General features: G+C 50.2%; 6 protein-coding genes and 1 pseudogene across 21 annotated transcripts; 3 read left to right on the top strand and 4 right to left on the bottom strand.

Annotated features, from left to right (window-relative positions):
• Positions 1 to 7,437: 7,437 nt before the first annotated feature.
• On the bottom strand, positions 7,438 to 50,268 carry TULP3 (TUB like protein 3). Of its 6 annotated transcripts, XM_060112463.1 has the most exons (12): positions 50,072 to 50,268; positions 49,445 to 49,462; positions 32,409 to 32,460; positions 22,971 to 23,130; positions 22,082 to 22,258; positions 16,754 to 16,887; positions 16,179 to 16,376; positions 13,477 to 13,589; positions 13,075 to 13,189; positions 11,105 to 11,203; positions 10,274 to 10,445; positions 7,438 to 9,631 (listed from the first exon to the last, which is right to left on the bottom strand). In XM_060112463.1, exons 1-12 carry the CDS (start codon positions 50,266 to 50,268, stop codon positions 9,498 to 9,500), a joined length of 1,569 nt encoding a protein of 522 aa, XP_059968446.1. In that variant the 3' UTR covers positions 7,438 to 9,497. The 6 variants fall into 6 exon arrangements, with proteins under 6 accessions (XP_059968446.1, XP_059968441.1, XP_059968445.1 ...); XM_060112458.1 differs by lacking the exon at positions 49,445 to 49,462 and having other exon boundaries at positions 50,082 to 50,191; XM_060112462.1 differs by lacking the exons at positions 32,409 to 32,460; positions 49,445 to 49,462; positions 50,072 to 50,268 and adding exons at positions 24,227 to 24,266; positions 29,956 to 30,136.
• On the bottom strand, positions 13,755 to 15,877 carry LOC132498980 (small ribosomal subunit protein uS5-like; annotated as a pseudogene).
• A 1,308-nt stretch (positions 50,269 to 51,576) lies between the features above and the next one.
• RHNO1 (RAD9-HUS1-RAD1 interacting nuclear orphan 1) lies at positions 51,577 to 59,474 on the bottom strand. Of its 5 annotated transcripts, none has more exons than XM_060113336.1 (3): positions 59,452 to 59,474; positions 53,411 to 53,662; positions 51,577 to 52,349 (listed from the first exon to the last, which is right to left on the bottom strand). In XM_060113336.1, the coding sequence occupies exons 2-3, from the start codon at positions 53,576 to 53,578 to the stop codon at positions 51,795 to 51,797; spliced, it is 723 nt and encodes a 240-aa protein (XP_059969319.1). In that variant the 5' UTR covers positions 53,579 to 53,662; positions 59,452 to 59,474; the 3' UTR covers positions 51,577 to 51,794. The 5 variants fall into 5 exon arrangements, with proteins under 5 accessions (XP_059969319.1, XP_059969315.1, XP_059969316.1 ...); XM_060113332.1 differs by lacking the exon at positions 59,452 to 59,474 and adding an exon at positions 58,831 to 58,894; XM_060113333.1 differs by lacking the exon at positions 59,452 to 59,474 and adding an exon at positions 58,766 to 58,831.
• Positions 58,995 to 71,857, top strand: FOXM1 (forkhead box M1). 5 transcript variants are annotated; one of them, XM_060113324.1, is made up of 12 exons: positions 58,995 to 59,190; positions 59,458 to 59,534; positions 60,219 to 60,350; positions 61,218 to 61,766; positions 62,362 to 62,513; positions 64,171 to 64,371; positions 65,378 to 65,506; positions 66,121 to 66,165; positions 66,712 to 66,781; positions 66,929 to 67,104; positions 69,177 to 69,263; positions 69,889 to 71,857. In XM_060113324.1, exons 4-12 carry the CDS (start codon positions 61,265 to 61,267, stop codon positions 70,897 to 70,899), a joined length of 2,373 nt encoding a protein of 790 aa, XP_059969307.1. In that variant the 5' UTR covers positions 58,995 to 59,190; positions 59,458 to 59,534; positions 60,219 to 60,350; positions 61,218 to 61,264; the 3' UTR covers positions 70,900 to 71,857. The 5 variants fall into 5 exon arrangements, with proteins under 5 accessions (XP_059969307.1, XP_059969306.1, XP_059969311.1 ...); XM_060113323.1 differs by lacking the exon at positions 60,219 to 60,350; XM_060113328.1 differs by lacking the exon at positions 60,219 to 60,350 and having other exon boundaries at positions 69,177 to 69,301; positions 69,889 to 69,933.
• Positions 71,858 to 72,497: 640 nt separating this feature from the next.
• Positions 72,498 to 77,377, top strand: TEX52 (testis expressed 52). Its single transcript, XM_060113379.1, is given in 4 exon segments — positions 72,498 to 72,569; positions 73,672 to 73,990; positions 73,993 to 74,221; positions 77,089 to 77,377. Coding segments are annotated over 4 exon segments (909 nt in total).
• An 8,381-nt stretch (positions 77,378 to 85,758) lies between these two features.
• NRIP2 (nuclear receptor interacting protein 2) lies at positions 85,759 to 95,550 on the top strand. The gene is made up of 8 exons (XM_060113378.1): positions 85,759 to 85,857; positions 87,231 to 87,340; positions 87,418 to 87,694; positions 91,181 to 91,333; positions 92,516 to 92,598; positions 93,384 to 93,505; positions 93,726 to 93,778; positions 94,103 to 95,550. The coding sequence occupies exons 1-8, from the start codon at positions 85,759 to 85,761 to the stop codon at positions 94,193 to 94,195; spliced, it is 990 nt and encodes a 329-aa protein (XP_059969361.1). The 3' UTR covers positions 94,196 to 95,550.
• Positions 95,551 to 95,675: 125 nt separating this feature from the next.
• Positions 95,676 to 106,588, bottom strand: ITFG2 (integrin alpha FG-GAP repeat containing 2). 3 transcript variants are annotated; one of them, XM_060113329.1, is made up of 12 exons: positions 106,376 to 106,587; positions 102,295 to 102,390; positions 101,693 to 101,734; positions 101,427 to 101,598; positions 100,535 to 100,674; positions 99,945 to 100,093; positions 99,483 to 99,580; positions 99,245 to 99,298; positions 99,053 to 99,144; positions 97,927 to 98,044; positions 96,995 to 97,164; positions 95,824 to 96,878 (listed from the first exon to the last, which is right to left on the bottom strand). In XM_060113329.1, the coding sequence occupies exons 1-12, from the start codon at positions 106,469 to 106,471 to the stop codon at positions 96,753 to 96,755; spliced, it is 1,353 nt and encodes a 450-aa protein (XP_059969312.1). In that variant the 5' UTR covers positions 106,472 to 106,587; the 3' UTR covers positions 95,824 to 96,752. The 3 variants fall into 3 exon arrangements, with proteins under 3 accessions (XP_059969314.1, XP_059969312.1, XP_059969313.1); XM_060113330.1 differs by having other exon boundaries at positions 95,825 to 96,878; positions 96,991 to 97,164; positions 106,376 to 106,586; XM_060113331.1 differs by lacking the exon at positions 99,245 to 99,298 and having other exon boundaries at positions 95,676 to 96,878; positions 106,376 to 106,588.
• Positions 106,589 to 112,624: the final 6,036 nt, after the last annotated feature.

The raw sequence follows: 112,624 nt of genomic DNA, 5'->3' as shown, positions 1-112,624 counted from the left end.
AATGATGCATCTCATCAGGGCTTGGTCACACCTCGTCCACATGAAAAGTCTGCAGAGCAGGACAGTGTGCAGGCACCGAATGACGTACAAACGGTAAGCACTGGCTACTTAGTGTAACAACCATTTGTTGTGTCCGTGAGCTTTGAGCACCATAGGGGAACCCAAGGGAGTGCACAGTGAAATCCAAGTTGCAGAGGCGACGTGCTCTAGCTCTTGAAGGATAAATGAGAGTTCGCTGAATTGAGTCTGGAAGACTCACTAAGGCTGGTAGCCTGTACACTAGGGGAGTTTAGGAAAAGTCTAGTAAGCTGGTGTGGCTGGAGAGCAGGAGGCGGGGAGCATGGATTACAACAGAGGTGCCAGTTGTGAAGATCACTGTATCCCGCGCTGAAGAGGGCATCCAAAGGGCCCTTGGGACACAAGTGTGACATAATCGGCACCTCCATCAGAAAGACCCCCCTCGACTGGACTGCAGGTGTTAGGGCTGGATTGGTAGTGGTCCTGAGGCTGAGGATGAGGGAAGGGGTCCAGGAAACAGTCCAGAAGCAAAGTCAACAGAAATGGCGACTAAGTTGGCTGTGAGGTGAGAGAGGAGACAAAACTCACTGAGCTTTGACAGCTGAACGATTGGTGGTACCATGAACAAAGATAAGAACTCAGAGAGGACTATGTTGGATTGGAAGGTCAGTCCAGCTGGGCTCAGAGGGGTGGGAGGAAGGTAGGACGGAGTCTCTTGGAGACAGGAAAGCAGGCTTCGGGTGGCCCGCTCAGCACACACTGCTGAGAGGGCATTTGGAGATCAGACTGGCTTACGCCCTCCATACCCTAACTATCCAAGACCATAAAGAATCAGAACCTCAGCCTCCCACAGGCTTCTAGAGAGCTCTGTGCCTTCAGGAATCTCCCATTCCCAAGCTGTTGAGGTCACTCTGGATAAAGGAAAGTTCTTAGAAGTCCCGAAGGTGAAAGACAGAATGTGATTTTACACACGTGCCTGCCCTTTCAGGGGTATTCACATTTCTCAAGAGACAGGACTCATTTGTTGACCTTCAGGAATGAATCTCTTGGTGGAAATATTTCATGTCTGGATAGAGCTAGAGAGATGCACATGGCTCCCCACAAATTACACCATAAAATCCACACCTCACCTCACCTCACTTCCTCATGATCCCAGCCACTCTACCCGGACCCACAGATGGATCCTGGTTGAGTTTCACGAAAGTTGTGCGGAAAGAAGACGGCACAGGTGTGGTCAGAGCTGGGTTTGATGCGTGGAGGCTATTTGTGTTGTTTATCCTCCAAAATCAAAGTCAAAAATCATATTAATTACTTTTATCATGTGTCGTTTGGTATTATTTCCATTCCTTTAAAAAATTTTTTTCAACCCACATGGTCATAGTTAAATTATCCATGATACCCTATTAAACAAATTCAGCCACATCCATGCGATAGAATTCTTTAGAGTGATTAATAAGATTTTTAAAAAATAAACCAGACAAGTGTGCATGATATAATAAGTGGAAAAGCGGATTTTAAAAACAGTGTATATGGGATGGTCCTGTTTTTATTTATTTATTTATTTATTTATTTATTTAGGCCACACCGTGCAGCATGCGGGATCTTAGTTCCCCCACCGGGACCGAACCCATGCCCCCTGCAGTGGAAGCACGGAGTTCTAACCACGGGACGGCCAGGGAAGTCCCAATCCTGTTTTTTGGTTTTTTTAATTTTTATTTTATATTAGAGTATAGCTGATTTACAATGCTGTGTCCTGCTTTTGAAAAATAAATGGAAAAGTATCTTACAGTGAGTATCTCTGACAGGTTGAAGATTAAGGGACCTTCTTTCTCATTTTTTTAAAATTAATTAATTAATTAATTTTTGGCTGCATTGGGTCTTTGTTGCTGCACACAGGCTTTCTCTAGTTGCTACAAGAGGGGGCTACTCTTCATTGCGGTGCGCAGGCTTCTCATTGCGGTGGCTTCTCTTGTTGTGGAGCATGGGCTCTAGGCGTGCGGGCTTCAGTAGTTGTGGCACGAGGGCTCAGTAGTTGTGGCTCGCAGTTTCTAGAGCGCGTGGGCTCAGTAGTTGTGGTGCACGGGCTTAGTTGCTCCGCAGCATGTGGGATCTTCCGGGACCAGGGCTCGAACCCATGTCCCCTGCATTGGCAGGCGGATTCTTAACCACTGCGCCACCAGGGAAGCTCCTCTTTCTCATTTTTTGTTCTCTATTTTCTATAACAAACTTGTACTTCTTTTATAATTGGGGGGGTAAGGGGTGGGATGTGACTGGAACTATATATCTAACCCTGCCCTAATTTTTCCACATCTTAAAAAAAACCCAACACCCACAACTGGATTTAATAGCCTAATAAGAAGTTAACAAGGGCAGAATCCAGGAAGGATTATTTCCCAGGCTTTAGGTAAAAGGAAATATATTGCTCTTGAAATATCCCCAAAGCATGCCCCCTCTTCCTGGGCTTCAAAAGTAGGATGCGGCTGACTCGGTGCTGGGGTATGGTCACTGTAACTCCAGGTCCTCTTCTTTTCAACCCATGCATGCTGTATTTCTTTCTTTCTTTCCTTCTTTCTTTCTTTTTCCGGCTGTGCCACACGGCTTGCTGACCAGGGATTGAACCCATGCCCTCGGCAGTGAAAACGCAGTCCTAAGAACTGGACCGCCAAGGAATTCCCTCTATTTGCTTTTTTTTCCTTAAGAAGACTCTTCACTCCATACCACCTGAACTGCATCTTGTGTTTTGAAGGACAAAACAGACCGACCTTTATCAAAGCTGGAGTCTTTCATTTATAGAATAAAAGCAGTCTGTGATTTGAAAAGCATCATATTAATTCTGTTATCTCTTCATCCAAGAGAAATGTGGATAAGAATAGACTCCAGGTCTATCATCTAGGGGGCAGTGTGTGCTAGGGGCTGACTTGTCCTCCTCACCCCACCCCCCAATTCCTTATGTTGAAGTCCTAATCCCCAGCACCTCAGAATGTGACTGGATCTGGAGATGTCTTTAAAGAGGTGATTAAGTTAAAATGAGGTCTTTAGGATGAACCCTAATCCAATCTGCCTAGATTAGGGCCCATCCTAATCCTCCTTATAAGAGAGATTAGGACACAGACTTCTTACAGAGGACACAGGGAGAGGATGGCCATCTGTAGGCCACGGAGAGAGGCCTCAGGAGAAACCAAACCTGCCTACACCTTGATCTTGGACTTCTAGCCTCCAGAACTGTGAGAAATAAATTTCTGTTCAAGCCACCCAGTCTGTGGTACTTTGTTATGGCAGCCCGAGCAAACTAATTCAGTGTATTTCCAGACCTACGCAAAACTCTTGGTTTCTGGAGCCCAGAGGGTGAAGGCTTCTCCATACAGTTCTCAGAATTTCTCTGAGGGTCCCAGGGGGTCTTTAGGATCTGGATATCCAGGAGCTTCCTGGAAAAAATCAAAAGGGGGGAAAGGCTTCCTCCAGTCTAAGTGTTAAAAGTTTCATTTTCAGTGACTCTGATACAGAATTTTGAAAATGAAAGTTAACAGAAGTCACATGTTATGCCCTTACTGGGGAATTAAACTAACCCAGGTTCAAACAACAGCTCGGCCGATACTAATTATGACCTTGGGGACCCTTAGAGTCTGGGCCTCAGTCTCCTATCACTCATGTTTCCATCCCACGTTGACTGAGCATGTGTGGTGTCCTTGGCACTGTGCCAGGTAGGCGCTAGGGATGAGCAGAAACGTCACAGCCCTGCCCGCAAGCTACTGACATTCTAGTGGGGAAGTTGGACAAGCACAACTTCCCCAGGGCATGACACCTGGTGAGAAGAGGGTTACATTTTCGGAACCCGAAGTTGAGATTTCTGTGGACCCACGTTCTCCGACAGAACATTCTGGAATGAAGAAGTGTTCTTTATCCGTGCTGTCCAGTATGGTAGGCATGAGCCACATATGGCCACTGAGCCCTTGAAATGCAGCTAGTTGACTGAATTTTAATTAACTTTAATAGTTCCATGTGACTGGTGGCGATGGTGTTGGAGAGCACAGCTGTCGACCATCCAAAAGGAGCTGCTTGGCAGGCGGGTAGATAACACCTGCGGAGCGAAGGGGAGAGCTGAGGACTGTGGAGACACCAAGCATAAAGGTGTGGGCATTCCCTGGTGGTCCAGTGGTTAAGACTCATGCTTCCACTGCAGGGGTGGGGGCTTCATCCCTGGTCGGGGAACCAAGATCCCACATGCCACATGGCACAGCCAAAGGAACAAAAAAAAAAAAGCAAGCTACTGGACCAAGTATACAGTATGCTACCTTTTGTGCACAAAGAGTGGGAAATTACAAATACATTTTTATCTTTGCATAAAGAAATACTGGAAAGATACACTGGAAACTGAAAGTGGTCAACTGTAAGAGTACAGGGCAAGGGAAACAGAAGGGGACAGATACAGGAGGAGGCTTTAATTGTATAATCTTAAAAAGTGTTTTAAAAAATATGAAATTATTACTATTTAAAATTTGTATCTCTCTCTCCCTCTGATACAGAATCACAGGAGACTCACCAAAGGCAAAATCAGGATGTATTTTTAGGGACATCCTTCTATCTTACCCTGATGGAGTCTGTCCTGAGCATGCATCAGTACCCTAAAAATTGCATTTAAGCCCACTCTTAAAATCTTGATCTAATTGCCAGCCCCCCTCTGCCTGTCACCCTCCTTTCGTCTCAGATCATCCTTCCTTCCTGACCTTCCTGCCCCCAGACTATGGAAGAGAGAGAACTACTGATTATTCTTGGAGGTCTTGAAAATCGCAAGGGACGGAATCTGGGTAGACAGTGCTTAACCAGATGTTAAAACCCTGAGGCTTGAGAAGCACTATATTATACCAAAATGTGTAATAAAAGGTTGGAACAGACCAGGAAAAGTCCCACTGCCACCCTGGCCCACCAGCTCTACCGTCTACGTGGCACACTCTTATTGCACCTGGCCTCCTGGGCCTCAGCCTTGCCCTGTGCAAAGGAGCTTGGGCCTGATGGACCAAAGGACCTGGCAGAGCTGGAGAAAATCACGGAGGCCCCTTTCATATTTGAAATATTTCAGAAACTTCCATTAACATCAGGGCTACTTTTCTTGTTGTTTTGCTTTGTTTGTTTTGCCTAGGCTGTCCCTTCACGTAGGAAAGGAGAGATCGGTACAAAGTAAGGAAGGTGAGGTAGGCTCAGGCCTGAGACCAGAATGCAGGGTATGTTTAGTTACCCAGTAAAGCCATGCTGTTTTTCTTTCCTCTCACCAGAGTCCCTGGAAAACCACCTTAAATTGCTTTATGAGCGTTTATAAACCATTTTGCCTAATTGCATGGCTACAAAAGTCAACCGAAATGCATTATCCCATTTTAAAACAACATTAATAAAAATAATATTGATATTTGCCCCTCTCCTACACCAAATGCCTAGGCATTTGGGGCCAGAGCCCACGCGTTCTGCCTGGAATGCCTCCACTTGCTACACTCCACAAATGCTACTGTTCCCAGACCTTCAAGAGAGTCATGACAACAGGGTCCACTGTGAAGTCGCCTCATCTGGATTGCAGAACCTGCACTCATCGTGTTAATGCACTTGTAATGTGCCCCCTGGGTCAGTAGGTGGTGCCAGGGAGCTGCCCGCGGTTTCGGGAGAGCTTGCCTGAAAACCGCACTGACCGCGCGGCATCCCCATGCCCGCATCCCCGGTTTTTGGAGAGGGAAGAGTTGTAGGACCTGTGAAGGGTACACACAGACTACAATAGCTCGGAGACCGAAGCGGGGAGAGGGGGCAAAACTAGCCCACATGCACCTGGCCAAGAAATGTGTGAGGGGCGGGGCAGAATCTAACCAGTCCTGGGCGAGCCCCCGGCAGGGGTCTACGTGGGGAAGTTTAGGAGGACCAGGGGCTGGAGGCGTGGCACACGTGGCGCGAGCACACGGGCAGGAGCCACTCTGCGGAGGGGGACAGCTCGCAACGCCCCTAAGTTTTCTCTGTCAGCGCGGCCACGCCCTTCCCCGGGGCGCGCTCCTGCCATTCCAGTCTCCCCTCTCTAGGCCCTTGGCTCCAGCCTCCAGGGGCTCCTCCCCAGGCCTCTCCAGCTACGAACGGCACGTAGCTGTCCACGAGAGAAGCAGAGACCTCGATTCAAAACACACTCGGGAATTCCGGGTGGCTGCCAGCACTCTTATCGCTCAGGAAGAGGAGATCAGGTAATTCAAAACCTCCAAATCACTGGCAGGAAAAGGGCCAGAACCCAGGGACTCTGAGTTGAACTGTCTCTTTATTTCTGCACCCGTGCTGCTGTCTAAAGGAAGGGAATTGGGAATTCCCTGGTGGTCCAGTGGTTAGGGCTCCGCACTCCCAATGCAGGGGACATGGGTTCGATCCCTGACTGGGGAATTAACATCCCACAAGCCAAAAAAGAGAAAGAAACAGAAAGGAAAGGAATTGATTCTCATTCATTCCTTTTTCTCACCTACTAACCTAATCAAAAAGAGCTATTTGGGGCTTCCCTGGTGGCACAGTGGTTGAGAGTCTGCCTGCCGATGCAGGGGACACGGGTTCGTGCCCCGGTCCGGGAGGATCCCACATGCCGCAGAGTGGCTGGGCCCGTGAGCCATGGCCTCTGAGCCTGCGCTCCGCAATGGGAAAGGCCACAACAGTGAGAGGCCTGCGTACCGCAAAAAAAAAAAAAAAAAAAAGCTTTTTGCAGTCCTGTTTAGACGTTGAAACACCACTTGCTGGTGTCTTTCGTATCAATGACCATTGATATTCCTGGCCACTGAAAAGTGTATAAAACTGTGTTGCAAATAACCTGTTTGGCCATAAAGAATCACGTGGAAGAGAAGCCAAGCCACAGAAATCAGACCAACTCCGGCTCTCGTCCTGCTCTTTGGGCTCTTCCCGCTTCCTTCCACGCCACTCGTCCATCCCCGTGACACCGAGAGCAGGAAGGCCTCAGCAAGACTTGTGAACACACTTTTCTCAACTTGTCCGTATAAGGAAGCTTTAAATGTGAACACTTAGAGGTAAGACATGGGGTCCCTGTCATTATCAGGTATTTAATTTGCTCTGCGGCTGAATCAGGAAGCAACACCAATGCAGCTGACCCAGGAGGCTGACCGGTGCAGGAGGCTGACCAGTGCAGGCGGCTGCCCTCTGGCTCCCCTGCTCAGCCTCAGCTCCGTCACCTACCCAGGACACTCTCAGCATCGCACACACGGTGAGTCTACAGTCGCCAGGACGCAGATCCGAGTCTGCAGACCCTGCTCTATCTGGATGAAAACTTCGGTGATACCCACTTGGCTTCAAAGAACTGACTGGTTCGCTGTTGCCAAGCGATGGAATTACTGTGACAGAACATGCTGGTAGGAGGCACGCGAGGGACAGGAGTCTGAAAGAAGAACGGCAACACTCACATTTTTATATAAATCCTTTTTTATTTCTGTAGCATACAAAAGGTATAAACATGATTCATGTAAAACCGATCACCTGCACGCTCAAGCAGGAAGGACATGAAGCTGGGGTATGTGTCTGCACCAGAGCAGGCAGGAGGAAGCAAGGTCAGATCCAGCCCCGCCGGCCCCCCTTCCCCAGACACTTCATATTCTCCAACAGGAGACGAGTGAAGAGCCTTCCATTTCCAGGATCAGGGCGGTGGTCCCGCGGGCCTGGCGGGCACCTGATGAGTGAGGCACTTGAGGGGAAGCAGCCGTGTCAGGGCAGAGCGGGTGGGACTTAGCCGTGGGGTGAGCCGCGGGTCTGCTCACCCCCCGGGTCTCTTTCCTTCCCGCTGCTATGTGATGTGGAGCAGGGATAGAAGCAGGGACAGAAAGGACGTCCACAGAAGGGACGGGACGAAGCGAAAGCCGCCGATGCCTGGCCCCAGGCTGGCAGACAGCTTGGCGCACGAGGCCTGGAAGGTGGCCGACACCAATGCAGAGCTCACGGTGTTCCTGGATCCTCAGGACTCGGATGCACGCGGAGGCCGTGAACTAGCAGCAGAGGCACGTGATTTGTTGGGAGAGGGTAACAACCTGAACGGCTTAGCAAAACTCTTACAGTCCGTGAGGAAAGTGACAGGACGTGATCCGCCACGGATGAACCAGGCCTCAGGGGCTGCTGACACTCAAGCCAAGAAGAGAGGCCCAAGCTCTGCCAGCCAGGCCCGGTCCTCGCCCCTCTGGGCAGTGACAGTGGGAAGTTCCACACACACTGTTCTCTCCCCTCCCACGCAGGCCACAGGTGAGTCTGCACTAACGGCTGCACAGTAACCCAGCGGGGACGCACTCCTGGGCTGAAGATGGTGACGGCCTCTGTCAAATCCCTCTCAGTCGTAAGCAGACTAGGCCACCTCGAGAGGTTATGCTTGCAGCCTAGCCTGCGATTAAGACAAGTACATCGGGCTTCCCTGGTGGCGCAGTGGTTGAGAGTCCGCCTGCCGATGCAGGGGACACGGGTTCGTGCCCCGGTCCGGGAAGATCCCACATGCCGCGGAGCGGCTGGGCCCGTGAGCCATGGCCGCTGAGCCTGCGCGTCCGGAGCCTGTGCTCCGCAACGGGAGAGGCCACAACAGTGAGAGGCCCGGGTACCGCAAAAAAAAAAAAAAAAGACAAGTACGTAAATTGCTCACATCACTGATCACAAACTGGGCCAGAGCCACTCTGAGACTGCAGCCAGCCAGCCAGCCGGCCCTAAGGGAAGGGGGACCGTGACACGGTGCCTCCCGAGCTGAGGGACAGTGGCTGCCTCTGGGGAACAGGCACCACACTCCCCCACAGAGACGGCAGAGAGGAGCGCTTTTCCCAGGGCCCCCGCCATGGGTGAGGAATGATCACCAACGGTAAATGACACTCTGGAAACCACCGTGGCCAAAGCAAAGACAAGGCTACGTCACAGCAGATGAGGCCGGGTGCCGCTTCAGATCCGACTTGCAGGCCTGCACTTCCTGGAGGCACTGTCCCCACTCAGGTGCTCTCACGACACGGCCGTTCTGGAAGATGCCCAAGCCCACAGGGGGCAGAGATACCCTACAGCCGGGACCGCCCCGCCGCCCACTTACAGAAAAACTCTGCAGACCTGGAGACTAAAGGTAATTCAGGGAATGTCCCTCTCTGAAAAGTTCTGCAAAAAAAGAGACCCAAGTACTGAAGCATGAGAAGCTGCTTCTGGCTGCAAGTTTCTAAGAACGGGATTCTGACCGCTGGGTGGTGACTTCACAGTCACCGTGAGCTCTGGACAGTCTCTCACCCGAGTCAAGCTGTGACCCCTGACCAGGGCTGTGAGACCCCGAGAAGGGGTGTGTGTGTACATATGTGTGTACACACACATATGTGCATCCATGCACATCTACATACATACTTTCAGGGACCATTCCAAAAGGGGGGCCTGTCACTCTCCATGTCCTGGGCAAGCTCAAGAGCAGCGGCTACGTGCTCCAGAAAGCTCTGCAGAGAAAAAGCACAGAGCCTGCTCAGCTGTCATTCACAGGCCAGCTTGCTGTCGAAGCTGGAGAGCCCGATGGCGAAGGCCTGGAGCGCGCACAGCGGGTAGTTGTAGTCCAGGGTGAACACGTCATCGGCCACACGTCCAAACTGCATGACTATGTAGTCAGCTAGAGGCAGAGAGAGATCAGGACGTCAGGAGGTAAGGAAGACATCCTCCAAATAGGTCTCTTTAAAATGGGAAACCCTTAGAAAGATGGAAAGCGGCCTGACCAAGAGTGCCTGCCGAGCACGACCAAGGCTCTACTGCGACTCCACTCGGCTCCCTGCCCAGACCAGCAGGGAAGGGCAAGACGTGGGGGTGCAGTGCAAACTGCGGCGGGGAGGCTGGAAGGGCAAGAGGCAGAGCAGCACAAGCTCGGGGGGGGGGCCGCAAGGGCAAGAGGGGGCCGTGCAAGCTCGGGGGGGGGGGTCGGAAGGGCAAGAGGGGAGCAGCACAAGCTCGGGGGGGGCGGAAGGGCAAGGGGGGGCAGCGCAAACTCCGGGGGGGCCGGAAGGGCAAGAACCTTTCCTGAGGAAGGGCCTCTGCCCCCCAAGCAGCACCCCAGGACTCCTCCGGTTGCCACAAGAGACCCCTCACACGCTCCTGCCCTCAACTCAGCGGCCCTGACGGCCGACTGCAAGACTGTAGGTCTGTCTCTCCGAGGAGGTCATTTCTTTCGTAAGTCACGCTCTCCTGAGTCTAACTTCCCACCAATGAGGGGCACTGCTCATCCGAATCCTGTCAGAACACCTCTCTTCCTGGGGCTTACGGTCATTTTCGTGGACTATCTGGAAGTTCTTCACAGAGGCCTGAGTGACCCGGCCGTGGAAGTTCAGGACGTAGGACTGGGTGTCATCGTTCCAGACGGGGGACTTGTTGTGCAGCTCGATCAAGTTCTCCATGGCTTTGTTCTGCCACTTTGAAAGCAAGCTCTCGCGGTCCTGCAGGAGAGGAGTGTGTGCTGAGGACCACCGCAAACCGCTCACCCTCAAGGCTGTTGAGGTGGGAAGCAGAGAAGGGGCCTACTTCCTTCGTTTCAGAAAGTAAAACAGAAACAGAGCCAACAGAGCTTCGTTGGATTCTTATAGAATAACTAGCGTCTCTCTTTACAGACCCAGTGGGTTTTTTTGTGGTACGCGGGCCTCTCACTGTTGCGGCCTCTCCCGTTGTGGAGCACAGGCTCCGGACGCGCAGGCTCAGCGGCCACGGCCCACGGGCCCAATCGCTCCGCGGCATGTGGGATCTTCCCGGACCGGGGCACGAACCCGTGTCCCCTGCATCGGCAGGCGGACTCTCAACCACTGCGCCACCAGGGAAGCCCTTCCTTTTTTTTTTCATTGAAAGTAAATTTATTGTTTGTTTAAAAAAACAGAACTGTGCAATATGTGCTTCTCAAGACATTTGGACTCTCGTTTGTTGCAAATCAACCACGTTAGCAACAGCACCTACCCCGAGGGTCTGGAGGGCTGGCTCTCCTGAGGAAGAGTGGGCCACTCTCCAGGCTGGGCTCAGGAGGAATCAACACTGTTTTCTATTCATCTTGCCTGTACCGCAGTCTTGTTGTTAGAGTCCTTTGTTGATGAAATATGCTCTTACTTACATTTCGTGGCTGAAATGGGATTCGTTCATGATTCATATTCATCCCTGGGATGATCACAGACATTTTCCTCGGGCCTTTAAATCCGAGTACATTTGTTTCCTGGAAGAGAGGGAAATAAACAGGAACTTGAAACAGAAATGAAGACGAGGCCTCATTCTTTTTTTTTTAATACCATGCATTTTCTTTCTATCAATCTACCTACGTACCTACCTATCTATCTATTTATGGCTGCGTCTATCTATCTATCTATCTATTTATTTATGGCTGCATTGGGTGTTCGTTGCTGCGTGCGGCTTTCTCTAGTTGCGGCGAGCGGGGGCTACTCTTTGTTGTGGTGCGCAGGCTTCTCATGGCGGTGGCTTCTCTTGTTGTGGAGCACGGGCTGTAGGCACACGGGCTTCAGTAGTTGTGGCACGTGGGCTCAGCAGTTGTGGCTCACAGGCTCTAGAGTGCAGGCTCAGTAGTTTCAGCGCGTGGGCTCAGTAGTTGTGGCTCGCGGGCTCTAGAGCACAGGCTCAGTAGTTGTGGCGCATGGGCTTAGTTGCTCCATGGCATGTGAGATCTTCCCGGACCAGGGATCGAACCTGTGTCCCCTGCATCGGCAGGCGGATTCTTAACCACTACGCCATCAGGGAAGCACACAAGACCTCATTCTTAATGCAAGGCCCTCCTGGGCATGTAAAACGGGGACAATGTGGAGAGCACTAAACACTATTCTATTACTTCACTGTAGTTAAACAAAGAGAGACGGAGAATCAAGCCCAGGAAAATAAGACTGTTTCCTCTTTTTAAACCTAATTTGAACATTTGAATTTAAAACACTCTATAGGCTTGAAACCCTACTCTTACTCTTTAGCTTTAAGTGAAATTTCAGACAATTATGAGCATACTGTCCAATTTTGTCATCTTCAATAAATATCTATTTCCCAATGAGGACACGGCACTATATGATACAGAGTGAGAATTACAGTTTAAATTAAATAGGACCTGTATCTGGAGGTAAAAAAAATCAAATGCCTGTCAAACTAGGCAGATTATATATGAATAAAATAAGTACATTAAATACATGGATATATGTGTATTCATATACATACACACCAAGTCGTGCATAGTTAAAATATTGAATTGATTCTGAAGCTAAGAGAAAACATCTATACATTATAAAGTGTTAAGTCAAATGATTCTCAGTCACTTAGATAAAAATCTCATGGGAATCAAGTGATGAGATTAATTCCAACTGATGGCAAGTTGAGACTCTGGGATCAAAGTAACAACTGAGTCGGGTTAATTCCCTCTTGCTTCTTTGACTCCACAACTTCGCATGCCCACTACGCGCCAGGTCCGTGTTCATATGGAAACAGCGGTGAATGGGACTTTACGAACTGGCAGAGAAGGATGGTGCTGAAGAAGCAGTCCGGGGCGCTGGAGGAGGCGCGGGGCACCGAGGGGAGCACCAAGCACATCTAGTGTCGGGAGAGACCCCTCTGCTGACGCTGGGGGACAGGCAGAGGCAAGGAGGGGCAGGGCAGGCTCGCAGGTGGGGCGCAGGGACGGGAGGAGCGGCTAGAATGACGGGAACGCGCAGGGAGCGTGCCCCCCGGGGAGCCGGCAGGGAGAGGTGCAGTGTCCAGGCTTGATTCTGGACTCAGGGGCTGGGCAGCCTGAGGGGCTGTGGAGCAGGAGAAGAGCATCAGCAGCTGTACAGGGTGAACCAGGTCGAGAGGGCGGGAAGCAGAGACCGGCTTCCAATTTACGGTAACCGCGAGCCAGCGGGTAAGGGGTAAGGAAGGCCTGCGTTAACACGGCGGCACTGAGAGAGGAGGAGATGAGTGAGGGCGGCTGAAACAGTAAATACAGCTCAACTTGGCAATTCATAAATAACCTGAGTACACAGAAACCAGCTTGGGACGGGGACTGCAAGCCCAGGGCCGGGACGCCAGGAGGCTGGGGAAACGGGAGGCGGCACTCACGTAGCAGACGGCGGCCAGCTCCTGCCGCGTGCAGGCCTTTTCTACCAGACCCTGGGCCTTGGCCGGGCTGACACCATGGTCATAAACTGTAAACTTGGTCCCCATGAGGTTGGACCTAGAATCAAGAGAAAAAGCCACCACAGTGATCTGTATTTTTCTCCCATACAAACACAAGCCAGGAGAGGTATGGGACAGCCTCTCGGCCCACTCTCCAAAGGTCAAGGGCTCATCATCACTTTCTCGAAGATCTAGCCTTAAAACAAGGAAGGGCCTTAGACCTTCTATTAACTTTATTTTTTTAGATGACATCGACCGGCTCATTGTAAAACCGATATGGATCGTTCTGAAACTACAGGAATCAAACCATCAGAAGAGCAGGACAGGATCTAAGGCTGCTCTCACCTGAGTTTGCCAATGTAACTTTCCCCTTCACGAGATAAATCTGTTGGATCAGTGGAGATAAGGTAGTTGGATGTTTTGCTCTTTTTCCGCTTTCTACCTGCAAGAAGAAATATCTAGAAAAGGAAGAAATTTTTTCAGTAAAAAATGCACTCGAGAGAACTGCCACGTTTGTCCTGCCTATTTTAACTAAATATTTAACTAAGCAAATATTTAGCAACTGCCTATCATGTACCAAGCAGTCCGTCTCTGGGTCTTTTTTTTTTTTTTTTAAACAGGTTTCATTCACTTTGACTTTTCTTGCAGAAAAACGATGTGGTGGCCACAGCTGGAGCCTGGGTCTCCCGCATGGAGACCTAATGTGGGTCATTACAGGACGCTCAGTGAACCCCTGACAGGGACAATCAGTGAACACGGTCTCCCTCCAGAGCTCGGGGGTGAGGCAGCCTACGTCTTGGAGACAGTACACAGGTGGCCTTGGCAAAGCTGCCCAGGGCGGCGGTGCAACCCCCGGCCAAGGTGCAGCATCGTCCACGCCAGCCAGCACCAGCTTCTCGGGCACAGCGGCTGGGATGACGCCAGTGTGCCGGGGCAGGATGAGAGGCACCGGCCCAGAGCCACAGTGGCCGGTCGGCCTGCAGGGCTGGTCTGGGGCTGGCCGATCCTGTTCCCCCAGTAGCCTCACCACACGAGGACTACGGAGAACTTGGCCAGAACAATGGCCTCACGATGGCAGTGGCGATCTCCTTGAAGCACTGAATACCCTGACCAGCATCTGTCCACTTCAACCCCCAATAGCAACAAACGCCTTGACCCTGGGCTGCAGGGCAGAACGGGTTATGCTCAGGCATCACTGTCAAAACCTCATCCTTGAAGGAGGGATGCCCCCAGGGAAGAGTCAGTCACCTCGGATTCCCGGATGGATGAGCAGAAGAGACGGGTCTCCTCCAGAGCCCTGACCAGGCGGCCCAGCTGGGTGAGGGGTAGCCAATCCTTGCCCCCGGCCCTGACCCCGCGAGCTCTGTGGCCTCGGGCCCCTGAGGGGCCTCCATGCCCTATCGTAGCACCAGTGTACCTGCCATTTGGGGTTTTCTGGGAGAAGACCAATCTCTAGGTCCTTATCACTTTTTCTAATCCTTATAATGCTTCTCAGAATTCACTATCAGGGTTTCCCTAGTGCACAATTTTTCTAAATTCACTAGCTTGATTCTCCATATCATTATTTACAACTTTATCCCTAAAGCCTCCAGTGACTTTTTAAAAAAGCTTCATCCAATTTCATGAGGAAGAGTCCTTCCACCTTTGGAAGAGGCAGGACCCTGGACACTGTGCTTCCCATTCTCCCTGCAACGGCTCTCCTGATGCTTCTTGCTGCATTTTGTACGTTGTTGTTCTAAACTCCTGCGACTTCAGTGATACGAATACTGCCGTATTTATGCATCCTTCCCAAACACTCCTCGACTTGGACAATAATAAGGAAGCAGGAGAGGGCAGTAACTAAGGGGAGGGGGGCACTCTGGAATCCAAGAGATACAGGTTTGAATCTGGCTCTGCCACTCCTTAGTGTGTTTGGGGGCAATCCCTAGGCTGGGATAAGAAATCCTATCTTACAGCGTTGTCCTAAGGGTTGTAGGTAATAATATACATAAAGCATTTAGCACACACCTGGTAACTGTAAACACTCAGTAGACAGTGGTTATAACAACATTAATATCTACTATCATCATCTCATTTCTAGGCTCTTTTTTTTTTTTTTTTTTTTTTTTGCGGTACACGGGCCTCTCACTGTTGTGGCCTCTTCCGTTGCGGAGCACAGGCTCCGGACGCACAGGCTCAGCGGCCATGGCTCACGGGTCCAGCTGCTCCGCGGCACGTGGGATCCTCCCGGACTGGGGCATGAACCCGTGTCCCCTGCATCGGCAGGTGGGCTCTCAACCACTGCGCCACCAGGGAAGCCCACATTTCTAGGCTCTTAAAATCATCCACTTAGGCCTGGTATTACAAAATACATTGTTCATTAGCAAGTATTAACTGCCTCAAATTTATGTATAAACTAAATTAGAATTTCTAGGATGAAAAACAAGACATTCCACTTGCATGTTTTCTGTTTTTCCAATTCCTCCTATTCCCTAAACCCTTCTTTCTTCCACACTGTCATAATCAAAATCAAAGAGCACACTGGAAACTCCCCCACCCCGAAAAGGGATGGAGGTAAAAATAATTACATTCAAATAGTCTCTTCCATCTTCTTATCTTCTGGATAAAACTTTCTCTTTGCGGGGTGGGTAGGTTTTGACTATTAGACTATGACCTCTTTGAAGACAGTGAGAACACAGCACCTGGGAACTAGTAAGTACAGCCTAGTTCCTGTCGAACACCGCTGCTCCCCCAGGTGCTCCCCCATCCCCACCCCCCATCATAAGACCATCAACGACCCAGCCCACAGCACTCTTCCCTCCATCTCAAGATCTGTCTTAAGAACCACTTCTCAGGACTTCCCTGGTGGTCCAGTGGTTGCGAATCCACCTTCCAATGCAGGGGACGCAGGTTCGATCCCTGGTCGGGGAACAAAGATCCCACATGCCTCGGGGCAACTAAGCCCAGTGCCTCAACTACTGGGCCCACACACTCTGGAGCCCACATGCCACAACTAAGGCCTGACACAGCCAAAACGAAACAAAACAAAAAAGACCCATTTCTCATACCTTCCGATTTTCGTCCTTTTCCAAGTGCATATAGTAGGTAGGGAAAAGCCCCCGATCCATTCCTTTTTTATCCCGAGTTATCCGACACTTCACTGTGACACCTCGAGGGGCAGGACTGTATGCGAAGCCCTCTAAATTCTCTATTTCTCCCAGCTGGTTATCAGTGTGCTGGGCTGCAGTTCCGGAAGCTCCTGTATCCTGAAAGAACAGCCATATGTGAGCAGTAGGCGGCTGGGTCAGGAAACCTCATATTCTCTTTGAGAAACACTTAAAGGACAAAATAATTTACTGATTTACCTGTACGTCTCAGTCTTCTGACAAGGTAGGGAAAAACTCTGAGAAGTTAAATAGGTATACGAGTATTGGGAGTAATGCAGCAGCAAAGTATGAAAATGGGATACGGCTTCACAGAAGCTGGTTCAAGACGCAAGAAATTAGGGAGTCGTGGACTTGAAGTGTAAATTCCAGCTTAAATCTTTGAAGCAGCCCTCATCCAGTAATGGCATTTAAATACCGGAGATGTGGTTAGGAAGCAGTGAAATTAGCTCAGAGGAAGACGTTTCAGAACTACATACTGTGGCTGGCTTCTGGCTGGATGCAGAACTGGGTCTCTCGGCCTCTGAATAGGACGAGTGAGATCCTGGTTGTTTCCCTTCTTCCTCCTCCCCATCAGTCTCCTCCTCATCAAAGTTCAGACTCCCTGAGATACCTGGCAGAAAGGGAGAAACTGTCAAAAAGGGCCAGAGACCTCTGAACCAAATATAATTTTAACTTCCTTGCTTAAAAAGTCCAAGCTGTTCTGACTTAAAACATAGCTATTTAATCCAAATTTTGACAATTCTTTCTTCATATTCTCACCTAGATCCATCCCTTGTTTTCCCTTCCTGCTGTTCCGTTCCCTAATTTATCCTCTTTTGCAAATCATATATCTGATAAACGATTAATATCCAGAATATATAACTCAACAGCAACAAAAACAAACCCAATTCAAAAATGGGTAAAGAGGGCTTCCCTGGTGGCACAGTGGTTAAGAATCCGCCTGCCAATGCAGAGCACACGGGTTCGAGCACTAGTCCAGGAAGATTCCACATGCCACGGAGCAACTAAGCCTGAGTGCCACAACTACTGAGCCTGCGCTCTAGAGCCCGCAAACCACAACTACTGAAGCCTGCGCTCCGCAACAAGAGAAGCCACCACAGTGAGAAGCCCGCGCACCGCAGCGAAGAGTGGGCTCCACTCGCCACAACTAGAGAAAGCCCACGCACAGCAACGAAGACCCAACGCAGCCAAAAATAAATAAATAAATAAATAAATAAATAATTTTTTTTAAAAAAATCTTCTTTTTAAAAGAAGATACATAAATGGCCAATAAGCACATGAAAAGATGCTCAACATCACTAGTCATTAGGGAAATGCAAATTAAAATCACAATGAGAAACCACCTGACAATCATTGGGATGATTATTATAAAAAACAAAAAACAGAAAATAAGTGTTGGTGAGGATGTGGAGAAATTGCTGGTGGCAATGTAAAATTATGCAGCCACTGTAGAAAACAACATAGTGGTTCCTAAAAAAATATATACAGAATTACCATATAATCCAGGAATTCCACTTCTGGGTGTATACCCAAAAGAACTGAAAGCAGAGACTCAGACAGATACTTGAACAACCAATGTTCACAGCAGCATCATTCACAGTTTTCAAAAGGTGGAAACAACCCAACCATCCACCAACTGATGAATAAACAAACTGTTGTATATACATAAATAGAATGTTATTCAGCCTTAAAAAGGAATGAAATTCTGACACAGGCTACAACATGAATGAATCTTAAAGACATTATGCTAAGTGAAATAAGCTAGACACAAAAAGGACAAATACCTTATGATTCTACTTTTATGAGGCCTAGAATAGTCAAATTCATGGAGACAGAAAGCATAACAGAGGTTGCCAGGAGCTGGGGGTGGGGCGGGGGATGGGGAGTTGGTGTTTGATGGGGACAGAGTCTCAGTCTGGGAAGATGAGAAAGTTCTGCAGATGACGGTGGTGATGGCTGCACAACAGGGTGAACGTACCTAATGCCACCGAGCTGTGCACTGACAAACGGTTAAAATGGTGAACGCTATGCACATTTTACGCAATAGATGTCTCTATCCGTTACTTCTTTGTTTTCCTACATTTTGTTCATCGTTAGTCTTGTGGACTAATTTGAGTTGGGAATGTTTGAAGTACTACTACCTTGGACCTTTTACAGAAAACTTCAAACTATCTGATTCAAAACTATTTTTTCATTTTATCCTCACATTTGTATGAGTTTGAGGAGGAGGGACTGCCAAGTCTTATTTTTTGTTTTGTCTCTTGCTTGTTTAGGGGACACAACGTGTGCTGTGTGTTCTAAAAGAAGCACGACACTCAGATTTACACGTGAGAGGATGATGCTCCAGGAGAAGCATTTCTGCCCAAGAGAAAGGGGCAGAGCTCCGGGCGAGACCCACCTCGCTTTCCTCTGTGGTCTGCAAGGTGAAGTCACCCCTCATACAATAGCTGGAACAGCCCCAGAATCCCACATGACAAGGAGGCTGAGCGACAAGCAGTGCTGCCCACATTCACCCACCTCAGAGGACGGACACTGATGGTCTATTGTACACAGTTCACAAAGAAACGGTATCAAGTTTCTCTCAAGGACACCCAAGGATAAGACTAAGGCCAGTTAAAAAGTTAATCTCAAGGGAAGACACATGTCCATACAAAAACTTATGCGTAACTATTTATAGCAGCATTATTCATAAGAGCCAGAGTGGAAACCACCCTAATGCCCGTCAACTGATAAAGGGAGGAACAAAACGGGGCTTATCTATACAACGGAATGTGATTCAACGACAGAAAAGAAGGAAGCATTGACACAGGCTACAACATGGATGAACTCTGAAAACATGATGCGAAGTGAAAGCCAGGCATAAAGGACCACACAGTGTACGGCTGATTCTGTTTATAGGAAACGCCAGAACAGGCAAATGTGCAGAGACAGAAAGTAGACTGGTGGCTGCCCAGGGATGGGGAGTTGGAGGGAAATGGGAAGTGACTGCTAACAAGTGTGAACTTTCTTTGGCGTCAGACAACATTCTAAAATTGATTGTGCTGATGGCTGCAGACCTCTGTGAATATACTAAAGAACCAATCAGGGCTTCCCTGGTGGCGCAGTGGTTGAGAGTCCGCCTGCTGATGCAGGGGACACGGGTTCGTGCCCCGGTCTGGGAAGATCTCACATGCCGCGGAGCGGCTGGGCCCGTGAGCCATGGCTGTTGAGCCTGCGCATCCGGAGCCTGTGCTCCGCAACGGGAGAGGCCACAACAGTGAGAGGCCCGCGTACTGCAAAAAAAAAAAAAAGAACCAATCAATTGTTCACTTTACATGGGTGAATTGTATGGTATGTGAATTATATCTCAATAAAGCTATTATTTAAAAAATTCTTTGGTTTGTGAAGGACATTTCTTTCTTTCTGTTTTCTTTCCTAAAACGTTAATTTTTGGGGACGGGTAGCAAAACGCATAAAACTCTAGGGATCTCACTCTCATGTGGATATCTTCACTCAGTACTACGTTTTCTTCTTCTTTTTTTAATTGAGGTATAGGTGATTTACAATGTTAGTACTATGTGTTCAAATGCCGTATTTGTACCAAGAACTCAGTTTATGTGAATACATGTTTTAAGATGGAGATCAAGGATTTCTTCCAAACTTGTAAGACAAGCAAACTGGATCCCCACTTGAGGAACGTTACCTTCCAAACGGACACTTCTTAAGTCTTAGTCAAGAGAGCACTTAATGGCTTTTATGGTCCAGATGCAACCTGTTCAGACTCAAAAAGGCATTAACCCATCTGGTCCTGAAAGGCCAATTCTGAGAAAGAACACAGCGGTCATTTAATAGGGCAGAGTAAAAGGGACAGCTTGGTATTTACAGTAAGGGATCAAGAGCTAGGCTAAGACTCAGAAAATCTAGGTCTGCCGCTATTCAGCTCGATGACCTGGGGTAAGTAATCTAGCTTTTGGTTACACTGAGAGTCTTCCTTGCTCTGGCTCCTCCACAGCTTTCACTGTCTTTCGTTATAATAACGATAGGAAAGTAACAGAATTACCACGGCCACATTCATATTACAGACAGGGAAACGGAGGCAGAGAAACGTTGCGCTGCTTCCCCTTTACCAGCCAGAGGTGGCGGAGCTGAGACTCCAAACCACGCTGGCTGGCCCCAGAGCTGAGCTCTAAAGCACGCCACACCCTGCCCCCGTTTCCACAGACACATCATGCTCTATACACCCGAGGCCTCTGCTAACGTAATGTCTTCTGCCCAAGTTTGCCACCTAACCAACTAGCGGTGTGATCTAGAACAAATTACTTAGCCTTTCTGAGAACCAATGTTCTTACATGGGAAAAGGAGAGGCTAACACGTGTAACCCCTCACAGTACTGTCACACAACCTGAGATAAGGTATGTCAAGTGCCTGACAAGCAAAAGACATTCAGTGTCAGTCTCCAGCCGCTCCTGAGCTAACAGCTGTGCACAGGAGCACACGCACCCCTCACGCCTCCGCTTAGTCGCCGCCTCCTTCGATGTGGTTCTTGTCCCTCTCACTGCCCCGCAGTGGGGTTCTATTTCTCCTGCTTTCTACTCTATACACCAAAATGTAACTCGAGATCAGGCCATCAGCCAAACTATCTCATTAGCCTTCCTGCTTCCAGACTTGCCCGCTCCAATTCATTCTTCATAGTGCAGAGTAATTTTTCTACAGCCGAAATCTGCTATCACTCCAGCTTAAAATCCCACATAGGTTCCTGTGACTCTTCACAGCAAGTCCACACCCTAGCTCGGCCTGTAACACCCAACGTAATCGGAGCCCGCCCACCCCTCCAGCCCATGTCTCTCCAGGCCCCTTCCCACCTGTCACCTCGCGCTCTGCACTCCAGCCCTTCTGAGCTGCCGGCTCGTCTTCCCGCATCACGCTCTGGCTTAGACGTCACCTCCAGATCACCTCTGGTTGGGCACCACCCCCCTCCACACTCTCTTGGCTATTTAGGTCCATGAAGCCTCAATCAGAATAAATGCTCCACGAGGGCAGGAACCTCGTTGACAACTGTATCCTAAGTGCCTAGAACAAGGCCTGATATATAGCATATCCTCAATTTATGTTTTCTAAATGAATGAATATATGAATCCATTTGAATGTACATCTATCCTGCCAGTCTGTGGTAGAACCTCCTGACTCACATATCCCAGTACCCAGCAATGCCTATGACAAAGCAGGTACCCAGCAAATATCCAGTCATTACTGGTTGTCAGTCTTCTCATCTGAAAAGGGGATGCTTAATTCCTTCTCACTATAAAATTAGTTTTCTAAAAAGGAGAAGACTACAAAGGACCTCTGAAACGTACATGAATATTTATGAGAATAACTCCCACTGGCAGAAACCAAGCTCTAATGGAAAAAGTATTATTAGTTTAAGGATATTTTGATCCAATTTGTGTTTCCACTAAGCTGTCTATTTATCTCTCCCCTTATCACTAGAGGAATATAAACCATGAAACAGAGGCAGGGTAGGGTGCTGAGGGGCAACTCAGTCAAAGGAACAGGGTGGGGATGACCAAAATAAATGTCAAAAGGAAGGAAACAGCCGTAATAGTAGCTAATGCTGCTGATATTATACACACACACACACACACACATATTTATATATGTATTTTGGCTGCATCACGCAGCTTGTGGGATCTTAGCTCCCCGACCAGGGATCAAACCTGGGCCCTTGGCAGTGAAAGCACAGAGTCCTAACCACTGGACCGCCAGGGAATTCCATTTTATATTTTATTTAACTAACTCACTGCCTCAAAACTGTTACCAATCCTCACCATGTTTCTGGAGAATCTCCTGAAGATCTGGCTTGGAAGCAGGGTCCCAAGTGCTATCTGCATCAGCACTTCCTTCAGTATCCTCCTCCGTGGCAGAAGATCCTACTGAGAGAACGTGAAGTCTGGTTTCCACGTCTTGAGCATCTGGCTTCAGGAAGGCAGCGGGACCATCAATGCCTAGGGGCCCAACAAAAAGAACAAAGAAGGAAGCATTATCCACCACTTGGCTGGATGGTCTTGGTGTACGTGATCTGAATTAAGAACCACCAAACCGGTTCACTTCTTCTTTAACATTTGTTAATAACAGAGGGATCCATTTTATTATCTGGTGTTTATTTTATCAACACGCCCTGACTGCCACTAAAGTAAATGTACCTGATGTTGTGCTTTAGAAACTTAAGAATGAGACTGAAAGCCAAGTAGGTCCTCCGAAGTCCATCCAGATCTCGTCCAAACCAGGAGCCGAGGGGGCTAGCTTTGGAGTTGTTTAACCCTGTTCTTCCTTTATCCCGTCGCTGACTCAGATGTCCCTCTGAGTCCGGCTACTGGAAGAATGGGTGCTCTCTACCTGCTCCTGGCTTCACGGTTAACTCTGCCAGGAGGCAACAATCAAGCCTGGAAGCTCCTCAAGTGGGCAGTCCTGGACACTTTCATTTTGCATCTAAAACAACGGTTCCAGGACGGCTGTGAACTTTAAGGTATCCTCCACTGACGAGACCACTGCTTTTATTCCAACTCAAAGGCCCTGAATGGGATTATAAAGATAAACGAAGGTACCTGGTAATGATGCTAATATTGTCCTTTTGGTCCACCTGAGAATCCTCCTGCCTCCCCCAGGTTTGTGCAAACCGCGCAGCAGCAGGCAGAGATGCTGCCTGAGTACACACACCGTGCAGGATGACACCGCTGTGCGGGGCCTGAGGCTCCACCAGCGGAGCGCGCTCCTCACTTCCCCTCGGCTTTGACCGACGTGGCCGGGCTTCTGGGTTCGGCTGCGCCATGAGCGGCTCCAGGCGCTTCTTCCTCTGCTTCTTCTCCAGCAGCGCTCTCTGGGGAGAATTGTGATAGCGCAGCCAGGGGAGTGATGATGAGATCCAGCTACTTCAGCATATACAGTCTTTCATGGATCCTTACAAATTAAGGATCTTGTAAATTAAATTTTCCCACTTAAGAAATGGGAAAATTGAGACACAGAGAGAGGTAAGGATTCATTCACTTCATTTAATAAATATTTACTAAATGCCTATAAAAGATCTATCTAAAATTATACAAATGTATTTCTAGCAAAGCTGAGACCATGATCTAAGTATATTAAGAAGATATAGTAATTAACATATTATGATCAAAGCACAATCAAGTGTAAAATATATGAACACATATGAACAGGAGAAAAGATGAAGGAACACGGTAATGGTGATTTCTCTGGGTGGTAGAATATGGATGATTATTTTTCCTTTTCCTAGTTTTCTAAATTTTCTTACTTTTGTAACTGGAAGAAAAAGATAAAACTTGTTATGCACCGGGTGTGGAGAAAAGGGGACCCTCCTGCACTGTTGATGGGAATGTAAATTGGTGCAGCCACTATGGAGAACAGTATGGAGGTTCCTTAAAAAATTAAAAATAGAGCTACCATATGATCCTGCAATCCCACTCCTGGGCATATATTTGGAGAAAAATGTGGCTCGAAAGAATACATGCACCCCAATGTTCATTGCCGTGCTGTTTACAATAGCTAAGACATGGAAGCAACTTACATGTCCATCGACAGGTAAATGGATAAAGAAGATGTGGTACATATATACAGTGGAATATTACTCAGCCATAAAAAAGAATGAAATAATGCCATTTACAGCAACATGGATGGACCTAGAGATTATCATACTAAGTGAAGTCAGAGCAAGACAAGTATCATATGATATCGCTTGTATGTGGAATCTAAAAAAAATGATACAAATGAACTTATTTACAAAACAGAAATAGACTCACAGAGAATGAACTTGTGGTTACCAAAGGGGAAGGACTGGGGTCGGGGGGAAGGATAGAACGGGAGTTTGGGATTGACATGTACGGAAGGATAGAACGGGAGTTTGGGATTGACATGTACACACGCCTCATATTTAAAACAGATAACCAACAAGGACCTACTGTATAGCACAGGGAACTCTGCTCAATATTCTGTTATAACCTAAATGGGAAAAGAATTTGAAAAAGAATAGACACATGTATATGTATAACTTAATCATTTTGCTGTACACCTTAAACTAACACATTATTAATCAACTATACTCCAATATAAAATTAAAAATTAAAAAAAACTTATTATCCTCTAAACCCAAACTATTTTCATGTTTTTTGTTTTTTTTTTTTTTGCGGTACGCAGGCCTCTCACTGCTGTGGCCTCTCCCGTTGCGGAGCACAGGCTCCAGACGCACAGGCCCAGCGGCCATGGCTCACGGGCCCAGCCGCACCGCGGCAGGTGGGATCTTCCCGGACCGGGGCACGAACCCATGTCCCCTGCGCCAGCAGGCGGACTCTCAACCACTGCACCACCAGGGAAGCCCTATTTTCATGTTTTAATCAGCTAAAAAGCAGTAAGTTTTACGTTCTTGCTCATTTTTACATAATTAGTAATCCAACAAATTAGCGCCAAGGATAAGATGGGAAAAAAATGGCAGTTGGAAAATTCCAATTAAAAAACAATCAACTCTATGGATAAAAGCAAGCAAGAAGAGTAGGGTAGCAGGAAAAGTCAGGAAAAAAGCATGAGAGACGATCAGAAAAAAATCCAGTGAGGTGAAAAGGAAGGTACCAGCATATATACTATTTTTAAGCCTTGGCAAATAAGAGCTTATAATACATAGAAATTACTATGGATCTGAGACGTCTCAGAACAGGCGAGTGTCAAGCCCCAAGCTAAAAAATTAAGCCATGATTTAAAAGCAAAGATATATAACCTACTTTACTGTTTCTCAGGCAAAAAGCCAACTGTTTACTTTTTTCATTGACATTGCTTTTAAAAAGTGCCACTAGGAAGAAGAGTTAATCTAACGGGTGAGACTATTAGTAGGAAAAGAACCATTTTTTCCCAGAACTGGCCTGATGAAAGCTTGCAGATAAATTCAGAAGACAGAAGAAATATACTTATTCTTTTTTACCCAAACTTGTGCATAAGGAAAAAGACTAGGGGTGCTAAAATATTATGCCAAAGGGACTATACTGTCAAGAATGAAAAGAGAGCTTAGAGCAAGTTGGGAAAGAATAATTGGGGTTTTTGAGGTTATTTTGAGATCCATGAATTAATACGCACAGGTGGACCTTAATGTCCCAGGAACACTAAATACACAGGAGGTTATAATGAGGTTCTCCCCCTGGAACTTGCTGATAAGATTCTTCTAGCAACTAAGAAGACTGTATAATGGATAAGAAGTAAACTAACTGCCTGAAAGAGATGGTAAACATGAAGTATAAAGACATGAGAAACTGTTGCATATTATCCATGTGGCCACAGCTATTTAGTCTCAAATAGTCTCATAACTGTGAAACAACTGGGACTTCCCTAGCGGTCCAGTGGTTAACACTCCGCTCTCCCACTGCAGGGGCACAGGTTTGATCCCTGGTCCAGGAACTAAGATCCTGTATGCCGCGTGGTATGGCCAAAAAAATAAAAAATAAAATAAAACAACTGTGAAACAACTGATGAAACAAGAACACGGGCTACAGCGAATCCATTTTATTAACATATGTAAAGAAAAAACTGTTGTACAGAAAAGGAGCATTCTGCTTGTGGTCTAGAAAAAAGCAGCCAAAGAGCAAGAATTTGACAGAGTATGTCCATCCTGTCCAAGAAAGAGAGATACTGACCCTGGCAGACAAGCGCACCCTATCTACTGGGAAAGCTCCCTCTCTCTGAGGACAGGAAACTATCCAAGGCTTCTTCATGGTCTTGTTGAACGAGCCCTCAGGACTATCTCCTTCTCTTTCCTGACTCCTTGCTTACCAATCAGCCTTCTCATTTTCAGTCTAACTTCTTGTTCTTCCCAAGAAGACAGCATCAGAAACAGTAGCAATGAATGCACACTGCAAGAGTACAGAGTTCTCACTGTAAATGAATAAACTGGCATCTGGCTTCATGACTGAGTGTTGTAAGTTTGACTGGTGTGCATCTGTTCCAGAGCACAATGCTGCCTCTGGTCTAGAAAAGGGGAACCAAAGAGCTAGATGTCACGTTACATCTGGGCTCACTGACAAAGCCAAGTTCTGAGACCTGCAAAGGGTAGACTAGATCTGTGGCCACAGTGATCCTATTAACGTGTCTGGTGAAGAAGCCCTTCTCTATCCATGTCAACGCTAGTCACACCCACTCAGATCAACAACTTAAGAAAAAACAACTCTAGATTCAAACTGTGAACCTCAGGGACACAGCTGCTACATTATTGCACTGAATATACCCTCCTAGTGTCCAAGTTTGTAAATAAGAAAAAACCCCACAAAATACCCACAAATGGGCAAACTGCCATCCTGGTAAAAACTTTAAAAATCACCTAACTTAGCATTCTAATCACCCTCTCATAATTTGGACGGAGGAGAAGAGATGTGGTTGAGTTTCAATGTAATGGTGTCAACTTATTTATGCTTTACCTTCCCTTAAAAGCTAAGAGTGCTTTAGATGTGGCTATGTAAACAAAGGACTCCTTACCTTTGTAAGGGGAAGGTCAGGGCAGTCGGGAAAAGAGCCAAAGGTGACTGTTTGATGCCTAAATACAATTAAAAATGTTGACTTCAGGACTTTTAAGTGTCGCATAAACTAAACCTTTAAATTTCCCAGCTCCCTGGAAACTGAGCAATAACTCAAAGAATCCATCTTCTCCAGAATCTGGTGGTAGGCCCTATCATTCCCGGAAGCAAAATATTGAATGGTAATACCAAAATAAATGAGGAAATAAAGGAGATTATATTCGGGGGGGGGGGGCCATCAAAGGACTCTATCCAATAAAATAATAAATCCCATGCAAGCCTCAAATTAATGATAGCTTGAGACTCCACTGATTCTCAATTTTCTAAGGACTCCCAGAGATAATGGGTTGGTTACTTTATGACATTCTTGGAACGGACTGCGTAACCGCAGGTACAACCACCAAGATCACAATGGTTGCCAGAGGTCTATCAGTTTGGCTAAAAATAATCAACCTTCCTGGCCCACAAAGAGAGATCATGGGAGGATGAAACTAAAAGTTTAAAATCGGACTTTTTTTTTTCGCCACACCAGACGGCTCTGGGGATCCTAGTTCCCTGACCAGGGGTGGAACCCGGGCCCCTGCAGTGGAAGCGCCGAGTCCTAACCCCTGGACCGCCAGGACTCCCTGAATCAGACTTCTTCAAGTCCCGATTCGACGCACTGATGTCTGCCTCCCTTCGAAGGGTGCGTATCCATAGATGGGGACCCAGCCCAAAGGGACTGTGCTATACTTTAATCCAATGACCGCCAGATGGCATAAACGTTCTCCACCTAACGTGCATTCCTGTCTGAGTCACATCCCTAAAAGAATCTGAAAATCTTTACATTCTGGAGCTAGCTAAGGTGTCACATACCCCGAAAATATGAGTATCTAATGACAGCAGCAAAAATAAAAGCAAAATATACTCAGTGGGAATAAACGGTGGTGGGACAACTGGATATCCACATGCACAACAGTGATTTAGGACCCTGCCTCATACCATACGAAAAGAGTAACTCAAAACAGATCACGGAAAGTGTAAAACTCCTAGAAAGAAACACAGGGGTAAGTCTTTGTAACCTCGTTTAGGCAATGGTTTCTTAGATGACACTCCAAGTGCAAGAGACAAAAGAAAAAATAGATAAACTTTTGGGTTGAAGATGATACCATCAAAAAAGTAAAAAGACAACCCACAGAATTGGAGAAAACATTTACCAATAATATTTCTGATAAAGAACTTGGGTCTACACTATATAAAGAACTCTTACAACTCAAAACCGAAAAGAAAGTAACCCAGTTTAAAAACGGGCAAAGGATTTGGATGGACATTTCTCCAAAGAGAACATACAGATGGCCACTAAAAATGCTCAACATCACTAGTCATTAGGGAAATGCAAATCAAGACTATAATGAGACTCTACTTCAGACTCACTAAAATGGCTCTAATCAAAGACAGACAATAATAAGTACTGGCAGGAAAGTGGGGAAACTGGAAGCCTTATACACTGCTGGTGGGAGTGTAAAATGGTCAGTGGCTGTGGAAAACAGTCTGGCAGTCCCTTGAAATGTTCAACACAGAGTTACCATATGACCTGCAAAGCCACTCCTATTACCCAAGGCATATTAGGTATATCTTGGTATACCTATACTTGGGTAGATCACCCAAGAGAAATGAAAACACGTCCACACAAAAACTTGTACACAGGTGCTCAGAGAAGCATTATTTGTAATGTGGAAACATCCCAAATGTCCATCAACTGATGAATGGAGAAACATGGTCTGTCCACAAAACAGAATGTATTCAATAGTAAAAAGGAATGAATTCCTGATACATGCTACAACATGGGTGAGCCCTTTGCTAAGCCAAAGAAGCCAGGCACAAAAGACTGTATATTGTATGATCCCACTTACACAAGATTTAAAAATCATTTGTACACTGTAACTGAGCATTAATAATATGTGAATTACATTTCAATAAAGCTGTTCAAAAATCTGTATAAGGGGCTTCCCTGGTGGCGCAGTGGTTGAGAGTCTGCCTGCCGATGCAGGGGACACGGGTTCGTGCCCCGGTCTGGGAAGATCCCACATGCCGCAGAGCGGCTGGGCCCGTGAGCCATGACCACTGAGCCTGCGCGTCCGGAGCCCGTGCTCCACAATGGGAGAGGCCACAACAGTGAGAGGCCCGCGTACTGCAAAAAAAAAAAAAAAAAAAAAAAAAATCTGTATAGGACAAAAACAGCCATGTGTAAATTATCTGAAAGTCTAGGATTTTTAAACATTCAATTCTAAGATGAACTATCAGAAAAACAGGACAGATGTGAAGGAAGTGAATTTAATCAAATCAATAACACTGTAGTGGATGATAAAAGAATGCACTGAGAGAAGGGAAATGGTCTCTGTGGAAATAAGGTAAGTAGAACTGAAGAGCAGGATGCACCTTGTGTGTCTACTAGGAATGATCCAAGGCAGGGAGTGTCCTGGCCAGCTATCATGTATCTCATTCCTTGGGCAGGTATATCCCTTTAGTAGAGGTGAATTAATTACACCATCACACAATGATATTTACAATAAAGCTCATTTTACAAACTCCACTTGCTCTGATTTCGAACTCACCAGACAGACTCCTCTAATGGGAAACTGATGACCTGATGATTCTGGTATATGGTTCACTAGCAATTAATACATTAGTCCCGACTTAGATTCACTGCTTATGATACTGGTTAGTATGAACCAATCCTCACGAGACTGATGAAGTCTGGTTGCTCTCAGCGAACTACTTCTCAAGCTCAGACCAGTAACTCTCACCCACAGGGACATTCCCACAGCAGAATTCCCACACCGCAGGCGGGGTGGAGAGAGGGAGGGTCCCCAGGCCCTCCCAACTCCACTGACACTCACTGTCACGGATGGGAATGCCCCGCTACCCCTCAGAGGTGGGGAGGGGGGGGACTGGCATGCCCTGGACTGTGAGCCTCCCACCAAGAGGCTGCCCCCCTGGAGGCCAGAGTGAGAGCATCCGAGCCGTGCTCAAGGCACCGCCATCCATCCCAGCCCAGACTCCCACGCTCTAAGATCCCCCCCAACAACCTGTTATTTTGCCCAGTCTGACCTCGCTCCACACACGAAATAACTGGGGTTCACAGAGTTTGAGGACCTTACTTAAAATCACACAGCCAATTAAAGGCACAGCTAGAACAGGAACCGAAGTCTGCTTCTGGGCCCAGTGTTGTATTCAGTATGTGGCGCTGCCTTTCCTGCTCCAGGCCATCTGACGGTGAAGTCCCTGACCCCCTGCTCTTCTGTTCATGGCAGCATTTCAGGGCTCGCACAGTATTCTCATACACTATTTAGCAACAAAATGTATACATCAGGTCCAAAGAGATGGCTTTAAATCTTTAAAAATTCCCATAAAATTTTATGTCTTTATATTCACTGACTATCTCTGGTAAAGAACTAGCCAAGTAGAGGGAGAAAGACCAAGTATCTTTTTTGTATTATTTGAATTCTTATTACTTTATTATTTTTTTATTTTTTTGGCCATGCGGCAGGCGGGATCCTAGTTCCCCAACCAGGGGTAGAACCTGTGCCCCTGCAGTGGAAGCACTGAGTCCTAACCACTGGACCGCCAGGAAAGTCCTTCATATGCTTTTATGACCTATGTAAAACCACAGTTTAAAAATGTTTGTACTACAAAAAGGCTTACAAAGTCCCCAAATCCCAAAATACCACACACATACCACACCACATGTAGCATTCTCACTGAAAAGAATAAAAATTACAAAATAGTTGGGCCCTCTTTTTTAAAAATCCAGAAAATATACCTATATACAAAACTCAAAAACTACACACATTTAAATCTTATGTCTTATTTCATTACTTGGTAGATGACCATAGATTTCATTTCATGTTAGCAAGGGATGTACCCCTGAGCCTTACAAAAATAAATCAAAGATCTAAACAAAAATCTAAAATCTTGTGGTATGTCTCCCTAAATACAGTCTGCTATGCAATGGAATGTAAAAGATAAAGGGCTCATCACAAGTATTCTGCTCTTGGGCAGGGGCGGGGCAGGGGGGCTGATAAATCTGTATCTAATCAGGATTTCCCTCCTGATCCCAGATTCATTTCTTTCCTGTGTTTATTTGTTTTTTCAGTACTAGAAAGAATTGTTTATTTCACAGGCTCAGCAGTTTTAGGGAATCAGGTGCACAACCCGAGCTGGTTCCTCTGCTTACAGGCCACATGCCCTGCGCAGGGAGATGCAGGCAGCCTCCTGCAACTGCTGAGACGTTTGTGGCCGTTTCCTACCCTGCTATGCAACACCAGATTTGCTTAAAATGTGCCCCAGTCTCCTTAAAGGACGCCAGCAGTGGTTGTGAGGAAGCCTGCCTGTCCGTGAAGCTGCTACTGCCGGGCTCCCTGGGCCAGGACACCTGGAGGTGGGCAGGGCAAACAGTGTGCACCACCACTGGGCCTCCTCCAGAGGCAGTGAGGCTGAGGCCATGATCCAGGCCCGGGAGGCCGAGCCCAGCCAGGGAGGAGGGCAGTGGGCAGAGCAGCATGAGTGGTGCTGACCACCAAGGCGACTGCCAACACCTTGCAGCGGAGGGTCTCTGAAGACCACTGGGCCACGCTCTGTTCCAGGTGCACATGAGAAGGCCTCCCAGGTGGTGGCCTGAGAGGTGGTGGACTTGGTGACAGGCCCCACGGAGGCACCATGGACACCAAGGGCTTGGGAGGGGCCCTGGAGGCCAGATGGTCCCAGGCGCGTCCCCGTGGAGACCTCGTAACTAGTTTGTAGTGATTCCACCTTTAAAGTAACTTACTACATTCCAAGTCCTGTTACGAGGTCCAACAGCAACATAAAAAAGCAAGACAAAACTTCAGAGGTATTTTTAGTCACCTACCACTCTAGACACTGATTGTTAATGATCCTACATCACAGCCTGGACCTACAGAATTTCCTGAATTAGAAAACATTCATATGGAAGTAATATATGTTGGGTATAGGTTCTAAACTGAGTAATCATTATGATCACATCATGTAACAATACAAAACTGTTCATTTATTCCTTCCTTCATTCAAACATTTAATGAAGGATTACTATGGGCCCAGCCCTAGGCCAGAAACTTCTGATATAATGGTCATCATTAACAAACTCAGTTCCTGTTCTCATGGAGCTTAGTCTAATGGAGGAGATGAACATAAGTCAAATCAGTGCAAAAAATAGATAATATAATGCATAAGTGAAAAGTGGGACCAGTGCTATGAAGAAAAGTATTCTGTAGACAACAGAGGCTTTTAAGCAGCACAGTACCATTTTCAGATTTGCATTTTAAGATAAGAAAAAGACCTTGTAGTTACATGAAATTACAGTGCAGAGAGGTGTTTAAGGCAGCAGGATCAAATTAACTGCACAGAAATACAATGTTAACATTTTCCTAATTCTTATGACAGCTGCCAAGGAATTTTCAGTGATTGTAAATCCAAGGCCAGTTTTAATGCTGATGTCCTCAAGGCATGTGGGTCTTGCCAGACCCCAAAGTCCAGACCATCAGCTTCATGGTCAGTATAGCTGTCCACGTCTTTCAAGAGAGGAGACTCTGCTCACCTGATTATCCAGTTTCAGCTGCCGGAGCTTCATGGCCTCATCCTCAAAGGCACTGTTAAAAAAAAAAAACATGAAAAAAAAGCATGTAAAGAGAAAATCCTTTTAAAACCATGTCAATCTCATCTTTTCCATGTATCTAGTCCTTTGGGCTATTTGGAACCGATTAATTCTACCTTAGGGAAAGCACGGGTTTCCAGATGCTGCCCACACTGACTGCAGGAGGACGTGCCATACTTAATGCCACACACAGTCCACAGAGGACCTGAGGAGACTGAAGTACCCAAAGGACAAGAAAAAGGCAGAGCACAGACCCCCATGCGTGCGGGGATTTTTTTTTTTCTCTTTAAAAACATATACTGGGGACCTCCCTGGTGGCACAGTGGTTAAGAATCCACCTGCCAATGCAGGGGGCACGGGTTCGAGCCCTGGTCCAGGAAGAACCCACATGCCGCGGAGCAACGAAGCCCATGCACCACAACTACTGAGCCTGAACTCTAGAGCCCGCGAGCCACAACTACTGAGCCCACGTGCCACAACTACTGAGGCCCGCATGCCTAGAACCATGCTCTGCACCAAGAGAAGCCACCACAATGAGAAGCCCGTGCGCTGCAAGGAAGAGAAGCCCCCGCTCGCTGCAACTAGAGAAAGCCCGTGTGCAGCAATGAAGACCCAATGTGACCAAAAAATAATAATAATAAATGAATAATCTACAAACAACAAATGCTGGAGAGGGTGTGGAGAAAAGGGAACACTCTTGCACTGTTGGTGGGAATGTAAATTGATATAGCCACTATGGAGAACAATATGGAGGTTCCTTAAAAAACTAAAAATAGAATTACCATATGACCCAGCAATCCCACTACTGGGTATATACCCAGAGAAAACCATAATTCAAAAAGACACATGCACCCCAATGTTCACTGCAGCACTATTTACAATAGCCAGGTCATGGAAGCAACCTAAATGCCCATCGACAGACGAATGGATAAAGAAGTTGTGGTACATATATACAGTGGAATATTAGCCATAAAATTGAGTCATTTGTTGAGACGTGAATGGATCTAGAGACTGTCATACAGAGTGAAGTCAGAAAGAGAAAAACAAATATCATATATTAACGCATATATGTGGAACCTAGAAAAATGGTACAGATGAACCGATTTGCAGGGCAGAAGCTGAGACACAGATGTAGAGAACAAACGTATGGACACCAAGAAGGGAAAGCGGCAGGGGGGTGGGGATGGTGGTGTGCTGAATTGGGCGATTGGTATTGACATGTATACACTGATGTGTATAAAACTGATGACTAATAAGAACCTGCTGTATAAATAAATTAATTAAATTAAATTAAAATATTTTAAAAAGATATAAGCAACAAGGATATATTGTATAGCACAGGGAATTATAGCCATTATCTTGTAATAACTAATATAATATTGTAAATCAACTATACTTCAATAAAAAAGGAATATTAAAAGTTAAAAACATTTGCTAATTTGATAGGTAAATTGGCCTCTTGATTTAATTTATGGTTTTGATGACTTTAAACAATTTCTAAATAATTTTTCATGTTTATTATTACTTAATATAGTGAGTTGAAACAATTTTTCATATTTATTAATTACTTAATAAAGTGTAGTTAAATAGGGACTACATTAAAGTCTTGCATTTTCAGAAATAATGCTGAAGGGAATTCAGCACTATCTAGCCTCAATCTTTCATTTCATAGATAAGGACTAGCAGTTAGTCCAGGGAGGTTATATGGCTTGACCAAAGGTAAGACAGAATTATCACTGATTAAAAAAAAAATACTTAGCACTGTGTCTGGAATATAATGAGTACTCAGTATATGTTTTTTTTTTAAATAAATAAATCTATTTATTTTTGGCTGCGTTGGGTCTTTGTTGCTGTGCGCGGGCTTGCTCTAGCTGCGGCGAGCAGGGCTACTCTTCATTGTAGTGCGCAGGCTTCTCATTGCAGTGGCTTCTCTTGTTGCAGAGCACGGGCTCTAGGCACACGGGCTTCAGTAGTTGTGACACACGGGCTTAGATGCTCCGTGGCATGTGGGATCTTCCCAGACCAGGGATCGGACCCATGTCCCCTGCATTGGCAGGTGGATTCTTATCCACTGCGCCACCAGGGAAGTCCCAGTGCTAAGTATTTTTAATGTATTATTTTATTTATTCCTCAAAACAGTCCTATGAATTAGGTACTATTATTTTTCACACTTTGTAGATAAAGAAACAGACCTGGAGAGCCATGCAGAAACAGCAGAAACAGACACTAATCCTGGTCCTTTTGCAAAGTCTAAATTACACCTAAAAATCAAATATATTCTACTTCTTTGAAGCTAGCTCTAGGAGACAGAAAGTTAGATAGTATATAGCATCTTACTAAGGCCACTGACTTCCTTTAGATCTAGCAAGTCATGTAACTTCCTCTTCAATAAAAGAATTAATAAAACACTATGCCATGGAATTCCCTGGTGGTCCAGTGGTTAGGACTCCACACTTCCACTGATGGGGGGGGGCCCGGGTTCGATCCCTGATTGGGGAACTAAGATCCCGCAAGCTGCGTGGCCCAGCCAAAAACAAAACAAAACAATACAAAACTCTATGCCAGTCATCACAGTAGACTGCAAGTACGGATGAACAGACAAGATTTAACACCGTCAGGAGACAGATTTGCTTGACTGACGGAAGTCCACAAAAATGGAATCAAATGACTGTCTTCAACCGATAAACCAAACCCTTCTGAATGTCTTTAAGCTCTCTCTAAAGTCTTTTCTATTTCTGACAATTTCCTAATTTAAGATTTTGTGACTCTTCATTCTTAGAAAGAGTAAAGTATAAAACAAGGCAGAAGTGGTTCTCAATTATTTGTACTATAAATATTTACTAGGGGTTGACTGCCAGAAAAAAACTATAAATACAAAATCTTATTTAATAAGACAAATTCGGACTTCCCTGGTGGCACAGTGGTTGAGAGTCCGCCTGCCAATGCAGGTGACACGGGTTCGTGCCCCGGTCCGGGAAGATCCCACATGCTGCGGAGCGGCTGGGCCCGTGAGCCATGGTTGCTGAGCCTGCGCGTCCGGAGCCTGTGCTCCACAACGGGAGAGGCCACAACAGTGAGAGGCCTGCGTAATGAAAAAACAAAAAGAAAAAAAGACAAATTCCATGGCTACAAAGGGAAGAATGGCTTTCCTGCATTTGGGGTAAACACACCAAAGCACTTTGGTTTAACGGTTAACCACCCCATTCCTACATTTTAGAGGTTTTATGCATTTTAATAATGCACTGCAACCTGGAATTTGTATACGATGTCCAAGGCTCTTCCTGACTACTAACGTGTAAGCAGATTTAATAACACCTTAGATATAGATGTGGAGGTGCATTCTGATTCTCTGACAATCCCCTCTATTAATTCCTTTATAACCTTTACGTTTTAGAATAACAACAACATGGGCTTCCCTGGTGGCGCAGTGGTTAAGAATCTGCCTGCCAATGCAGGGGACATGGGTTTGAGCCCTGGTCTGGGAAGATCCCACATCTCACAGAGCAACTAAGCCCATGTGCCACAACTACTGAGGCTGCGCTCTAGAGCCCATGAGCCACAACTACTGAGCCCGCGTGCCACAACTACTGAAGCCTGCGTGCCTACAGCCCATGCTCCGCAACAAGAGAAGCCACTGCAATGAGAAGCCCACGCACTGCAACGAAGAGCAGCCCCCGCTTGCCACAACTAGAGAAAAGCTCATGTGCAGCAACAAAGACCCAATGTAGCCAAAAGTAAAATAAATAATAAATTTTAAAAAAAAGAATAGCAACAACAACATTGAGTGTTAAATAAATCTTCTCGTTTTTCTCCCTAGCTTAAAAGAATGACAAATAGACAAAAATATCAGATATGTTATACATTTCGCCTCGACTTTGTGGGCCCCTATCTAGATATGCTCCTGATTTACTTACTGTTTTTAATTCTCATTCACATATTTTTAAACCAAGCTTTATGTATACAGTGATAGATTATTAGTATCCAGTGAACATTAGTATACACTTGAAAAAGTCCTACATAAAATAACTAAGACAAATAGTAAACTCACTGTAATGGATTAGTATTTTCAACAGCTACTGCTATGAATCTGCTTTTCCTCCAACTCACTTGGCCCTCTTCACTAAACCAGAACTGTGAGACCCTCTAGCATGGAAAAAAAAATCATTCTATCCCCCCATAAAATGCTAAAACCTCTTCAATAATGCTAAAATCTGAAACACAACTGAAGTCCTCAAACATTTCTCTTAAGACCTCTAACAGTGAAGAAAACAGGTGTGTCTTTAATGCCTTATCCTGACACCACTAATTCCTTTTATCAAGCCTGGGCAAGATGAACAGTTTACATAAACAGGGTGGTATAATCAAAGCATCTGACTGAACAGAAGAGGCACTAAAAAGATGCTATATAACTGCAGCACTTAGATACCTCCTCTACATCAAAAGTTACACTTTCTCTGTGCTCTAGTTTTAAATTATAACTTAGCAGAAATAATAAAGATATTTTATGTACTTATAATAAATCTGAACTAGCATTTCTAGTCAGACTGGAATATGATCTTACTAAACTTGCATTTTTCCCTCTAATAGTCTCTTTCCTTCATTTGAAACTAAGTTGTTGAATGGCAAGCCTAAACAAGCCTGGTTAGTAAATCCACACAAAACAAAAAGAAGTCCTATAGAGTAAAAGAAATGAAATTACTGTTTTTCCTCCCATTTTTCTTACGGAAAATTTCCTATTTAATTGGTACAGAAAAAACCTTAAACACATATCTTTGAGGAATACAGATCAATCACACAAGTGTGGCCCATGGGAATGCCCACAGAACACCATTCTCCTGGACTACTCTCCAGTTACTGATTAGCCACAATCTAAACTGAAGATACCCACAAGGCTCAACTGCAGATAACACACAGAGAATTTTCTGAGAATGTGCTCGACCTACCCAACTTTGTTTATGGGCACCAATCTCAAAATGGATCAAAGACCAAAATGTAAGAGCTACAACTATAAAACTTAGAAAAAAACATAAGAGTAAATCTTCATGGGACTTCCCTGGTGGCGCAGTGGTTAAGAATCTGCCTGCTGATGCAGGAGACACGGGTTTGAGCCCTGGTCCGGGAAGCCACATGCCACAGAGAAACTAAGCCCGTACGCCACAACTACTGAGCCTGCGCTCTAGAGCCCGTGAGCCACAACTACTGAGTCCATGCGCCTAGAGCCCGGGCAATGCAACAAAGAGAAGCCACTGCAATGAGAAGCCCACGCACCACAACAAAGAGTAGCTCCCGCTCGTCTCAACTAGAGAAAGCCCGCATGCAGCAACGAAGACCCAATGCAGCCAAAAATTAATTAATTAATTAATTTAAAAAAAATCTTCATGACACTGAATTTGAAAATTGATTCTTAGATGACACCAAAAGCATGTGTAACAAAAGACAGTTAAATTGGACTTCATCAAAAGTAAAAACTCTGGTCATCAAAGGACATTATCAAGAAGGTGAAAGACAACCCACAAAATGGGAGAGAATATTTGCAAATCATATATCTGATAAGGGTCTAGGATTCAGAATATATAAAGAACTCTTACAACTCAACAACCAAAAGACAACCTAATTTTTAAAATGTGCAAAGGATCTGAACAGACGTTTCTCCAAAGTAGATACACAAATGGCCAATAAGCACATGAAAAGATTCCTAACAACATGAGTCATCAAGAAATGTAAATCAAAACCACAATGAGACGGGGCTTCCCTGGTAGCACAGTGGTTAAGAATCCGCCTGCCAAGGCAGGGGACACAGGTTCGAGCCCTGGTCCGGGAAGATCCCACATGCCACGGAGCAACTAAACCCGTGCACCACAACTACTGAGCCTGTGCTCTAGAACCCAAGAGACACAACTACTGAGCCCGTGTGCCACAACTACTGAAGGCCACACGCCTAGAGCCCGTGCTCTGCAACAAGAGAAGCCACCGCAATGAGAAGCCCGTGCACCGCAACAAAGAGTAGCCCCCGCTCGCCACAACTAGAGAAAGCCCGCGTGCAGCAACAAAGACCCAACGAAGCCAAAAATAAAAAATAAATTAAAACAAAAAAACACAATGAGATACCACTTCATACCCACCAGGATGGCTATGATAAAAGACAGATAATAACAAGTGTTGGTGAGGCTATAGAGAAATCAGAATCCTCATTTACTGCTGGTGGGAATGTAAAATGGTGCAGACACTTGGGAAAACAGTCTGGCAGTTCTTAAAATGTTTAAACATAAAGTTACCATATGACCCAGAAATTCTACTCCTAGGCATATAGCCAAGAGAAATGAAAAGACATATACCCACACCAAAACTTATACACATTTTTTTCTTTACAGCATATTATTTCTTTAATAGAAAGGAATTCTTAAATAGTATATGTGTTCTACATCGATTATAAAAATAATATATACCCATTTCATAAATCTTATTAAAATTTATAAAGAAAAAGAAACGTTTTTTCATAATTCTATCATCTTGAGATGATCACTACTAACTGCAGCAAACATCTTTCTAAATGTTTCTATAAATTTATTTACATTTACATATTTGAAATATTTATGACTTTTGCATCTTTTAAACTTAAGATTATACCATAAGCATCTTTTTATTATTATAAAAGTATTAAAAATATTACATTAAATGGCTATATAATATTCTATCATACAGACATTTCTTAAATTTGTTTTCTTTTTTTTTGTGGTAAAAAAACACATCATAAAATTTAATATTTCAACCATTTTTAAGTGTATAGTTCAGTAGTGTTAAGTATGTTTACATTGTTCTGTGTATAACAATTTTTATGGTAGCATTATTCACAATAGCCAAAAGGTAGACACAGCCCAAATGTCCATCAGCTGATGAATGGACCTGGTATTATCTATACAATAGAATATATCATTCAGCCATAAAAAGGAATAAGTATTGAAACATGGGAGAACCATGAAAACATTATGCTAAGTGAAAGAAACCAGTCACAAAAGACCACATATTATGATTCCGTTTTTGTGAAACTGGCAAATTTAGGGACAATGTAAATTAGTGATTGTTTAGGGATGGGGGATGGGAGTTGGGGGGTAATAGCTACAAGGTATGGAGTAGCTGTTTGAGATGATGAAAATGTCCTAAAATTGATTGTGGTGATGGTTGCACATCTTTGTAAATACACTAATAACCATAAGAAGTGTGTATACTTTCAATGGGTGAACTGTATGAGTTATACCATAAAGTTATTAAAAACAGGATCCGTGAATCCATACTGACTCTAAGTAAATAAACAAATAAAAGTCACAACAAAGATCTTCCTTCCAGACTAATGTCAACTAATAAATATAGAATCAATGACAGAAGTAGAATATGACCATCTTATAACCACCATTTAATAAACGACTTTTGCAAGAAACATCGATGGATGCTATAACCACTGAGTGAAATAGGATATTCAACACAATCTCAAGTATCTCCCCACAGAGTACATTAATTACAAAGAGGAAAAGGTAACTTTACAACGGAGAAATCTGACAGACATCGCCTTAACCAAGTGATGGGATACAGCAACTATGATATGACAGACTGATATCAGGTATCCCCTGATGTGACGTACTGAGAAGAATACAACACAATGTATGTAATATTCCTGCCAACAATGTTTAACCTAAATCTATTCAGGAGGAATCAAACCCAATGGAGGGAAATTCTGGAAGACAACTGTCAGGACTCTTCAAAAACGTCAATATCAAGAGAGATCCTCCCCCGTCACAAAAGGCTGGAGAACTGTTCTAGGTTCAAGTAGAGGAAATTTAAGAGATTTCTGGAAACCAGACATAACACACAGCCCTTGAATTCTGGACCACGACATACACACAGTAGAGACTCTCACTGGTGTACTGAGGATATCAGACCATGAGCTCCACATCAGGAAAGAGCAGGAATGGGAAGCGTCCCGTGTGCGATAACAGCACTGTGGTCAGGCAGGAGAATGCCCTTCTGGGTGGGAACAGGGTAGAAGTAATGGAAGAACGGGAATAGGGCAGTGAGTGTGAGGGAGCCACACTTCTCTGAGTATCCATGAGGCCATGATGATATGAAAGAATAAATAAAGGAACGAGGAAATGGAGAAGGGACAGCTCTTCCTTACAGAAAGAAAAAAAAATCCAGAGACTAAAGATAAGAAGAATGATAGAAATCAAAAATCACCATTAGGAAATACCACAGTAATAACTGTTGCAGGCAAGAGCCATCAATGGATTCTGAAGCTGGTAGGTGAAAGTACGGTGAGAAAGAGGATATTTGCATAGTGTCAAAATATCTTCCCAACACCACTGTAAAGCAATTATACTCCAATAAAGGTTTTTAAAAAAAAAAGTATCTTCCCACAAGATAATTACTCATTACAATGGGAAAGTAGTACCGGTAACAACATCATGTTCCTCCTGATATGACGCACTGAGAAGGGCACAGCATCAGGTCTGTGGGATTCTTTTTTTTGACAGCCAAGTGGAAGTGCAGTCTTAACCACTGGACCGCCAGGGAAGTTCCAAGGATTCTTGCCAAAAATGCATAGTCTCCATTTAATCATGAGGAAACACCAGACAAACTCACAGTGAGGAACAGTCTACTCTTCAAAATTATCAAAGTCAGTAAAGGCAAATTAAGGCAGACTAAGAAACTGCAGGGGCTTCTCTGGTGACGCAGTGGTTAAGAATCTGCCTGCCAATGCAGGGGACACAGGTTCGAGCCCTGGTCCGGGAAGATCCCACATGCCGTGGAGCCCGTGCGCAACAACTACTGAGCCTGCGCTCTAGAGCCCGCGAGCCACAACTACTGAGCCCGCCTGCCACAACTACTGCAGCCCGCACGCCTAGAGCCCAAGCTCTGCAGCAGGAGAAGCTGCCGCAATGAGAAGCCCGCGCACCGCAAGGAAGAGTAGCCTCCATTCACTGCAACCAGAGAAAGCCTGCGCCACCACGAAGACCCAATGCAACCAAAAATAAATAAATTAATTTTTAAAAAAAGCTTCAGGGCTTCCCGGTGGCACAGTGGTTGAGAATCTGCCTGCCAATGCAGGGGACATGAGTTCGAGCCCTGGTCTGGGAAGATCCCACATGCCGCGGAGCAACTGGGCCCGTGAGCCACAACTACTGAGCCTGCGCTCCGCAACAAGAGAGGCCGTGACAGTGAGAGGCCCGCACACCGCGATGAAGAGTGACCCGCTTGCCACAACTAGAGAAAGCCCTCACACAGAAACGAAGACCCAACACAGCAATCAATAAATAAATTTATTAAAAAAAAAAAAGCTTCATATTATTCATCGTTAGGCAAACAAATCAAACCCACAATGAGATGCTATTTCACATCCACTAAGACAACAATAATGAAAAAGACAGACAATAACAAGTATTGGTGAGGACGCAGAGAAACTGGAGTCCGCATACATTGTTGGTGGTCCCATAAACTGCCACAGCCATTTTGGAAACCAGTCCGACAGTTCCTCAAGCTGTAAAACAGAGTCACCACATGACCCAACAACCCTACTTGGATATATACAAAAGAGAAGTGAGAATATATGTTCTCACAAAGACTTGGACACGAGTGGTCATATAGCAGTATTACTCGTTATAGCCAAAAAGTGGAAACAACTCAAATGCCCATCAACTACCTGACTGGATAAACAAAACGTGGCGTAGCCATACAAGAGAATGTTATTCAGCAATAAAACGGAATGAAGTACTGATACATGCAGCACATAATAACATGAATGAACCACAGAAACATTTTGCTAAGTCACAGAATCCAGTCACAAAATACCATGTATCATACAATTCCACTTATATGGAATGTCCAGAATAGGCAAATCCGTAGAGGCAGAAAGTAGATTAGTGGTTGTCTTGGGCTAGGAGTAGGGGAGGGGACAAGGGAATGATTGTAAATGGGCAGGTTTCTTTGATGGGGGCGTGTGTATGATGGGAATGTTCTAAGATTAGACTTTGGTAATAGTTGCAAAACTCTGCAAATAACGCTAAGAACTATTGAATTGCATACTTAAAATGGTTGTATTTTTCAGTATGTAAATTATACAATATAGCTATTAAAAATAAGGTACAGTGTATATACTGTATTTTCAGTAGATAAAGGTTATATTTTTCTAAGTGGGGAAAAAATAAAAAAAGATGTGTGTGATGTCCACAGGCACAGAACTCCAGGATATACACAAACTGTTAACAAGTCGCCTCAAAGGCAGGGTATCAAAAAAGCCTTCTTTTCCAAACCAGACATTTTTGAGAGTAAAAGAGTATGAGTAATTATACATTTATAATTATAAACGTAATTAGTAATTACAACAGCAGCTGTAAATCAGAGACAAGGGTAGTGAAACAGGAAAGCTTCCCATACCCCATGCTTTACTTTTGTGATTTCAGAACCAGTCACCAGTCATTACTTCCCTCCAGCTTATGGACATATAAATAGCCTTTAAAGTCTAATTTTATATCTAATAATCTATTATGGGCACACTGATGTTTATGTGGGTTTGTTCAGGCAATATTTCCATCAAAGTGCCTTTAACAGCCGAAGAGAGTGATTACATGGGGAAAGGAGGGGAAGTGTAGCCCAAGGAAACCATCTACAATACTCTATCTTTAGAACCTCAAGTTGTACCCTGAAAATCAATTTAACTTTGCATTCTACATTACATTATCACTGGCTCTATTTTAACAAAAACCCCACTTCTCTCTTATAATAATATTCATAATATGAATAAATATGACTGTCCAGGAAGAAACATCCTTATCTTGTGACTCAGCACAGGGGTCTGCAAACTACAGCTTCTGGGCCAAATTCGGCCCACTGCTTATTTCCGTATTGCCCGTAAGCTAAGAATGGTTTTTTCATTTTTAAAAGGTTAAAAAAAAATCAGAATAATAATATTTTATGACATGCACAAGTTATATCAAATTCAATTTTACTGTCTATAGCTAAAGCCTTACTGAAACAGCCACACTCTTTCATTGACTGCACATTCCTTTATGTATTCCCTACAGCTGCTTTTACCCTAGAACAGCAAAGCTGAGTAGCTGGGACAGAGACCGTATGGCCCACAAAGTACAAAACATTTAGCATTTGGTTCCTTACAGGATAGGTTTGCTGACCCCTGATGCAGACCAAATGAAAGGGTCAAATTCCCCATTTAGGGAAGCACGGGTCTGTGGTTAGAGTGGTTTCTAACACAACTTAACCTCATCTACAAAATGAGGATAATTGAGCACTAAATCAGAAAGTTACTGTGAAGATTAAATGAGATTTAGCCCATATAAGCACTCAATAAATGCAACGACTGCTATCATATAAGATTTTTGCTCTACAACTTTTTTTTTTTTTTTAGCCACACCGCATGGCATGCAGGATCTTAGTTCCCTGACCAGGGATCCAACCCGTGTCCCCTGCTGTGAAAGCGCAGAGTCTTAACCACTGTACCACCGGGGAAGTCCCTACATTACAACTTTTTTAAGCCTACAAACAAATGTATTACCTTAATCTTGTCTTCACTGACAGGACTTTAATAATTTCACCATGATATTACCACCTTTTTAAAACTTTTTCATAGCCTTTCTTATGCTGGAAACCTAAACATTTCTAGATTTCTCCTTGTATTAAATAAATCTTCAAAACTTTGAATTTTTATTGATATTGAAACATTAATACGTTGTCACATTGCCAGGTGCAGTACAGTCCCATTTAGTAAATAACTACTGCGTGCCAGAAACTACATTAAATACTCTACATACCATCTCATCTAATTCTCACAATAAACCTACAATCCCATTTCACAGAGGTATCAAACTCAGAGGGGAAGCTATCTGCTCAAGGTCAGACAGCAGATGAGTGAAAGGGCTGGAATCCAACCACAAGTCCCAGCGCCACCTGCCTCAGCCTGCAGACCTGCACCTCTGAACCACAAATATTCAAATGGTCAGCAGAGAGTCCGGGATTTCATTACTATGGTATTTCGGTAAGTCTCCCAAGAATCTTTTCAGTCAAAATGCCAGTTCACTGGTATTTTTAGGCAGCAGAATTTCGAAGCTAGTGAATGGATTCTGAAGAAGCCCTTGGGAGCAGTTGATTACAGTATAAATACTATTGGAAAAGAGTCATCAGATTTCATTGTGTCTGAACCGATTGCAGTGCCAGGTAGTTGGGTCAATAGCTATTAATAAAGTAATTTTCTCTAAGTCAACTGACAAATAGATTCACCTTGTCCAAATCCCAAATGTCAATACAGGAGGCCATATTTTCACATGCACTGAGACCTAAGAGCACATCTGGCTGGAACAAAACATTGCTTCTGGGAAAAGGCATATAAAGATCAATTAGAACTGCCAGGAAGACTCCTTAGAAATCTAACCTCCCTCATTGGTAGAGAATTGTTAATATTCTAGGCTCAACTGTCTTCTACTTGAATGACTGCCACAATCTGGAACTAACTTAATTGAAGCTAGAGAATGAAGATCCATTTCCGAAGAAGCCCATTTAGTAGAGACAATCAGAGAGAAGGGAGAATTACTTGGGGAGAGAGAGGCAATGAGAAGGAAAACTTGGCAACCGATCAGATGATTCATTTGGCCCCAGAGAATGCAGCAAGGAAGACTGCTTTACATGAAGCCCTCTCCATTTGCATGTCCCACAGAGCAAAAGCAAAAAGCATTCTTTTAAGTGAGCCAAACAGAAAGGTTATTTAAAATGAATGACTTGATCCAGAAGTTCAAGAACCCATTTATTCTTTTTTTTTTTTTTTTTTCTTTTTGGCTGTGTTGGGTCTTCGTTGCTGCACGTGGGCTTTCTCTAGTTGCGGCGAGTGAGGGCTACTCTTCGTTGCAGTGCGCAGGCTTCTCACGGCGGTGGCTTCTCTTGTTGCGGGCTCTAGGCGTGCGGGCTCAGTAGTTGTGGCACGTGGTCTCAGTAGTTGTGGCACACGGGCTTAGCTGTTCCACAGCATGTGGGATCTTCCCAGACCAGGGCTCAAACCCATGTCCCCTGCATTAGCAGGTGGATTTTTAACCACCGAACTACCAGGGAAGTCCCCCCATTTATTCTTTATAGATTTAAAAAAGGACATTACTCAGAATCACAGTGCACTCCACCTTTTGCTGGATTTTCCTTTCCTCAGGGGTTATAGTTTCTCTCCAGTAATGTTACTTATTTCCCTTCTCTCTTGTGTAAAGATGAAAGTACATTTTTTTGCCTAACAACACCAAATAAATATTTCCACTCCCATTCCATTGGATGAAATTAATACTCATTTGTACTTTGCTAAAATGTCCAATTTCTTCAACTGTTTGCCCTAAAAATAATTACTAGGATGTAATCAGTATCAGTTGTTATCATTTATGTGCACAAATGGCATCCAGAAATTATCTGGAACACATATTTTGATAATAATTGAGAAAAAGAAGACAGGAGACTAGAAGTCAAAAGCCCAGTTTTACTTCTCGATTTTAGTTTTGATTACATCATTTACTTGTAACTTAGCTATATCACACCCTTTCCGAGCCTTAATTTCCCTATCTATAAAACAAAGATAACGACAGTGGCCGTGCTCTTTTCAGAGTTGTGAAGCTCAAAAGAGATCATGTACGTGAAAGCTCTATGAACACTGCAAAGGATACACAAATGTAAGCCATCATTATTGATCGTTTTATCTTGACAGAGCTTCCCTTTTTAAAAGCACAGCTTGCCAACTTTACTCAGTCAAAACATCTCCTTCTACTTTGCCCCTGGCTTATATGACATATCAAATTGCTGTAACAAAATTACACTGAATTTGAATAGGAAAACAAGCCAACCCTCTATAAACTTGCTTCATTCTAAAACCTAAAATCAAAGGCAAACTATATATTTATTGACATTTCTTCCAGCAAATCTAAGAAGCAATGATTTATTTTTCAGGAAGCTTGTCTGAAAAATAATTCTTGTTTTCTTCCTACAAGCCTTATTTTCTATACATTAATTATCACAGAAAAAAAAACCTGAAGGAACTATAGTTCATAGTCTAAAAATATATCTTGCCCATGACGAATGCAGATATCAGAGTTTAGATTATCGTATTCTACCCTAAAACTCAAAATCATCACTTTTTTTTTTTTTTTTTTTTTTTTTTTTGCGGTACGCGGGCCTCTCACCGCTGTGGCCTCTCCCGTTGCGGAGCACAGGCTCCGGACGCGCAGGCTCAGCGGCCATGGCTCACGGGCCCAGCCGCTCCGCGGCATGTGGGATCTTCCCGGACCGGGACACGAACCCGCGTCCCCTGCATCGGCAAGCGGACTCTCAACCACAGCGCCACCAGAAGCCCTCAAAATCATCATGTTTTAAGAACAGGAAAGGAAAATGAAGAGATCACTTAATATACAGAATACCTTTGGAAGATCCCCCTAAGAAACCTGCCAATGAACGAACTAAGTGACACAAAGACAATGAGAAAAGAAGACATACTTTTCACTGAATATCATTTTGTACCTTTTGAAATCTGAGCTATGTGCAGTTAAAAATATGGTATTTTATTAATTCAGTATAAATCATGGAGGGAATCCGAAGAAGCGCTATTATTCCAGAGGAGAAAACTGAAGCCAAAGTAGTAGATGAGTGCTTCAATGTCGCACTGCTGGACAGCGGAAAAGCTGGGCTGAGAGCTCAGGAACCCAGTGGAAGCCTCCAGCGCTTCCCCCTCGCCACAAGGCCTTGTGGTCAAACAGCAAGGGCCACCTGATAAACAGGTGGCCGTACTAAACAGTACTAAAGGACTAATGCAATCTCTTTCAGAACTGTGGCCTTCCAGGGGTGGGTCCTCATGACTTCTATGATACAACAATAATCATTAATGTTGTCACAGAAGTTCTAAAGCAAAGGGTCAGAGATGAGAATCCTCATTATCAAGACACATAACAAGGGCTTCCCTGGTGGCGCAGTGGTTGAGAATCTGCCTGCCAATGCAGGGGACATGAGTTCGAGCCCTGGTCTGGGAAGATCCCACATGCCGCGGAGCAACTGGGTCCGTGAGCCACAGCTACTGAGCCTGCGCGTCTGGAGCCTGTGCTCCGCAACAAGAGAGGCCACGACAGTGAGAGGCCCGTGCACCGCGATGAAGAGTGGCCCCCGCTTGCCACAACTAGAGAAAGCCCTCACACAGAAACGAAGACCCAACACAGCCAAAAATAAATAAATAAATAAATTTATTTATTAAAAAAAAAAAAAGACTCATAACAAGTACTAAGAGTTAATAAAGACAGCACAGCCGTCGGAATGTGGACAGTGTGTCTCTTCTCAGGCATCAGCAGATTCAGGCTCTAACCAGGACAGGAAAGTGGTGCGGCCTTTACTAACAGTAAGAAAGTCTGATGAAGGCAGCACAGATTTAGTACAAAGAGCTTCTTCCTAGTGAACTGACTCAGAGGAAGTAAAAGCAGACCACAGGAAATTTTAGTTTGAAAGAAGCCTTAACAATTCCACTGAGAACTACTCTTGAATAGAACTAAGGATTATCAAGACCCCTTCTAGTCCTAAAATCCTCAAACATGGAGAAGCAAGGCACCTTCAGCTCCTCTTCTGAGTAACTCAAGCATACTTTTCCTCTTGGTAAGAAGAAATGTTAACTTTTTCTTTCAGTGGGCACAAAGGCAGGGAAAACAGCAGCATTTCCAAAGGAAAGAATAAGAGAAGCCAGAAATGAAACTATTCCAAAAACGTCTGAGTCTGTCTGCTTGGAAAGGAAATTTATTACAGGGATTCTTCTTTCCTTCCTAGGTCTCTATGTAGCCTTCATATTTGAAGAAATACATGGATGTTAGACGTTATTAGGCTTTTACTGTAGCTTTTGATATCTGCCAAACATACTGTAGTCACATATTAGTTAATCTAACTATTTTTAAGCACTGGGTAAGTCTGTTTGCCAACAATTAGTTCATCTAATGAAGCCTTTGAAAAAGAGAGAACTTGTGAGAGGATAACAAGCCTGGCCAAGACATAACCTCCAGTCATCACTGCTGTTTGTATTTCTGAGGAAAAATCATAGCATATGGACAAACCATACACTAGGACTTTCTCAGTCAACCCTGGGTCACAAGGTCACATCACGTGGAGCAGTCTCTCTCATCACATCTTCAATCCTGTATCAGGAACAAAAGGCCAGAGAGGCTCAAGTTCCAGCACTAGCCGACCACTGTCATCTCCAGGGGAATCTACAATACAAACACCTAACCTCAGCCAAGGATCTGAGAGTGCTGTTTCAAATTCCATCTCCAATTTCCACTAAATATTTCAGATACAGGAAAAATGTCTGAAGTAGTGTTTGTTCATAATTTTTCTACTTTGTTGAAAATAATTCTGCCTCATGGGAAAATGGTCTCATCATTCAAAGAAGAAAAAAAAAACAGTCACGGGAAACTTGAAAGTCAGATGTTATCCTTCACACTGAAAGGCACTGATACCAAAAACTCTATCCATGTATTTCATCAAAAACGTCCTAAACACACAACCGGAAGCCAAAAAAGTCAGAGACATTAATTCCACTCCCTCTCGGCAACAAGTCAGTTAACCAGTGACAGAACCTACAGCACAAGAAACACTTGGTGACTCACACATTCCCCTTTGAGGTCCATTTTAAAATTAAAGAGCTGGTTTCTTCGGGAAGAAAAAGAGGGACGAACTTTAAAATGATCCATTGAAACTTCAGGTCCAAAAACTTAAAAACCTCTTTGCCTCCTGGTCTCAATTTCAAAGTCAATTCCATTTTTCCTTCCAAAAATCATGAGTCACACCATACATCTGGTAGCCGGGAAATTTACTGCCTTAATTCACTTAAGATTGACCGAATGCCCACAAGTGAGCGAGCACCATCCGAATGCAACGAGGATGCTGAATTTAAACGGGATCTCCTCCTGGCGCTTCCATATTTACACCTGGAAACGCAGATTCTTCTCTCGACTTCAGAGAAACAAACAAACAAACAAACCAAAAAGCACTAAACCAACTTCACAGAGCGCTACTCTCACGTAAATAAAACCCAATGAAAGAGAAAAACGGGTTTTGTCCGCGGCAAGGCCACCTGGGCGACAAGCCTTTGAGTCGTTTTCAGCTGCTGACCCGCGACCAGGCGGTACCGGGCAGCAGGCGGGCGTGGGCGGCGTGTGCGGGCTCGGGTCCAGGCGAAGCCGTGATTCCACCCCGCCCGCCCGCATCCACGCTTCGGGATCCCGGCCGAACCTACCGGCCCGGCCCGGCCCGCGCTGACCCCTCCAGAGCACCGGGCCTGGGGCGGGATGCAGCCGCCACCACGGCCGCTCCGCTGGCCCCCGGAACCACCCCGCACCCCCGGCCCAGGCGGAGCAGCCCCTGACGAACGCGTTCTGACGAGGCCGGACCTACCCCGCGGGTGCCGACGCGACTGGACACGAGCCGGCCCTCGGCGCGAGCGGCCCCCTGCCCGCACGCCGCCCCCACTCGTCTCCCGCCGCCCAGCCTCCCGCACTCCCCTCGGCTCCCAGCCCGGAACGCCACGGCCCCCTTCAGCCTCCGCCTGTCGCCACCGCCACTGACCTGTCCCCGCGGGGCGCCGGACACCGGCGCGACGCCTCCATCCCGCTGCCCCGAGAGCAGCGACCTTGACCACACCCGCGCGGCGGCCGCTGGGGACCAGCCTGGCGCAGCGGCCCAGCCCCGCAACAGCACCTCGCACTGTCGCCGCCGCCCATTGGCCATCGCGCTCCCGCCGCTCCGCACCCATTGGCCCGCGCGCCCGCTGCTCCCCACCGCCCCCGCGGGTGGTTGCTAGGGGAGGTGGCGGCGCCGCGGGAGGGTTGCTACGGACGGGTTGCTGCGCGCTGGTTGCTACGCGCAGCTGGATTGGAGGAGCCGCCCAGCCCCCAGTAACCGCCGCGCGCCCAGGCTGCCCTCACCCAGCGGTCCATACGCGGAGGCCCCCCAGGGCGCTTCATGGGGGGCCGCCCCCTCCCGACCCCGAGGACTTCCCGGAACCACACTTGCTCGCCCGGCTGCCCTTCCTAACCAAGTGCGTCTGCGCCCCCTCCCCTAGTCCAGCCCAAGCTTTTAGGGCGTCCCCGGACCTGTCCTGCACATCCGCCTGACGATCTTTTCCGTCTACCGCCCTCGCAGCCTACCGTCTTCGAACATCAGTATCCCATAAAGAGATCCGCTATCGGATCCAGTAAATCTTGTCCCCAACTTATATGCAGCATTACAGTCCCTACAGAACATCCCGTTAGAACTCATCGCGTGTTGACTTTGCGGCGTTCCATTCCGAGGCCAAAGTTGTCCCCACACTGGTTTTGAGCCTCTAAAAGGCAGAAAATTTGGCACAAGCTGGGAGAGCCGAGCACTGCTTCCTCTGGTCAGCCTCCACTCACCGTGTTACCCCGAACACGGTTATCTGTGCTTCAAATCCCCATTTTAAAAATAAATCATCCCTGCTTGTCTAGCTCGGGCTGGACCTGACACAGACTAGGTTCTGAAGGCTGACGGAATGGAGTTGAATGAGATGCTACTCGTATGGGTGGAAGGAAAATTGAGACATTTTGTTGACCAGGCAGTCCTTCTGCATGAATTCCAATAAAAAGTAGTATTTGAAAAGATTATATATTTATTTACATACATTTTAAACAGTTCAAGAAATCGTTTTCCCACCCTTTTTAATATTTACAGATTACTACAGTTGGAAACAAAAATTCAAAACATAGTAACCCTAAGTAGCCTATGTCCCCTTTATCTCCCTTGGTCCCACTGACTCATTAAAACAGGCTTGCTGCCCTTTCTTCATCCAGCCCTCTCAGCAGGTGAGCCAAGGCTGCAGAGACAGCGGCTCAACTACAAAAAGTCCCAGTTTGCTTCGAGTTTTTCCGTGCATCTGGTTACAGAGGAAGTGGTCACTGAGTCGGTACTCAGACATGTGGAATGAATTAGTTTGAATGAGGTGTTTAAAAGGATGAACAAGCAGTGGTTAAAGGGAACAATTAGGAAAGACCATTTGTAGAGGGGGCAGTACCGCTGCATTAGTGACAGAAGCAGGGCTCTCTCCAAACTTTCTGCAGCCATTTATTTATTTACAGACTTTGTAAAGTTACAAGATATTTAAAAAATTTAAACAGCTAATACAAGGAAAATATGAAGTGAACTGTTTATGACACTAAAAACTGTTTATGACACAAGGTATTTTAAAAAGCCAATCTGGGAATTCAATTCCCTTTGGACTCCAGCAATCAATTTCTTGAGACCACGGATGTCCGAGAAACCCAGTCAGTTTTTCACAAGGAACTGGTTTCTGCTCAGCTTCCCCCTCTCCCTGAGGTAAGTGAACAGGTGTTGGCGCCTCCTCCATGTGACCTTTATCCCGTACTTCTCCTCAGGAGTGTCTTTAACCAGAACAGGCCCGGGCTCTGGGCTCTTGGGCGTGCTCGTGTGAAGGGAGCAGCTGGGAAGGCTGTTTTCCCTCTGCTCCGAGGGAATGGGCCCTCCCTGCCCTGAGGACTCTGCGCTCTGGATATCCGGTGGAATGAACACATAAGGGAAGTTCTGAAGTGCATGTGCAGACAGCTCCCCACAGCTTTGGGGGCTGAGCATGGGAACCAAGGGCTTTCCAGAAATGTCCTTTTCTGGTTGACTGAGACAGTCCCTGATTAGGGGGATACCAGGTCTGGCTGAACTGGCAGAAGACTGTGGACTCTCAAATGTTAGGTGTGGAAACTTGGAGCTGGTAGATTTTCGACTTGAACGCCTTGCCTGGTCTCGGCAATGACGTTTCCTGTTGACTGGCAACCAGCTTTCTGCTGTTGTATCAAACTGAGGTGATACCTAAGGATTCCAAAAGAAAAAAAAAAAAAGTGAAGAGAGCCAACTACCAAATACAAACCTAAGGAAACTGCATCCCATGACCAGAATCCTAAATGGGGGCCCATAACAGCAATGGACACAAAACAAAAGCAGCTGTCTATTTGGATAACAGTATCCAAGGGATACGGGCTTTGGGCAAGTTACTCAATCTCCCTGGCTTTCGGTTCCCTCCTGTGCAAGAAAGGGGACAATGCCTCTTTCGCTTCATCGTACCGTACGGCTGCAACACGCTTAACTGTCTACCTTTCAACTCTGAGAGCGGGCCCAGCAGTCTTATTCACCATTGATCCCCAGCCCTAGCAGAGCACCTGGCACCAAGAAGGCCCCAGTGGAGGACGAAGGGCTGAAGGAAAGAACCGGGAGTGAGACCAGGCATGGAAAGCAAGCAGCAGGGGGCCTGGCACATAGTGAGGACTCGATACGTGTTCACGTGTTCATTCCTCCTCATCAACAGGGTTCTAACATTTATGTTTCTTCCCCCGTCCTGAAGCCAGAGCTCTGGTTCTCCCCAGCAATCGTGGGCAAAGCACATTTAGTAAGCACTCTTAGGCTTTTGTCTGGCCCTTCTGCTACACTACTTCCCTGACATGCCGTAGCTATGTTCTCTTCCCAGGGCTTTTAAACTGTCAAAATAGAACATATGGCATTTCTGAGGATTTTTCTTCAACGTTTGGTCATTTAAACAGTAAATAGAGTACTCAGCTAAAAACTCCGTCTCACGGGAAGCTCAGGGAACAATCTCATTTTTTACTGCTTCTGACATTTCTCTGGCTTTCTCACCCAGCTGCTGGATAGTGAAACTTTTATACTGAACTCTTACAGAGGAACGTGGGGCGCGGGAAAGACTCCAATTCCAGTCAACCCACGCCTCAGTCTGAACTCAGGAATGATAAACCAGAGAACGTGGCTGAGGACAGACAGAAGGAGTACACCACCTCCTTGTCCCTGCGCCTGCGAGTCTCCACATGGCAGTGTGAGAAGCCTGGCAGAGGAAAAGCCAAGGCAAGAATCCCATGGCCTACCCAGGAAGTGATGGTGCTGTGGTCAACGGGCTTGCTGGGCACCTGTCTAGTGTGGGTGATAGGAAGCTGGGGAGACTCAGAGCAGTGTTTGGGGCCCTCCAGTGGTTGTTGGTAGAATAGCAGCTGGGGTTTCTGGGAAATTTGGCGGCGTTTTTTCCTGGGAGGCATCAATAGGTGAGGGTAGAGCAGTTAGTAACTGCATGATGCTGGCTGTCGTCAGGTCCAGGGAGAGACTCCACTTCCAACCCATGCCTGCGGAGAAGAAACAAAAGCTGGGAGAAAACAATCTGCTGATTCCCCAGCTCTTCCTCACACTCTGCCAGCCGATTCTGCTAGCAGCCAGCGGCCCTACCCCAAGACTGTGGGGTGGTACACCTACACCACCAAGGCAATACACAGTAGTTTCACACTCAACAACGTTCGTTCAATGAACACTTATCGAGCACGTGCTAAGCACCATGCTGGGTGTTGGGAGTTTAAAGATGAATAACCAACCACTTATCCCACGATCATTTACGGGGTGCCAAGCACTTGTAGAGACACAGACTGCCCCTGCCTTCAAAGAGCTGGGAGTCTAACAGAGGGAGACAGACAATTACAATAATGAGAGCCGTGCTCCCTTGCACTCCCCCCAGGGGAGGCCTTCTGGAGAGGGTGATACCTGATCTAGGTATAGAAGGGCTAGGAAAAGCCAAAGAACAGGGGGCGCTCCAGGCTGAGCAGCAGCACACACCAAGGCAGAGACAGGAAGGGGCGTTGCGAGTCCAGGCACTCAGACTCCATGGAGCTGGACACAAGGCACGAAAAGACAAAAGGCAAGACCTGAGGCGGGACGTGGTGTCAGGCTCAGGGCAGAAAACCAGGCGGACCATCTGAGTTTGGACTCTGGCCTAAGTAGTCACTGAAGATTTTCCAGCAGACGGATATGATCACACTTGGATTTTTTTTTTAACTTTACCCCAGATAATTTCAAACATACAAAAAAATAGTTAATAATATAATGAGCTCCCATGTGCCCATCACCCAGCTACAACCATCAACCCATGACCAATCACATCCCATCCACTTCCCCTACCCCTTTATTATTTTGAAAATACTATGTTCCCAGTCATGATATCATTCCTAGTAACACAACTAACATATATAAATATACATATTTATATACAATATTTATATACTATACATTAATATATATTTATATGTGTAAATTCCTTAAATAGTAAATATCAAATATTCAGTGTTCAAATCTTCAGCTGTCTACTAGGTGCCATACTTGGTTTTTGTTTGCTTTTGTCTTTTAGACAGATCATCCAGGCAACAGTGTGAAAGGCGAGATCAAGTGCCCCGGAAGCAGGGGGACCAGTTAGAAGGTAACTGTGTTGCCTGAGAACCGATGAAGCCGGAACCTGGGCGGTGTCAGCAGAGGTGGGAGGCGGGAGGCAGAGGCAGGGCCAACAGGACCCACAAAGGAATAACAAGTCTGAGAACGCGTCCAGTGGGTCTAGCCCCCACATCAGTTTTAATAAGGGTTCTGTCAGTGGGTTGGTGGGATGGAAGTTTGAGTCGAGAGGTGAATGGGTGGTGCCACCGGGCATCCTGGAGGGAGAGGCACACAGCAGGGCAGACTGGTTCCATTATACAGCATGATTCCTTCATTCAGTCAACAAGAGCAAAGCAACATACTCTGATTTATGTCACTGGGAAGTGGAGATACATGTAAAGAGAAATCAGGACGAAGTCTCTACCCTCAAGAAACAAACATTTTAGGAAGAACACAGGTAATAAATACATCCATTTGTTCACTCATTCATTCAGCAAATATTTACTGAGTGCCCACCGTGTTTTGGGCACTGTTACAGGTGCTAGAAATATATAGCAGGTTACAAAATTAAATCCCTGACCTCATGGCGCTTACATCTAGTTGGGAAGTGATTAGAGGTACAGAGAAAAGTGAAACGGTGTAAGGGGTTGAGCTGACCCAGTGCTACTTTAGACAGGGTCGTCGGGGAAGGCCCATCTGAAATATGATATTTGAGCAAAGACCTGAATGAAGAAAGGAGAACAAGCAGACAAGAGAAAGATGTGAGAAAGAATATTCCAGACTGAGAGAACCATTAAGTGCAAAGACCACAAGAGGGGAATGTGTCTGACTTGTTCAAGAAGCAGTAGGGTCAGCATGGCTGAACTGGAGAGTGGTAGGAGGTGAAGCCAGTTCACGTGACACAGGGTTAAGGCAAGGGTAAGGACTGGGCTGAATTATTCTTAGTGCAAGAGGAAGTCACCGCAGGGCTCTGGACAGGGAAGTAACACAGTCCGATTTATACTTTTCAAAGATAGCTCTAGGTGCTTTGTAGGAAAGGTGGGTTGGGAAGAGGGGGGACAGAGAAAGGAGGCAGAGAAGCGAGGGGGAGGCTCTTGCAGGAGCCCAGCGGGGAGATGACAGTGGTAACAACCGCTCCAGGGAGAAGGGCTGAAGTTCACGCCTCGCTCAAAGTCCCCAGCCTCCTGGGGACGCCACATCGTTCAGCAGTCCTACCGTGTCCTTGATCAACTCATTTCCCACAAAGGTTATCTTAAAACTTTCCCACTGTCTTAAAACTTCAGAACTCTTCTTCTCTCCACACCAACCGCCTTACATCCTACTTCACAAAGAACACAGGAGACATCAAAGGAAACACTCTCATCTTCCAGAGGCAAACACACAAACCTCAGTCTATCTGCATCCATCCTCTTTCTTTCTGCTGTAACTAGAGGTCAGTCCCTTTTGCTACTGTGGCCTCTCCCTCTGGCTGGGCTTTGGAGCCTTCCTCACTCTACATGCCTTTCCCAGGCAATCGTCTGCTGACATGTCAATAACCACCTGGAAGTACATGAGTCAAGCATTTCTATATTTGGCTTAGAATTCTCCACACTCAGGACCCAAATATTCCACTGCCTACGCGACAGCAACTAGATGTCTCAAATGCACCTCAAACTCAAAGCATTTACAACTGAATTCATGCTCATTTCCCTTGCACCCCCCTCCGTAAAAGTGATCATCTTCCAGGGCCCTTGCTCGGGGAATGGTATCATCATTCATCCAGCTATGCCACCAAAAACCTTGACATTTACCTTTTCCCTCTACTATCCAACCCAACACCAAGCCCTGTCAATCCTACCTCTTAAACATGTCTTCAAAAATACCCCTCTCTCGGGCTTCCCTGGTGGTGCAGTGGTTGACAGTCCACCTGCCGATGCAGGGGACACAGGTTCGTGCCCCGGTCCGGGAGGATCCCACATGCCGCGGAGCAGCTGGGCCCGTGAGCCATGGCCACTGAGCCTGTGCGTCCAGAGCCTGTGCTCCGCAACGGGAGAGGCCACAACAGTGAGAGGCCCGTGTACTGCAAAAAAAAAAAAATACCCCTCTCTCGAGGAGGGCAGTTGGGGGGAGGGCGCAAAATGGATGAAGGGAGTCAAGAGGTACAAACTTCCAGTTATGAAATAAATACGTCATGGGATGTAATGTACAGTGTGGTCACTATAGTCAATATTGTATTTCAAATTTGAAAGTTGCCAAGAGAATCTTAAAAGTTTTCATCACAAGAAAAAAAGTTTTTTGTCACTCTGTATGGTGACAGATGGTAACTAGACTTACTGTGATCATTTTGAGGTGTAAATAGGTAATCATTATGTTGTACACCTGATACTAACATAATGTGTTATGTCAATTATACTTTGGGGAAAAAAACAGATTTGTGGGTTTTAGTGACAGTTCAGTATTAAATGTGGGATCAGAATCAATGGCAATCTATTTTTTGAGACTTATTCAACTCAAAACTTGATAAAAGCATTCCTCCTTTGTTAAAAGATAATAATCTTACCCTACGCCTCTTTCCCTCTCTCTCCACCACCCTTCAAGTCCCAACAGTTCTGACTGCAATAGCCTAACTGGTCTACCCTAACCTCTGGCACCCCCTGCAGGGGGACCTTTTTAAATTGCAAATCTGATCTTGACTCACACTCCTGCTTAAAATTTTTGAGTTTTGGGTAAGGACCAAACTCCTAGTGGTGGCTGAGGTCCTGTGGCTCTGGTTCCAGCTTCATCTCACACACACTCCAGTGCAGGTCTCTTAGCTCAAACCCCTCAGATATTCTTCAGCCTTTGTGCCGCCCACGCTTCCCTCCTGCGGCTTGGCCCTGCACACCTCATTCCCTTGGCTTGGAGGGTCTCCCTCCCGTATCTGCATAAAGGCCTCAGATCTCAGATGAAGCTTTAGTTCATCAGAAATACCTTTCTCCTGGGACTCCCCTGGTGGCGCAGTGGTTAAGAATCCGCCTGCCAATGCAAGGGGACATAGATTCGAGCCCTGGTCCAGGAAAAACCCACATGCCGCGGAGCAAGTAGAAGCCCGTATGCCACAACTACTGAGCCTGGCTCTAGAGCCCACAAGCCACTACTACTGGGCCCATACGCCTAGAGGCCGCGCTCAGCAACAAGAAAATCCACGGCAATGAGAAGCTCGCGCACCGCACCGAACCGGAGACTCCATAGCCCGTGCTCGCCCCAGCTAGAGAAAATGCCCCAACGCAGCCAAAAATTAATTTATTTATTAAAAAAAAAGAAATGCCTTTCTCACCTACCATAAGGCAAGATCCCCTTATTTACATACTCAAAGTTATCCCTGAGCTCTAAGTTATCACTTCGCAGCTGTAATTCTCCACTTGATTAAATAAGCAATTCGCTGCGAATCTGTCTGAGCTCCTCTCTGCTCCCATCAGACCGTAAGCGCAGGAGAAAGACCCCGTCTTCCACTTCATCCTAGCGCGGCCTGGCACATGGTAGGTGCTCAACTAAACGTGTTGACGAAGTTAGTAGATAAAGTCCTTTACTACAAAGAAAAGACTGCGGGGGTGTGGGGCGGGAGGAGATCAAAACTCGAAGATTCAGGGTGGAGGCAGGGTTCACCGTGTGCGAATAATTTTTCAGGAGGGAACCTGACGAGGTCGTAACTACGCTCCAGGAGCCCTCAGGCCGCTCGGGGGCCCGCGACGATCGCTGGTCGGAGGTCAACGGAGGACAGTCCCCCCAGCGAGGGGGGAAGAGCCCGGGGCGGCGGGCGCAGCGCAGCCGGGCGGGGCGGCCCGGGGTCCCCACTGTCCCTGGGGTCCCCCGCGCCCCGCCGCCGCGGAGCCCTCCTGCGCTCTCCCCACGAGCCGCCCGCCTCGTCCGTCTCACCCGCCGCCGATCCGCCCGCCAGCCCGCCAGGTCCGCACGCCGCTCTGTCTGCCTCACCCGCCGCAGACCAGCCCGCCCGGCTCGCACGCTGCTCCGCCCGCCTCACCCGCCCGACGAGGCCGCCATTCCGCCCGCCTCACCCGCCCGGCTGGGCTGCCTCGCCAGCCGCTCCGTCCGCCTCAACCGCCCGGTCGGGCTGCCTCACCTGATCTTCCCGCCGCCGCCCCGCCCGCCTCAACAGCCAGGCAGGGCCCGCCCGCCCGCCGCCGCCGCCGCCGCCGCCGCCGCCGCCGCCGCCGCCGCCGGCATCCCGGCTGAACGCGGAGACAGGGCCGGCGCTGATTGGCCACGCCCGTCACGTGACAGCAACGCTCCGCCGGCGCCAATTTCAAACAGCGGAACAAACTGAAAGCCTCAGAGCGGGACCCCACCCCCGGCCCGGGACCCCCTCCCCACTTCCCGGGATCCCGGGATTCCCCGCCCCGCAGCCGGGGTCGCGGCCCGGCCTGCCGCTGGGAGCAGCGCGGGGCCGCCCGGAGCCGGCGTGTTCGGCGGTGCAAGCGAGGTGAGTGGGCGGCGTGCGAGAGGCCGGGGCCGGGAGTACGCGGAGGGCTGGCTCCGGACGGGGCTGGCGACGGTGCGCGGCGCTGCTGCATCCAGCCTCCCGGCCCTCCTCACCTCTCCCGCTGAGCGCCCCCGGCCTTCCCCCGGGAGGAGGGGCGGCCCGCTTGCTCCGGCAGACGGCGGCTGGGGTCCCTCTGAGCTTACTGCGCTGGGAGCCGAGGCCGACCTGCTCGCACACTCCCCTGAACCCCGTTGCTCTCACCTCTAGGCCTCCACTCCGCCCTTTCCCAGGACCCTCCTCCGGGTTCCGGAGACCCCCGCAGCCTAGCCCTGGTCTGGATGTGGGTGAGTCCCGGGAGCCGCTCCGGAAGTCTCCGGGCTAGAAGGTGTTGGCAGTGGTAGCAAGAGGCTGGTCAGAGTAGAAGGGAAAATTAAGCTTTAGACCAGGAAGATATCTTTTGCGGGTGGGGAGCGAATACTAGTAAATACTAGTATCTACTGGTTGATGGGTGGAGGGAGGGAGGCCGGAAGAGATAGGAGGTGGAAGTAAAACTGAGATTTGAAGGTAGAGGAAACCTAGATATACAGGAAAAGGAGGCAGAGTGGAGAGGGTCTGTGGATTCTAAGCAGATGGCAAATGTCAGACGAGTGTGACAGTCAATTTTAGGGAGATGGCAGATATCCTAAAAAAGGGACAGCCCATCCCTCTGTCCCTCAGAGTACCTCTCAGTGGAATTTCACAACTTTACACAGTGGTAGAGTATTCCACAGATCTGTTAAAATCAAAAAACGCAATTTTAAAAAGATAAAACAGTTTTCCTTAACACTACAAAACCACCTTAGCACACTGAAGACAGCACAGTCTGTTAGTCAGGAGACAGGGGTAACAGTCTCGGTTCTGGAAGAGAAATTAAGCGATACAGTCACATGCTTAGAAAGTCAAAATATGAATAAGCACAGGCAAGTACTAAAATGTCACTATATAAATAGTTCGCAAATTGTAAAAGAAAAATGTATTTTTTTTTTAAGAAAGGCAAGGGTAATAGCCTGTGAAATGATGTCACCCCTTAGCGTTACCCTGGGCCTTGAGTAGAGCAGTTTCCCTCTGATCTGAGGTCTTGTGAGCTGGAAGATGATTTCTTCAGTGGTGTGACAATAACGGTACAATCTGCCTTTTTCCTCTGATTCTGTGGGTTCAGATCCTTTCATTTGTAAAGTAAGATGGAATAAAAAACATGTGGTCTGGGGCCTCCCTGGTGGCGCAGTGGTTGAGAGTCCGCCTGCCGATGCAGGGGATACGGGTTCGTGCCCCGGTCTGGGAGGATCCCATATGCCGCGGAGCGGCTGGGCCCGTGAGCCATGGCCGCTGGGCCTGCGCGTCCGGAGCCTGTGCTCCGCAACGGGGGAGGCCACAACAGTGAGAGGCCCGCATACCGCAAAAAGAAAAAAAAAAAAAAAAAAAAAAAAACATGTGGTCTACGCAAGAATGGATTATGGGATCAGAGTCTTGTCAGGATGTCCTATTCCAGCGTTCCCATCCCAATAGTCACTGCAAGTGATCTGTGTTACAGTAGGAAATAAGAGACATCTCCACATTTTTGTAGCTTCCCTATTTATTTCTGTAGCTAAACATTCTTTTTTGGCCACGCCGCGTGGCATGTGGCATCTTAGTTCCCTGACCAGGGATTGAACCCTCACCCTCGGCAGTGAAAGCACCCAGTCCTAACCACTGGACCGCCAGGGAATTCCCCAAACATTCTTAAGCTCCTAGAGCTTTGACTATGTTGACCTACAGCCCACCTAATCCCACTTTCCCCCTTTGAATTTCTTCTGTTTGCTTCAGTTTTAACTTTTGTCGGTAGAACTCATCTCCCTGTTGTCTGTGGCCTTTACACAGCCCCGAGGGGTATTCACCTGGGCCTGTGGACCCATGCTCCTGGTCATGTGATGAGGAAGACCCCTCCCTAACAGAACCTCCTTCTCAGCCTAATCAGCCTCTGACCTCCTGCTGCCCCTTGCACTTTCCAGGGTCCATGCTTGTCATTCTCAATGGAGAGTGAAAGCACAGATTCATAATGAAAACCAGCCCCCGTCGGCCATTGATTCTCAAAAGACGGAAGCTGCCCCTTCCCGTTCAGAATGCCCCAGGTGACACATCAGAAGAGGAGCCTAAGAGGCCCCCTGCCCAACAAGAGCCTGCTCAACCGCAGGCCTCCAAGGAGGTGGCAGAGTCCAACCCCTGCAAGTTTCCAGCCGGGATCAAGATCATTAACCACCCGACCATGCCCAACACCCAAGTGGTGGCCGTCCCCAAGAATGCCAATATCCAGAGCATCATCACAGCACTGACTGCCAAAGGGAAGGAGAGTGGCAGCAGTGGGCCCCATAAATTCATCCTCATCAGCTGCGGGGGAGCCCCCACTCGCCCTCCAGGACCCCAGCCTCAAGCCCAAGCCAGCCATGATGCCAAGAGGACAGAAGTGATCACCGAGACCCTGGGACCAAAGTCTGCCTCCAAGGACGTGAATCTTCCTAGACCACCTGGAGCCCTTCCTGGGCAGAGATGGGAGAACTGTGGTATGTGGTCTGTAAGGCAAAGGGGTGAGGAGATAGCCTTCCCTGTCCCTGGTGAGGACTGCAGTCTGCCACATGGATGCTTAGGACACACAGGCGTCTGCCCGAACCGGGGGAAAGTCTTGCCTTTCTTCATCCTAAAACCTTGACCCGGATCCTTTGGGCACTGTCAAAGGGGTTGCAATGTAATGTAGCATTTCTACTCCCTTCTTTACATTGGAAAAGGATTTGTTTATCGTTTCTAGTTATCCTCTGCATTGACCACATAAGGAAATAGGAATCTTTCTCCATCTTAATGAAGGAGAAAGCATGAGAAGGAAAAGTGACTTTCTTTGTTGAGATGCTCAATCATGCTTTTATAAGGTTGCCTTGACCCATCTCTAAGGCTCAGTGTGGCTCAGACTGAAATGCAACTTGAACCGTGCTCCTGAATTTCTCCCGAAATCCTAATGGGGCGGAGTACCCGAGAGGCCACAGTAGAGTCAGCATGTGCTCCCTGTCCCTCAGGGCAGAGGTGATCCCTAACTGCCAACTTCACTGCGCCTGCTGGGCTCGGGATCAGGCAGCTAAGCGGCGTCTTGGGTTGTTTCCCCTGTAGCTGGTGGCGAGGCAGCCGGCTGCACGCTAGACAACAGCTTGACCAACATGCAGTGGCTTGGAAAGATGACCTCCGATGGGCTGGGCTCCTGCAGCATCAAGCAAGAGGTGGAGGAAAAGGAGAATCGTCACCTGGAGCAGAGTCAGGCTAAGGTGAACTGTCCCGTCGCTCCCTAGGGCAGTCAGAGCCAGTTCAGGGAGTTTCTAAGAAGGGAAGTCAAGTGGCCTGTGGAGTAGAATTTCCAAGTTCTGGTATTAGCACTCACTTAGTGTGATTCTCTCTAATTTGGAGCTCCCTTTCTACCTGGGATCTTCCCACCCCCCCTCCCTCGCCCCTATCTGTGAAATTTCCTTGAGGGCAGACTCCTCTGGCTCACTCTGTACCCCGTCAGCACTGGGTTTAGTACTGTGCCCTTAGTAGGTGTTGAGTAAGTATTCAGGAAATAATGAAGAGGTCTCAGTTTGGAAAGCCACTTGAACTTTAAAGAGGTATCTCAACAGTATGAAAAGAATACGGCATTTTTAACAAGATTGTTTTATTAGAAGATAAATTAATAGCAAATAAAATGAGTTAGTTGTGAATTTTAAATACCTCTCCAGCAATCAAACTTGATTTGACCCATTTGTGTGGCCTGGGTTTGTTCTTCATGGTTGCCCTTTGTATATACCCTTTAACCCATCATTCAACAATTTTTATTTTTTTATCTTTTTATTTTTTCCTTAAATAATTTCTATTTTTTTAACATCTTTATTGGAGTATCATTGCTTTACAATGATGTGTTAGTTTCTGCTTTATAACAAAGTGAATCAGCTATACATATACGTATATCCCCATATCTCCTCCTTCTTGCATCTCCCTCCCACCCTCCCTATCCCACCCCTCTAGGTGGTCACAAACCACGGAGCTGATCTCCCTGTGCTATGTGGCTGCTTCCCACTAGCCATCTGTTTTACATTTGGTAGTAAATATAAGTCCATGCCACTCTCTCACTTCGTCCCAGCTTCCCCTTCCTCCTCCCTGTGTCCTCACGTCCATTCTCTACGTCTGCGTCTTTATTCCTGTCCTGCCCCTAGGTTCTTCAGAACCCCTTTTTTTTTTTTTTAGATTCCATATATATGTGTTAGCATACGGTATTTATTTTTCTCTTTCTGACTTACTTCACTCAACAATTTTTAAAAGGGAAAATTTACGTGGATGTGTACATAGTGAAAACTGAGCTGTTCACTTAGAACTTGTGTACTTTACAAAGTTATAGCTCAATTTTCTAAAATGTGGATGATCAGATCTTTGCCTGCGACTTAGCCAGATGTGTGCCCTGCTGACGTTTCTCTGTCCCATACCCTTGGGAATATTTCTCTTGTACAAACATTGAAAGGAGATGGATTTATTCACATCATATCAGTAGAAATCAGGCTAAGACCTAGGTCCCTCGACGCTCAGGTCTGGAAAATGGGTGTAGTTTTAACATACAGATGATGCTTTAAGAGTCATAATATGTACCCAGACTTTCCTGAGAGGTTTCAACTGACAAAGACTGGACTTCTAATTATTATTGGGCAATATCTTCAAAAAAATGACCGATGACAGAGAAGTGGTTCTATGTTTGGAGACTGGATTAGATCACCTCTAAGATTCTTCCTAAGCCTAAAATTTTATTCTGTGGAATAGTGGTCTCAGATGATTTGTTTCCAGTACAACTCTGTGGGATAAAATGTTTCTCTAGGGGATGTTCTTTGGGGTGGAGTGGGTGAGGGAGGTCTTGTGAACTCTCTGTGTCATTGCCTTTTCTCTTTCCCTTTGGCTTCTCAGAACGCTCAGGTTGAGGGGCCCCTGGGAGCATCGGCATCCTGGCCGGACTCCGTGTCTGAGCGGCCACCCTACTCTTACATGGCCATGATACAATTTGCCATCAACAGTACGGAGAGGAAGCGCATGACCCTGAAAGACATCTACACTTGGATCGAGGACCACTTCCCCTATTTCAAGCACATCGCCAAGCCAGGCTGGAAGGTACCGTGTCCTGTAACAGCCACAGTCAAGGTCAGTCCGGCCCAATAGTTTGTCTGCATGGAAGGGCAGTAGTCTGTGTCTGGTGCGGAGGGAGCAGTTAAGCGCCAAGGATGCTAGAACCTTAACAACCGTATCTTTTGTGTTGGGACTCGATCCTGCCGAATCCAGACCAAATCATCACTAACAGCCCTGTAACCACTTCATCTGTCGCTACCCTGGGTTGAAGGAGACTCTTCAGTACAGCACAGAGCCCACTTCTGTGCTGCACTGAACAGCAGCTGGAGCGACTAAGTAGCTTTGTGAAAAGATATTAATGAAAAACAAAATCTGTAAGCCCCACGATCCAAAGATTCACCTTCTGTAAAGTCACATTTCTTCTCCAGAAGGCGGGGATCTTCTCTTCCTCCTGCTCACGGGAACACAGATGCCTGGGAGCCATAGCTCACACGGGACTCAGAGCCACAGCGTAGGTGCCCCAACAGCCGCTCTGTCCCAGGCCAAGGGGCTTTTGTATTGTTTTCCCCATAGCAGGACAATTAACCTCACACTCACCTCACCTGAATTCCCCAGCATCATAATTTTTTTTTGGCCATGCCATGTGGCTTGTGGGATCTCAGTTCCCCAACCAGGGACTGAACCCAGGCCACAGTAGTGAAAGCCCAGAATCCTAGCCACTAGGCCACCAGGAAGCTCCCTGGCATCATAATTTCTTCCCTCGCCTCTCTGGCTACTGGTTATCACCAACAGCCTCACTCCTCTTTCCCAGCCCCTGACAGCTGTCCAGGTCCCTGCTTTATCACCCCCTCAGGAACGGCCCCAGTCTCTGTCCCCACTGGTCAGACGGGTTGATGGCTCAGGTTGCCAGCTCTGCCATGCGGAGTGTCACAGGAGCTACCAATAGGCAAGGTTACAAGGACACAAAGCCTGGGCCTGATTTCCTTGGGGGACATCGGCGGTAGTGTTTCCAAAGCCAAAGTAGCTGATGAGTGGCGTCCTCTACTTTCAGAATTCCATCCGCCACAACCTCTCTCTCCACGACATGTTTGTCCGCGAGACGTCTGCCAACGGCAAGGTCTCCTTCTGGACCATTCACCCCAGTGCCAATCGCTACTTGACACTGGACCAGGTGTTTAAGGTAAGCATCCTGGTTTTGTCCAAATAGGGCTGGTGATGGAGGTCATGAGATCCATCGCAAAAGGAAAGAAGTCCTCTTGGGATGAGCTTATCCGATCAGGGTAGAGTTAAAGGCCAGCCAGCCCGTAAGGGATGGCACACTTCTCTGCTAGACCAGGCCACAGAGAGGACTCTGATCCAAAAACGGGACCTCCTGGGGCAGTGTTGCGCTGTGATAAGAACTGCCTGGAACACTTGTTAAAATACAGCCTCGTAGGCCCCTCTCTTGGGGCTTCTGACTCAGTAGGCCTGGGATGGGCCCAGGAACATGTGTTTTTAGCAAGAATCTCAGGTGATTCTTACAGATAAAGTCTGGGAAACCTGGTTTTTAAAAAGCCCTTCTTTAGGCCGGAGAGCAGAAACGAAGCCCCCAGAATCTCTTGTCAGAAGCGACTGCTTTGGAGTTTCAGAGTGCCCAGAAGGGTGCCGCTAGCTGCCCTCGTTCTCCCGGGAGGGACCATTGTTGAGGGTGGCCCTCGGCGTCCATCAGGAATAGGTTTGCCCAGTCTGGTCAGCTTGACTGCACTGGTGGTAACTTCGTCTCGTTTCTCTCCCACGATGCCTGACCACCACCAGCCACTGGACCCAGGGTCTCCACAATCGCCCGAGCACTTGGAATCAGTAAGATTCTTTCCCTCCTGCTCGGGGCTCGGCCTTGTTTCCTTTCCACGCTCAGCATGGCTTTGGTGACAGGGACAAGACATTAGCAGGAAAGGGAGCCTGTGGCTGGGTGCCTGCCAGCCCTGAACGCAGAGCACCTGAGCTGCTGGGTGTTCAGGACACGTGACCTCCACCTCCTCTTGCTCCCATGGGCTCGTCACGGTGCCCCAAGCACCGCGGTGCGTGGCAGGAGGACCCGCCATAGTATCCCTGCAACATGGTGACCACGGTGCATGGCACAGGCCTGGAGGGCGGCCGTCTTTGCTCTCACTTCTCTACCTGGCTTTTCTCTGCCCCTCATAGAGCTCCATGCTTTGCAACCTGGGGGTGAGGACACCTGGATGAGGTGGTGGGACTGCCCGCTGCCGTGTGTCTGTGCCACCACCTGCCCAGGGCCAGGCGGTCGGTTCGCTCCATGCCCGGTACCGGAGCAGCTGGTGGGGTCGCCTGCCTCGTCCCCCTGCGTCTCTGACCCGGTCTATTTCTCTCCCTCTCTGCCCCAAACAGCAGCAGAAACGACCCAACCCTGAGCTCCGCCGGAACGTGGCCATCAAAACTGAACTCCCCCATGGCGCACGTTAGTATGGGGGAGCCTGGTCCCAGGGGGCTCACCTGTAGGGAGCAGACTCGGGGGTCCCAGCCCAGGGAAGGAGAGCAAAGATCCCATAGCCTGGAAGGGGCCTGTCCCTGGACCGTGCTCCTGACCCCTCCCGGTACCCCCTAGGGCGGAAGATGAAGCCTCTGCTGCCGCGCGTCAGCTCGTACCTGGTGCCCATCCAGTTCCCAGTGAACCAGTCCCTGGTGCTGCAGCCCTCGGTCAAGGTGCCGTTGCCCCTGGCAGCCTCACTCATGAGCTCAGAGCTCGCCCGCCACAGCAAGCGAGTCCGCATCGCCCCCAAGGTCAGTGCCTCGGGTTCTCTCTGAGCAGAGACTCCAGTCAGTTACAGATTCTGCCAAGTGTCCCTTGAGAAGCTTATACATCTAGTTGGTAGACAAGGCACCGATACATAGGAAAATGCAACAGCATTATAAGAACCAGAAAGGAACCTGCCATATGATGTAAGGGTTGTTGGAAGGCCCACACGTGCCTGATGAGTTTATAAGAGTTCAGACAAGGGTGATTATAACAGATGGGCTGGGATGGTTCAGGAAGAGTTCACAAGGGAAGGAGGCTTTACAAAGTAGATTTGGGTAGCAAACAGGTGTGGAGAGGGCCTTTTTTTTTCTTTTTTATATTTTTATTTATTTTTGGCTGCACCACGCAGCCTGAGGGATCTTAGCTCCCCGACCAGGGATCGAACCCTCACCCGCTGCACTGGAAGCGCAAAGACTCAACCACTGGCCCGCCAGGGAGGTCCCTGGAGAGGGCTTTGTAATGGGCATGCCCTGGAGGCCCCCAGTAACAATGGTATAGAGATGGGCTAGTCTAGCTCTGGGTTTCTCAGCCTCAATACAGCTGACATTTAGGGCTGGATAATTCTTTGTTGGGGGTGGAGGGGTGCTGCCCTGTGCACTGAAGGGTGTTAGCAGCATCCCTAGTCCCTCCCCACTGGATGTCTGGAGCACCGCCTGGTGTGACAATTAAAATGTCTCCAGGTGTTGCCAGATGTCCCCTGAGGGGAGTTGCTCCTAGTTGAGCATCAGTGGTCTAGCTCGAGGGCTGAGGACAGTAAGTTAAGACCATGCTGTGATGTAGAGAAGGATTTGCGAGCAGGAGCTGGCCTGTAACAAGTACAGGAAGGGCCCCAGTGCCCCTTTCTCTGAGATGGAAGTAGCAGGGGCTCCAGATAAAGAGCCTTGGGTTTGCTTTTGTTTTTTGTTTTTATTTTGTTTTGTTGTTTTTGGCTTTTTGGTTTTGGGGGGTTTTGGGCCGTACCACACAGCATGCGGGATCCTAGTTGCCGGACCAGGGATCAGACGCACGCCCCCTGCAGTGGAAGCATGGCGCCTTAACCACTAGACAGCCAGGGAAGTCCCTAACGCATTTTTTAAAAATTTATTTATTTTTGGCTGCATTGGGTCTTTGTTGCTGCGCACGGGCTTTCTCTAGTTGCGGCGAGCGGGGGCTACTCCTCGTTGCGGTGCGTGGGCTTCTCATACTGGTGGCTTCTCTTGTTGCGGAGCTCAGGCTCTAGGTGAGCAGGCTTCAGTAGTTGTAGTACACCGGCTCAGTAGTTGTGGCTTGTGGGCTCTAGAGCACAGGCTCAGTAGTTGCGGTGCATGGGCTTAGTTGTTCCACGATATGTGGGATCCTCCCGGACCAGGGCTCGAACTCGTGTCCCCTGCATCGTCAGGCGGATTCTTAACCACTGCACCACCAGGGAAGCCCTGCATTGTTTTTTAATGGCTACATAATATTTCATGGTGTGGCTCTGCCGTACGTTTTCCAACCATTCCGCTTTCATGGGCACATTATGTTTCTAGGTCTTTTTGCCCTATGGCGAACATTGCAATAAATAACTTTGCAAGTATCTTTCTTACTAGTGTTTTTATTTCTGTGGGATAGAGAACCAGACATGAGATTGCTGAGTGAACAGTTATTTTAAAGTTTATTAAATATTGCAAGATTGGCTTCCAGAAAAATCTGTGATAATTCACACATCCACCAACAAGACCTATGTTTGCCAGCCATGGGTGTTATCAGTGTTTTTAATATTTGCCCCTCTGTGGTGTATGAAGGACAGCTCCTTGTTTCATTTTATCTTCCTTTGCTTATCGGTAAGTCAGCACCTGCTCACTGTGTTTGGTCACTGGGAATTTTTCACTGTGAGATGCTTATTTATGGACATGGCCCATCTTCCTATAGGGTTTTGGTAATAATTTGTGATTTCTTTGTTATTAAAATATTAACCTGTCTTTTAAGATATTTTTTACTTCTGTTGTTTGCTTCTTAACTTTGTTTATGGTGTCTCTTGCCACAGAAAGATTTTACATTTTTATGTAGTCAAATATGTCTCTCTTCTCTTTTACAGCTTCTGGGTTTCCAGTCTTGGTTAAGAAGTTCACCCCCCCCCACCTCAGATTGTACATGTAGTCTCCTAGATTCTCTTTCAGGATTTGTACGGTTTTAATTCTTCTGTTTAAGTCTTTGTATATGGTATGAAACAGCCATCCAGTTTTATTTTCTCTCAGATGGATACTAATTATGCCTGCACCATAGGAAACGCTCTGTCTTTTTTTTTTTAATTTTATTATTATTTATTTAATTTATTTATCTTTGGCTGTGTTGGGTCTTTGCTGCTGTGGGCGGGCTTTCTCTAGTTGCGGCGAGCGGGGGCTACTCTTTGTTGCGGTGCGCGGGCTTCTCATTGTGGTGGCTTCTCTTGTTGCAGAGCACGGGCTCTAGGCGCCAGGGCTTCAGGAGTTGTGGCGCACGGGCTTAGTTGCTCCGCGGCATGTGGGATCTTCCCGGACCAGGGCTCGAACCCATGTCCCCTGCATTGGCAGGTGGATTCTTAACCACTGTGCCACCAGGGAAGCCCAGGAAACGCTCTATCTTTTACCCCCAGAATTGAACTACCACCTTCATCATATAGTCTCATATTTAATAGTCTTTAAGACTTTAAAAAGACAAAAGAGGATCAGTACCAGCATGTCACTTGTCTTAGTCATGAACTTGTGTCCCACCTGCTGCCTGGTTGAATCTCCAGACCTGGCTTTCACCTTAACCTGCTTCCCTTCCAGGTGCTGCTCGCAGATGAGGGGGTCGCCCCTCTGCCCACGGCAGGACCAGTGAAAGAGGAGAAGCTCCTCCTTGGAGAAGGGCTGTCTCCTCTGCTTCCAGTCCAGTCCATCAAGGAGGAAGAAGTCCAGCCTGGGGAGGAAACGCCACACTTAGGGAGACCCATCAAAGTCGAGAGCCCGCCCCTGGAAGAGTGGCCCTCGCCCTGCCCATCTGTCAAGGAGGAATCGTCGCCCCCCTGGGAGGATTCGTCCCGCTCCCCCATCCCCAGGCCCAAGAAGTCCTACAGCGGGCCCAAGTCCCCAGCCCGCTGCGTCTCTGACCTGCTTGTCATCAAACGCAGGGAGAGGAGGGAGATGAGCCGGTCTCGAAGGAAACAGCACCTCCTGCCCCCCTGTCTGGACGAGCCGGAGCTGCTCTTCTCCGAGGGCCCCGGGGCTTCCCGAGGAGCCACAGCAGGGCCCTCGCAGCCTGCCTCCCAGCTTGGCTCCTCCCACGAGGAGGGCGGGCCTTTCAAGACACCCATCAAGGAGGTGCTGCCCATCTCCTCCACCCCGAGCAAATCTGCCCTCCCCGTGACCCCCGAACCCTGGAGGCTCACGCCCCCGGCCAAAGTGGGGGGGCTCGATTTCAGCCCCGTACGAACCCCCCAGGGTGCCTTTGGGCCCCTGCCGGACTCGCTGGAGCTGGCGGATCTCAGCACCACCCCGCTGAAAAGCGTCCCCCTCTTTGACTCCCCCCGAGAGCTCCTCAATTCCGAGCCCTTTGACATCACCGCTGACCCCTTCAGCGGCTGTCCCCCCTCAGATATGGAGGTCCCCAAGCCAGGCTCCTCTGAGCCGCAGGTTGCCGGCCTCTCGGCCAACCGTTCCTTAACAGAAGGCTTGGTCCTGGACACGATGAATGACAGCCTCAGCAAGATACTGCTGGACATCAGCTTCCCCGGCCTGGAGGAGGACCTGCTGGGCTCCGACGATGCCAGCTGGGCTCAGTTCATCCCCGAGCTGCGGTAGAGACGGGACCCACACTGCTCAAGCCGGCGGCTCTCTGGGCGCTCGTGGGGCTGGCCTTCCGAGCCCTCTGTGCCAGGACAGCAGGCGGGGGCCGTCTGCTCCTCCAGCCCCACCTGGCCTGGTGACGCCAAGGCAGGCGTCACGCCAGAGCCGCCACTGGGCCTTCTGCAAGCCGCGAGGTCCTGGTGACCAGTCTCCGTGCCACCCACTCCCCAAGAGAATCTGATTCCTCCCTCCCTACTAGGAGCTGTGGGTGGGAACAGCAAAAACAAGGGTGAAAAGAGATGAGGAGCCCCCCTCCCCCGACTTTGCCTCTGTGCCCAGCCGGCCCCCACCTTCCCTGCTCCGGGCAGGGTGGCCCTTGTAAATGTTCCTAATTATCCTCTAATTATAAATGTAAACCTATCTCCTTAGATCATTATCTAGAGACTGCCAGAAGGAGGTTACGATACCAGGAGGTTCAGTTCGCTCCTGTTACTTGCGTTTGGTTCCTGCAGTGGGGAGGGCTGCAGTGCACGGTTCCTTCCAGGGCCCTCCCTCGAGAGGTCCTCACTGTAGGGGCCCCGATACGCAGGTCTGCCTGCCAGGATCCCTCCTACTGCCCCTGCCTCCCACCTGCCCACGTTTCCAAGTCAGCTTTCCTGCAAGAAGAAATCCTGGTGAAAGGGTCTCTTATTATGCGTCAAGAGTGGGGCGGGGGCATGGAGGCACCTGGAGCAGAGTGCGTGCCCAGATGTGCCCGAGAGATGTTTCTCTGATAAGGTCCCTAATCATGCCAGAGAGACGAGTTAGGAGGTAGAGGCCTGCTGGCCTGTCTGCCTGTCTGAGCTGGTGCCGCAGCTTTACAGAGAGCCCAGCTTTACAGAGAGCCGCCCTGGGCCTCAGCTGACCACGTGCACAGCCCCCAGCTCCAAAACACTACTGTAACTACCTACTCAATAAAGCCCAGGGGCACATGCTGGTCTGTGGCGTGCTGGTGTCTGGTTCGTACAGCGTGAGGGGGGTTGGGAAGGAAAGTGGGTGACAGTGAAAGTGGCTGTGACAGGGAAGATGCAAGGCTTGAAGACAACACGGAGCCCTGGAAGGAGAGTGCAAAGGGCTGTGGCCCGGTCACCTCTCTCCCCCACCCTGGCACATCCTCCCAACTCAGCAGTCAATCAGCAGTTTTCCCAGTGCCGGGCCTGCACAGCCAGCCTCTTTTGGGGACCTCTGAACCTGCTGGGTCACTTAGGCCTTCCAGGGCTCCCTGAAGAAAGGCCTACCCAGGGGCACCCGCCCACCAACATTAGGGAAGGATGGGCCCAGTTACAGGCGCCTCATGACCACCTCCATCCCCAACCCGAGGCCTGGGAGCCAGCCTGCCCTGCTTTTCTGCGCCCCACCTCGAAGCAGCTCCTGTTACGAGCCCTATTCCCCACCTGCCTCACCTGAAAGGCAGCCAGGGCCCAAGGGACTGGTGAGCCCTCCCAGGGAGAGGTAAGGGCCTCCTCCCTGCATCTCCACCCAGGAAGCATCACCATAGCAACCCCAGCTGCAAACAATGCTGCCAAGAAGGTGTTCCCTACAAAGCTGCCCCTCCTGCAGGGAAGCCCAGAAAAATGGCCAGCAACCTGCAGAGATCACCCAGAGGGCAGAGTGACCCATCCCGCATCAGAGAACCTTTCCTGAAGGTAGTGGGCGGGGCCGCATCTCTGCAGCTAACTTTCTGTACCACACTGGGTGAGGGGCTGTCCCCAGCCCCACCCCCTGCCTGCCCCCTGCCCTCCCTGGGGTGGGCCATGCTTTCTCCCGGGCAGCAGAGCTCCAGGCCCGTGAACCCTTGTCCTATGACCCTGTGCACACGGAGCTCAGGGCAGAGGAGAGGAAATGTCTGGTTATGACATCCAGACCCACCCCTGGGGTGTGCGTGTAGACATGACTTAGGGGACTGGGCCCAAGGAACAGGTGAGTTTGGGGGATCAGAAAAGTCCTAGGGGCAGGTGGGAAGCAGAGGCATTTGGAGGAGCCTCGTGTCCTGAGTGGCACAGACTCAGTGCCAGCTCTGCTGCCCTCACTCTGTGCCGTGGGCAAGTTAGTCACCCTCACATGCCTTGCTTCTTGCATCTTTGAGATGCAACAAGAGCACTTCCTCGCAAGGTGTGAGGGTTAAATGAGACGAGGATCAGTATTTCGCAAAGTGTCAAGTATATATCTGCCACCGTTTATTTCACGGGGGATGGAGGGGCGCCAGAAAGGAAAGGAACCCACATCTGGATGCTTCCTACACATGCTTGTGTCTTAATGAGACCTGAGGGGGATGCACCAACGACAGAGAAGCGCGGGACGGGAGGGGCCGGGGCAGGAAAGCACTGGCCCCATATTCCCTGGAGGATGGTTTCCCTTCTACACTCCGCTTGGAAGGGGCCTTTTCCCTCACACTACCTCAGGCCCAGTGTGCCTGGAGAGGAACCCCAGAGCCCAGGCAGGAACGGGGGCCCCAGGATGGAGAGGATGGGTGAAGGCAGAGAGAAGAGGGGGAAAATGTCAGTTGAGGAAAGAGCCTGGGAAAACAAAACCCAATAGATGGACAGAGAACAATCTATGGGGATGCGTGCAAACCATACCAAGAGGCCACGTGCTCTGGGCAAGAACCGAGAAAACGTCCCGTCCCTCCCCCACCCCGCCCCCGGCCACCCGGTCCCGATGAGAATCTGGGTCTGGAGGCCGCTGGCAGCTTGTCCTCTCCAACCGAGGAGAGGCAGAGTGCGCCCAGGCTCCCTTGTCTCTCCCTAGACGGTCCACGCCCACGAGACCCTCCTGATGCCCCGCACGTGGGCTCAACGCGAGTTCGTCCTCCCCAGGGAGTCCTCGGAGCTGCCTGGCTTCACCCGGCAAGCCTACCACCAGCTGGCCCTGAAGCTGCCACCCTGCACGGAAATGAAGGCCAAGGTGCGTCATTGACTGGCCTGCCCTCGGAAGGATGCGGCCCAGCACACCTGGGGCTTCCACACGTGGCTGCATGTGGGACGTCTGCCAGCCACCTTCTCCGCCAGGCCTGACGGGCCCTATGACAGCAACGTCTGGCGCTGGTTGACGGATTCCAGGGCCCACCACCACCCCTGGCAGAGCCCCCGGTGCCCCCTCCGTCCTGGATGGGTCAAAACAGCTTTCTGACCTTAATCTCCTGTACTCCTCTCTTTCTGGACACACAGAGGAGGCACCAGGTGATTCTCAGGACAGTGAAGGAACTGAGAGAGGTGGGGAAGCTCAAGCTGAGGAGTGAAGTCAGGGCACCCCTGCTCGATGCCACCGGCAACGTCCTGCCCCCAAAGAACTTCAAGAAGAGGAGCTCCCTCCTCGGGGAGCCCACCCACCCCACCCGTGCCCAGGGGACCCCTCCCTCTTTCCGATTCCTCTTTCTGACGTCTTACCGTCCCTCCTCTGGTCACCTGAAAACTCAACTCTGTCCAAACGTAGCTGGAGGGACCGGGTGGAGGCCAGGGAATGACAGCCAGGGGAGGGGCTTGATTACTTAACGAAAATGTAGGGGAGACAGCTGTGTATTGATACTTGATGCCTGCCAGGCCCCAGGGATACAGAGAAATGTCATTCAGTCCCTGCCCTCAAGGAGCTTCTGAAAGGCAGGTACCGACACACGTGCATGGAAAGACAGCTCTCAACACCAGCCCACGTGTGCCAAGTGCCCAAAGCGTGAGACAGACAACGGGTGTTGTGAGGACGTCAATTATTAATAGAAAGAGCCGAGAGCCTGAGGCAGAAGCTTGGATTAAACTCCAGACTGTGTCACTTTGGCAAATTGTTTAGTTCTTCCAGACTCAGTTCCACGGTTGCTGAAAGATGGGCGGGGAGGGGGAGAGTGGTAAATGCCGTGCCCACCTCACTGCGTGAAGATGAAGTGGGTGAATGGATACATAGAATGACCGTACCAAACACAGACGTTATTACAGAAATTCAGAAGAGGGAGGGGTGGGTGTCGTCTGGAGCACCGCCCCAGGAAGGCTTCGTGAGGCGGGCTAGAGGGGTAGAGGCTGGGAGGGGAGGAAGCCTTCGGAAGCGTCGAGAGGAGGGGTGGCTGGTGTGAGCAGAGGCAGGAGTGTGGAGGGACTCTCCCTCCCTGCCCATCGCGGGCATGCACGGGGGCGTCTCCACTCCGCTGCCCTCTAGGCTCTGGCGGGAAAGAGGGAGAGGAATACAAAGCGTGTCTCAAACTCCAATCTCATTGACAGAAGCCCCAAGGGACTGGAGTGGGAGGCTGCGGAGGTGTTTAATCTTTAAAAGAAAAAGCCAACAGCTGGTGATTTTGAGAGACGATTACTAGGACCTCGACTTCTCTCTGCTGTCTTGCAACGCTGACCACTGACGGCTACTCTGTACTAACTCTGGACACACGGACGTGGGGAAGACTCAGATCGCTGCTCAAACACCTCACAGCCAAATGGTTCTAATCACTTTACTATATTACTTAATCCTCCCACTACTCTCTGAATAGAAACTACTATTGTCAACCCCCTTTTACAGATGGGGCATCTGAAACACAGAGAGGTCAAGTATCTTGCCCAAGTTTGCACAGCCAGTAAGGGCAGAGCTGGGATTTGAACCCAGGGAGCACAGCTCCAGGGCTTCATTTTTTTTTTTTTTTTTTTTTTTTTCAGTACGCGGGCCTTTCACTGCTGTGGCCTCTCCCATTGCGGAGCACAGGCTCCAGACGCGCAGGCTCAATGGCCATGGCTCACGGGTCCAGCCGCTCCGCAGCATGTGGGATCCTCCCGGACCGGGGCACGAACCCGCGTCCCCTGCAACGGCAGGCGGACTCCCAACCACTGCGCCACCAGGGATCCAGGGCTTCATTCTTAACCACCACGCTCCACCTCCCCTCCTGTCTGACCCAGGAATCAGGCAAGTTCACAGCCAACATAATGCTCTATAAAGGTAGCAGGAGAGAAATAGAGTATCATCCACAGAAAGCTCAGCACAGTGCTCGGTGCACAGGAAATATGTGTGTATGGTGGCAGAAGCAGCCAGGCCCTGGGAGTCAAACAGAACTAGGCTGGAATCTACCATCACAAACTTGCAACACAACTTCAACATTCTTAAATTCCTTGAGCTTCACTTTCCCCAGGTGTGTATTGGAGATGTACCTGGTACCTTTCGGGGTATGGTGTCTGGCAGGGAGAAGGGGCTCAGTAACTCATCTCTGTGCGAGAAGGGTCCTGGTTTCGCTGGCTTGCTGCTGTAGCCTGTCCCTGGAGCAGGAATAAAGGAGGAGGTGGCATTGGAGCTGGACCTTGAAGGACACGTGAAGTCCACCAGGTGGCAGCAAGAGAGAGTGAGAGGGGAGGCCCACCCAGGCTTGCGGCCCCTGCGGAGCACCTCTGGCGGGGCTTCAAATGAACCCCGTCTAGGAAAGTGAGAAAGCACATTCTAGCAAGAGGACCAGACAAGGCTTCAAGACGCTCATGATCTTCTCGGGGAAGTAGGACATTTACATGCAAACCCCGCCTCCCTCCAGTCTGACTGTACATTAGAATCACCGGGCTCACTTTAGAAAAATGTTGAGGTTTGAGCCCCACCCGGGAGAGTCTAACTTGCTTGGCCTCGGGGAGAGCCCAGGCACTGGTGTTTCTAAAAAGCTCCCCAGGGTGATTCTAGCATGCAGCCAAGGCTGCAAACCTCTGATGTACACCAAAGTCAGCAAATGGGAAGATACCTGCTGAGCCAGGGCAAAGCACGTTGAACGATTTGCCAATATTCAACTCTGTTGTACAAAAAGTGGACTTCCCAGTGTCGAACCAAATACCGCAGGTCTGCAGAAGAGCGAGCCGTGAGACCAGCGTCGCAGGGCAGCAGGTCAGAGCGGGAAGGGCTCCTGGACTGCGTTTATGGAGAAGCTGGGGCTTGGAGGACAGCTAGAATCTGGATGATCCCCTTACAGACTACGTGTCCGAAGGACGGAAGATTGACCAACCAGATAACATGATTTCCCCAGCCTAACGCCAAAACGCACACACAGGGTGCAGGCCATTGAGCATAGGTCAGTATCCAGGTGGGGAGAGAGGTGGAAGGGGCCTCCGCAGCCTGATGGCTGACAGCTGGCGGACGCAGCGTCTCCTCCCCTTCCGCCCCCTCCACCGCGCCCACGTCTCTCCTTTGACCCCTGTCCTCTCCACACCCCTTCCCCCCCACACACAGGTACTGGCACATCTCAGCTGGTGGAAGGTGTGAGCCTGGAGGCCTCCAGCTCATGCCCAACCCACTTCCCAGTGATTTTGCCAGGAGCTGGCCCTGCCCAAACCCGCTGCCTCATTACCGGGAGAAGGCAGTCAAGTTGGCTTTGCTGCCCAGGGCGCCTCTGAGTCAGGACCTGGTGAGGGGTTACCAGACCCTGCTAGTGGAGTGGGTGGTCTTGCCCCTCCGTTATCTCTCCAGGGCCCATCCTGGAAAAACCTTAGCGAGAAGGAGAAGACCTGGACACATCTAGAAGAGCCTCCAGATGGGTGGAGACCGCAGTGGGCATACAGACCCCCAAGCCCTTGTGTTCTCAACCAACGTACCTTCAGCAAGAAGGCTGGGGTGGCTGAAGGCTACGGGCTTCTGCAGAACCGAGCCTCCGCACCATCCTCCCAACTTCATCTGTACCCCAGGCTCCTGAAGACTCTACTGAAATTCTAATTTGTTCTGTCTTCCTTGGAGGACCCCTCGCGGCAGGTAGGAGCACTGGGGTGTGGTGGGGAGAGCAGAGGGTGATCCAGTTCCTGCAGACTGCCGAGGAGTGGGGAGGGAGAAGGTGTGTGCGCGCGTGTGTGTGTGTGTGTGTGCGCGTGTGTAGGTGTGGAGGGGGAGAGGCACTGTGACATGTGGCTCTCATAACCCATTTGGAATAAGACTGGGATTGGTCAGGATACAGGAACCTTCTCCCTGGACAATCTGACGTCTGGACAAAGCTCAGAAGCAAGTCTGCTGGGCTGCAGGTCGCACACAGGGTTTGGGGGAGCAGAGGTCAGGCCAAGGCTGTGCTGGAGGATGGAGAGTCAGGTCTGAGGAAGGCTGACCAGGCCTCGGCGGAGGGACAGGAGCAAAGTGGAGACTCAAGGTAACGGTGGGAGCAGTCACCCCAGAGCATCATCTTTGGCCTGGGCCCGTGCTGCTGCAGACCCCTCATGCCTCAGCTTTTGCAGTGGGGGGTAGCGGCAGAGACACGTGGCCTCAAGTGGAGGCAGGTAAAGCGCATGGGTCCGCAGGGTGCTGGCCGGCTGGGGCGGAGAGTGGAGGGGGAGGGGCAGCGGGGAGTGGCCAGAGAGGGAGAAGCTGCAGGTGGGGCCCACCTCACCTACCCTGGCCCCTGTCACACGCCATGTCGGTGACCTTCCCCATCTGGGCTTCTCTTGGCCTCTGCCCACTGCCCTCTTTGCCCACTTCCCTCAAGCTGTCAGCACCTGGGAATCAAACACCACCGGGGTTCCAGCCCTGGCGTAACCACTAAACAGCTGTGTGCCCTTTGGAAGGGTCCTTTTTCCCCTCAAGCTCTCAGCTTCCTCCTCTGCACAGCGGGAGCCACTAGGGCAAAAATCAATGGAATAAATAAAAGAAGCAAGTGACGCACCTGCAAAGTGCCTGGCACAGCGTCGGCCCTCCACACCTGCAGCTGTCAATCATTACCTGTAGAATAAAAGTAATCAATGGGTGGGACACGATTCAGCCTTATGGAGGAGTGAAGCAGTGACACACGCAAAAATGTGTATGAACCTCGAAAACATGAGTGGAAGACGCCAGACACAAACGTGTGCATATCGTACGACTGCATTTCTAGGAAAGGTCCGGAGGAGGCGAATGCCTAGAGACAGAAGGTGAATCGGTGGTGGCCAGGTGCTGGGGAGGGGGATGGGGGCTGAGTGCTTCATGGGTACAGGGTTTTCTCTTGCGGGGGATGAAAATATTTTGGAACTAGATAGAAGTGCTGCTTGCACAACATCATGAGTGAACAAGATACCACTGGATTGTATAATTTAACATGGTAAATGCTGGACTTCCCTGGCTGTCCAGTGGTTAAGATGCCATGCTTCCAATGCAGAGGACACGGGTTCAATCCCTGGTCGGGCAACTAAGATCCCATGTGCCACAGGGCAACTAAGCCCGTGGGCCACAACTAGAGAGAAGCCAACGCACTGCAACAAAGGACCCCACATTGCCACAACTAAGACCCAACGCAGCCAAACATAAATAAATAAATATTTAAAAAATGTAAAAAGATGGTAAATGTCATGTGAATTTCATCTCGATTAAAAATAATTATAGGGCTTCCCTGGTGGCGCAGTGGTTGAGAGTCTGCCTGCCGATGCAGGGGACACGGGTTCGTGCCCCGGTCCGGGAGGATCCCACATGCCGCAGAGCGGCTGGGCCCGTGAGCCATGGCCGCTGAGCCTGCGCGTCCGGAGCCTGTGCTCCACAACGGGAGAGGCCACAACAGTGAGAGGCCCGCGTACCGCAAAAATAAATAAATAAATAAATAATAATTATATAGGGCTTCCCTGGTGGCGCAGTGGTTGAGAGTCCGCCTGCCGATGCAGGGGACACGGGTTCGTGCCCCGGTCCGGGAAGATCCCACATGCCAGAGTGGCTGGGCCCGTGAGCCACGGCCGCTGAGCCTGCGTGTCCGGAGCCTGTGCTCGCAACGGGAGAGGCCACAACAGTGAGAGGCCCGCGTACTGCAAAAAATAATAATAATAATAATTATATAAATAGGGTAGGTATAGAGAGTTTCCAAAATTCCTTCTAGTTCCAAATCTACAATTCCACCATGGTCCTTCTCCTGGCCACCTCTCCCCGTGGTGGGGAGGCCCACAGCCAAGGGAGGAAGGAGAGTTTCCTGAGCGCTCCAGGGGAGGGTGGGGCTCGGGGAACGGGCCGTTCTCCCGCTCGAGATCAGCAGTGACGCTCGAGATCAGCAGTGACGGTGGAAAGGAGGAGGTCCCTTGCCTCAGATCCTGGCATGTCAGAGCGGGGCAGGCCTCTGGGAAACAAGCGTTTGGATGGTAAACCAAGGCCCAAGGCCGAGGCGATTTGCTCCGGGCCACAAAGCCAGGTTGTCCTTGCCCTCCTGGTACAGCCAGGGCTCTGGGGTCTGTGTTGTCATCCTGCTTCTCAGACTACTTGCCCATCATGCCTGGGTTTTGTCACCTCCAGCAAGAGAAGCCCAGGGCACACTTAGAGGGTTAATAGGAAGTTCTGGGGAGTGAGACGGAGGAGAAAGCCTCCCACTCTCCAGCCCGGAGCTGGGAGGGAGGGTAGAGGGGTGAGCTGCGCTTCCACAGACGCCGCCTTGCAGACCCAGACCCCCTCCCCTCCGCTGCCGGCCTCACGAGGGACTTCCACCCCCGCCTCCACCCTCGGGCCCTGCTCTCTGGGTGGCGGCCTCCTTCCTGCTGGCAGCCCTACCAGGGGCTCCCTTGTCCATCGCCAGCCAGAGATGCAGAAGCAGGATTCCTGGAATTCCTGAACTCCACCAGGCCATGGAGCTCTGGGGCCAACAGCCTCCGTAGGTCCTCCTGGGCCTGGGGACTCTTCAAGGCAACCCTTAGCCCAGCCTGCCCACAGCCATGGGCATCACCCCTACCCCACCCTCCCCCATCTGCTCAGATATGGAGTCCCTGGAAGCCTCTGTGGGGGGCTGGGGGGACCCCTGCAGCCTGGGCCCGCCTTCAGGACCTACTCTCTCACCGCAGCTTTCTCAAGCAGATCTGAGAGGGAAGCAGGGCTGGAGCCCGCTTGCCGCATACCTCGCACCCCTAATCCTCCCAACACGATGAGGCCCCACGTGCTCTCCCTTTTAGAGACGAGTCAACTAAGGCCCCCAGAGCTCTTAACCAATTTGCTGTTGGGCTTCTCGTTCATACTTCACAGAGATTCTGCAGAAGACACGTTATTTCAGTTTTACAGATGAGAAAGTGGATTCCAAACGATTAAGCGCTCCACCCAAAGTCACCCAGCTAGTAAGTGAGCTGGGAAACGTGACCAAGCTTGTCTGAATTTTACATCCCGTGCTTGGTCTGCTTTCATCAATAGAGACAAATGCTCCTCCACCTTTCTGTGTCTTGGTGTTTTGTTTTGTTTTGTTTTTTGGTCACGCCACGCGGCTTACGGCATCTCCTTTCCCTGACCAGGGATTGAACCCGGGTTACGGCAGTGAAAGCCCGGAATCCTAACCACTAAGCCACCAGAGAACTCCTTGTGCCTTGGTTTTGCCACCCATGAAATAGGAGAAAAGCATCCTAGTCTCAAATGTAAAAAGTGCTCCTAGCCTGGAAGTCTTTGGAAGATCTACCTCTTTGGGGTGGAGGTAGGGTGAAACATTTCAAAACTGGCCCTGGCCTTCTGGGACCCTTGCTGGAGAATTTTGGAAAACAGCTTCATTCCTGTCTTGAGCAGATCTGACAAGGCCAGAGGAGAAAGCCTGAAATAGAGCTGGCTGGCCTTACCCTCCGTGGGATCAAGGGTGCTGTTTGTCTAGCTCTGAATAACCCATTCTATGGGGAATATCCTGGGAATTTCCTTATGCGGCAGGGCTGCATGATTTCACTACATCAGGTGAACTCTTCTCTCCGTCTCTAATATCAGGGACAAGACATGGCACTATTTCACTTTCTTCTTAAAAAGAAAATGTGAAAGATATTTAAAGGCATGGAGGTTATTACAAGGAAGGTGGGAACCAGTTCATCTCCATCTGTACTGAGGTTTGGACAAGAGGGCAGGGATTTCGAATACAGCGACAGGGATTTAGATGAGACAGAAAGAACTTCCTGATAAGGTGGAGGGATGCTGGAATAGACTATGCCAGGTTTCAGGGAACAAGCTGTGAATCTATTTAGACCAGTGCTGTCCAAGAGAAATATAATGGAGCCATACGTGCAACTTTAAATTTTTTAGTTGCCATATTAAAAAAGTAAAATTAGGGCTTCCCTGGTGGCGCAGTGGTTGAGACTCTGCCTGCCAATGCAGGGGACACGGGTTCGTGCCCCAGTCCGGGAAGATCCCACATGCCGCGGAGCAACTAGGCCCGTGAGCCACAACTACTGAGCCTGCGCGTCTGGAGCCTGTGCTCCGCAACAAGAGAGGCCGCGATAGTGAGAGGCCCGCGCACCGCGATGAAGAGTGGTCCCCGCTTGCACAACTAGGGGAAGCCCTCGCACAGAAATGAAGACCCAACACAGCCAAAATAAATTAATTAATTAATAAACTCCTACCCCAACATCTAAAAAAAAAAAAGTAAAATTAAACAGGTGATGTTAATTTTTATAACACATTTTCCCCCCAAAAAGAAAAAGGGACTGCCCTGGTGGTCCAGTGGTTAAGAAAGACTCTGCGCCACCAATGCGGGGGGCACGGGTTCAATCCCTGGTCAGGGAGCTAAGATCCTGCGTGTCACTGCCACACGGCATGGCCAAAACAAAAACAAAACCAAAACAAGCGAAAAACCAAACAGAACAAAAAGCACGTTTTACTGAACCCAACAGATCCAAAATATTATCAATATAAATAATGTAATCAATATAAAAATAATTAATGAGATATTTCACATTGCTTTTGGTATTGTTTTCAAAATCCAGGATGTATTTTACACCTATAGGATATCTCAGTTCAGACCGGCCACATTTCCACTGCTCAATAACCATGTGTGGCCAGTACCCGTGGCATCAGTCAGCACAAGCCTAGAATCACTAATGACGGACACCCCATGGCAGATCTGAGATGTAGTCTGGTTTTACCTAAAGGCAGGAGGTTCTCCAGAAGACCTGAGGGCCTATGAGGGTGAAGGCCGAGAAAGCGGTATCTCCCGGAGCCCTCTCAGCCTTCCTCGTTGCTGGAAACACAAAGACCCTTCGCCCTCTGACAATTCCGAGAACCCACTCGGCAGGGCTCTGGGTTCCCTTTCAGTAGAGGAAACCCTGACCCCTCGGGTCTGTCAGATGCAGGGTTTGGTGACTTGTTAACCCCAGTGAGTTAACGCTGTCTGGGAGAGCAAGGAAAAGGGTTCCGTCCTGGGTGGATGAGTAGCTCTGTTCTCTCTACGTCTTGCTGGTGTGAATGACTGGTCACGGGGTGGCGGGGAGCCGGGCCGGACAGGGGGGATGGAGACCTACCCCGTCCGGGGTGCAGTGTGGGAACGTCAGCCCAGGCCCAGGCTAGCCCGTCTTGCCCCCCTCCGCGGCATCCCCTCTAGGTCCCAGCATGGCCCTCCCCCTCACCTTGTTCTCATCCTGCATGATGTCACGTGTCCCCCACCCCACCGCTCTCCCCTGCTCTGTCCTCCAGCACTCAGCACTACCCAGCATCACAAATGGTCTAGCGTCTGCCTTCCTCTTTTGGATGTGAACTCCATGGGGGCAGGGGCTCCGTCCGACTCCCCACTGTACCCCCAGGGCCTGGCTCAGTGCCTGACACACACAGTAGGGGCTCCAAAAATATTTTTTGACTGAGTGAAAGGAAAACTTGCTATAATTCAGAGGAGAACCAAAGCAGTGGGGAGCCATATCTCACACGTCCATTTTCTCCTCACAAAATTTCTGACTTTGGATCCATTCGCTTCAACATCGATGGGAACCGCAAGATGAAATAAATGAGAAAAGTTACAGATATTTCCCAAGCGTCTCGGAAAGGAAAACCTCCAGTCCTTCTCTTCCTAAGAATCCAGATGGTTTAATCTTCCTGAATACCGTCCTGGGGAGTTTTCTCCCTACGTCTCATGACTAGAGCTCAGTGTAGTTATTCCTTGTGAACGAATCGGTTTGTTGAACTATACAACGGTTAGGTTAGAAAATGATGAGGGGAAAGGAAGAGAGGTGAGTTATTGGCAAAGACACAGACAATCCAGCTGAGGATATAAATGGGCCACAAAACATGCCCCGGCATTCTGAGAAAGAAGAGCTCAGAGCTCTGTATGGCCAGAACATTCCCCTCGCAAGAACTCCCTGCAATGTGGGGGAAAGCACAGATTTACAAAGGAAGAAGCCAAGGAACACGAAAAGCAAGAGTCTCCTTACCCCTGAGTGTGTGGGATGATGAGACAGCAAGCAAGACAATATTAGTTTGAGTCACAGACACAGGGACCAGCTGGGCCTCTTCTGCGGCTGCACTCCAGAGAGTGGCATTTCCTGAGCACGACGGGTTCCCAGGCTTGTCAAACCCCCTGGAAAAGGGGTGATGCTGTCCCCAAGCTCACCCCATCCGAACCGCAAACGCCCAGGTCTCCCTTCTACACCACAGGAGCGCCTGCTCTCCCCTTGGGTGCAGTCCACGTGCTGGGACACCCATCCAGGTGGTCAGCCCGGCCCGAGGCAACGTGGCTAAGTGCCCAAGAGTCACCTCATTCTTGTTCACCGACAGCGGCAGTCCTCCAGAGAGTGCATTAATAAAGGACTCTTGGGGCTTCCCTGGTGGCGCAGTGGTTGGGAGTCCGCCTGCCGATACAGGGGACGCGGGTTCGTGCCCCGGTCCGGGAGGATCCCACATGCCGCGGAGCGGCTGGGCCCGTGAGCCATGGCCGCTGAGTCTGCGCGTCCAGAGCCTGTGCTCTGCAGCGGGAGAGACCGCGACGGTGAGAGGCCTGCGTACCGCAAAAAAAATAAAAATAAATAAAATAAAGGACTCTTGAAGATCTTGAAGACTTTTCAAACCTAAGGAATGGCTGGCTGAGAATAAGGTTGGAGGAGATGCCTTTCAGCATGGGGCCTGCCCGGCATCCTGGTACGCGGGGCACTGGCTGATCGGTCCACGCACATGGTTAATCCTACTGAAACAACCAGGGAACCCAGTACATGGCAGTGGGTCCTCTTCGACCTCTATCCCCAGGCAAATACGCGGGTAACAGGTGTCAAGGCACAGGGGTGGAAGGGAGCTGGAATATTCCACTGAACCTGACTCTAAAGGAAGCCAGGGTCAGAGGGTGCTGAGCTCGGTAAGTGGAGTCACACTAGTGTTTGGTTTTCAGTCCATGTTTACCTTCCACATCGTGCTTTCGCTTCGGCATAACGGAGACTGAGCAGGGCTCGGGAGACAGGACCAGAGGCTTTGACTCCTAGGTCTGCCACCCGATACCTGGATCTGGGGCCAGTTGTCTAAGTCTTGGTGTACTCGCTTCCTGGGGCTGCTGTAATGAAGCACCACAGCCTCTGCTGCTTAAACAAGACAAATGTGTTGTCTCACGGTCCAGAAGCTGGAAGCCCAAGGTCAAGGTGTGGGCAGGAACGGTTCCTTCAGAGGGCTGTGAGGCACGATCTGTTCCAGGCCTCTCTCCCGGCTGCTGGTGGTTTGCTGGTGACCTCTGACCTTCCTTGTCTTGAGATGCATGGCCCCATCCTCAGCCTTCATGCTCACATGCTACCCTTCCTGCGTGCGTCTCTCTCTGGGTCCAGATTTCCCCTTTTAATAGGGACACAGTCATACTGGAGTAGGGCTACCCTGATGACTTCATCTTGACTTGATTATCTCTGTAAAGACCCTATCTCCAAATAAGGTCACATTCTGAGGTCCTGGTGGTTGGGACGTTAACATATGAATTTGGGGGGAACACAACTGAACCCCTAACACTTAGCTAGTTTCCTCTTCTGTAAATGGGGATCGTAATACAATTGCAGTGGTTATAAAATGCCTCAAGAAGGCATGTGGGGGCTTCCTTGGTGGCGCAGTGGTTGAGAGTCCGCCTGCCGATGCAGGGGACACGGGTTCGTGCCCCAGTCCGGGAAGATCCCACATGCCGCGGAGCGGTTGGGCCCGTGAGCCATGGCCGCTGAGCAACGGGAGAGGCCACAACAGTGAGAGGCCTATGTACCGCAAAAAAAAAAAAAAAAAAAAAAAAAAAAAGAAGGCATGTGGTCCACAGGAGGCCAGTGGATGTTGGCCTTGTCCGAATGTGCAGGCGCCTCCGAGCCTCCTGGATCAGACCGCGCCCCGGGGAGCAGGGCCCAGGTCAGGACTCACCCTGTGAGTGTCCAACACATGTCAGCAGAACCGTGGCCAGTGCTTGCTGATGACGGTGAAGACGAAAGGCTGGAGAGAAAAATCTGATGGCAGACGTGCCAGGGCTATAAAAATCTGATACCAAGTGTTGGCGAGGACATGGAGCTGAGGACCCCTGAGTGCTGCTGGTGGAGTGCACGTTGGTACAAACACTTTGCAGGGCAAGTTGTGTTGAAAGGAAGAAGGTGCATACCTGATGCCCCAGCAATCCCACTCCTGGGTATACACTCTAGAGGAATGCTTACACGTGTGCCCCAGGAGATGGGTGCCAAAATGTTCACAGCAGCATTGTCTGTAAGAGCAAAGCATGAAAAATAACCTAAATTTCCTAAATGTGTTGTATTCACTGGAGAAATACTATACGGCGTTAAAGTGAATTACCTAGAGCTAGGCATAGCTCACAGGTGAATCTCACTAACAAACTATTGAGCAAAAAAGAGCAAATTGCAGAAGAATCTCTACAACGGGGCAGGCGAAACGAAACGACACACTGCATAGAATACACACATATGTATGTGCATAAAGAGAGGTATGAGGGAATTCCCTGGCGGTCCAGTGGTTAGGACTCTGAACTCTCACTGCTGAGGGCGGGGGGTCCATCCCTGGCTGGGGAACTGAAATCCCACAAGCCAAGCGGGGAGGCCAAAAAGAAAAAAAGAAAAAGAAAAAGATGTGAGAAATACCAGATTCAGGAGGGGATGTTAGCTGGGGAGGAGGGACCCACAAGGAGCTTCAGTTATATTTGTAGCAGTTTTTTTTTTTCTCTTTTCTAATGAAAAGAGAAAAAAAAACTTTATAACTTTCTGCATGCTTGAATTATAACTTTTTAAAAAAGAGCCAGGACTCAACGAGCCTTACATAAAGGAGAGGAGGAAGCTGGGGCCCTAACTGCAGGGAGATTCAGAGCTGCTCTTGCCAGCCCTGGAAGCCAGAACCCAGCGTAAACCCAAAGGATGCTGAAAGGTTGAGGCCCAGGACGCGGGGAGGCTCCTGCCGAGGGGGAGGAGAGGAACGGGGACACTGTGATGCTGCGCCTCTCTGCTCCGAGCCTAGTGCTGGCCTGCGTCCCAGCCCCGGGGCTGCGGAGAACCCCAGGTGGAGGGCACGGCGGGGCAGCCCAGGAGACACACGCCCAGGGACGCGCGCCCTGCATCCCACACAGGCCCCGAGCACGCGGGCTGCCACCTCCGCACACTGACACACTCCCTAACAACCTGGCACGGACACCTTGACAGTTTACAGCACAGATACACCCACCCCCTCAGCCCCCCCCCCCCCACACACACACTCATACGCACCCCGCCGCCGCCCACTCCGGCCAGGACCCAGGAGCTGCGAACCAGCTGCAGCCCTGCCAGCGCCCCCTCTCCTCCAGGGCTGGGTTTTTCCAGCCGGAGCCCCGCTCCCTCTACTGCACGCTCTGGAAATTGGTGTCTGACGTCGCCGCTCCTGCACGTTATTTATTTACTTCCTCTTGTCTTCCCTCCGCTGAGGCCCTCCGGTTGGGAGAGCTGCAGGCAGAAAGCTGCCGGGTGGAGGAAGCAGAGAGGACGGTGGGCAAGACCGCTCAGGAGCCCCCGGCCCGCCCGCGGGGGCCATGAGCGTCCGGCCGGACGCCCCGAGGGAGGAGGGAGATGCCGGGGACAGGGGACAGGAGGCAGAGCTGCGGGGCCAAGCCAGCAGCCGGCGGCGCCAGCACAGACAGGCCACCCGGTTCCTGCACAAGGACTCGGCCGACCTGCTCCCCCTGGACGGCCTCAAGAGGCTCGGCACCTCCAAAGACTGGGTGAGGCTGCCCTCCCCCCCAACCCCCGGGGGGCCGGGGTCCCTTCTCTCCTCTGCGGGAGGGTGCAGACCCCAGCCTCCAGCTGCCCCTCCCTGCCCACGGGGAGGGGAGAGGCAGCCCTGAATTGTGGGTTCACCTTGACCTTTCCCGGCTCTTCACTGGGGCTTTCCCACGGCTTGGTGGCTCTGGGGGACCCTATCTATTGCTCAGCTTCCCCAAAGAGCCCCAGGCTTGTCTTAGGGGGGAAGAGAGGAGCACTGGTTCGAGCAGAGGTTTGTGGGGCCCTGGAGCCCCTGGAGCAGTCGTTTACCGCTGGGCCCGGCGGGTTCAAGGTCGCGATTCCCTCCTCTGCCTAAGCCACAGGTCCCCTCACACCGGGACTGGACCTTCGGTGCCCCCCGCCCCATCCTCGCCAGAACACCAGGGTTTCCCACAGCTTTTGCCTGGGCGTCGGGCTCCTGAGGGCCCCCTCGCTCCCTGCAGGTGCAGTGGCCCTTCCAGCCTCCTTTCCTTCCATCCCCCTGCAGCAGCGTGGCCTCCCGAGGGAACGGGGTCAGGGAGTGACACCGAGGGGTGGGTGAGTCAGGGGACAGCTGCATATACTCACTCCCCTCTGACAGAGGGAGGGGCTGAGAGAGTGGCCTTCCTCGGAGCCAGGATGCTTGGGTTCAGATCCTGGCTCTGGCACTTAGCAACTCAGGCAAGTCACTTTATGTCTCTGAGCCTTAGTTTCTTCATGTGTTATGAGGATAAAATTAACAGGATGCACCTCCCAGGGACGTAAGAGTTACATGAGCTGATACCTGTAGAGGACTTAGAACGGTGCCTGGAGAATTGGGGGCTCTGTCCCTCCAGCTGCTCTGACTATTCCATTTAGCCTGAGAGAGAAAGTAAGATCCACAAGGTCTGGAGAAGACGCGATGGCTCTGGCCTCCGGCTCACAGAGGACGGGAGGGCTTCTGTAGAAGGGTTGGGGGTACTCTGTCCGGTCTCATCTCCTGGGCAGGGAGTCTGGGAGGAGGCACTCCTGCAACCTGAGGTGTAGGAGGCCATTTCCAGGCCACTCTGGCAGCCGCTTCTCCCCGGAAACCTGGAGCCAGATGCAGCCCCGCACTGCATTTCCTGAAAGAGCCCTACCTTTCCACATTCCTCCCAGCCAAATGTTCACCCTCCAGGAGCCCGGCCCAGCAGCCCCGCAAGGGGAAAGGTGACCAGACTGAGATTTCAATTCAGAGAACCTCCTTGCAAACAGCCAGCACAGCTGAGAAACAGACGGAGCAGGGAAGCAGGTTCTTTCGCTCTCAGTGGCTAGGAAATCACAGCCTCTGCCCTTTGCGGCCCATCTCTCATCCATTTGCCCCTGGCGAACAGGCTCTATTGACGCTGCCGCCCCAGCGTGGCAGGTCCAGCCTTCTGCCCTCAGGACCTCCCGGACTGACATGGAGCAGTTACCTTGCGTGGCTTTGGGAGTGAAGACACAGCATTCGGGGGCCTGAGCCTGCCGCCCTCGTGGGACAGGTGGGAGGAGAGCTGGAAACCACAGAGCTGACCTTCCCAGCCGCTCCCAGAGCTCGCTGCTGCCCTTTTCCCAGAGCTGGGTCTCCTGCTGGCAGCCTGTTGGCAGGAGCAGCCTCAAGGGCCTCATTAAGCCAAGGGTAGAAAAACAATCCCAGGCTCCCCAGGAGAGAGGGCAGGTGGGGAAGCATGTGTGGAGCCTGGAGGGACACAGTCATTCTTCGGTGAGCATTTATGCAGTGCCTACTGTATGCTGAGCTGAGCCCTGTGATGCAAGGAGGAATGAGATACAGACCTGATCTCAAGGGCAGATAAAAGCTTTGAGGCGTGTGACAAAGGGGGCCACGGGACAGGACACTGCCCCCGCCTGGTGTGTGGAGGCAAGAGTGGGAAGAGGTCAGACGGGGCTTCTTGGAGGAGGTGGACCCTGCGTGAACTATAGCATGCACTTGGAACCCCAGACTTAAAACAAAAGCCTCTCTCCAAATAAAGAGTAGTTCCGGAGCCAGTGGCCCAGTCTGGCCTAGAGAAGGGTGAGGAGTTTCAGAAGGAGGCGTGTGCAGGAGCAGAGGCATGGAGGCGGCGGGCAGCCTGGTCCAGGCGGCCAGAGGGGGCGCTGGGGCCCCGATGAGCACAGCGGCGGGGGGGGGGGGGGGGGGGGGGATGAGGTAGTGGCCGGGCCACCTGGGCTGTCACCTCCAGGTAAGCACGGTGGGGAGGGGAGGGCTCTGATGGATTTTAGGCAGGGGAGTGACAGGCTTAGTTTGACATGTCGCTTTGTGCTTCTCAAACTCTACCGTGCACAGAGGTCATCTGGGCTTCTTGTTAAAACAAGGTTCCAGGGCTTCCCTGGTGGCGCAGTGGTTGAGAGTCCGCCTGCCGATGCAGGGGACATGGGTTCGTGCCCCGGTCCGGGAAGATCCCACATGCCACAGAGCGGCTGGGCCCGTGAGCCATGGCCGCTGAGCCTGCGCGTCCAGAGCCTGTGCTCCGCAACGGGAGAGGCCACAATAGTGAGAGGCCTGCGTACCGCAAAAAAAAACACAAAAAACAAAACACAAAAAAACAAGGTTCCAGTTCAATAGGTCACAATTCTGCACTTCTAAGGAGCTTTCTAGTGATGGTAAAGCTGCTGATCTGAGGACGGCACTTGGAGTAGCAAGAGTTTCAGAGACTCCCAGGCTTTGAGCAGGTGGATTTGAGAGACACGTTCTTACGGACTTAGGGAGGCGTCCCAGGGACTCAGGAGAGCTGTGCTGAGGTGTGGACGAAGCAGCAACAGAAAGAGAGGTGAACTGTAAATACAGGAGGTGAAGCTGGCAGAATTTAGAAGTGACTGGACGTGGCGGGGTGGCTTCAGGTGAAGGGCAGGGAGGATGACGCCCAGCTTCCTAGGTTGTTTGTGTGGCCACACCTCGCAGCTTGCAGGATCTCAGATCACTGACCAGGGATGGAACCCGGGCCCCGGAAGTGAGAGCGCAGAGTCTTAACCACTGGACCACCAGGGAACTCCCCCAGCTTCCTAGTTTAGATTTGGATTTTTTTTTCTTCTTCGTTTGTTCTTGTTACTTTGACTTCTTTTCATCACACCATCAACTCTGGGATCTGCATCCCACAGAAGGATGAGGTCAGAGGAAGAAAAAAAGAAAAAATGTCTCCAAGAATATGTGTTGTAGACTTGAGACAGAATTTCCCCCCAGCATCATGCGAGTGCCTGAAATGTCCCGTCTGTCTAACCGAGGAGAGACCCTTCCCCGCTCCCCATGTCTCCATTACTGAGCAACACATTGGGGTCCTGGAAAACGGCATGGGACTAGCTCTGCTATAATGATCTGACTGCTGGGATCCTTGGGGAAGCTCTCACCCCTTCTTACTCCCAGGAGACTCAGGAGGAGGGCGGGGCTGGGGAGAACGGCCTGGGATTTGTAAAGTGAGGGAACTGAGCATCTGCATGTTTTGTGACGGAAGCAGCAACCGCATAATGTGGTCCAGAGGCGTCTGGTGGAGGGGAACCCGAGCCGGCCTCAGGGGGAGCATCCCTCGGTGCAGGCCGCGATCCACGGCCAGGAGAGCAGGAGGAGGACCAGCAAGACAGAAAGGCCAGCTCTTCTGGTCAACTGCAAGGTGAGACCCCCTCCTGGGCCTGCTCCCCTCACCCACTCTCCCTTCTGCCCCAGTGGTGAGGGAGGGATGGGGGAGCCTTCTCCCCAGGCTGGGCCACAGACTGGGATCCTCCACGTCCTTTGCTTCCCGCCCCTCGCCGCCCCATCTTTCCGAGGTGCATACGACTCCCTTTCCTTGAGCAAAGTATCATCTTTAAACATGAGTGTGCTCCACACACAAACGGTGCGCACGTGTGGATAACGCAGCCCCCCCGCGAAAGCTCACGTGCTCCAGATCACAGCCTTGTCATCCCCGCAGCCAACGCCGAGCCGTTCCCTCCCTTCCGCCCGTCTCTGCTCCGTGCTTCCTCTGCCTGTCATCCTAGGTCCTCGTTCTCCGATCCTTCCAGCCTCAGCCGTCACTGCCTCCGGGAAAGCTCCCCTGACTTTCCCCATGGAGGAGCCTTTCCTCCGGCTCAACATCGAAGGCTCTAGACTCACAACCCACAGCCTTCATGCTCTCCCCCTGCACTGGTGACCCTCCACTCCCCCGCTGCCCCTTCCACGTGCCCATGCACAGCAGACCTCAGCAAACAGTGTGGAAGGAGAAAACAATGTGTTTTGCGGTATCCACGTGCAAACCCAAACGTCTGTTTTTATCTAAAAGGAAGCGACCTTGTCTTCCTTTGCCTGCGGTGGCGAATCTGTTCCCCACATCTCATTTCCTAACCAGGTACTGCGGTCCCCCCATCCCTCCTCATTCCCACCCCCGATTCCTCTGACAGGAGGCCCTTGGCACTGCTCTCAACAAGCACGGGCACAGACCTACACTGCGGGTCGAATCCTCCCCAAAGTACGCTCTCCCCGCCTGCGGCTTTACTTCCTTTCTTGATTCCGTATCTGACCCAGTTCTGCTCAACTGTATGAGTCCCATAAAAAACACCCTTAACTCACTTTCTGTGGGCCGGAGGCCGCAGTCAGTGGCTTGTGGGATCTCAGTTCCCCGACCAGGGATTGAACCCGCGCTCTTGGCAGTGAACGCGTGGAGTCCTAACCACTGGACCGCCAGGGAATTCCCAGCCCTTCACTCATTTCTGCAAGGGACCCATCAGGGGCTGGGAAAGGTGACAGAGCCAGTCCCAACTCTTTCTCCCCCCTACCCCCTGGGGACTCACGGAGTCCCCTCCCCTCCCCCCTTCCTCAGTGCCAGGACCAGGTTCTTCAGGTGGCCGTGGACACGGGCACCCACTACAATCAGATCTCCGCTGGATGCCTCAGCCGCCTGGGGTAAGATGGGGGCCCAAAAGAACGGGTAGGGAGGGGGCTTCTTTTTGGGGTGATGAAAATATTCTGAAATTAGTGATGGTTGCAGAACTCTGTTGTCTACTTTATTTTTATTTATTTATTTTTGGCTGCATTGGGTCTTCGTTGCTGCATGTGAGCTTTCTCTAGTTGCGGTGCGCGGGCTTCTCATTGCGGTGGCTTCTCTTGTTGCGGAGCATGGGCTGTAGGCGTGCGGGCTTCAGTAGTTGTGGCACACGGGCTCAGTAGCTGTGGCTCGCGGGCTCTAGAGCGCAGGCTCAGTAGCTGTGGCGCACGGGCTTAGTTGCTCCGCAGCGTGTGGGATCTTCCCGCTCCAGGGCTCGAACCCGTGTCCCCTGCATTGGCAGGTGGATTCTTAACCACCGCGCCACCAGGGAAGTCCCTCTGTTGTCTACTTTAAAAGGGTGACTTTGGGGAGTTCCCTTCTGGTCTAGTGGTTAGGATTCAGAGCGTTCACTGCCGTGTCCTGGGTTCAATCCCTGGTCCAGGAACTGAGATCCCATAGGCCGCGTAGCACGGACAAAAAAAGAGAAAAGAAAAAGGGTGCCTTTCACGGTATATGAACTGTATCTCAGTAAAGCTGTTACTTTTTTGAAAAGAGTTGACAAGGGCTCTGGCAGAGAAGACAGGATTTAGACCCCACATGGGTCCAGGGTTGGCTGAGAACCCAAAGCGTGGTGGGGAGGGACACTAGCGGACTACCGGCATGGGGGGCTGTGGTGGCCATAAGCCTTGCTTCCCGACCACAGGTTAGGGAAGAGGGTCCTAAACGCCCCAGCTGGGGACCTGGCGCCTGGGCCCCCAGCCCAGGTGGAGCAGCTGGAGCTACAGCTGGGCCAGGCAACCGTGGCGTGCTCGGCCCAGGTGGTAGGTAAGTCCCCTCTCCGTCAGCATCCCCGCGTCTCTGCTCTTGCAGCTCTCTCTCCTGGGCGGGGCGAAGGCAGAGCCTCTCAGCTCCTGCCAGCACAGGCAAGGTACCCCCAAAGATGCTCTGATTATCCCCAAGGTTCTCTGGCCTGGGGTGGTGGGGGGAGCAGAGAAGGGGCGAGTGCTGACAGGAGGACAGCAGCATTCTCAAATGGTTCCCGCAGATGTGGAGAGTCCTGAACTCTGCCTTGGCCTGCAGACCCTGCTCTCTCTCAAGGTAAGGAGGATGCTCGTGCCGACACCCACACCCAGGGCCTGACCCCGAGAGCTGGGAAAAAGAGGTAGGGGGCACGGGTGTGGAAGCATGGGCCAGGCTCCGATGAGAAGGACTTGGAGATGTGGAATTTCACCCTCGATCCTTAGAGATTCCTTATTTGTGGAAAATATGGAGAACTGGGTCCCTCCGTGATAGCGGTCCAGGTGAATGGAAACAGGGAGGAGAAAAGAGCAGGGTGCTGTGGGAAGGCGGAGGGGAACAAAGCAGCGTGGCTGGGAGAGGGGTCACCTGCCCAGGTGAGCTCACTGTCCCCCAACCCCACAGTGCTGCATTGACCTGGAGCACCGCGTGCTGCGGCTGAAAGCCCCCTTCCCTGAGCTGCCTTTCCTGCCTTTGCACCAAGAGCCGGGCCAGTGACCGCTGCCCCAGGTGGTCCCCAGGGGGAAGCTCCCTGCCTGAAGGGAAGAGCCGTGGGGGGATGGGGCATGACTAGAGCCAGGTAGCTGGGACAGCTGGGTCTGTCCCTCTTGTCACCACCCTGACCCCACTGTCCCATTTCCCAGTCGGCCACACTCCCCTGCTTCTCAGCACCTGCCCCATCCACCAGGAGGAGTGTTCCCTGGAGAGGGCCCGCGATCTCAGGGTTCTGGTGTCCCCGTCCTCTCTCATCCCCCCCGTCCCAAGAAGAGCGGAGCTAAATCAGCACCACAGAAAAGGACATCAGCAGAGCGGGATCCTGGTTGGGCCCCTGGCACAGCAGGGGGTGGCCCGAGTCCAAGGCTGCAGCCCGCTGCTGGCCGCTGCCTTCCCCGTCCACCCCAAACACCGTCGAGGCCTTGACTCCGCGTGGCTCGCCTCACAACTAGCCCGCCCCCCTCCCTGGCCTGGGCCCCTGGCCCTGCTGTGTCCACTTCTCTGATCTGCCCACAGCTGAGCGGGAGAGAAACGGTCACAACAGTAGAGGAATGCCTGGCCCACGAGGGCCGGGGGTTCCTTCATCGGCTGCCTCTTCTGGGGCTGCAAACGTCTGAAGCCAGTTATTATTTGTTGCCCTGCACAAACCTTGGGTAAACCTCTACTATTTACTCCAGATACATACCCTCCACCTGCTTCCTCACCCACTGGGCATGTGTGGAGAGCCCTGTGGGGAACTGCCCCCCAAGGCAGACAGGATGGTGGCGTTGCCAGGACCCAGACTTAACCTGACCAATATTCCTTATTTCTAGAACTATCCACTTCATTAGACCTTCTTCCCACCCCTCATCTCTGGCCTCCTGAGCTTGAGCTGGTTTTTTCTGGCATCAGTGGCTACCCACCCCTCGACCCCCACCCCACCCCCGGCCCTGAGTCCAGCAAAGACACAAGGAGGCTTTGCTACCTTCCCTGTGAAGAGCCCAAACCTCAAAGGGCCAGGCCCCCGGGTGCCTTTCTGGCTGGTTTGAGTCTCTCATATGCTGGACTAGGGGGAGAGGAAGACAGTGGTATAACACCCGACCAGGGGACTAGGACACTCGGGTCGGAATCAAAACCCTGAGCCTGCAGTAGATGAGCTCTGAGCAGAACCAGGACCTGCCGTGACCCCTGGCCACGCCTCTCTCAGCTGAGTCCTGTGCACCCAGAGGACAGGAGAGGAGAGAGGCCACTGGCACAGGTGTGACGGGCCCCTCGGGCCGTGCTCCTTGAGCCCTGCTCTCCCGGGCCTCGCCCTGTCCCCCTCCCTCTGCCTCCTTTGCTTCTGCAATTGCAGACCCAGGCCCAAGGAGGCCCTCGGCTCAGTGGCTTCTCCGTTGGAATAAACACGTTGGTCTTCGCTCGCGTCCTTCTCTGCCTCTCAGACGCTGAGTGATCCCTCTGCCCTGGCTCCCTTACAGAAGGAAATGGGAGTGCGGACATGCCGTGGGGCTGACCCCTCTGGCTGGGGTCCCTGTAACTGGCAGCAGTGGTCTCCAACTCCTCTGAACACAACTCAGCAGGAAGTGCGTCCTACGCTGCACTCAGTACACACCCGTGCACGGACACACGCAAGGGTAGCAAAACAATCCTTCCCTGCACGTGAGCAACACACTCCCGTAGTTTTTGTCCTGCTTAGTCTAGTCTATCTCATTTATTTAAAAAAACTGCCGACCACAACCCAGCAAAGGATCGCAACCTACAATTCGAAAACCACTGATTCAGAGCACAGGAATCAAGAGCAGAAGGGATATAAATGGCCCAGGGTATCGTTCTGATTGTGGCCTGGACTGTAAACCTGCATCAGATTTTAAAATCATGAGGGTGGACAGCCAATTCACTTACAACCATTCTGTACCCAGATGACCATTCTGTTTTTCACTTTCAGTACAGTGTTCAATTTATTACCTGAGATATCCCTCGCTTTACTATAAAGCAGGCTTTGCGTGAGGTGATCTTGCCCGGCTAGAGGCTGATGTAAGTGTTCTGAGCACGTTTAACACAGGGTGGGCTAAGCTGTGACGTCCGGTAGGTGAGGTGTGGGAAATGCATTTTCAGTTTACGATATTTTCAACTCACGATGGATTTATGAGGGCGAAACCCATCCTAAGTCAAAGATCTGTGGTTCGCCATTCGTGTAACCATCACTGACGTCAGTGACCCGGAGCCATGCCCCAGAAGATGGAACTTGGGGGTGGGCCCTCACTGCCATCGCGCCACTGGCCCCGAGGCCTGGCTGGGGAGCAGCGAGAGACTTGCAGTCCCTCCTCACAAACGAGCCTGTTTCCCACACAACAAGGGTGGGGAGCTCTGGGGAGGGGGCAGTGCCTGCCGGGGTGATGGGCGAGGCTCGCAAGGAAAGGGGCAAAGGAGCAGCTCGCCTCCTCCGTCACCAGAAAGACCACGAGGCCTACAGTTCACAGCCACCCCAGGGCCGCCACCATCCTTCCTCTATAAGGTGCGCTCCCTGTCTCGCAAATACCACGGACAGCTTGCGGGGTGGGGACGTTCAGAAGGGTCCCGTTCAGCCAAGACGGCCGGTCCAGCTAGGAGGGATCCCGGAGGCCTGTGGACGCACACTGTGGTGGCCCATCCGGATGGTAGAGGGTTTGGTGAAGCAGGGCCCGGGCGGCGGGGAGGTCGTCAGGGTCTGCGGGCAAGAGGGCCTGGTGGGTCTGCTGGGACCTGGCCTCCCGCAGCAGCCCCGCCCCCAGGACTCACCCACCCCCAGCTCCCGCAGCAGCCCCGCCCCCAGGACTCACCCACCCCCAGCTCCCGCAGCAGGCTCCAGAACTCCGGCTCAGCCTCTAGCACTTTGAGCAGGTTGGTGGACTCCATCCGCTCCAGCTGCACCTCCCAGTACACGTAGATCTTCTGGTTGAAGGTGACGTACACGAGGCAGGGGCTGTTGCAGCCCCCTTTGCAGGCGTACAGGCCTGGAGGAGGGGTGGCGGGGGTAGGAGAAAAAGGTCGGGGAGGCTTATGCCCGGCGCGGGCAGCATTCGTGTCAGCAGTTTCTACCCGCCCGTGGACGCCAAGCAGAAAACTAAAGGCCCTCTTTCTATTTCTTCCGTGTTGGGAACTCAGCAAAGCAGGTAAGACGTAAAATATCTGGCCCATTCCAGATACGGAAAACCACAGTAACAAAGCCCAGGCAGGACAGTGTCCTAGGAGGTGACATGTGCTGGTTTCCCATCTCAGTGACAGCCCCAGGGTAATGAGGGGCGGCTTCTCTTGGGTGGTGATCCCTCTTCCCAGGTCACTGGAATGTGGCACCAGCACGTCATTCAAGTGTTACCATTTCAGTGACCAGAGACACCCCCAAAGGAGTTAACGCTGCTTCCCAAGGTCCCCGATTTAGAACTAAGAGAATGGAACTCGGAGAACAGTCTTCACAGAGTCCTGACGCGTTCAGATGGGGAGGAACTTTCCCAGATCTCCACACAGCAGGCAGACAAGAACTCATCCGACTCTTTTTTTTTTCCTGAGCAACCCGCCCCCCCCATATCTGATCCTTTAAAATATCCAAAGACAGACACCTCACTGTCTTTTATCTCCTCTTAGTTAAAACAGTAAAGATGGCAATCTGGTACCCACTCACACCCTCTAATGGAAGAGCTGAAGAACTCGGGGCCGCAGTGAGAGTGGAAGCGAGGGAGACAGGTGTGCTTAGCAAGGGGCGCGGGGCAGGGTCCCACCTGCACAGAAGGCGCGGACGTTCTCGTCCACCTGGAAGCGCACGACGGTGCGGTTGTGATCAATGATGTACGTCTGTCCATCCCAGGCACAGGCGACCACCTCCTCGTGCCCGTTGCCCTGAAAAAGGCCAGAGACGGGGATGCAGGGGTGGCCAGGAGCCGTTTATGTTTTTTTTAGTTTTTCACTTTATTTATTTTTCGCTGCATTGTGTTTTTGTTGCCGCACGCAGGCTTTCTCTCTAGTTGCGGCGAGCGGGGGCTACTCTTCATTGCGGTGCACGGGCTTCTCATTGTGGTGGCTTCTCTTGTTGTGGAGCATGGGCTCTAGGCGCACAGGCTCAGTAGTTGTGGCTCGCGGGCTTAGCTGCTCCGCGGCACGTGGGATCTTCCCAGACCAGGGCTCGAACCTGTGTCCCCGGCTTTGGCAGGCGGATTTCTAACCACTGTGCCACCAGGGAAGTCCCCAGGAGCTGTTTTAGAATGGCTTCCTGACCGGGTGGATGAAATTACGGGAGCTGTGGACTCGGCTCCGGGTGACAGACAGCTGGGAAGGAAACCCCCCTGCGTTTCTCACCGAACATCTCCCAGCACCTGGCACCAGAGGGGCCTGCTGAGTGAGCCACCCCCCCAGAGTGCTCGCGACAACCCTAAGAAGTAGGCAACATCACTCCCATTTTATATTGAGGAAGTGCCAGCTTACAGAAACAAACTCACTCACCCAAGGCCACCCGGCCGGGAAGTGGCAAAAGTGGGACTCAAAGCCGGGCCTGTCCTGACCTGACCTCAGAGCCTCACGCCTCTTCTCCTAGACCCTCAAGCAGGCACAACGGCCGCGTCAGCGCCGCCCCACCTGCCGACCCAGGGGCCACAGCTCTGGTGAACACACACTCATGTGCAGACACCTGCAGATGGGCGAACAACTCACTTCTGGACCCTGAGAACAAGTTGCTTCTCTTTGGAGCTATCGGCTCTGCTGAAACGGGAGCTTCCCCAGCGGCACAGAGAACAGCGCTGAGCCCATGGAGTCGGGGGAGCTCGGGGGGCCAGGCCTGTCTAGGGAGCCTTGAGGTAAAGGCGGAGGAGTCGGCTGAGAAGGGAGAATGGCCCCCTAAGGGCCCCCACTCACTGTGACGTCCAGTTTCTCGAGGGCAAAGAGCTGGTGGTCCACCTGCACCGACCACAGCAGCTTGTCCGCCTCCTCCGTGAGCTTCAGTGTCCCTGCGGGGAGAGGCGCTCGGGCTGGGGGCAGAACCCTGCGCAGACCCCGGGCACACAACTGCCCACCCTGCACGGCCCATGGCTGACCCGAGGGACTCACCATCCAGGGTGCAGAGGGCAAAGAGGCCCGAGGCGCCGCTCTTGGGGCTGCGGCCTGCGGGGGGGGGGGAGAGGGAGGGGCGGTAGAAGGACCAGAAGAAGGAAACGCGAAAGGCAAGGCGAGACCAGAGCACATGCCAAGGGCGGGGCGTGAAGGATGCGCTAGAAGCAAGGGTGGTCCTGTACCTCCCCTCCCCCCTTCACCCCTGCATCTCCCGCCCAGCCCCGCTCCGCCCCACCTCGCTTGATGTTGCCGATGAGGTGAGTGGAGACGTTCTTGTTGTGGATGCGGCCGGACGTCTGGTGCAGCACAACGTCTCGGGCAGCGGGGGTCTCCCTGTGGTGGGGGAGGGCGGCTAAGTGGGAGCCCAACAGAGCTTGGCTCTCCAGACCCACGTGGGCCCCATCTCTGTGCGAGCTTCCAGGACGTGAATCAGCTGGGAGACCTATCGCCCACCCCACCTGGGCCAGTGGGCAAGTCGAGAGGGAGGGACGGAGCTGCCAGGCTGGAATCTCAGAACCTCTTCCAGTTGCTGCGTCAGGCTCAGGATTCCCTGGGTCCCAAAATAATCTTCCTTAATGGGGCAGAGATGCTTGTGCCGGGACCCAGCTGATGCTGCTCCAACCACAGACCCATCCACGGCTGTGGGCACCCACCTCGCTGCCAGGCACCCCACCGTCCACAGGCCCGCCCCCCTTACCTAGTGCCCTCCTCGGGCCCCTCAGAGGTGGGAGGCGGCCCAGGGTCTGTGTTCCAGGTACACAGCAGAATCGCGTAAGCACAGCCTGGCTGAGATACCATCAGCTCAGGAAGACCCAGGGGCCCTGGAGTCACCGAGAGACTGTCCACCTGCACCAGAGAATGGGGGCTTAAGGGAGCTGCTGGCGAGAGAAAGGGGAAAGCCTGCAGAGGACGGGAGTGGGCAGGGGCCCTGGGACATGTCCTCAGCCTTCCAGGGCAGCAGCAGGGGGAAGTGCAGCGTCCACGGGGCTCCTGCTGGTGCCACCCTCTCCACAGGGAGCACCTGCGCTCCCGCGGCGCGGATCCCAATGCGACACACCCACCATCACAGCCCTAATTCTTAGCGCAATGTTCCTTCCTGTCGGCCTGTTACTGGCCATCTCCCCTAAGACCCTGATTCAAAGTGATCTCCTCTGGGTCTCTGTCAACAAGGTGGTCTTCCCTCCTTCTCACCCTGAGCCCCAGCCCCCGCCTGTTCTCCCACAAGCCCCCTCCAGGAGGGAGGCCCGTCCTGCTCCTGGGCTGTGGCCCCCATGCTCAGCCTCTCACCTGACCCTCCAGCATCCACTTCTTGAGTGACACCAGCTGCCCTGTCAGATGCTCGGTGCCATCGCCCAGGTCCTCCCAGCGGAAAGCCCGGACCACGCGGTCCGTGTAACCCACCACCAGCTCGCAACAGCCATCGCCATCTGTGGATCCAGACAATGAGACAAGTTTGGAGCCAAACCTGTCTTCGCCAGCTGGGGTCCTACAAGCACGCCCTCCTCCCCGCCCCTCTAGCACCACCGCCACTGGCACTTTTTATCAGGTTCGACCTCAGGCCCACCTGCCGAGCTGCTACGTCACCCCTTGAGCCAGGTACCCGCTCCCTTGCCTGCCCTTGCACCCAGAACCACACAGCTGCCTCGCAGGGCCTGTCACTTCTCCCCTTGGGTACATGACTCGAGTGCCCTGATGCACCCATATCCCTACCAGCACCTTTGAGACAGCCTCTGGCCCAAGTACCAGCCCCACAGCCAAGCGGCTCACTCTCTTACAATTGATCAGCTGTCCCCTTCTCGGCAGGGACTCCCCTGACAACTCCACTTGGAACAGCCAACTCTACCTCGACACCCTCCAGCCCCTTCCGTGGGTGGTCTCCTCCACGGCACTTACTGCTTTCGAATATACTATTTAATTTTCTCACCACATTGCTAGCGTTTATTTTCTGTCCCTTCCCAGTAAAGGTCCAAGAGGGCAGTGATTTTTGTCTGTTTTATTCACTATTGCAATCCCAGTGCCTGGAACGATGCCTGGTTTATCACGGGAGCTCAGCAGCCTGGCGTTAAATGCATGACAACTGCCCAAACAAACACCGACGAGACCCCTGGCTCCCTCGAGATCTGCCCTGTTGCCCCTTGACTCCTATTCCCTGGCTGCCTGCAAAGACAGCCATGCCCACCGATGTCGCTGATCAGCATGACCTTGGTGTTGGCAGGGATGTGCTGCTTGAAGACTGGGCGCTGCTCCTCCCCCCCGAGGGTCTCGTGGTGCCCAGAAGTATCCAGGGCCTTAGTGGGCGTAAGGTCACACAAGTGAAACCAGCCCTCGGCACTCACGGCCACCACCAGGTTCTGGGAGAGACAGAGGTAGAGGAGAGGGCTGGTCGTCAGAGCACAGGAGTCGGGGACGGGCCGAGGGAAACCCGCAGTCCCCTGGGCTTCCTACCTTTCCTTTATTACACACATCTCCAACCCCGACGCACGTGAGCTGCAAAAGAAGAAAGAGGGGCTCAGGGGGCCACGCTAAGGGTCCCCAGTGCTCCCTAACCTCTGTGAAGCACGGAGCGGGCTTCTCATCACCGTCCTTCACTGAAAACTCCTGCGCACGCCCCACATCGAGAGGCTGGGCTAATCTCATTACTGTGCTCTGGGTCCAGTTTACCAGACAGGAGTATAAGGACCTGAGGTAGTGAAGACCACTTGGGCTTAAACAAAACAAAAACTACATCAGTAGAGCCGGACTATCATACTTCTAGACGTATTCAAATGACTGCCCCCATTTTCTACTACACTTCGTACGATCAGACAACCTCAGCAGATCCACGAAGAACTAAGGGAGTCAGTCCATGACATAAAATGAAAACCAGCCCGGCTGTGTGTGCGCATGACATAGGGAAGCCTGGGGGCTTCCCTCCGATTCAAATGAACCCTTAACCAGCAGCTGGAGACCTCGGACACGCTGGGGAGCTCGTGCGTGGGGCCCAGCTTCGACAGTCCCCGGGCAGGAGGGGTCCCTCCCCCTGGAGACCCAGGCAGCTGGATACTGACCATCCCCTGGCAGGAGCAGGTGAGCCACGGCCGGCTGTCATCGTTCTTATACACAGACAGCTTTCCACTGGTGTCCCCCACCACCAGTTCATTCAACTTCAAATGGAGAGAGAAGAGAGGGTTAGGCTGGGGTCCTGCGGAGCCACTCAAGCCCTTCTCGACTAAGTCACGAGACCTCAACCTGCATCTCCATCAACTTCATTAACAAGACTTCGAGACCAACACAATCACAGTCTCCCAGGTTCTTTATCTCCAGTTAGGGGTATGTGTGTGTTGAGGGCAGGGCAGGTTAGAGAAGGGCCAATACAGAATCTGTGCTCCGTCTCAGAAAAGTCTGACGTCTGAACAGCTCAATGCTCCACACGCCTGCTTTCGGCGCTTCTAATTTGTCTTTACGCATGGGACACGTTAGGAAAATGAGCCCAAATTGTAACCTTCGGAGAATTTAACTTCAGAACTCACATTTAATCAGGGGCCAAATAAAGACAGCGTCAGCTCTGGGGTCCTCCCTCCCCTGGCAAGACCTTTCGACGTTGGTGCGTGTGAGTGAACACAGTTGGTGGAGGTGCCGGAAGGGCAGCCTCCCAGCTCTGGGCCTCAGGTGCCCCCTAGTGGTGGCTAAGCTCCCAGGAGGGTCTGGAAACTCTTGGCCGTTTACATGTGGGCTCCCCATTTCCCAGTGGTTCCTCAAAGGCTGGCCACCCTTTCAAGGGGATAACGATGATAGCCAGCTGGCTCCAAATGCCACTTCCAGAAATACTTTCATGATTCCTTCTTGGGGGGACATCTAACACCCTTTCCTGTCCTCAGAGTGAATATTAGATTCTCAAAAGATTTAATTTTTTTTTTTTTTTCCGGTACGCGGGCCTCCCACTGTTGTGGCCTCTCCCGTTGCGGAGCACAGGCTCCAGACGCGCAGGCTCAGCGGCCATGGCTCACGGGCCCAGCTGCTCCGCGGCATGTGGGATCTTCCCAGACCGGGGCACGAACCCGTGTCCCCTGCATCAGCAGGCAGACTCTCAACCACTGCGCCACCAGGGAAGCCCAAGAGATTTAATTTTAAAGGCAAAAAAGACATAACAGATCAACAGTAAGAAAAAATGAGAAACAAATTGGGGTTTATTAATAATGATCTGAAGCTTAGATTTATTATATTTTAACAGTTACGGCAGTTTCTGGTGGGGACATTAGATAACGGAAGCATAAAACAAGTTTATCTATTTACATCAAACCCTCTGCACCCTGGATGACTTCTGCAGACACACAGGACAAAGGCTGAATAGCGCAGAGCCTCCGAGTGCAGCTGCCTGAATTTGAATCCAGCCCTCTATGCCTGAATCTTTTCATCTATAAAACGAGGATCATAAGACTATCCACCTCATAAGGTTGCCGGGAGAACCGAGCTAACAGAGGGAAGCATCTAGAAAGGTGACTGACAAATAGCACGAATAACAGGGGGTTTTCAGCTTCCAGTTAAATGCCTCCAAGGCTTGGGGATCTTAGCATCTTTCACACAATCCACTCTTTTTCTATACATTCATTCAACAAATGCCACAGTCCATAGTAGGCCCTCGATAAAAGTTTACTTAATGACAAATTAAAGATTTTTTTTTTTAACAAAGAAACATCAGAAGAAAGAGGATGCCCAGCCAACCCTTGAGTTTTCAGGGAAAGCTGAACAACCCACTAGGGGCCCAAAGACAAATGCCACAGATCCACAGTTGTACAAATGCTGAGAAGGACCTCAGTTTAACAAGGGCACAGAGGAAGGAATAAAATTGTAAAATAGTGTGGTGAGTGCGGTGAGTGAGTAGACACAACTCAGTAGGCGACCTGGATGAGCACACTTCCGGGGTCGCCCAACTGCTCCCCAGCACTTCTGTTCCTCTGTGGTCCATCCTGGCTCTGGCCTCTGGAGGTTACTCAGTGACACTAAAGAACCCCAGCTGCAGAGTACACCTTCAGTCAGAAATGCTACCAGAGAAAGGAAGTGTGTTCTTTCTGTGACCTGCGTCCCCCTTCTAGACACCATCTCCCCACTGGTTCTGTGGGGTTCTCGAGGGTGTGTATTCTATCCCTGGCTTCTTCCTCTGACTTAGCAGGAAATAAATTACTCGCAAATAACTTTAGGTTACTGGTTTAATAGGATGAAATAAGTATTTTTCCTGCCCCAAATCTCCAAAGGCTGGCCTGGAGGATCAGTAACAAAATTTCTATCCATACTCATGCAGGCTGAGTGTACCACACCTGACTAGTAGCCAACTACCTCACCTACTTGCCTTTATTTCAATTATATTTATTAATAACAGGCAAAACTCTTCAAATTGCTTTGAGATACATAATGACATTTGCCTTTCATAACAACCCTCATTTATTCAACAAACATTTACTAAGTGCCTACTATGTCCCAGGCACTATTCTAAGTATTGGGAATACAGCAGTGAAAAAAAGTTTTAAAAATTCCTATCCTTACAGAGCTTACAATGCTTACAACTAAGGTTTAAAAAAAAAGAGGTAGGGAATTCCCTGGCGGTCCAGTGGTTAGGACTCCATGCTCTCACTGCCGAGGGCCCAGGTTCAATCCCTGGTCGGGGAGCTAAGATCCCACAAGCTGCACGGCACACCCACGGCCCCCCCCAAAAAAGTAGTGTGATATACCTAATATTGCAGAACTGAGTGTGCAATTCACTTAGAAAAGTACAATTGCCAAAAAAAGCTGACACTGTGAAGCGAGGAAAAAAAGGCACGTGTCCCCTTTTAAACAATCAGGTAAAATAGAAAATAATGCACATCTAACGTCACTGTGTTAACGTACTATTTTAAAATGCTTCCCTTGATTGTCTCATAAAATTATACTGTTGAGCATATGAAGAAACGAGAGAGCCCAGACAACATAACACAAATTTATGGGAATAACTTCTTCCTCCCTAGACAGGATAGAGCCAAGAGGCCTCATAAAATACTTTTTCCATCACAGAGCAAAGGAGGCTGGGGGCGGGGTTGGGGGTGAGTGGTGGGGACGTTTTAGCCCGAAGTTTTTTTCCCTGGGAAAAGAGAGCACAGACAAGTTAGGGAGGTGAGGATGAGATGTGAGGGAGGCAGAGAAGCGACGGGGGCAGAGGGTAGCAGAGGAGAGCAACCATGTGCTTTGCATACACACCCTCGAGGACCCCACGGAAGGCGGACGCAGATCACAGAAAGAAAGCACTTCCTTTCTCTGTCAGCTTTTCATGTGAAACTGAGATTATGGAAAAAAGTGTCCCACACCATCAACGGCCACCGTCCCCTTGGATGCTTCACTCCAGAACCCTTTACATCTTGTAATCAATGGGCCTCACTACATTTCCCTATTCTTCTATCACCCTTCCCCCGCCCCACGATGAGCTACCTGCGGGCTGGGGCTTTTGAATTCCCAGAACGCAGCAGAGCCCTCGGCCCATAATCAAACGTTACCGACGACGCTAACGTGTCCTGAGCGTTAACCGAGTGCCAGACATGGTTCTACCTGCTCTACCTGTATTAAGTCACTTAACCGACGGGAAAAGGAAGGACCGCTGGGAGAGGAAAGGGACATGGACACTGAGCCAGTAACTCAACCGAGGTGGGCCCGCCAGGCGGAGACGCCCTGGCCAAGAGCCGAAAGCATTCCGGTGGGCCGGGCCGAGCCGGGCGGTGCGGAAGGTGCTCCCGCAGGAGCCGCACGCGCGCTCTTAGCCTACTTCCGACGCTCTGAAAGGGAAGGCGGCCCCGGAAGAGCTGGGAATTCGGCCATCACAGTTCACTGGCTCCTCTTGGGAACAAGTGACTGACCAGGCAGTGGACCCGGTACGCGAGTCCCTAGAAGGACACTGGAGCAGGGCTCCGGACCGATCCAGCCAGGATGCCGGGTACCCGAGCCGGCCACACATCCCTTCCCGATCCAGCCCGCACCGCCCGCCGTGCAACGCACGCCGTCCACGCCCCCACCGTACGCACTCGCAGCACGCACACGCCGCCGCGGGCGGCCTCCTCCGCCCCGCCCTGCCCCGCCCCACCCCGCGGTCGCAGATGGGCTGCGTCTCTCCAGTGCGCATGCACTTACCGTGTCGTTATCGACGTCTCCGAGGCAGATGGCGTGCGGGAAGAGGCTCCCGCTGAACTCCAGGGCCACGCGCTGTACGTAGCTAACCGATCTCATCGCAGTTCCCAGGGCTCAGGCACCGGGGAGCACCGCTAAGTGTTCCCCGAGCCCCTCCCGACGGCCGCCCGAGCGGAAACCCACCCACAGCGGAAGCTTACGTCACCCCCTGAGCCTCCAATCGCTGCCTTCCTCGCTTAACCTCAGAGAGGAGGCGGGCCTTCCGGGCGCGCCTGGCGTGTGGGCGGGGCTGAGTGACAGGGCCTCGGGCCATTCCTCTTCTCCGCAGGCTTTGCGCGCGCTCGTCCGCCGACGCTGGCCTGGCTGAGCCGTTTCCTTGGCAACAGGGCTTTCGCGGGCTTGACCTAATAACCTTGACCTTGTCCTTTGTTGCCCTGGCAGTGAAGATTCCCAGCCGTCAGACCATCCCTGAGAATCATAATAATCTTAATAACCGATGACTGTGTGGTTTACAACAGTGTTTTAAAAAAAACTACGGGGCCTCCCTGGTGGCGCAGTGGTTGAGAGTCCGCCTGCCGATGCAGGGGATACGGGTTCGTGCCCCGGTCTGGGAGGATCCCACATGCCGCGGAGCGGCTGGGCCCGTGAGCCATGGCCGCTGGGCCTGCGCGTCCGGAGCCTGTGCTCCGCAACGGGAGAGGCCACAACAGTGAGAGGCCCGCGTACCGCAAAAACAAAAACAAACAAAAAAAACCTACGTAGCTCCCCATTACGAGTCTTGAAATGAGGGTAGTGAATCGGACCAGCTTTTTAAAAAACGAAATAGAATAGAAAGTGCCAAGTAATCTCGAGTAGTAAAGTAAGTATTATTTTTGTGAAACCTTTGTTTCAGTTGTATATATTTATACGTGTATATACTGGCTTATCAAAAAAATATTTTTTTTGTCCCACGGTGGGTGTGCTCTGTGGGTAAAAGTTTGAAAATCATTTGTAAAGCACATTGCACAATTATTGTTTCATGTAATTAGTGCAACCACCCTGTGACCTTGTCTCCTTATTCCAGTTTTTTGAATGAATAAACGGGTTCAGCAAGATAAAGCAACAAGGCAGAAAGTGATAGAGGTGGGGCTCAAACCAGAATTGTTTGAGCTAAAACCCCACGTCCTTTCTGTCATTGACTGCCAGAGTTCCTAGGAAAGTCCTCAGGCTAGAAATCGGGGTCGCTGGGATTCTGGGTCTGCTCTGGCCCCCCCAGCACAAAGCTTTTGCTTCTCTCCCTCGGGGGCCCCCCTCCGTAGCGTAAATGGGACATCACCAACAAGGCTGGCCTCAGGGGGAAACCTTCCATGTTGAATCCAGTGCAGCCTTTCTTTGGGCCTCATCAATCAGGATATCAAAAGTATTATTTGTGAGATTCTACAGGTGTTCAGTATATTTTTAGGTTTAGGTTTGCAGGCCCAGACTGATCTACACGTTGGTCTTTCAGGAGTCAACATTGTAAAAATAAGGACATCTACCTCACCTGGGGATGTGGAATCAGGGCTGGCCTACTTTCTACATCTGAACATAGTGGGAGAAGGCCCTGGAGGGCAGGACCTTTTTGTTTGGAGCTGGGGAGGGGACCCTGATTTCTAGCCTGAGGACTTTGCTAGGAACTCTGGCAGTCCGCGACAGAAAGGACGTGGGGTTTTGGCTCAAACAATTCTGGTTTGAGCCCCACCTTCATCATTTTCTGCCTTGTTGCTTTATCTTGCTGAACCCGTTTATTCATCCAAAAAACTGGAATAAGGAGACAAGGTCACAGGGTGGTTGCACGAATTACATGAAATAATATATGTGCAACATGCTTTACAAGTGATAGCTGGGGAGGGGATGGCCACGAGAGCCACAGGACCCCTACCCCTAGAGATCCTGTGGCTCTCATGGCCAGATAAGATGAGAACAGGAAGCAGTAGGTCAGAACGGCAAAGAGGAGATAGTCTGGACAGACGCTGGGGACTGTAGGTACCCTTAGGCTTCTGTTGCTTGGGGTGTATTGTGGGGCTGGCCAGGTCCGTTCCAAGGCTCTGGGTCCCATGTGTGTACCCGGTGCTCTAAAGCCATCTGCTTACGGAGGAGTTGCATGCTGCCTTGTACCGCACTACCACGTCTTTGTTCTCTCATCTTGGCTCAAACCCTAAGCTTCATACTAGGGTTAAGGGGTGGAAAAACAACCAACTTTAAAATGTTTCCCTCTAATAAGTGTAAACTTATTTAGTTCTGAATTGTTTCTTTTTACTGTATGACTCCATTGTTTTCTCTTTTCCCAGCCCTGTGAAGGAAATCGTAAAATAAATTAATTAATAATCCAGGACAAAATAGATGAGGATCACCTTGCTCCTGTCACCCAGAGCCCTGGCCTGCCCCAGCTCTCTGAAATGGGACCCTAACCTCGCGCCCACCGTGCCTTGGTTTATCCTCCTCATCACTTGGGCTTCTCGTTCTTGACCTTCCTGTGCCAGGGTGCCTGTTTTTGTTTGCTCTGTGTTTGTCATTTCATGAAGGTCATGTCATTATGATTGCAACTTGGATCCAGTGCCTTTGGGCTTTCGTCAAGAGGGCCAAACAAAGTTAGAAAGGAAGGAAAGACAGGTCTCCGAGAAACATGGCGAGAATCAAGCCCCCCTGCCCCATGCCTCTCCCCGCTGTGCCAGTTACTTGAACTGCACTGGGTGTTACGGTCCCAGTGAGTGGAACACAGGCCCAGGCATGGCAGAGCCATGCAGACAGAGCCCTGGCTCCGCAAGGAGACCCCTGTTGTTGGCTCTTTTTAGTGAGATGGTTGGCGGGTCTCCAGCGTTACTATCTAGAGCTTGTCTCATTTAGGCCAGGCGCTCTCTCAGCGTGGATTTTGGCTTCCTCCCCAGCACTGCCTAACCAGGCGGTCTTCCTGGTTAGATGACTTGGATACGGTGTTTGTGTGGGTGTAGCTGAACAATAGCTTCAGTAGAAACCTGCTAATGGCCAGGGAAGGGGAGGTGTGTTAAGCAGGAAGCGTTTCTAGGGAGATTCTTTGTCCGCCTCTTTCTCCACGAGTAGACAGGGTGGTCCTGTTCAGGGTGTCGGCCTAGGGTGCCCAGGGAAGAGACAGGACCTTGAAATGAATCTCTTTCTGCATGTGAGGCCCAGAGCCACTCACCATCCTGAGGGCGGGGCCAGAGCTTCCAATGGGCTCAGTGTGAGACTTGCACAAGTGTGATTCACAGTGCACCTTAGCATGCTGAAGGTTCTAGAGGTCGTGAAACACAGAAAGCTGTTGCTCACACTTGCTTGACCTAGCCGTTAGGCAGAACAGCAGTGGGGGTCCTGCTCTGAGCCAGGTGGTCATTCAGAGTCCACTGCACTTGTGTGTTGTTTCCCCCGCCCGCCCCCATCAGAACCCATCAGAGCTGTTGCCTGTTCAGGACTCTACTGGCCATTAACTGAAGCATGGAGAGTCGTTCTTGTCACCGAAGCCCAAACATCAGGACATGGGCTTGAAACGCGCAGGGCGGTGAAAGTGTTTCAGAAGCGGCTAGAGGTGATGCTTGTGCAACATTGTAACCGGACTAAAGGCCACGGAATTGATCGCTTTAAATGGTTAAAACCATGTGAATCTCACCTCAATTTAAAAAAAAATACAAACGTAACCATTTATGTGTGAGGCTCTTCTAACGGTGGAACCGGAGACTGGAGATCTGAAGGGAACGTGCTTGTCTCCGGTTGGGGGACAGGCTATGGCTGGTCCTCTCTTCTAGTCAAGGAACTCTCAGTTCACCAAGGCACTGCTTTTTCTTGATCATTCGTCCCTAGAACCACTTTGTGAATCTTTCACATTCTCACTTTGCCTTCCAAAGTGGTATATTGAGTGTTCATTGCGTGCTAAATAAGGTTTTGTTGTGTTTTATAATTAAGAATAGTTGGTGCATCCGAGTTATCCGAGGTTGGCAAGCAGCTGGGGAACTGCAGCCGTAAAGTCAGCAATAACGATTCCCAGAAAGAGGACAAGAATGTCTTCTCACACTTGCATTGGCTTTTTTTCAGCACTGCCCTAAGCCCACTGTCCTTTCAACCTAAGGGTTACAAGGCTTTGAGGAGTGCTGCTTTGGGACCCAGAAGGTTGGTCTTTAAGACAGAAGGAATAGGGCATCGAAGGTTCCACTGTTTATTTCCAAGCAATAGTTTCCTGAAAAGGGACTACCTGTTACTAGTCCTGCCTAAAACATCTTCCACGTGTTATTTCTCCAACTGAAATGAGATTCACTGCTCACCCTCTCACTCAGACTGGTGTGGCGGGTGGAGTCCAGTGCACCGATGCTGGGACGGCAGGCTGGCCCAGGCCCGCGGGGTGTGACCTGCAGCCCAAACGGGCTGGAAAGTCGCAGTCAGCGCTTAAGCGGTTGGAGGGATTCGGCTGGGACGCAGCACACGGTGACCCACAGGGGCGCACATGGGAATGCGTGGGAGCCTTTCACAGGACAGGCAAACAGGGTCGGGGCACGTGGGGACGCTGGGAAAGGGCTGCTGGAACGGGGACTGCAAATACCCGGGAGATAAAAATCCATAGAACTTGATGTTTGGACCAGCACTAGGACAAGATAAACCCCATTTAAGATCTTCCAGAGACCACGTGGTAGTCTGCAGCAACAGCTCAGTTCTGGTTGCTACTGGTTCTCTTTACTCCATTCTCTGCATATGGAAAGATTTAAGTGTTGGTGAGGAGGGTGTGACTGACTGGGAAATACACTTGCGCCCGACCCAGAGCAGTGGAGTAGGTGGTGCATTTATTTTCAACCTTAAAGACTTCTGGCCACTGCACTAAAACATCCTCAGAAGACAGTTTTAATGGCACATAAACCAAGGCTTGTCCAGTTTCCAGGGTTCTACAGAAGTGCAGTTATGGTTTGGGTTTTTTTTTCGTTATGTTTCAAATTCTTGGAATCCTACAGAAGCATCCAGAGGTGGAGGGAACCTCAGGCATGCTTTTTGTCCATCTCCATTTTTGCAGATGAGCGAAGAGGCTCAACTTGCCTGAGGTCACATGAACCTCAGGGCAGTTTGGGTTTGTTCAAGAGGTCATCTCACATTCCAGGCAGATCATCTTTCCATTTAAGTTCTGACCCTTGGTTTCCCCATCTGTAATATGGGGCAATACCTTTTTTGTAGAACGGTTACGAGGATTTAAGTTAATCTGTGTGAGGCTGGGCTTACACCAAAAGTGCTTAGTGAGGGTTAGCTATTATCATGGGCTGCAGGGGCAAGTCTAATCCTGAAATACCAGAGAGACCCAGACACAAACCCTAAGCCCAGGGCTATGATGTGAACCCAGCAGAGAGCAAGCAGTGGCACTGGGAGAAGAGACCCCCAAATTGTAGTTCTGGCTCTAGCACCAGCTATGCTGTACGACTTGAACTTTTTCACAGAAATTAATCTTCCACAGTGAAAGTAAGAGAAATTTCTTCTGGAAGGAACTGTACAGGCATGTGGTGGGCAGGCTAACCATATCACCAGGCAGAAAGGACTAGACAGCCCACACAGACAAGGGAGAAGGGCATAGACACAGGCTCTGGCCTGCAGTCAAGATCGTCCAAGGCTCAGCATGATTCACTCATGCCCCTTGGCTTCTCTCCCAGGGCCCCAGAATGCTATAGAAGCCAGGGGTCAAAGCACAGTGAGGAAAAAGCATAAGCTTTTCCCCATTAAGGCCAAGAAGAAAGCCGGACAGTGGGCCTGAGGGGCTGCCGGTGTCGCCAGGCTTGACGACTGTTCTTCCCTCTTCCCTTGTGTAAGCGGCGAGAGGCGTGGCTGACTCCAGGGGTTTCACTTTGTTAGGAAACCAAGACAGCTTGAACTTTCTACTGGATCAGTTGGGCAGAAGTAGGCAAATCTAACCTCAAAGCAAACTCAGTCGCTTGGTCCCAATGTAGTTTAGATGTTTATGTATTTTCCTCTTCCCAAGTGTTAGGGAAGAGAAACCAGAGCTACTGAAAACCTGCCAGGCTGCTGGGGGGAGGAGTGTGGGAGACCCACGGGCAGGCTTTGAGCGCAGGCCCCACTACAGCCCGTGTGGTGCGCAGGAGGCCCTGCTCGGTGTCAGCTGCTGCCCCAGGCAGGCTGGGGATGGGGTGGGCGACTCCCTTAGTTTTGCCCCCTGGTGTAGCGGCCCACGCCCCACCCCTCCCCGAGGCCAAACACAAAGGGCTGCCCAACACCCAGGTTTTATCGTTTCCACTT

Source organism: Mesoplodon densirostris, chromosome 11 (genome assembly GCF_025265405.1).
Source record: "Mesoplodon densirostris isolate mMesDen1 chromosome 11, mMesDen1 primary haplotype, whole genome shotgun sequence".
NCBI classification, from domain to species: domain Eukaryota; kingdom Metazoa; phylum Chordata; class Mammalia; order Artiodactyla; family Ziphiidae; genus Mesoplodon; species Mesoplodon densirostris.
Note: the sequence above shows the minus strand (reverse complement) of the source record. Positions and strands in the feature narration are given on the sequence as shown.

Excerpts from the sequence above, each read along its gene's own strand:
- ITFG2 (XM_060113329.1), bottom strand. The coding sequence starts at position 106,471 with ATGAGATCGGTTAGCTACGTACAGCGCGTGGCCCTGGAGTTCAGCGGG. Across the intron at positions 99,581-99,944 it reads GGGCCCGAGGAGGGCACTAG|GGAGACCCCCGCTGCCCGAG; the intron begins GTAAGGGGGGCG and ends CCCCCACCACAG. Across the intron at positions 97,165-97,926 it reads CGTCCGCGCCTTCTGTGCAG|GCCTGTACGCCTGCAAAGGG; the intron begins GTGGGACCCTGC and ends CCCCTCCTCCAG.
- RHNO1 (XM_060113336.1), bottom strand. The coding sequence starts at position 53,578 with ATGCCTCCCAGGAAAAAACGCCGCCAAATTTCCCAGAAACCCCAGCTG. Across the intron at positions 52,350-53,410 it reads ACAGCACCATCACTTCCTGG|GTATCACCTCAGTTTGATAC; the intron begins GTAGGCCATGGG and ends TGGAATCCTTAG.
- FOXM1 (XM_060113326.1), top strand. The coding sequence starts at position 61,265 with ATGAAAACCAGCCCCCGTCGGCCATTGATTCTCAAAAGACGGAAGCTG. Across the intron at positions 64,372-65,377 it reads TCGCCAAGCCAGGCTGGAAG|AATTCCATCCGCCACAACCT; the intron begins GTACCGTGTCCT and ends CTCTACTTTCAG. Across the intron at positions 65,507-66,120 it reads CACTGGACCAGGTGTTTAAG|CCACTGGACCCAGGGTCTCC; the intron begins GTAAGCATCCTG and ends GACCACCACCAG.
- NRIP2 (XM_060113378.1), top strand. The coding sequence starts at position 85,759 with ATGTGGTCCACAGGAGGCCAGTGGATGTTGGCCTTGTCCGAATGTGCA. Across the intron at positions 87,695-91,180 it reads TCGGCACCTCCAAAGACTGG|CAACCGCATAATGTGGTCCA; the intron begins GTGAGGCTGCCC and ends TGACGGAAGCAG. Across the intron at positions 92,599-93,383 it reads GGATGCCTCAGCCGCCTGGG|GTTAGGGAAGAGGGTCCTAA; the intron begins GTAAGATGGGGG and ends TCCCGACCACAG.
- TULP3 (XM_060112463.1), bottom strand. The coding sequence starts at position 50,268 with ATGGGTGCGGAGCGGCGGGAGCGCGATGGCCAATGGGCGGCGGCGACA. Across the intron at positions 13,190-13,476 it reads AGTTACATTGGCAAACTCAG|GTCCAACCTCATGGGGACCA; the intron begins GTGAGAGCAGCC and ends TCTTGATTCTAG. Across the intron at positions 11,204-13,074 it reads AGCTGGCCGCCGTCTGCTAC|GAAACAAATGTACTCGGATT; the intron begins GTGAGTGCCGCC and ends CCTCTCTTCCAG.